Source organism: Phodopus roborovskii, unplaced genomic scaffold, assembly GCF_943737965.1.
Source record: "Phodopus roborovskii unplaced genomic scaffold, PHOROB, whole genome shotgun sequence".
In the NCBI taxonomy this organism is placed as follows: Eukaryota; Metazoa; Chordata; class Mammalia; order Rodentia; family Cricetidae; genus Phodopus; species Phodopus roborovskii.
This window is the reverse complement of record NW_026126424.1, coordinates 2,859,036-2,977,706: the sequence shown is the minus strand read 5'-3', so window position 1 is coordinate 2,977,706 and position 118,671 is coordinate 2,859,036. Positions and strand designations below refer to the sequence as shown.

General features: G+C 42.9%; 1 protein-coding gene across 1 annotated transcript; it reads right to left on the bottom strand.

The window, feature by feature from the left end:
• Positions 1-25,283: 25,283 nt before the first annotated feature.
• Egf (epidermal growth factor) lies at positions 25,284-101,971 on the bottom strand. The gene is made up of 24 exons (XM_051185518.1): positions 101,649-101,971; positions 83,544-83,743; positions 81,175-81,356; positions 80,568-80,795; positions 79,683-79,885; positions 69,202-69,327; positions 67,568-67,690; positions 64,692-64,814; positions 63,688-63,813; positions 62,572-62,708; positions 60,100-60,248; positions 56,685-56,789; positions 54,986-55,209; positions 51,525-51,692; positions 50,184-50,319; positions 47,794-47,927; positions 44,640-44,756; positions 43,575-43,700; positions 39,468-39,590; positions 36,994-37,138; positions 32,259-32,426; positions 29,319-29,436; positions 27,024-27,129; positions 25,284-25,557 (listed from the first exon to the last, which is right to left on the bottom strand). The coding sequence occupies exons 1-24, from the start codon at positions 101,767-101,769 to the stop codon at positions 25,310-25,312; spliced, it is 3,636 nt and encodes a 1,211-aa protein (XP_051041475.1). The 5' UTR covers positions 101,770-101,971; the 3' UTR covers positions 25,284-25,309.
• Positions 101,972-118,671: the final 16,700 nt, after the last annotated feature.

Below are 118,671 nucleotides of genomic sequence, written 5' to 3'. Positions count from 1 at the left end.
CAGTTGTAGAGAGGCAGGAGTGATGAGCAAAGGGGTGGAGACCATGCTGGGGAAACACGCAGAAAAGGCTGACTTGAACAAGTGGGAGCTGGCGGACTCTACACTGACAGCTGGGGAACCTGCATAGGAGCAAACCAGGCCCCCTGAACTCGGTGTTAACTGGGGGCCTGGGCAGGCTATGGGGCTTCTGGCAGTGGGACCAGTATTTATCCCTAGTTCATGAACTGGCTTTTTGCAGCCCATTCCCTATGGAGGGATACGCTCTCAGCCTAGATACAGGGGAGGCCCTGGTCCTGCCCCAAATGATGTGACAGACTTTGATGATCCCCCATGGGAGGCCTCAACCACTCTGAGGAGTGGTTGGGGGTGTGATGGGGAGTTAGTGGGGGGAATGGGAGGACAGGAGGGAGAGGCAACTGGGATTGGTATGTAAATAAGACTGTTTTAACTTAAATTAAAAAAATAACATTTTTTAAATTTCTTACCCTAAACCTGTGGTTCTCAGCCTTCCTAATGCTGTGGCTACACTTTAATACAGTTCCTTATGTTGTGCTGAGCTCCAATCATAAAATTATTTCATTGCTACTTCTTAACTGTAATTTTGCTACTGTTATAAATTATAATGCAAATATTGATACACAGGATATCTAATATGTTACTCTTGTGGGGGTCTTAACACACAGGTTGGGAACCCTTGTCCTAAGGCAATCTGAACTGCATTTATTCAGACAGGGTATGCAAGTCTTTGCTGCAACAGATAACAGATTTAATACACAGCCAGCATAAAGGATCACACGTCCTGAATTCTTCTTTCACTCTCTTTATGAATGCATAGGTTTCTCTAGAGTCAATATATTTGACCCAATTTGCAGTCTTGGTAACTTTTGACTTCTCAGATTCTCCCATTCGTAAGCACAGCTTCTCTATCTTCTTGTCATGTCCTCAGTAGCCTCGGACAATTTCAGGTTTTCTTTGTAGCATAGTAGGATGTCCTGTGCTTTACAGACCCAAGCATAGAGCCAACCATTTCTCTCCAAAAGCTAAAGTTTCTTTTAAGGGCAAAAACATGGATATTTTCCTACAATTCTACATTACTCATATTTGGATGCAATCTGAGTTGAACTATGTTGTCAGGTTGAAACCAGGCATATTTCCAAGCTTTAAAGCCCACATGTGTGCATTTGCCCATCATTTCAGTCAACAGAAGCACCAGACAGACACTGTAAGATTACCAAAGAGCTCTGAGCGCTTCCTCCCTTTCTGCAAGATCCCTGTTAAATTCCTACAAGACCATTTCATCCCCAGTTAACACTGAGCTGAGCTGAAGAGCAGAAATCTAATTGGACAATCAGGTGCATGCAAACGCTCAAGGCACCGTTACAAAAGCAGGTCAAGCTTTACAGAAACTTCACAGAACCCACCACAAAGCATCCTGCAAATGATAATGACAGTTGCTTAATTAAGTTTTAGTTAAATAATTTAAAAGAAGTGTCCTGATCATAATTTTAATATTTTATTCCACACGAAACAGAACAACCAGAGGCCTAGTATCTCAAAGAGGGCAAACATTTATTTATTCAGTCAATAAATATTTATGTGCCTGGAAATCTAAAGCACCTATTCTTAGTTCTTATAGTTGTGAGATTTAAAATTAATTTCTAAATTAATTGGAGTTGGAGGGATGATTCAGAGCTCTCTTGCTGTCCAATTGTGAGGGCCAGAGTTTGGATTCGAGTAATCAAGTAATTAGTCAGTAATCTCCAAATGCCTAGCTCTAGCTTCAAGGTATCTATCTGATGGTGTCTTCTGGCCTATACACACCCACACAGACACACACACACACACACACACACACACAATATATTCACAGACACACAGACACATACACAAAAAATTTACAAGTTAAGTAAAAAGTAATTTAAAGTTGTAAATAAGTAAAATGTCATGAATACTCAAGCAGGACACAGTGATGCCTATCTCTCAGTACCTGGGAGACAGAAAATAGGATCAGAGATGGAGGGAAAAAGTCATCATCCTCATCACTATAAGGAGTTTGAGGCAAGCACAGGCTACATGAAACTGTCTCAACAAAAGGGAATTTTGAGGGGGGAGAGGTCAAAATGTAAAGCAATTACGACCAGGCTACTCCCATGCTGTCAAAGATATAATGATGGCATCATGATATATACAAACAACATAGAAGGGAGGAATTGCCCGATTTCCCCAGCTGACAGAGTCCCAGGGTCCTTGGGTTTGTAAGTGGTAGCCCCTTGCTTTTCCCTGTGGTATGGGTTCAGCTTTCCGGCCGTAAATCTGTTTCGTGCTGTTTTGGCTGCCAGCTTGTCACTGTCACTCTCCTCCTCGGCTCCTGTCACTTTGCTGTCCAGCATGCCTTGTAGCGGAGTGAATTGGAGCCAGCGGTGCTTTTCTCCAGAAGACTCCGATGGCTGAAGACCCTGGAGGCTTCCAGAAGGAAGACTTCCCCATTTGACTTTGTCAGTGGACACCTTGCCACCAGAGCTGTGACTTTTCACTGCTGTGTTTGTCAAGTGTCCCCTGTAAGCCCACTTCTGTAACTTAAAAGGCATATGTAGCATGAAAGAACTCTGCCCTGGCCAACGTGAGTCCCACCTTCCCTTTAAACTCCTCTCTGACTATTTTGTGTGTTTCCAACCAAGTCCCTCACCTCCAGTCTGTCCCATTCCTCATCTCCGGATGATGACCCGTGAGGGGAACAATGACCCCAGCCCTTCCTCCCAGCTGGGGCTGCATCTGTGTTTTCTATTACTCGGCCCTGGCAGAGACCAACATGAGGTCAGGTTCAGCCGACTTTACTTGTATACCATACTTTGGCCCTGTTCATCTGGAGAGACTCAAATGAAATGAAGCTGAGAATCTAAAAACATTAGGAGGAGAAGCAGTAACTGAGGACTCAGAAGTCACCAGCCCCATCTTGACTTTTACCAAAAAAAAAAAGACAAGCTGTGAAACAGAACAGATGGCATCCATGAGAAACGGATTTGGTTGTTCCTGTAAATTTGCCTACAGATTCCTTCTGACCTTACGCATTCCCTTGCAACCACATAGCAAAAAGTCAATCAGCACATGCCACAGGTTCACAATATCTAGATGTGGAGTCTATCACTAATGAGCACAGTAACTATGGGCAAGCCGCTCAACTTATTCCTGTCTGTACTTTCTTATCCATCAGAGGTGGGTGCTAATAACATGTTATTCATAAATAAATAAAAAGGTCTCAGCCTTTGGCATATTTTTAGTACTCAATGACTGTTACTTAGCTCGAGCTACGCCAGGCCACTCCTCCTGAGCAGAACCTAGGAAATTTGATTTGCCTTTGGCACATTTCCATCCCCCTTCATCACTCACCTACCGAGATACAGGAGTCACTACATATTTTACTCCTCACAGAGCACCTGGAGGGATGGTTAAATGTCCAATGCAATTCAGAAGAGACCATGGCTTCCAAGTATCTCTCAAACACATTCTTCAAGCGAATACCTGTGCAGCCGCAAATCAGTCAAAGCCAGCCTGGTCATTTGTGGTCTTTTGGGGACTGCTCAATCAAACATTCTTTTGACAAGAAAAGCGCTCACTCCTTTTGTGGTTTGGTTTTTCTTTTTCCTGGAAGGGCACAGCTATTCGTTGTCTTAGAAACATACACGAATGCCGAAATGTATGGGTCATTCCCTTTTAAGAAGATACTTAGCCCGCTACCCGTAGACCACAGGCCTCTTATCTCCGAGGTTTCCATTTAACAATGCTCATAGCTGATAGCTTGAACACAAGCCAAATGCTTCCAGTCCCTATGTTTGCTGCCATAGTTATATTTTTGCAAGACTTCATAAGTGGGCCTTGCTAAATGCAAATTTTCCCCGAATTCCTTCACCTATGCCTAATGTGGAAAGAAACCAGTGTTACCTTGCAAAAGCACTTTCATTTTCTGTTGTGAGAATGAGCCAGAGAAGTCTAAACCTATAAAAACGTGCCTGAGGTTTATTTTCTTGTAAATTATAATTAGACCCACATTTATAGTTCAATATGTCATGCTAGAAATTTCCCAGAAGCTTTTGGGGGAATATTAGGTTATAACATTAAATGATTGAGGCAAAATAGACTTTTCTACAGCAGGCATTAATTAATTCCAGTTCCCATGTTAAGGCATGCATTTTGTGAATATATGATATGGAACTATAGCCTTTTGGCTACTTATTAGCAATATATGATGGATTCATTCATCAACTTGAAACCTTTGCCTAGGTTACAGCATATCAAATAAAATGTTGTTGCTTTAGAAGCCAAGGGAGCTCTTAGGAGAGCAATGTAATGTGTGTGTGTGTGTGTGTGAGTGTGTGTGTGTGAGTGTGTGTGTGTGTGTGAGAGTGTGTGTGAGTGTGTGTGTGAGTGTGTGTGTATGTGTGAGTGTGTGAGAGTGTGTGAGTGTGTGTGTGTGTGTGTGGTGTGTGTGAGTATGAGTGTGAGTGTGTGAGAGTGTGTGTGTGAGTGTGTGTGAGAGTGTGTGTGAGTGTGTGTGGTGTGTGAGAGTGTGTGTGGTGTGTGTGAGTGTGTGTGTGTGTGTGTAAAGTGAGAAAAACAGTGCTACAAGCGTTCTATTAGCATCCATTTGATGAAATTTGCTGGCATCTTTCCTTCCATTTGACAGGCTTTGCCCTTAGATACTACAGCTTTACATTATAGAACTAATATTTTTTACCTTTTTATTTTACTTTCTGTGGATGTGTGTGCTCTGAGCATGTGTGTGGTTATCTGTGTTTGCATGTCTGTAGGCTCATGCACTGGTGTGGGGGGGCTTACAAGTGTACAAATTTATGTCAACGGATGCCTTCCTGGATCACACTCCACATTTTTATTTTTGAGGCGGGGTCTCTCACTAAACAGGGAGCACACCAGTTCCAGCTAGTCTAACAGCCAGCTTACTCCAGGATCTACTGTCTGTGCTTCCAAAGTGCTGCCATGTTTAATGACTTCTACATAGGTGCTGGGGATTTGAACTCTAGTCCTCCTGGTAAGTGCAGCCCCAGTTGACAGCCACTGACTACAGCCATTGTTCTTCTAGTCATTACTGATATTATCGGGGCAATTTGGCTTTTGTAACCTGAGGAAATTTCTTTTTAATAGTGTCTGGGAAGCATGCAATGTCCTCTATAATGTGTCATTCTGAGGCCTTGGAGATGCGTTCTCGGCCTTTCCCCATTCAGTCCAGCATTCTCTCGGGTATTCCTAGGAGACACTCCCTCCCACTCCATACTCTGCATCAGGGCCTTCATACTTTCCATGGCTTCCCAGCTCCTCATTGATCTCCTGTTTCCTGCTCTCTCCGCCTTCATTTCAGGTCTTCAGAGCTGTCCTTGTAGACAGGGTTGCTTCTCTGTCTTCTCACACTGGCTTGTCTCAGTAGCTATCACCAGTGTAGCATAGCGTTTCTTCCCCAGACAGACTATAAGCCTGCGATGGGACACTTTTTTGTTTGTTGTTTATTGTTTTGTTTTTCTAGACAGGGTTTCTCTGTGTAGCCCTGGCTGTCCTGGAACTTGATCCGTAGATCAGGCTGACCTCAAACTCACAGAGCTCCACCTGCCTCTGCAGGTGCTAGGATCAAAGGTGTGCCCCCCCCCCCCCCCCCCCCCCCGCACTGAGGAGGGGACTTTTAGAGCAGCACTTTGCAGAGCCCCGGCAACCAGTGCAAGCATAGCTTTGAATTTTTAGATCTCTTCATTCAATTTGGAGTAAGTGTCTATAGGGGCCACAAGCAAGAAAGAGGTGGAGCTTGGGAGACAAAGGCAGTGAAGCCTTAAGGGTAAGGATGATATAATGTGTGATATGAAGGTGGAGAAAAAAATATAGGCATAGAAAGGTTCAAGCGGGAATAGGGTACAGTAGTCAGGGAAGAATGGGGGGCAATTCACCAAAAGTAAAGATGCGTGACAAGGCTCAATGAAACTGCTTTGTAAACGAACTAAAGTATATAATTAAAAAAAAAGATAATTAGGATGGAAGCACTCTACACTCCACACGTGTGGATAATGCTGCCCCCAGTCGTCACAGTGCCGGTACAGGGATACCTTTCAATGGGTTGTTGGTTAGGGAGGCTCAAGAGACTCCCAAAATAATACCAGCTGTTGCTTGCCTGCCGGGACTCAGTGGTAAGACCCTATTGCTGAGGACTGGAGGAGCTGGTTACAGGACAGCTCAGCCTAGAACTGAGCTGGAAGCCCCCTCCCCATGAGCTAGCATTCCTGGGGTTGAGAGGTACCGTCCAAGAGGGGAAGGGACAAAAAGGACAATGGTCTTATCTGCCTGCTGATCCTGCATGTGTTACTTTTTACCTCACTGTGATCAAAATTCCTAGCCGATGCGCCTGAATAGAGAAGAGGTCATTCGACCCATGGGTTCAGGAGGTTCGTTCATCATGGAGGGGAAGACATGGTGTAGCGACTTAGTTCCTAGTAATGTAAGCTGATGGTGAAGGCTGCTCACACGGCACACCCAGAAGCAGGAGCCAGGGTTGAATATAACCTTCAATGTCCATCCCCACTGACCTTCCTGCTCCAGTTAGAGCCACACTTCCAAAGTTTCCTTCCCAAAAAGTATCATAACTAGGAATACGCATTTACAACACCAGCCTGTCAGAGCAGTTTGGATTTAAAGAACAGCCAGGACATCTTGATCAGCCAGCACAGGTTAATACAACGGTCTTTTATGTGTAACTACACACCTGTATCTTCTCGCTGCGTTCCCAACTCCGCTGATCCTGCTCATTCCCCGGCAGCACTCTGCTGTTTTGCTGCTAGCTTGAGTTCCTTGGTGTCCATCCTAGTAGAGGTAGAATGTTTGCTACTATAGCACCGCCCCTGGGGCCCTGCTTAGTAGTGCTATAGGCAGCTGTTCTAACCCCAGTGATTAACCCCAGTGACACCTCCCAGGCACCCTCCATGCATCATTCAATAGCATGCACAGTCCAATGAGCCTCAGCTTGCTCATTAGGAGTAATTGCTCTTTGACGCACATGAGATGCTAACAGGAATAGGTGCAATTACCCAGCATTGCAATAGGAAGGCATATTTATTGATACTGTGATTAGGAAGTCACTAAATATAGTGACTAGAAGGCCAGCCAGAGTGAAGTCAGATGATCCCATCATGCTTACAGGGGCTCTTGGTCCAGATAGGATCTTCACAAAAGGCCTTATCAAACAGTATCAAGAAATAGAGGCAGAAGCTCTGGAGATCTCAGTAGTGACAATTAAGAGGGCTTCTGGAAGGGAAAACAGCAGCTCTCTTACCTCCCCCAGCCTATTTGCCTAAGAAAAGGCACCTGTCCATCATCTGGCTTGGCTGGAAATATGCCCAAGATTACCCCATCTATATTTGTAATGCCAGGGAGCAGCTGGGAAAGAAGACTCTTGTCGTCACTCCCACAGCCCACTCAGTTCCATCTCACCATGGAATCCAGTTCCCATTCTGCCTCTCAATAGACTGCTTGCCATTGTTTCTCTGGAACCCATCTCCTTTGTTATTTAAAAAGTCTGGTCCTGGCCATGTCTCCCTATGGCCAATACAAGCCAACACAAACCACCCACAGAAGTCTCAGCAGCAAACCTGCCTTTGTTTGCTTTCTACTACTGTGAGAAACGCCTTGACCAAATGCAACTTGAGGAGGAAAGGACTTGTATCACTTCACGTTTCTAGGTGACGTCCAGTCCGTTACCTAGGGAAGAACCAGCAGGAACTCAGAGACAGGAAGTGGAACAGAGACCATGGAGGAATGCTGCTTCCTGATTTGCTCCCCGTGGCTTGCTCAGTTGCTTTTCTTTTACAGCCCAGGCCCACAAGCCCACAGTAGGCCCACCTGTCCATAGTAGGCAGGCCCTCACACATTAAGAAAATGCCTCACAGGCCAATCTGGTGGAGGCAATTCTTGAGCTTGGTTTCCCATTCTGGAGTGACTTGAATTTATGTCAGTTTAAGTACCTATCTGGAGTTGCAGCTATAAATGACAGGTACCAAACTTAAACTTGTTAAGGGAGGGGGTGTGGAGAGGGGGCATTAAAAAGTTCAGAGCCAGGAAGGTCAAATCAATACAGCTGGAGCCTGTTAGCTAATGAGGTCTGTAGTGGTTTGAATAAAAATGGAGCCTATAGGCCCATAGGGAGGAGCGGCACTATTAGAAGATGTGGCCTTGTTGGAGTGGGTGTCACGTTGTTGGAGGAAGTGTGTCACAGAGGGTGGGCTTTGAGGTTTCACATGTTCAAGCCAGTTCCAGTGTTACTCTCTCTTCCTGCTGACTTCAGACCCCTATGTAGAACTCAGCTCCTTCTCCAGCACCAGGTCTGCCTGCATGCCACCATGTCCCACTATGACGATAATGGACTAAACCTCTGAACCTGTAAGCAAGCCCCAATTAAATGTTTTCCTTATAAGAGTTGCTATGGTCATCGTGTCTCTTCATAGCAATAGCAACCCTAACTAAGACATTGGGAAAAAATCAGAAGAGTGAACAGGTTGGAGCAGGGGTTAAGAAGGAGGCAAAGGAACTTTCTGAGTTGATAATAATATTCTACATTTTAATAGGAGTTTGGGTGCATAGGTATGTATGCCATTTTATTAAACACAGTAGGTTTTTTTTTTTTTTTTGCTGAAAGAAACAAATGGAGAATGATCTACAACTGAAATATTTGGGTGACCTGAACAAGGAGGAGCTCATGGACCCCAGACTGATAGCTGGGAAACCAGCATAGGAGCAACCTAGACCCCCCTGAACATGGGTCTCAGTTAGAAGGCCTGGGCAGTCTAAGGGACCTCTGACAGTGGAACCAGGATGTATCCCTGGTGAACAAAAGGACTTTGGGAGCTCATTCTGCATGAAGGGATACTCCCTTAGCCTAGAGGCGAGAGGGAGGGCCTAGTCCCTACTCCAAATGACTTGACAGATTTTGTTGACCCCTCCTGGAAGGCATCACCCCCCCTTGTGGAGTGGGTGGGGGGGTAATTGGATGGGAGGGTGATGGGGGGCATGGGAGGGAGGGAAAAAAGGAGGGAGGAAGAGGGAACTGGGATAGATATGTAAAATAAGAAAAATAATAATAAATAATAATAAATTATAAAAAGAAATATGTGTGTGAAATATACCAATTTCTCCAACTTAACATGAAATACATTAAAACTAAGATTATTGATAGCTGGGTCAAAGGACTAACGGAGGTTAGAGCTGTGACAAACTCACATAATAAAATGTTAACCACTCTAAGTGGTTTTATAGTTGTTTACTGTGTGATTTTTGTCTACTTAGCTATACTTGAAAATTTTTGCATGGCAAAATACTGAATTAAAAAAAGCACCAGATCATTAAAATAAGCTGTTCATAGCCAGATGTGATGGCCACAACCTAGAATCACTTAGAAATAGAGCCTCGATTAAGTGATTGTCTTAGTCAGGTTGGTCTGTGGGCACATCTGTGGAAGATTGTGTTGATTGTCAACTGATACCCAAGTGCCTGGTTCATTGTGGGTGGCAGTGTTCCCCACCTGGTGATTCTGAACTCCAGAAGAAAGCTGGTTGAGCATGACTTTGTGGGTGGCCAGCCAGCAGCATCCTCTTAGATCCGGCATGCCTCTTTGGCTGTGAAGTGAGTTCTGTGGCTGGAGGTAATGCTGTATGGAAGAGCTAGTCCGCCCGTGTCCTGGTTCTTGCCTTGAGTTCCTGTTTTGAGGTCCCTCAACGATGGAACTGGGGCGTGACTTGGAATTGTAGGGCAAATAAACCCTTTCCTCCCCTGTGGTCAGAGTGACTTACCACAGCAACAGAATGAAAGTAAGACACAGGCACCTCTAACACTAGCAACTGAGGCGAGAAGATGATGCTATTGAGGTCAATCTGGTGCACACAATGAGATCCCGTTTCAAACAAACAGAAAGCAAACATACACTCCACCCCTGCACCAACAGATTCACCACCAACCAGCACTACTTTAGCAGGCACGAGCTCCTCTTGAAGTCCAGACTTGCAAGGGAATCCGATCCAGCTCGTTCAGTCTGTAAAGCTAAAAGGAATATTTATGGTTTAGCTTCACATCTCTTTCTCAACATTTCATGTCAAAAAGTATACTTCCCTTCTAACTCCAAAGTGTGCAGAAGAGAAGAAGGGATTGGGACATGTGAATGAGCTTGCTACTTTAAGAAAGCCATTCCTCGGGAGTCTCAGTCACGGCACAAATCAGTCTCCAGCTTATAGGCAGGGTAGGAAAGCATCAGAGCTGATCACTCCTACAGTCCTGTGGGCAATGTAGCACAAGTTATCTTTGGTCTCAATAATAAAAACTCAGAGTCAGCTATCTAGAGATGAAAGCTGAAGGATCAGAGAAGCAGAGGCCAGCCTCTAGAGAGTTCTTGCCTCTACTAATGATCAGACCAAAGGGGCAATCCTGTTCCTATGAATCCTCAGACGACTGCATCTGTCTCTATGAATCCACAGACTGCTCTGAGCTCCTGTCTCCTCCCACCTTATATTCTTCTCTCCACCCAGCCTCGTCACTCCTGGCTCCACCTCCCTAGTGCTGGGATTAAAGGCTCACGATTCCAACTGCTGGGATCACCTTTGTATGAGCTCTGTGTCTCTTTTTAGACAGATTCAATCTTGTGTAGCTCAGGGTGGCCTTGAACTAACAGTCTGCCTCTGTGGTCCCAGTGCTGCGATTAAAGGTGTGTACCACCACTACCTGGCCTCTCTGGCTAACTAGTGTGGCTAGTTCCGCACTCTGATCTTCAGGCAAGCTTTATTTGTTAGATCACAAACAAAATATTACTACAGGGCACCGCTATGTGAAATCACCAGAGATGCCTATCAAGTCCATCAAGAATGGCTCAACTAGAGTTTGCAGGATTTGCCTCTAATGATAACTCAAATCAATAATGATTTAGACCAAAACATGTTTTCTGACAAATCAATGCCTGCCATTTACAAAATTTAAACAATCCATCATGAGAACAAACAGAAAACTGAAAACAGCAAAGCAAGCAATAGAAAAACAAATTAGAGTAGGAGACTTGGAGCATGGACCCAATAAATTAAAATAGCAGTAGCAACTACTATCTGGCCAAGAAAACAAAATGTCCTGGAGACAAAAACCCAGCAGTCAGGAAGACTTTGAGTAGCTATCCACACTAATGCAGTCAGGAAGACTTTGAGTAGCTATCCACACTAATGCAGTCAGGAAGACTTTGAGTAGCTATCCACACTAATGCAGTCAGGAAGACTTTGAGTAGCTATCCACACTAATGCAGTCAGGAAGACTTTGAGTAGCTATCCACACTAATGCAGTCAGGAAGACTTTGAGTAGCTATCCACACTAATGCAGTCAGGAAGACTTTGAGTAGCTATCCACACTAATGCAGTCAGGAAGACTTTGAGTAGCTATCCACACTAATGCAGTCAGGAAGACTTTGAGTAGCTATCCACACTAATGCAGTCAGGAAGACTTTGAGTAGCTATCCACACTAATGCAGCCAGGAAGACTTTGAGTAGCTATCCACACTAATGCAGCCAGGAAGACTTTGAGTAGCTATCCACACTAATGCAGTCAGGAAGACTTTGAGTAGCTATCCACACTAATGCAGTCAGGAAGACTTTGAGTAGCTATCCACACTAATGCAGTCAGGAAGACTTTGAGTAGCTATCCACACTAATGCAGTCAGGAAGACTTTGAGTAGCTATCCACACTAATGCAGTCAGGAAGACTTTGAGTAGCTATCCACACTAATGCAGTCAGGAAGACTTTGAGTAGCTATCCACACTAATGCAGTCAGGAAGACTTTGAGTAGCTATCCACACTAATGCAATCTTTGGAGAAATGGAATATGTCTCTGTCCTTGCTATGGCAGCATAATTTTAGTGCCCAAGACTGCAGAAATCCTTTTAATTGGGCAGACAGGATGCCTGTTCATCAGAATGCTTCATTGTATGCGAGCACCCTTCTGTAAACCACAGCGTTAAAGTTATTAAACTGCTACTAGAAAACACAGGCTGGGGAGATGGTTCGGTGTGTAAGAGCACTTGTTGTACAAACACAAGGACCTGAGTTCAAGTCCCAGAACCCATGTAAAAAGCCAGGTGTGGTCACATAAACCACCCCCCAGTGCAGGTGTGGAGAGGAAGAGGACAATAGGAGTGTGTGTGTGTGTGTGTGTGTGTGTGTGTGTGTGTGTGTGTTAGGGGCTTGCTGGCCAGCAGCCTAGCTCCAGTGTAGTGAAAGCCCCTGCTTCAGAGGAATAAGGTGGGAAGCCATAGAGACAGACACTTAGTATCTTTCTCTAGCCTTTGCACAAAGCATATAGCCATTGCATGTACACTATACACTCATACCACAAGAACACACGCATTCTATGTCCCACAATACTGTTTGTTTTATATCTGCTACTACCTGTAAGCAAATAGGGAGTAGGGATTACATCTTGGGGTCTTTCTTCTTCTATCTCTCTCTTTTTTTAAATAGCATCTACATCAGTTATATTTATTAGCTACCCAAGGATTGCCTTTTAGAAAGGCTGGTACTGAGTTCACTTGAAGGTATTTTTTGAAATGACAGCAATACAAAATGAAAAATTATCAAGCTAATGTTAAGAGTAGGGAACGATCATTATGCCCTTAACGCTGCCCCCTAAGGACATAGAGCAAATCTCCACGGTTATTCCAAAGATGAATTACAGAGAGCTAAAAAGAAGAAGCAGGGAAAGTACAGAGAGGCATTGCCAAGAAAATTAGAGCAAGGAAGTTGTTGGGTTTTGTCATGTAGCACTGGCAAAACTGGAAAGTCCTTGTGATGCAGTGTGATGAATAGACTCACCACAAGTATGGCATGGGTCCCACATAATTCAGCCCTTTGGATGCTCACGGCTCCTAAGCACACTTCCACTCATTCTTCATGGGCTTTGAAAGCTGAGTTCTAAAGTGGTCCTCTGTGAGCATGTCTTTGGCCCGCAAGTCTCTGAGAATACTCTGATTCTCTCTGCTTCCAGATTCTTCCTATCAGTGTGGCTCCGCCTCTTAATTGACAAAATGAAGGCATGGAAACAAGCTGAGTTTCTGATTAAATTAACGTACCAGAACTCTGAATTATGGAAGACCTCTTGCAAACCTCAAATGGATCATATGATTTCCCTAGGACTAGGCACAATAGGCCCTACTCCAACAATCCAGGGCTGAAATAAATTATGATGGGATTTCCTCTAAGCCCCCCAAGCTAGCATCGTCCCCCAGACACAGGCCAGAGAATGTTCTCACTATCCGGCCTCATCCATCCCTGTCATCTCCTCTGTGTTGCCCACTCCTTCTAGGCTTCTGTCCTTAGAAACTGCCTATGTACTTGAAAGTAAATGAACACTGGAGCCAACTGGAAAGAGTAGGGCCCTGCTATGAGGAAGTAAAATTAAAGTGCAGTCATCAATGCCAGTGCCCTTATACTAAGGGAGCAGGCATCCTGCCTGGGATGCCCAGGGAAGGTGGGAGAGAGGTTTTAGTGTTGAATGACAATGTTTTCTGGTAGATTTCAGTCACTGTTTGGATGTCACACTCCTTAACAGTGGTCATCTTAGCCTACCCAGAGAAGTGAGTGGAACGGATGTTTAGCCAATGGTGAATTTCACATAAATAAAAGCAGGTTTGCATTGACTATAGGGTCTGGCATAAAGACTTCTTAAAATGCAATATAGTGTTTTAATTTTAGGCTGGCCATGTGAGACTGTGTCTGCCACCCATTGTCTCATTGAAATGACAGGAAAATAAATATAAATAATGAAAACCTGTTTTAAGCAGGTAAATTCTTATGTAGATAAAAGTTTCTGTCCCACCCGGTCCTGCAGCCATTTAGTCCCAGATAAACACACAGAAGCTTATATTAATTATAAACTATTTGGCCAGTGTCTCAGGCTTCATATTGGCTAGCTCTCTCTTAATTCTTAGCCCATTTCTATCAGTCTGTGTATCTCTACATGGCCTTGGCTTAACAGAGAATGCCCATGCATCCTACTTTCCCAGTAGCTACCATGGGACTCCCTCCCTCCTTTCCTCTTCCCACAGTTCATCTAGTCTGCAGGCCCCACTCATACTTACATCCTGCCTGTCCATTGGCCGAAACAGCTTTATTCATCAACCAATAAGAGGAACATATATTCACAGCATACAGAAGGACACCCCCCATCACTTCTACTGTCCTGAGCTAACACATGCATTAGAAACAAGTTCCACTTCACATGTAAATATGGCTTAACAAGAGTCAGAGGCAAGCCAGCTGTGTGAAATGGCAGGTCTTTGTGCAAAATTTTGGTTTAACAAGCCATTTTTACGCATGTGATCAAGAAGTTTTAGAGACATGTTTTGTTTGGTATTTGTAGCACGAATTCTAATTGTTATTAATAATAAAAACTCAGAGTCAGCTATCAGGGGGGTGAAAGCTGAAAGATCAGAGAAGCAAAGCAGCTCACCACTAGAAAGTTCTTACTTCTACCAGTGCTCAGACCAAAGGGTGATCCTGTCCTCAGACTGCCTCCTCGGACTGGTGCCTCAGACTGCCATGAGCTCCTGTTTCCTCCTGCCTTATATTTCTCTCTCTATCCTGGCATATCCCTTCCTGTCTCCACCTCCTTAGTGCTGGGATAAAAGGCGTGTCACTCCAAGTACTGGGATCACATTTGTGTGAGCTCTGATTCTCTTTTAGACTGAATCAATTTTGTGAAGCTCAGGGTGGCCTTGAACTAACAGAAATCCATCTGCCTCTGTCTCCCGAGTGTTGGGATTAAAGCTGTGTACCAACAGTGCCTGGCCTCTATGGCTAACTAGTGTTGGCTAGCTTTGCCCTCGGATCTTCAAGCAAGCTTTATTTTTTAGATCATAAATATCACCACGGGTATTTTCAGCTACCCAATCTACCCATGAGTCCTGAAGAAAGAACCAACCAAGGTGGCCCAGTTTGTATGACTCATATCTGTCTGTTCCCCTACCAATAGCCAGGTGGGCCAGGGTGAGCAGAACTAGACCAAGAAGATAAATTTCTTTCCTAGGATCTGGGAATTGGCAAGTTTACTTGCAGTTATACTGGGTTGGTTCATTTTCTACTTGAAGTGTGATCTGTGGATGGGTAGCAACCATGACAGCTGGGAACTTAGTGAAAATATTGGTCCAGCCTCCTAGAAGACCTATGCCCTTTATCTGAAATGATCCCTAGGTGATGCTGTGAGCATTGGAGATTGAAGTTTCCTGTGGATGATGAATGGGGTAGGAGGGGATATTTGGAATGACAGGTTTTATTGGGTTGTTTCAAGGCACACTAAACATTGGCAAGCTAGGATCAAAAGAAGACGGATTCATGGACGTTGTCCACCAGTTGAGGTACATCAGAGTGGAACTGAAGAAAAGAGCAGAGTCTGAGGGAGTAGGCCCTGTGCCTTAGGCTCCTCCCCCATGTCCCATAGGTCAGTGGAGTATTTCAGTTTACCTCTTGGATAGATGTGAGCTGACAATTTTACAATTGACTTCTTTGGGACAGCTAGATCTGGTGGGTTTGGGGTGTCAATGTCTATTTTGTTGTTTGATTTTCTTTCCTCCTCCTCCTTCTGCTTTTCTGTTTTTCAAGACAGAGTTTCTCTGTGTAACAGCCCTGGCTGTCTTGAAACTCATTTTGTACTCCAGGCTGGTAGATCAGCCAGCCTCTGCCTCCCAACTGCTGGGATTAAAGGCCTCCACAAGGTTGCTAATCTCTATTTTAATGTAAAAGAGGAATGCATTTCCTAGTCTAGGATTTAGGCCCTCTTTCGAGTCTAGTACTCAGCTTGGTCATCTCACTTTAGGAATATTGCTGTACTGGTCTAGGCCTCCAGAGCAGCCACCATCATACCCTGACACTGTCTAAATGGTTTGGAAACACCACCAATGGAGCAACATTCAGAAGAGATTTTGAGACACCATGTCCTGAAACAGGAGATGCTGTTGTTAGATATTCCATGATCCTGGAGATCAGAGTTCTGCCACAGATGGTCACTGTGGCCCTCTCTGTAAGGGAAAGCTGCTTCACAGCTGCTTTTAAAACATTACACTCTCTAAATCAGTTTCCTCCAATGGTAACCACACTCCCGGGCAGGCATCATTCCCAGGAGTAGATGGCCACACCAAATGGACTCCATGTTTTTGTATGCATGCTTTTTGTGTTGTATTATTATTAATGTTTGCTTTCGTTGGTTGTTTTTTTTTTTTTGTTGTTGTTGTTGCTTTTGTTGGTTTTATTTATTTTAGCTTTTTTTGATTTTCCTTTTTTTTAGAGAGATAGAGAAAGAACACGACATTGGGTAGCTAGAGAACAGAGAAAGATCTGAGAGGAGTTAGGGAAAGGGAAGAATATGATCAAAATGTATGAAAAGTTTTAATAAAAAATTAATCAGTTTAATTAAAAAAAAAAAAAAGCCACATTCCCTGCATCTGCTCTGAGTAAGTCAGAAGGGGAAGCCAAGTGTTCTCCTTAAAGGTGCATGGGGGTCAATTCTAAGGAGGGGACTAGGTGGCCCCCAGCACCCACACGTTTTTCTGATGCACCCATTTCAGGGCAGCACCCTGAGGGCTCTCTTCTGACCATGTAATTGCTGAAGGCTACATTTTTGTATCCCCCTTATTTTCCAAGAGCCATGCCAAATTTTATGACAGTTTTTGGTTAAGAAAAACGGCAATACCTTTATGAAAATAAAATGCCACGTGGGTGCCCCAAGATACATTACAAGGACTTATGCCTTAAGGAGAAAAAGACACCACAGCCCTCTGAGTTCTAAACTGATGGAGGGTGTGAACAGGCTGTAATGTCAGAGAACTTTGAAACCAGATGGCTAAGGCTCCTGCTCCCTGCCATTTGTGATTTTTATACGTTTTTTAAAAATTAACTCCTTAAAAACTTATTCCTGGCTGTTATGCACGGATGTGGAAACTACAGACAGTTATTGCTATCATTTCCAGCTTGCGACAAACAGTTGTACTGAAGCCGCTTCAGGGTGAACACGGGACAGCCTGCACAAGGAGTTGAAAAACAGCATCAGATGGGAAATGATGGTCGGTGGTGGTCCACCGCAATGAGTGAGGAAAACAACTAACAAACAAGAGGGGAGCAAGCCAAAGTGCCGGGCTGTGAAGGCTCTTTCTCCTCACCCTCCTGAGCCTCGCCTTCTCTTCTGCAAGGAAGTATTGATGAGATTCCCAAGGCCTAATTTGAACGCTGCCCTGTTGTCCCCTGAGCTCTTCCTGGCGCCTCCCGAGATCTCACTAACTTCTTTATCCCTGCCTGTGACCGAAGTGGCAAAGGCGTGGCCAGCTGTGTGTTGGGCCTGGCTCAGGACAGACTGCTAACAGCAGGGGAAATTCCTGCTCAGAAGCCAGTTATAATCCAGCCTTGTGTGCTCCATGGCTGGGGACATCAGTGGCTCAGCAAAGCCAGCCCCAGAGAATGCAAGGAATGTGAGCAATTCTGCTTGGGAGACCTGATATACTGAACAGAATTCAGAAACAATTTCCTTTGTGCTCCTTTTGAAGTTGGAGGGGAAAAAAAGATAGTAAACATCCATACATCTCTGAAGAGAAATAATCTCACCCATGTGGCCACCTTTTGAGACCTCAGAAGACCCAAGTCCCCATCCCATAAGAATCTTCTCTTACTGTAAAGCTACCTTATCAATGACCCTCTTTCTTTTCATCATAATTCTGCCCCTTTCAACTGCATCCGTAAACAATATATATTCTTAAATTATTTGTTTTGTTTGTATGTGTACATTGTTGTATGCTTACTGGTACATGGTTATATAGTATATGGATGTGTCTGAGGGGTGGGGAAACCAGAGTTTAACCTCAGGTGTCCTTCCTCAGGACAATCCATCATTGTTTAAGACCAGATGTCTCATTGTCCTGGAACTGACCAAGTGGCTGTGCTAGCTGCCCCAGTCTACTTTGTATAAGATACATTGTATGGAAGTGATGTATTTGGATCGTATCCACCCCCATCTCCTCCAAACACCCCTTACTTCATGTTCTCCCCCTTTCTCCCGTGGTTGCCTGCACAAGGCCTGCACAAGAGCAAGCCAGCTAACAGTCTGCCATGGAGTGAGAAGGGGGCTGTGAGCCCTCACCCCTGAAGCACTTCTGGAGGGGGGAGTGTCTGTTTTCCTTAAGTGTATGGCTCCTGGTAGGTCAACCACACTCTAGTGCCTGGCCCCATACCCACAAGTATATGGATGGCATGAACTGGAGCCAATGGGTTATTCCCTGCTGGGCTTTTTAGACATGGGTTCTTCTTTTACACTGATGACTGGCATGAAGATTTCCCCCCCCCCCCGTGTGTGTGTGTGTGTGTGTGTGTGTGTGTGTATGTGTTATATATGTGTGTGTGTATGTATGAGTGCATGTGGGTATATGTGTGTGTTTGTGTGTACATGTGTATGTGTGTGTATGTGTCTATGTATATGTATGTATGTGTATGTATGTGTATGTGTGTGTATGTATGTGTGTACGTGGGTATATGTGTGTTTGTGTGTACGTGTGTATGTGTGTGTATGTGTTTGTGTGTCTGTGTCTGTGTATATGTGTATGTGTCTATGTATATGTATGTATGTGTATATATGTGTGTATATGTGTGTACATGTGTATGTATGTGTGTGCACATGCACATATGTGTATATGTATGTGTATGTGTTATATATATGTGTGTGTATGTATATGTGTGCATGTGGGTATATGTGTGTTTGTGTGTACATGTGTATATGTATGTGCGTGTATGTGTGTATGTGTCTATGTATATGTATGTGTATGTATGTGTGTATGTATGTGTGTACGTGTGTATGTATGTGTGTGTATGTATGTGTGTATGTGGGTATATGTGTATTTGTATGTACGTGTGTATGTGTGTGTGTGTGATTTGTGTTCCCTCTCCCACCTATCTTTCCACTACATAATTTCTTTTGACTATAGATAGTACTTAGTTATTCTAGATGGGTAGCCTCTGTTCTTGGCTAACTGTACTGAAATTTCATTTAAAAGCCTGCATCTTCTATTTTACATCCCTACGGCAGTCTTAGTTGCAATTAGATTACTAAGCTTAATGATGTATTGCTATATTGCTCTTCTGAGTCTTGATTAAGAAACCATTCCTTAGGTCAAGTATGGTGGCATACCTAAAAATCCCAGCAATCAGGAGGCAGAGGCAAGGTCATAAATTTAAGCTAACCTGGGGGACATAGCGAGTTTCAGGCCAGAGTGGGTTATGCAATAAGACTGTCTTTAAAAAGGGCAGAGAGCTGTTCTTTGCTTTCATCACAGAAGCCTCTCAGTTCTACGGCTGCTCAAAGAGTAGGGAACAAATGGCTCTGGGGTGCATCCAGAAGGGGCAGATAGAGAATGTAAGAGCCAGAGGTTGGAGATATATGCGAGACAGTGTCTTCTGCACACGCGCGGCATGCCAATTGCACTCACGAAGTCCCCACACTGGTAGCTACCTACACAGAATGGCCCCATGCCTCACCCAGAGACTGTGGGCAGTTATGTGTTTTAGAATGTTATTTTAAGGTGTGTTACTTTGGTTTATGCTCTGGAATATTTGTTTAAAGATGCAAAGATGTGTTTGGTTAAGTTAAATTCACCTGCAGTCAGGAGGTTGGGTCAGCAACTAGCTGACAGGAAGTTGTAGGGAGGAGCCAGGTGGAGAAGGGTGCATAAGGAGGGGCGAGGAAAACAAGAGAAGTTCTTGGGGGAAGAGAAGAGCTGAGTTAGGTGCGCTGCTTGCTATTCAGCCTCTCTGGGAAGCAGGATTCTACCTCGGCCTTTGAATCTTTAGTTCTTTAATTAAGTTTCCTTGCTAGCTTTGAAAGAGTCGCTTCTGTCTGGTAACTCCCTTTTCTCCTCATTTCATGTTTGAGCTTGGAAAGGGGGTGGGGGTAGGGAGATTTGTCCGTGCGAGGAGTCACAAGTCACTTTTCAACCTCCAGTATTTTGTGTTGTGGAAAATGACATATTAGCCCAAATTTTGACAGGCTTCCCTCAGGCTTCCCCTCTTGCGGCCAGCCGCAGCTAGTGGCAGTAGAGTTGAAGTTGCTGAATAGGATAGCCATAGCTTCAAAGGCAGCAACAATTAAAAAGAAAACAAACAGTTATAAGAATGAGTGCCATTGTCCTCAGTGGTAGAGCCGCTGATAAGCTGCCACTTTCCAGTAGGTAAGTCATGTTCATAAAAGCAGCCATAGTGAAATTCAGTGAATTTTAAAAATGGCATCCAAAGTTATGAAAGTATACGTCAATAAATGCATCTCATTTTATAATTTTGCTTTACAAACTGAAATGGGTACATGTTTACAGTAGAAGGTAGGGAGCGATGTCTTTCCTTATCTTCTGATGGGATAACCAGTCTTCTTGGCGATGTTTAATAACAAAGCATCTGTTCCTACCCACTCACACACACATTGCCCATTTACTCATCTTTCCCTCGTCTGCGGGCCGGGCTTTTTACTGATCTATTTGTTTTCTAACAATACCACACTTAATTACTACTGCTCTATAGCAGTATCTGATACTTCCTACTTAGTGTTCTCTCTCTCTCTCTCTCCCCCCTCACACACACACACACACACACACACACACACACACACACCTACCTCCCACATTTTAATACCAGGTCTACATTTATTTACAATTACCCACCTTTCCAACTGTTTAGTGTTTGCTCTACTTTTACTACTCTGTGTTGAAATAAACTTCTACCCAGAAAGTTCTCTTCAACATTTGGTTAGTGAAGGTGTTCTTGTTTCCAATTCTTCGAATTTTTCTAGATAGCCTTTGTTTTACCGTTACTTTTGAGCAATACTTTGCTGAATATGGAATTCAGTATCTTAGGTATACTACTCTATTTTCAACCTTTTATTACTGTATGCGTAGGAGAGAGAAGGAGCAAATGGAAGGGCGAGTACATACATGTGCTACAGACACATACATGTTGGCAGAAGACAACTTTAGGGAGCCAGTCCTCTTGTTTGGCTGTGTGGGTGCCAGGAATCCAGCTCTGGGGCCCATCTTGACAGCAGAGGTTGGGAAGAAAGCCGTGTGACAGCTGAGCCACGGTGACTGCTGGTGTCAGTTACTGGCTGTGTTTCTATTTGCGAATTACTTTGTACTTGTTTTTGTAGACAACTACATCATCTGCAAATAATTTTATTTTTAATCTTTATGCATTTTAAACACCTGCTCTAATTGCTGTGGGGTATTACTGTGCTATCGGAGTACCATTTAAGGCACTTAACACAGTATTTGAATAGAATTGATAGTGGGCAGAAGAGGGGGCAAAAAGATCAGAATATCTGCTGTGAAGCCACCCCCATGAGATCTCGACGGTATGGTTACCTAAACAAGACCTTAGTGATAACATCAGTTGGCATGCCAACATAAATAGGGAAATCTCACAAGGTCCCACCTCTAGATGAAGAGCTATAGGCAACTGATGGCTGCTGAGAGAGGGAGAATCCGTCTTTTCCCGGGATGACCCTCCCTGGTCATTCAGTCTCAAGCGGTCAGTCCTAAAAACAGACATAAGAACAACACTAAATGCTAACTGGACCCAGCAGGTTTTATTTCTTTATTATGTGTGTTCGACAATAATTATTAAAGGAAAAGAGGCCAAGTATTTGAATGGGATGGGAGGCACAGGGTGATTGGAAGGAAGAGAAGGAAATAGGAAATTATGTAAATATAGTATATAAATATCAAATTAAAAGTAAATAAATGGGACTCCCTTGTCTTGGTCCTGATCTAAGGGCAATGGCCTCAGTATTTCAGTATTATGTAAAATGTTTCTGTAGGTCCTAGTCGATTTCCTTCTTCACACTAGAGAAATTCACTTTTTCTATTTTACAAAGAGGTTTTGTCATAAACGCATGATGTTTCTGAAAATGCCATGCTTTCTTTTGCACTGTAATGTAATTTAATAATTTACATATTAGATTGGAATATTCAACTGATGTTTCACTTATTATATAATTAACATTTGGTCATGAGGTGCTTTTAAAACACACTGCCAAATCTACTACTAATCCTTTGCATAGACCTTTTGTGTCTATATTTATAATTGAGTTTGGCTTTTAATCACCCTTTTCTGAGCTGTCCCAGTCCACTGAAAAAATAAAGGTTAAAATGAGGTGAGGGGTTCTTCCCCTTTCCTTTTGCATGGAATAATTTGCATGATATAAATATGTGCATCTTGAACATCTGGTTGCATAGACTTGATTCACACAGGAAGCAAATCATAGGGTGTTATATAATAGGTAATTTATTATAGAAATTAAATCCTACATAATTGCACGGGGAGTTAGGAAAGTCAGGTTTAGAAGAAGGATTTGAAGATCAGAGCATAGACATCCACCTGGGCTTGTGAGGCAATGGGAAGGAAATACGGCAAGTTAGAGCTTAGGCAAAACCACGGGACCAGGTTCCAGTACCCCCAGTGGGGACATGTAGGAGAGCTGGTGGGAGGTTTGTGGAAGGCTGATGCATCTGGGTGTGGTGGCAGGCCTGAGCTGGCCAGCTCTCATTAGGATCTGTAGAAGAGATAAGCACCAAGAAAAGGGCATGGGGGTGACCCACAGCCTGGCACCCGTGTGTCTCAGGGACCAGCTGTGGACAGAAGCATACAGGGTGAGAGCTTCACCACCTGACCCTGTACAACACTACTGGAGGGATAAGCACGGTGTCTCCCTTGATGCCAGTACAGAGCCTCTTGATGTAGGAGCCCTCTCAGTGAAGCCAGCATGCTCGGCTTCAGGCATGTCTGGACTAACGAGCTTGGAAATGTACCGAGGGGGTTTCTTGAGTAAAGATACAAAAAGAAAGAAACACAACAAAGCATAGAATCTTGCTAATTGAATCGACAGGAGAGTTTTGAATTCTCTTGGCCGTTTTGCTTGTTTGTTTTGGGTGTGTTTGTGTGTGTGGAGGAGTCTTACTTATTATATTCGGTGCTACTATCACAATTTCAGCCATCACACAATAATCATATATTCATGTGAAAGGCCGCTGTATAGCCAGGCAGTGGGGGAGAGCTAAAAGCACACAGAGTCAACAGGGCACAGCGTATTTAGCCTTCGTGAGGTGCTGCAGGGGGCAGGACGTTCCTTTCATGTGGAGTAGGTGACAGGAGAATGGCCATCAGGTACCACGTACATCAAGACCATGAGCGCTGGGAAATAAAACATAGCCTTGAAAAGAGACAAATCAAATTGTCTTGGATGAAACTGTTTCTGGAGTATGTACTGTCAAACAAATGAGAACATGGTCTCCTGGAGACACAGCATGAGTCTGTTTTAACCTTCCCAGAGACTGCATCTGGGGTGGGGAGCTATGGTCTCACATCCCGTTGGCTAGCTTGAGATTCTAAAATAGGTATGTTCAAATACACAAATGGAATCCAGTTAGTTAAGGCTTCAAAATTGTTAACTTGGGGAGGATAAAAAGAAACATGTCGAGAGGTTACGTCTATTATTATTCTGAGGTTCACTTACCAGAAATAAAAGATAGGTTTTTGTAGTGAGATAGTCCTTCTGTGGCACTGACCACGCCCATTGGGGGGTGGAGCCATGGGCAGAAGTGACCTGTGGAAGGAGGTCGGAGGGGGCCAGGAAGGTGCTCTCTTTCTGGCGTGACTAGGACAGGAGAGGATTGGGTTGAATTTCCTGGTGTTCATCTGTCTAGGTTGTAAGTTATTTCTCCCTGAATAAACATCTATTTGGCCTATTTGTTTATCCTGATCCTTATTTACCGCAATATCTGGTGTCAGAAGTGGGATTTACCTGGGTTTTGCCCCCAGGCGGCAGAAGCCGCCCCCCTCCCCCACCTTCCCCAACGGGCAGGGTTTAACCAGGTGGACTCACCACAGCTTCGGGACATTTGCCTCTTCCTTACTGCAAAGGAGATCTTTGCTGGGCAGTGGTGGCAATATGCCTTTAATCCCAGCACTTAAAGAGGCAGAGACAGACACACCTCTGTGAGTTCCTGGCCAGCCTGGTCTACAAAGTAAGTTCCAAGACAGCCAGGACTGTTACACAGAGAAACCCTGTCTCAAACAAACAAAGGTGGGTCTTGTGAACGTTCAGCTATCCATTGTCAACAGAGGTAAAACTGAATTCAGAACAAACCTAAATTGGCCAGAGGATGAAGTCATCCATCCTCAAATGTTTACACAGAGTTCTACACCCGGTCCAGTTTGAAAACACTGCTAACCAAAGATCCAAACTCTCCGTGCCACAGTATGAACCCTTGCATTCTCTGTGTTAGCAACACCTTGGCTATAAGGAACATGCACCATTAGAATCCGTGTGCAACTTCGCTTTATGGCATCAGAGAAGTCAATCTTTTTTTACAAGTCTAGTGAATCACGTTGGTTCAGCTCAAACTATAACAACTTCACCAAACATATAATAAAATGCTAATGTTTTAGGGTGATTTTATTTAATTGGGAGAAACTGATGAAAATAAATCAAGCAAGTTGTTTACAATCTCATATCTTAAAACAAGTGAAAAACACTGTGCAAACACCAGGATTCACCATTTTCACGGGGAAAGATTGGCAAAAGGAAAAAGACACTAATGATTAAGAAACACTGATGTCTCTTAGGAAATGTTTTTAAAATTAAATATTTTCATTCACAGATTTTAAAGTATAAAAAATAAATGATCTAATTCTGAATAAATCATTTTCTAAGTTACAATTATTTTCACTAATTTATCACAATCCAGAAGGCAAAATATCAGCATGGGCCACCCCAACAAAGAATTAAATGCGTATAGTGTATCTCAGAAATAGTTATAATGGTCCAACCACTGTATGGGATTGAACTAAGGCTTTTGTGTAGATCATATAAGTTATCTTGCAAGTAACACAATGTGTGATCACCTGCTTTAACCTGAGGCAACAAGGAAGGAACAAAAAAAAAAAAAAAAAATCTATTGAAGAAGACAAGACTTAGAACATGTGAGTGTCTTGACTTTGGTTTTTAATGAATTTCTTGACTCTTCTTTTAAAAGTCTTTGATGGGATTGCTTTTTGAAGGAAGAAGCAAAAATCAAAGTTATGCAGTTACTCATCTACGTTTAGGACACTGAATGGTAGATTAGCCATAGAGACTGGAGTACTAAATCTACATGTAGTACTCTACTTTTTAGAAGAAAACGTTCCATCTGTCAGCCTGGTTTGTTCTTCACCTCCTGTCTACTTCTGGTTTTCACTGAGTTGGCTTTGTTTGGTGTGGTAGATCTGGAGCCCTCTGTTGACATGATCCATTAGCTAACTGGAGAGAATGAAGCTTCTCCACCCCCAGAGTCAGAGGCCATTCCTTGTAGGAGGGTAACCGGGCGTTTCCCTCCATCTCCTGAGGACCTTTGTCACTTGGTGGTGGGATCCAGCAGCTTTGCCCTGTGCCCATTCCATATATGTGGGGCCTTTGACTCCATGAATTCAGATGCACTGACCCTATTCGAAAAAGATGGGAGGGAGGACAAGAGAGAAGGATGGAAAGGGAGGAGGAGAGAGAAAATGGATGGTGCAGAGGAGGAGATGGGGTAAGGAGGAAGGAGAGGGACAGGAGGAGATGAGGGAGAGGAGGAGATGGGGTAAGGAGGAAGGAGAGGGACAGGAGGAGCAGGAGGAGATGAGGGAGAGGAGGAGATGGGGTAAGGAGGAAGGAGAGGGACAGGAGGGGATGAGGGAGAGGAGGAGATTTCATTGTTTAAAATGTCTGGCAAAAGAGACCCTTGTAATAGTCATGGGATAATAGACTTAAAATATGAGAAGCAAAGGAACTCATTCTCACTCTAATGGTACTCATTTTGTTAAATTAGCATAGTCTTGATTGGTTGAGATGATCAAGAGAGCTGCTCTGTGTTCATCCTATCCCCACATCTAGGCCATAACTGCCTTAGGACAAAGTTTAGATAGGAAAGACACTTCCTTCCTCCCATCACAGACCTCTTCCCTCATCGCAGTGCTCTTCACTCGACCCTTGCCCATTGGCACTGGCTGAGGTCAATGACGATGGCTCTGTGGTCAACAACCAGTACTATGCTTCCATGCCTTTCTAGGAACACAGAACACACTGGTTCGGAGTCAAAACTAACCTTCGACTTCTTCCCCACTCTCCCTTCCCACCCAACCTCGGTGAGCATTTTCACTGCGGATGACAGACACGTGATGGGGGATCGGACGGCTCAGACACTTCTGTGGCTCCTGCCATTAGCACAGGGACTGTTTTTGTTGGCTCAGAGATTCCCTTTACCTTTCCAAAGGCCTATGACACAAACGCATGTTCAGGACTGCCCTGTGGGTTGTAAAAAGGACGGTGATACCTGAGACCCGAACCCAAGAGACATATCACAATACAAGTCCTGGCTAAAGGATCACATCAAAGGATGTGTGACAACATTTCTACCAGACGCAGATTGAGTTCCAGGAGAGCTTGAGAAGTTGGCTGGATTTCATGGTGACCTGGATGGACTCTCAGACAGCCAAGATTCTGGCTGAGGGCTAGTCTCTGACAAGACCAGAATTTTCTGAAATCTCCAGGACAATGCCCGGATCAATTTACATTAACAGGAACACTCCTACCAGCACATAGAACCTGCTTTTGGAGAGCCATTCCTCCTCCAGAGGAGCTATGCTCACAGCAGCTGGTACGGGCTGCAGTCCTATGCAGCCCACAGGAAGGGGCTGAGTCTGTTGTGCTCACTCAGAGTGACAGACAGACTGCAGTGTGCCTGGCCTTGGAGTAGACAGGATCTTTATAGAAGAGTGAAATGCAGTCAAATGCATTTCTCTAAACACGCGGCGTGTCAGAGCCACCCAGTGCCCACTCAGCTCGGACAGTGCGAATGGCCTTTTTGTGAATATATGATACTTATCATCGGGAAACACTCGAGATCAAGGACAAGGTAACTGCTCACCAGGCTGCAAGCTGGAAGACAGGCTAGCATCCTCTGCAGGGTCATTTGGGCCAGCTACAGGCAGACTCCCGTCCTTGGGGTCTTGGTGTTCCTCTAGAACCACAAACTGCAGAAAAGACCAGGGAGAAAGGGGATGTTTCTGGAATTCACAAGTCACCCTGACAAGCATTAAATTGTAGCTTATCACATGCACTCAGTGGAGGGAGAAAGCGGGAAGAAAGGCCTTGTCAACTTGTCATTGGCTAATGAGAGAGCTACTTTTACATTTTTCTTTTTCGTTATTTTACTGTGTGTAAGGTGGTTTGAGTACATTTCTATCTGTGCATAACATGCTTGCCGGATGCTCATGAAGCCCAGAAGAGGGCACTGGATCCCCTGGAACTAGAGTTACAGATGGCTGTGAGCCACCATGTGGGTGCTGGAATCAGATCACAGTCCCCTGGGAGAGTACCCAGTGATCCTAACTCCTGAGCCACCTCTCCAGTCTCGAGAGATTCCGGCACGAACTGGAAACCTTGTGTTAATGTCTTCTAGGGCACACAACTATCTTTTCTGTAGAATCTGTTCTGATTCTGGAATCTCGGGCTAAGAATCTTGCATTCCTGAGAGCTACTGTTTTGCTGCATATAGTACAAGCATCTATAGGTATCCTAAGTACTGCCCATCTGCCAGACAAATAATGCCATGTGTGTGTATGTGGAGCCTATGGTTACATATAATTCCTTTAAGCATCCTATCAAGTCCTAAGTAATTCGGGTCACCAGTAAGTACTAATAACCAATAGCATAACTGCTATTTTGCAGGGACCTATCAGCTGTTTCCTCATGGTTGAGCAGCTCAGGAGCCGGAGTGCTAAAAAGAGGCCTAGGTAGGCCCACCAGCATTTCTCTTTGCTCAACAAATGATCATTCCGTCATTGTTTGCACTGTCCAGACTGACCGCACACTTGCAATGCAGGCTGAGTGGAGCTGACTGGCCTGCACTCAGGCCAGACAGGTTAGACAGTAAACGAAATCAAACAGGAAAAGGAAGAATAGAAGTATGCCATGCTCTCCGTGCTCTAGGGGGCAGGATGCAGGCTGGTGAAGGCCTTCCTTGTCAATAAGTAACCAGGGGGAAGGCCTGCGCCAAGCTTTGGACTGACTATGCGATTGAGGAAGGAGCCCTCCACAGGGAGGACCTAGAATTCAGAGCAAAAGGCATAGAAAGAGCACTTCTGTACCGATCTTTCTCAAGGGAAGTGTAGGGAGGCTTAACGAGGGGCACCAGTGACGTAATGGAGACAGAAACGCTGGTGAAGAGCATGACTCTCAGAAGCTCTGCTCTGTTTTCTCTCTCTTTCTTTCCCACAACACTCGTCACCCTTTGTCCCTGCCTCGTTAACCGTCTCTGCAATGACATATTGCAGAATCAGTACAATGGCCTGCTCTGTGAGGGCACAGGCTCATTATTTCTGGCTCCAGTCAAGAAGTGCACTACACAGTTTTCCAACCATGTGCCTCTCTGCCAAAGCACACAGGCTCCAGGACTCTGGAGGCAGCTGACGGGGGCAGACTTGTTGCTGCTGTTTCTCCTCCCGGTTTGGGGACTCGGCTCTCCCCAACTCCCTCCGACGTGTGCATCACAGCTGGTGTGGATGGAAGTTATGACAGCTGGGAGGACACAGCTCAGGAGCCCTGGCTTCTCTGAATGCAGTACAGAGCCAACAAGCTGTTCACCCCCACAAGAGTAGAATGAATATATCTATATCTATATCTATATCTCTCTCTATATATGTATATATACATATACATATATGTATATATGTACATATGTATATATATGTATGTGTATATGTAACATTTATATATTATATTTATAGATAATATTTATATAATATATTTAAAAGAGCTGTAAAAACAACTTCTCATTCTTTCCTATTATTTAAATGAGAATAATTAAACTTGCAATCTATATCTCTATAGCCTGTCAAGTCAATGTAGGTAATTTAGCAGTCCATAAGCCATGAGCCCTCAAAGCATTAAGCTATGTTTAGAGAGACATCCTAAGTCACATGCTTATGGCATTTATGAAGATGGATCTTAGCGTCTTCAGAGAGATATACTGACGAGGAACTGAGGTCCAGAGCTTAAAGCACTTACTGAAAATTGGCTAGATGCTAAGGCTAAAAGACACATTTTGAGAGCAACAGGCAGCTAGGACAGATTTCAGTTTCTCTGAAAGGTATGAATAAAGAGGAAAATGAACAAGGATTCTTATCAAGCCAACTCTTAGCTTCATGTACTTTGACATTACCCAAGGTTGGGGGCAAGAAGACATCCCAGCTCTGCTGCAGCCGGGCCCATCACTGCTCCTGTTTCTGCTTGACTCTTCATATGGATTCTTTGGGGTTTCCAATAACTGCTTCTGAGTCCTGATAGGAAGCAAAAACAAAACAAAGCAAGCAAGCAAACAAACAAAAACCTGAGACACTCTCAAAAGAAAAACAAAAACCTCATCCCCCTTGCTGGCACAACTATTTTGTCAGATTAGACAAAATAGAGATATGCATCTAGAGATGGTGCATACGCAGTCAAGCACGGAGCTGAAAACCCCAGGCCAGCAAGCAGCTCCAGGGGGTAGCACTGTTAAGTAATCAGCCACAGAGATGTTCACAGGGCATAAACAATTCTGGCGCATTGCAATCTCAAGAAAGAGTTCTAACAAACTTTGGTCATGAAATAGTTCTTATCACCTGTGCGTGTGCATATATGGGGTTTGCGTGTGTACACCTGTATGCAAGTGTGCCCGCATGAGGAGGTCAGAAGTAGACATCGTGCATCTTTCTCACTGGCTAAACATCTTAAGTTTGCCAGTGCAGCTGGCCTGGCTGATCATCGAGCTCCAGGGTTGCTGTTTCTGTCTACCCAGTGCTGGGATTACAGGTGTATAGCTACGTCCTGCTTTAATTTATCCTAAATTTTCAAACGTAGGTTCTGAGGATTTAACTCAGGTCCTCGGGCTTGTGTGGCATGCACTTTACTGACTGAGCCATTTCCTTTGCCCTGCATCACTTTTATTCTTAGGAGTATGGGAGTCTGATGTTGAAAATCCACCATCAACCAGCCACTAGCTTTCAATCCACACATGTCCCTGGTCAGGCACACTTGTTGACAGATACTTGAAATCACATTTGGGAGGCTGAGGCAAGAGTTTGAGGCCAGCCCTGGCTACATAGCAAGACTCTGTCTTAAAAAATATCCAGCCTTCTGAAAAATATTAAGTCACATGTGTTAACACATCAAACAAACAAACAAACAAACAATAATGTTATACATAAATTTAAGGGTCTTTTGTTTTGTGTTTTTGAGACAGGGTCTTACTAGGTAGCCTTGGCTGCCCTGGCACTCACTCTGCAGATCAGGCTGGCCTTGAACTCACAGAGCTCTGCCTGCCTCTGCCTCCTGAGTTCTGGGATTATAGGTGTGTGCCATTACACCCGTCAAAGTTTTATTTTTATGTTTTTGTTTTTCTAAAGCTTTATTGGTCAAATATCTATCGTTTGATTGACATTCTTTCCAGCCATTGATGAGTCAATATTCTTTCTACAAACATACAGAATATAAACAATAGCCTTTAAAAGTGCAGGTATACTGATGGGCCACCAAATTAAAAGTTCAAGTTTGTCTCCGAGAATCTTGTCTCTCCAGAGCTGATGGAAAAGGTTTTCAAGGGCATACTTCTTATTGGGAAAATTACTGCTCATATAATGCCATATTAACTTCAGGTAGCATTTATTATACCAAATACGCCAAGCCACCGGTAAACTCTTAACTCAGACTGACTCAGTCTCACAACAACTCTTGAAACAAATCCTATTTCCCTATGCCTCATAGCAAAGAAAACCAACGCACGCAAATGAGGAAGCCAGCCTGAGGGTCTCTAGACTCGAACTTGGATTTGAAGTGCACAAGCTGATTACACATTATTTAGTGCTACAGTATGCAGAGCAGGGTCTCTGGTAGAAGCACCTTGGCTGATTATACTGAATTTTCCAGAATATGAAACAGTTGCAACTTGAATGCTTCTTCGGTTTTGGTAAATGTGGTTGGATATTTATCTCCTGGTAGCAGCAGTACTCTCCATCTCGCCAGAAAGCTAACATTGGGCAGGTAAGGGGACCACAGTCATATGGTGCATTCAAACCAGAGGAGTTTACAAAGCCCCTTCGGCCAAGCCTTGTGAGTCACTGATTTTTTTTTTTTTTTAAACACATTAACTATAATATTTCCTAAGCAGTTTCTAGAAGAGTTCAGGCATTATGCTTGCCCCTGTCGCCCGGCAGAATGCACTCAGGCAGTACCCTGGTCAGCCCAGGTGCAAAGGACCCCGTTAAAAGAAAGACCCCGCCACTTACACTCTCTTTCCAGCTCCTCTCTCCCCGTCTTTCCCGCTGTTCCCCTGGAGCAGGCAGGATTTTTCTTTCCTGTCTCCCTCTTCTCTTCTGTCCTCTGTCTCTTTACCTCTTTTCTCTTTCCAACCTCTCCCTCCCCTTTCTCTTTCTAATAAAACTTCTCACTTAAGCTCTGTCGCCTGGCATGTTTGTCCCCTGCCTTGATCGCCCTCGCTTGCCATGGAATCCGTCATGGTTACTCACACTTTATTCCTAACAGTTTCAACTGGTGACAGTGCATCGTTGTCCTTTTAAAGGAAATGAACACAAGCAGAGAGGTGCCTGTTTTAGATGAATGTGTGTTACTGTTTCCCAGTTTTAAACCATTAATTTAAAATTATTGAAAACAAAGCCCGATGACCAGATTCCTTCCCAAGTAGGGAAGATAGTGACTTTCTCTAACAAAGAGTAGTTGGGGTAATTAACAGCAGGCAGCCATGAGAAATGGCTATGCTGGCTGATGTAGGCATGTGATGCTGAATGAAAAGCCTGGTCTGCAATAATGCATTATGGTAGAGAAGATCTGAGGATGCAGCTTAATGTAACATTGGTGAGGTCCTGGGTTTCCAGCTCAACCATCACCAAAATGAAGGACTACAAGGCTTATGCAATAATCAGAAAGGAAAAGGAAGAGCATTGACATTTTAGTGCAGTGACGACCAGACTTTTATTAAAAAAAAAAAAAAAAAGGGTTACTCCTCTTTTTAAACGGAGTTTTTGCTCAAGTTCATCCAAGGAAGTAGGCATTCCTTGAGAAGAGCTTAGAATAGAGGTCATCAAGTCCCATGGAAAAGGAAGCTTACCTGTAGTGGTAAACACCCCAGGTCCCCAAGAGGAGCAGCAGGACTAGCGCAATCACACAGACAGCCACCACAGTGATGTCGCGCTCCTGCCCGTGGCCAGCGTGGCGCAGCTCCCACCATCGCAAGTCTCGGTGCTGACATCGCTCCCCAACATAGCCGACGATACAGCTGTTGATGACACACAAACAGAAGTCAGCAGAGACCCCTGGCACCTGATACTTACAAACTCAGTATGCATTGTCTCTCTTCCTTAACTTTTCTGGATTCAGCTTAGTGAGCCTGTGATGTGAGCTAGAAGTACTATGATCCACACATCAACGTGGACGACATTTAACCCTGAGAGACTTTCCTCTTCTCTGCCTGTCTTTGGGGTGACAGGGAGTTATCTGCATACTGTCTCTATAAGGCACCACAGAACACTGACTAAAGACACACTCAGGAGACACCCTTTCTAAACCAACACACAGTGATTCTGCCCCAAGAGCCAGGAGAGATCTGGAAACAAATGTTTGGCCAGACTGCAAAGGTCATAGGTCAAAAGAAAGAACTAAGAAGGCAGAGGGCCTTGTTGAACACTATGCTGTAATAGAAGTACGTGCAGGCTCTGGACATGGAGTAGAGCTTAGGCCATGAAGGAATAGCTTCCTTTTACCAAGAGAAAATGTTAAAACAAAACAAAACAGTGACACAAGAGGTGGGTAGCTATTTTGAGGGCAAGAAGCCATTTAACTATGAACAGCTTACTGTTTGATGAAGACTATTATTGTAATTATAAGGTAAGTGAAGCAAGGCTGCCATCTACTGGAAGTGCTTGTTTCTAGACAGCAGGACACAGAGAAACTGCATTTTCTTCCCGTTAGAAAACGAAACAAAACAAAACACTATTCAAATGTCCTGTCTCAGCCCCGGATCTACCATCAGCCCATCTATGTTCCCACCCTATTCAAAAAGGGCTGAAGGAAAGAAGATACAGAAATGATACCAGCAGCTCTGGTGGGAAGACACAGCATGGAAAAACACTGTTGAATTTTCCAGAAGCTCTGGAGTCTGTTCCCTAGTCCTACCTTTCGTCCACCAAAAGAAAGTGGAAAGTCACTTTCTGAGGAGGGAAGAAAAGGAACAATAATTATTAGCCACCTATGACTGACACCACGCCGCACACTGTTCTTACTCACTATTTTTTAACTCTGTTTTTTTTGTAGACGTCCCCTATTTTACCGGCAAGGAAACAGGCTCAGCACTAAAATAATGTGCCTGGGGTCACACGGCTAATGATTGGCAGCTCTGACTCCCATGGATCTCAGATGTCAAACACAGCTCCCTAGTGTTGTAATCCAGGCAAACCTGGCCGAGCCTCTCACCCACCTATGCATGGCAGGTAGGTGAACCCCAACCCTTTAAAAGAAAGACTGCCCGCTTCCCCTCCCTCTTTCCCGCTGCGCCTCTGAGGGGGCAGGCAGGACTGTTCTGTTCTTCCTCTCTCTCTTCCTCCACCTCTTCTCCTCTGCCCTCTCTCTGTCTCTCGATTTTCTTATCTCACCCTCAATAAAACTTTCAGTATGAGCCACATCGTGGCCACGGATCTGCCACATGGTCCCAAACCACTCCTAGTACATGTACACTGTGTTGCTTTCAACAGGACTTTCTGTTCTGTTCACCTCTGAAAGATAACTGTTCTAGAACTGATGCCACAAAAGACGGCAGGAGTTGGGGAGGGGGCACAAGGTTACTCAGGCTCCCTGGGGTCTATTTTAATTGTGGCTAATGTTGGTTACAGCTATTTGTTGACAATCCCTAGCAGCCATATTTTTTAAACTGTTGGATGCTAATGGGCTCCATTTGCAAACCAAGGTGATCTGAGGTCTTGAGGAATGTGTCAAATGGCCAGTGGTCCTACAGAGAGCCAAGCAGACTATGATAGCAACAGAGTCCAGCATAGTCAGCGACTTACAAGAGGGTGGGGCACAGTCATAAGTCTTTTGGATTATTTGAATTATTAATTAGTTTGATAAGAAAAAAAAATGGTTCCCTGGGCCAAATAAGCTTGAGTTTCCATGGTGAAACAATATAGACCAAGTAAGTGCCTTAAAAGTTGTAGTCAGGAGTCCGTAGTCAGGAGTCTGTGAGGAGTGGCAGAACATTCTCCAATCTGACCTGTCCTCTGGAAACATCACAGCCCTGCTGTAGGGGGTCCTACTTTGTAAAGGTGTGTTAGGAGGGTGTTTAGCTAAAGCCAAGCCAGAGAGAATGAAGGCCTCCTCTGAGCTCAAGAGGTTGGACCATCCCAAGCATCCAAGTAGACAAAGTTATAGATAGCCAGTGCCGAGGATGCCTCCAGCCTGTCCCCACCCCCTTCATCAAGGGGCCTTGGCTCCATATCTTGCTGCCAGCAGGGAAAGAAGGCCTTAGAAACCGCTCTGTGCAGAGACAGCAAAGTGCTCCTGATAAAGCTGCACTGACGGGCACCCCCTGAGGTTTGTCACTGAGGAGTTAATACAATGTAAGGGAAGTTGACAGGACAAATGGAGCAAAGTTCTGAAAACTTGTTAAACCACATTTTTATTAAAGCAATCCAAAATAAAGTTATGGTCCAGTGACTGTGAACACCAGTGATCTTAAACATTGCATGTGTTATCTTTTGTTTGTTTACTTAAAATAGGGTCTTCCAAGGCCCGGGCTGGCTTTCAATTAACTGTGTACCTAGAACTCCTGATTCTCCTCCTCCTACTTCCCTAGTGCTGGGATTTCAGGTGCACGCCTGTGTCTTTGTCCCGCCCGACTTAATTGTCACCTTTTGGTAACCTGTGTTTAGAGCACAACCAAAGGAAGATGATGCTTTCATAGGGACTTAATGCTAGAAAGAAAGGTGTGTGGACGAATCATCAGAATCGGATTAAAACGGAAACTGCACTATTGCAATGCACTGTAGTCCTTTGGTATTCCTCATACTGCAAAGTTAACTACCATGGAGGAAATAAGCCATAGACAATCAGCTAGACATCCGGGTTTGTAATTTCCTATTTGGTAGAATAGGATAAAATGTGTAGATAGAAACAACTGGTTGCTAACATTTAAGACTATTAACTAGAATTTATTATAAGTCTTAAGAGATTTAAAAGACTCTAGAGTTAGAAAATTGCAGTATGTAAATATGAACTGAAAGCGGAACTCTACTGTAATTTGAGTCATTTTTACTAATGTTTCCAAACAGTTCCACAATCTTTGTCATGCTGGCATGATTTTTAATGTAAGACCATATGCTCTGTCGAAGCATATAGCTTCTTCTCCCTCCAATAACTCACTCTTTTTCATTATTATTAACAAAAATGACAGAAATGCTTAAGCCCATACCATCTACTCAGTAGGATCACAGGTCCAGCCACGGGGGACTATGCATATTACACATCTGTCCCATCCTCACATTGCTTTGGACATGTGAAATTCATTAAAAGTAAGATGCCGTCCCGAATTAGATCCCACATATTTGGGTTTCTCTGTGTGTGGATATATGTATTTATGTGTGCATGCAAGTGCATGTGGGGACCAGAAACAGACATTAGTCACCCTCCCCCCTTGCTCTCCACTGTTGTTATTTATTTATTTATTATTTATTTATTTATTTGTGTGTATGGGTGTATGCATGTATGGATGTATGTATGTGTGTGTGTGTGTGTGTGTGTGTGTATGGGTGCATGTGTGTATGCTTATATTGGTGTATGGTTGTAGGTGTATGTGTGCATGTGTGTATACCTGTATAGGTATATGTATGTACGGGTATGTGTGCCTATGTGTGTATGTGTGTATATGGATGTATGTGTGTGTATGGATGTATGTGTGTGTATGTGTGTATGGATGTATGTATATGTGTGCATGGGTATATGTGAATATATATGTGTGTGTATGTATGTGTATAAGTGTGTATATATGTTTATGTGTGTGTGTGCGCATGCATGCATAGATGCCACAGAGCATCTCCTTCCGCCATGTGAATCTCAGTGACTGAACTCAGGTCCCAGGCGTGGTTGGGAGAGTTTTTAGCCAGTGAGCCTGCCCAGCAATTCCACCTTCTATTTAGAGACATGGTCTCTCAGTGAACCTGGAGCTCATTGATGCAGGAGGCGCTGGGGAGCCCCTGTCTGCACCTCTCCAGGGTTGGGGCACAAGCTCACATTGTTCCACCTGCCTGTTTATCTGGGTGCCAGAGATCTGAATGCAGGCTCCCTTCCTTTGCTGACTCATCCTCTCCCCAGCCCCACACGTGCCTTTTATTACACAGAAAGGCTTTCTGTGTGGGAGCCATGGGAGCGTCTCAGAGCTCTGGGTCTCTAGAATCTCTTCAGGTGAAAACTTGGCCTGCCATATTGCTCGGGGGAGCTAAATGGAAGCAAACAGCAGCTGTTTCATCCCTCGACCTCGACTACCAAGACAAAAAAAGGGAAACTTTTCTTTTAGCTTTAAACACTAGAGGCAATAAATCTAGTGTAACTATAGGTGCAACATTTTTATAAATATAGAATCTGGCTCAAACTAAACTGGTTTTAGTAAATTTCCTACAGATCTGCCTCCTTCATGTTGAATGAGGAGCTGGATCTCCAGACTATGTTCATCAAGTTACTCAAATAAAAAGCAAGTCTCCCCTTCTGATAGAAAAATCTCCTCTGTCTAAACTTCACAAACTTCCTGGAAGTCATGGGCACAATGTTCTCTTGTGCCATCAGAAAGACCCCTGACTTACTTGCACACGTAGCTGTCCACTGGTTCAACGTACATGCACACGCCACCATGGAGACAGTATCCATCGTGCGACGGCGGACATCCTGGGTTACTATTTCTGACCAACTGGCGGCCATCTTCCCCCAGGATAGGGGGTGAGGTAGAGCCTGGAATAGTCAAAGATGTGACTTTTATTTTGAGTTTCTACGAACAGCTTACAGTGCGAGCATGGGGAGTTGTAAGTTCCACCTTCCTAACCAAGCCTTGTGTCAGTCACCAAGAAGCAAAGCCCTTCTTTGTAGTGATACTTTGTTTATGATCTAACAAATAAAGCTTGCCTGAAGATCAGCGTGCAAAGCTAGCCACACTAGCAGCCATGGAGGCCAGGCAGAGGTGGTGCATGCCTTTAATCCCAGCTCGGGAGAGGAATGTAAGGCAGGTGGAGACAGGAGTACGGTGTATTCAGTCTGCAGTCACAGTGAGGACAGGTTCGCCCCAGCCTTGGTAGAGGTAAGAGCTCTCTAGTGGTTGGCTGCTTCGCTTCTCTGATCTTCAGCTTGAACCCCAGCATCGGTCTCTGGGTTTTATTATTTGTGCTATACTTCTTTCTCTGGATTTGGGATGTCAGACACTAGAGACAAAGAAAGGAGGGGCCACCCTAGCAACTGTCTGGAAGAGAGTGCTACAGTAATGGAAGAAAGTCAAAGAGGCAAAACATCCTGGTTTTGAATAGTTTCCTACTTCTTAAAGGGAAGGCATTGGGGCGTGCAACTGACAAAGAAGTTTCACAGGGCTTTTTCTTTGTCTTTATTATTATTATTTTTATTTTAGAGGAGGCAAGGTCTCTCAGATGCTCAGGATGTCCTCAAACCCGTGGCAATCCCCGTGCCTCAGCCTCCCAACTACTGGGATTGTGCGCACCAGCCACCATAACTTATCTTCAATACCTTTAGAATGGAGGAAAGTATCTGAGAAAAAAAAAAAAAAGAAAGAAATAAAACAGTTCATTATAAAAGCCGAGGCAAGAAAGGACTTCCCTGCAGAGCTGAGGGCAAGAGCTCTATCCTGGCAGTCTGGGCCTTTGAGAACCCAGCTGCTTTGTGGGGCGCAGATGTCGTGGTTTGTGAAGTGAAATTTAGTAGTGGTGACTGTTTTAAAGAAACAAAAGCTGGCTGGGTTGCTAATTCACCTCAAGACACGCTGACTTTAAAAAGCAATTTAAAAATCCTTGAACGTAATCCTTGAAAAATCCTTGGTGCACACCTTTAGTCCTGTACCAGCGAGGCAGGGGCAGGCAGATCTTTGTGAGTTCGAGGCCAGCCTGGTCTACAAAGATGTTCCAGCACTGCCTGGGCTGTTACACAGAGAAACCCCGTCCTTGAAAGTGACTCTTCTCCCATTACTGTTCCACACCACTGAAATGCTGCTAGAGGTTTCCCGTGCTGAGCAACACAGTGCCCTGGCCTGTAGTACATACTGAGGTGCACTGTGTGTGTAAAATACACACCACATTTTTAAGGTTTGTACCAAAACTCAAGTAGATATAAAATTTTATACTGGTTAGCTCTGAAAGTCCTAACATTTGTATGTGCTGAAATAAACAAAATATACTATTACAAGTCCAGTTGTATAGTCTTGACCTGCCTAGGCCAACAAAGTTTTCCACAGCCTCTGAAAACAACCAACCAATGGAAAGTAGTCACAGAGTTAAGGAGAACCACCTATACTCATCTTTTTGGAATAGTGATGATGATGGTGGTGGTGATGGTGGTGATGGTGGTGATGGTGGTGGTGATGGTGGTGATGGTGGTGGTGGTGGTGGTGGTGGTGATAGTGGTGGTGATAGTGGTGGTGATGGTGATGGTGGTGGTGGTGGTGATGGTGGTGGTGGTGGTGATGGTGGTGGTGGTGATGGTGGTGGTGGTGGTGATGGTGGTGGTGATGGTGGCAATAGTGGTGGTGATGGTGATGGTGGTGGTGATGGTAATGGTGGTGGTGGTGGTGGTGATGGTGGTGGTGGTGGTGGTGATGGTGGTGATAGTGGTGGTGGAGGTGGTGGTGATGGTGGTGGTAATGGTAATGGTGGTGGTGGTGGTGGTGGTGATGGTGGTGGTAATGGTAATGGTGGTGGTGATGGTGGTGGTGATGGTGGTGGTGGTGGTGCTGGTGATGGTGGTGGTGGTGGTGATGGTGGTGGTGGTGGTGATGGTGGTGGTAATGGTAATGGTGGTGGTGATGGTGGTGATAGTGGTGGTGATGATGGTGGTGGTGATGGTGGTGGTGATGGTGGTGGTGGTGGTGGTGGTGGTAGGTTTATTACAGATGCTGTGAAGTTAACAAAGCCCGCATTGTCTCCACGTCTGCTGCCCAGCTTCAATCTTGTGATGAAACCCAGCTTTCCAGCCCGATTAAACAATGCTTTCTAGCATTCCCAAGGCAATGAGGATTTTCTGAACCACGTTCCTCCCGGTTGACCTGGACCACCCATCCACCTACCAGGACAAGGCATTCCAGGTGCAAATGGAAGGCCCATGCAAGTGCAGTCATAGCCTCCCTCCGTGTTGGTACAGTTGGCATTCTTGCCACAGCTGTGCGCTCCCTGCTGGCACTCATCAATATCTGTGAGAGGAAGAAGTGAGGAGAGAAAGGGAAGGGAGCAGGGTTATGGAGCCAGAGTCCAGCGGTCTACAAGGGGTTTCCTCGCGGTGTGCTGCCTCATGCTCCAGGAACATGTGCATTTTAAGGGTACTGCCATGAATGTTGGACATAAAGATCACACCAACTCAGGGGTTGTAAGCTCCTGATACGATTTCCATCCCTTTCGGAAGGAAGACGTGTCCAGGCCAGAGGTCAGGAGAGCACCTCCAGCGAGCAATCAGCATGTGATATCCTAACACTCACACCTCATTTTTACAACTAGACACTCAGCTATTGGCATAAATACAATACTTTCCAAAACATTAGTATGAGTTATATAAATAAATAAACCTTCCTTTAGCCCTGCTGCCAGCCTTTGTCCTTCTCAGTTAGGTCTTTCTATGTCTGTGCTAATTACTATAAGGACAGCTGCCTTGCTCTATTCCAGCATCCCATATCTCCTCCAGGCCACTCCCAAACACAAGAGCCTCCTTAGATCACACAGCGGAGAGCTCACAACTGTGCCACTTTAGGGACATGCTTGTCTGTTATCTACAGTTGTGCCGTCCCGTACAGCAAGGCATTTCCTGCGGGAGGGAGTACTGGCTCTCTAAATGTGTCTAGCCCTCTAGTCCATACTGTGCTGCCAGTTCAACGTCTGCACCAGAGTTTTACGTTCTGATGCAAGTTAAAGTATAAGCATCTAAAATACTGATTGCATAGTAAAATGTTAATATTTTAGATATAGTAGAACACATACAATATACGATTAAAGTTAATATCACCTACTTCCTTTTAATTTTCATAAAATGCCAGCTAGAAAGCTTAAGAAAGGGCTGATGCAAGAAACTAAAAAGCTACAAGAGCCGCCTCTCAGACTTCTGCTAATAGAAGGGACTGGAACACCTCTCCACATGTTCAAACCCTGACAACCTAGCGCCCAGGGGATTGCACCTGAGACAGCGTTTGTAAGGAGCTGTCTAAGGTTAAACAAGAGCAGGAGGAGGGTGTCCTGTTGGACCGGTGTCTTTCACAGAGGAAGGAGCACCATAGAGGAGGAACTGAGGTTGCAGCAAGAAGGTGGCTTCCGTAAGCCAAAAATGGCCCATTCACCAAAACTACCCCAGCCAGCACCTGCATTAGGGCTGCAGCCTCTAGAGCAAGGGAAGCAAGTTTCTGTGATCTAAGCCATCCTGTCTCTGTACTGTGCTGCCCACCGCTCACACACACAGGCTGGACCTGGCATTCATCCTCACTCCCCAGGTACATGATTTGTTCACATCTGGATACCCCTCACCCTTTCATACTTCTGCTTAATTAACATTTACTCATTCTCCACAGTCCCTCCAAAATGACGCTTCCTTTGGGAAATCTTGCCTGAGACCTTGAGCAGATAGCCCTCCTGTTCTCGGCTTCATTGTGTTTCTGCTTCTCTTTGTCTCTTATCAAAGCCAAGTTTCTTTGGGATGGTGGTCTATTGGCAAGCAAGTACTGGCTTCCTCATCTTGATATTCCTCACAGTTCCTACTGCCTGTGGGCCCAATGGAGACTAAGGACTTGGAGTTACTATTCTGAACGCATCAAAATAGCTTGTGTCCTTCGTTTCCTATGGTTTTGAATTATTCCCCTTTCTGGAACTTCTGAGACTGAATCTCTGTCCTTACATATGCCACACAAGTACTTTACTTATGTGCCATGACTCCAGTCCTCAAGTTGATGTAAACGAAACAAACAAAATCAGAATTCCTGCTTTAATCGAGTCGCAAATCCTGTCTTTGTTTGACAGAGCTCACTCTTACCCAAAGCAAAACAATCTTGCACTGAGCCAGGCATTGGTGGTGCACACCTTTAATCCCAGCACTTGAGACGCAGAGGGAGACTGATCTCTGTGAGTTCAAGGTTAGCCTGGTATACAAAGATAGTTCCAGGACAGTCCAGAGAAAACCGGTCTCAAAAAAAAAAAAAAAAAAAAAAAAAAAAAAAAAAAAAAGCAATCATGCACTGTTGAGACACTTTGACACTCTCTTTTTTTAAATTCTCACTTATTTGTGTGTGTGTATGTCTACATGCAGAAGTCAAAGGTCGGCTTATAGTTAACTCTTTTCCATCTTTATGTGGGTCCTAGGGATTGAATTTAGGTCATTGAGCTTGGCAGCAGGCATCTTTACCCACTGAGCCGTCTTAGCATCCCAACAATAATTTTCTATAGAATGGATGTCCCAGGTATGGCTTGAAGCCTATCACCTACTGTCCTGTCCAATTTTATGTCAGCTTGACACAGACTGGAGTCATCTGAGAGGAGGGAACCACAACTAAGAAATGCCTCCATACGACTGAGCTGTAGGCAAGCCTGGAGAGCATTTTCTTAATTAGTGATTGATGTGGGCTGGTGGTCCTGGGTTAACAAAAGAGGCTGATGGGAGACAGAGGCAGGCAGATCTCTGTGAGTTCTAGGCCAGTCTAGTCTACAGAGCGAGTTCCAGGACAGGCTCCAAAGCTACACAGAGAAACCCTGTCTTGAAAAACAAACAAACAAACAAACCAAATAAGAGGTGAGCAAGCCAGTAAACATCACCCCTCCCTGGCCTCTTCATCAGCTCCTGCCTCCAGGTTCCTGCCTCATTTTACTTCCTGTACTGACTTTCTTCCATGATGGACTATTTTGTTACCTGGAAGTGTAATCTGGTATAAACCTTCTCCTCCCCAAGTTGCTTTGGTCTTGGTGTTTCATCATAGCAACAGTAACCCCAATTAAGACACCTACTTTATCAAATACACACACACACACACACACACACACACACACACACGGTACAGTGGTAGGAAACACAAACATACCTATAGCTTTTATGGTCCCGAGGACCCCATAGAGCTAGGCAAGGTAGGGCCATGACACCCTTTGGCATATTTGGTAGGTTAGTGAGAGAGGGAATCTAGAGTCTATAAAGAGTTTAAGTCTCTGAGAAAATATACCTTCTTTTCTCTTCAAAAGAAATGAAATATGACGTCTGTTTGCCCCAAATATCTGTGAGCCTGCTTAATTAGTGCAGTGACATTTTCCTGACTGCCTGCCAAATGTGTGCTTAAACGTGTGTTTTCAGATGTCTATGGGCTGCACAGACCAACTCTGATAACGTCTGGCTTAAGCCAACCAGATCCACAAATGGATAGTCATGACCTTCACATGGGAGAGAAAACACCATCACTTGAGTTCTTTTTTTTTTTTTTAAATCAGGCATCTACCCTTCGCTGTTTGTTTTCAGAAGAAGGAAAAGCCCAGAAGAGGAGCCAGGAAACCCTGGGAAAATGACTAAGCTCTGTGCTAGGTGAGGGTGGCCTAGGGCAGGCTCCCACTTGCGTGGTGATGCTGACGCCTGGGGCGGCAGAAGACATCCACAGGGTGAACTCCCAGCCCACAGCCCCACCCAGTCCTTGGCAGGGGAGGGCGGTTATGAAAGGGCTTTCAATCATTCTGTACCTGGGGTGAAATGTCAGTGCTGGAAACTCTCCTCAATTGAACTAGCAAGAAACACCCTACGCTACGCCTGCCTGGGAGCCTCCGTCCTTTTCTTTAAGCACACAGCGACTCCCAACACACCCACGCCAGCTCTGCATTGCACCAAAGTCCAGTTGCTACACTCAGTGACAAAGAAATGCTGCCCGGCTGCCCACTGACTGCCTACAACACCGAGCACCGATGAGCCTCCATCCCTCAAACCCCCGAGGAGGAACCAAGAAGGCAAAGAGGCAGAGGACCTCCTCGGCAGCTTGGCTTGTGCAGTGCAGCCAAGAGACTGTTTACCGAGACCTAAACTACATCTGTCTGAACTTCTCTTTTATCCTTGACACGTGTCTCCCTCCAATTGTGTCCTGCTTCTCTTGGCCCACAGCAACCACAACTTTTGATGACTCTCTTTGGCTTGCCTCCTCCCCCTCCCTTGCCCACTGACACCTGTGCGCTCTCACCCAGACACTTGATTCCATCTCCGTCATAGCCTTCCGAGCACCTGCAGACATAGCCACCTTCAGTGTTGATACACTTGGACGATGTGGCAGGACAGCTCGCACTACCCAGCGCACATTCATCTATATCTGTGGGGGAGCATATGGACACGGGAAACATTTAGGCCAGCAATGGTTTTCAACCGGTGGGTCATGACCCCCAACAGGGGTTGCATTTCAGATATCCTGCACATCAGGCATTTACATGATGATTCATAATAGTAGCGAAATGACAGTTACAAAGTAGCGATGAAATAATTTTATGGTTGGGGGTCAGCACAGCATGATGAACTGTACTAAAGGATCACAGCATTAGGAAGGCTGAGAACCACTGGTTTTGGCAACCCTGGAAATAAATATCAGGAATAGAAGAAAAACTAAGCCTTTGTATAGTCAGTCGGTTGGCTGCTAACAGGTACTGTTAGGGAATAAAATGCAAACCCTACATTTTGGATTTGAATTTCATTTCTTAATTATAGGAAATAAAATGCAAACCCTACATTTTATATTTGAATTTCATTTCTTAATTAATTTTTATGAAGTTCTCACCTGTCCAAATAGCTAAGTACATCTAAGTAAATTACTTTCTGCCTGAGTTCCAGAGGACAAGGACTGACATTTTCCCAGAAATCAGCAACTTACAATTTAAGGCTACCAATATAAAATCAAAATCTATCCATCACAATCTGTTTGTTTTACTAAAACATATCTATAAGCTTTCTCGGGAAAATGTTCTATTTTTGTGAATTTATAAGTCTGACTTGAGCTCAAATCCATGCTTCTTAGTATCAACTTTATTTTTTTGTATACTTTTAATACAACATCAGTATAATGTGAGATAGCATTATATGTAAATGTGCTTATATGGCTCATTTTCTGTGCAGAGAATACATTTTTTTCTAACATCAAATAATTTATTTAAACCTATTGATTTCTTAAATCCATATGGAGATTTTTAGTCAGCAAATGCAAAATGAATTGTTCCGATTCACAGTTTTCCAACTTTGTGTATTTGGCTTTTGCTCTTACCAGAACACAGGTTTCCGTGCCCAGCAAATCCTTCCAAACACTGACACACAGCAGTCTCTCCCTCTGAAACACAGTGAGCATGCCTGCCACATGACCCAGGGCCACAATCGTCTTGATCTGCAAATGCAAACCCTTTGCAATTATTGCCAGTCTTCAGAGAAGACAGGGGACCTCAATGTGCTGAACAGAACAACCCAGCACTGCCTGAGGTTCAAGTCTGGGCTAGCCTCCCAACAGAAAGAACTGGTTAGGTCTGTCCACTGTATCTGTTTTACTAGACTTAGAAGATACATCTCGCTGCTGCTTCCATGCACTGCCCAACCTTCGGTTGCATTTTTTGTGTCCTTGCTAGTTTTGCTTTGCTTTTGGTTTATTGGTTGTGGTTTTGTTGCTGTTCTGGTTCGTAGCCAGTAGCCAAGGCTGGACCTAACATGGGATCCTTCTATCTCATTCTCCCACGTGTTGAGCTAAACCTCAATCTCGGTGTTCAGAGAGCTCTGTGTGGACTTGTTTAAAATTAGCTTAAGGCATCTGTACAAGGCGTGCTTAAAATAAACTCTAATTTTAAGAGGATTTTACTAAAAATTCCCAACTATTGTGACATACAAAAGGCCTGTCTATTCTCCCAAAACACAGACTTGTATGTAGCAAGCAGATCTGTTTATGGCAAAGAGATTGACTCACAAAAGGATTTATTATCAATTTACTAATATCATGTTTCATATCTAATAGGATATATGTCTCCGTGTGTGCTTATTATCAAGATTTATGCACTGACTTGTAACCCTCCTGGCACTTCTCAAAGTCACGAACCATACAAGTCAAACACTGTAAAAGGATCACTTCATTTCATACTCCACTGAAATGCAAATGCCCCAGGGGACAGAGTTACACGTCAAGCTACAGACATGAGCAAGTTTTTCTTTGTTTCTTGCCTTTCTGTTTTAACTGCTTGTGCATATAATCATTCCCCAAATACCACCCACCTCCTCCTTTTCTGAGTTGGAATATCTGACATACCGAGCAGCCTATGAACCATCATTGCTCTGGTCACTGGAACATTTGTTTACAGTGTACAGGAGACATAAAATGAATCCTACTGAGCTCGGTTTTTTTTTTTTTTTTTTTTTTTTTTTTGTAAATCAAATGTTACACTTTCTAAGCTGGGTTCGAGTCCCATGTAGCTGCAGATACTGGTTAAATTGTGGGTTTTGTGTTTCATATGCTTAGCTACTTAACCAAGTTTTTCTCCTGTGTGAAGACATGCCTTTCACAATGGCTTGGTCACTCCCTGTCACCCACAACTCACAAGGCTGCTGAGAGCAGGAGCGGGCAGTATCCAAATCACACCAAACATTTGAAACCGCTGTAAAATCATCCTAAAGTAGAATATGACTCAGGACTTTTGCAAACCTTGAGTCGCTTTGCATGATGGAAAGCAACAGACATGCAGTAGGTGGCATGGGCTACAACCAGAGTTCTTTATGTGACAGGCTAGCTGTACACATGGTGGCGATGTTCACCTTTCCTCTATATTATGAGCAGGGATTTCTACAAGGGAAGCTTTCCATGCATGTTGTAGAAACCCAAGGGAAAAGTGTTGGTTTAAAACATTCTCTGCAAATAAAAATTTACTACACATATCTAAATAAAGATGTTAAAAAACGGGCATAGTCAAGGTTGTAGACTTGGCTTCATGGCTAATGGCACTTGCTGCCCTTCCAGAGGACCTTGGTTTGATGTGCACACCCATATGGCTGTGCACAGACATCTGTAACCCCAGTCTCAGAGGATCTGAGGACCAGCACTTAGTGGTGTGCAGACATACATGTAGGAACACAGCCATACACATAAATAACTAAAACATTTTAATCATTAAAAAGAAAGGCCTAGCCAGGTGTTGGTGGTGCGTGCCTTTAATCCCAGCACTCAGGAGGCAGAGGTGGTCAGATCTCTGTGAGTTCCAGGCCAGCCTGTTTGGTCTACAGAGCGAGTTCCAGGACAGCCTCCAAAGCAATACAGAAAAACCTTGTCTTGAAAACAAAACAAAAACAAAAACAAAAACAAACAAGAAAAGAAAAGAAAAAGAAAGGCCTAGTGATAGCTTAATAAATAGGATTGAGGGTGTAGCCCAGTGGTCCCAGCATGGGTAAAGCCTTGGGTTTGAGCATCAGCACTTAAACATCATCATCGGGGAGTTTTCAAACATTTAAGAGCTACAGACACGATGTTAAAATGTTACTCAGTGGGCTGAGGAAATGGCTCTGTGAATAAAGTTAGGACCCCCGCAGGTGGGTGTCCCAGCCTCTCTATAACCCCAGTGCTTGGAAAATGGAGACAGGGCATGTTCTGGAACAATCTGTGGGTTCAGGAGATCCTGTTTTAATATATAAAGTGGAAAGTGTGAAAGAAGACATCCGACATTAACTTCTAGCCTCACACATAAACACACACACAAGCAAACATGCAAACAAACATACTACATACACAAACATAGGAAGAATAAAAGGAATATTTTATGCTATATATACACATACATGAATTGAATGTTTAAGAGGCAAAATGAACTACACCAAGTGAAGGGCAGTGAGCTGGGGTCTGAGACAGGGTGGGTTTGCAGTAGCTCTAGGGCTCATCTGGAAACTACTTGCCTTATGAGTGAACACAGAACAGAATAGACTGGGGTTCCCTAAAGTTGCTAGATACTGAACAATCAATTGACATTCTGCTGATAAATTTGCAACTTAGACAAGGACTTTTAATATTTTCTGTTTCTGGAGTTCCGACAGTAATTAAAGTACCAATTAAATACTGCTCCCGACTTTCCCCAGGGGCTAGATAGAGCACGTACTGTCCATAGGAGGCATAAGTGAGGGACACTTAAGTCTCTTCTACCCTAATTGTCACCTCTGATTTCAATTACCTGTCAAAGGGTTCAGCCTCGAGGCTGCCAACATGTCCAGTCCAAGTCTAAGACAACGGGTTGCAGCCTACAGGGCTGCACATGCTTTTTAGAAGAGGAGGGCCTGGGTCTGAGGTTGGGCTACGGTAGACTTAGCCAATATTGTGTTAGGGAGCACAGGCACAGAACTTCTTACTGGGAGAATGGAAGCTGTTAGACCCACAGCTATCAGGGAGACCTCACAGTTCATACCTGACACCATGATTTCAGCCACTAACGTGTGCTGGGATTCTAGACTGTTATCTTCTGGTGCTTCGGCCTTAGTGAAGTTGCCCAACGATATTGCCTCTTTATTTAGCTCGGTGCTGTTACCTGTGAGACAAAGCCTCTATTAGTTAAGCCTTTCCATTTCAAGGGACGTTTGATTTAACTTACACTGATAGTGATTCATTGGCTATGAATTCAGACTGAGGAACAATGCTCACATATCAAACTCCTTCTGAATGTAATCAGCTCAGAACTACAGGCCACAATAACAGCATCTCTCCCCAACCTGTCTTTTTTTTTTTTTTCCTGTTTTTGGTTATTGGTCTTTGTTTTTTTGTTTTTCTTCAGGGCTTCTCTGTGTAACTGCCTTAGCTGTCCTAGAACTTGCTTTATAGACCAGGCTGGCCACAAACTCCCAGAGATCCACCTCCCCAGTGTTGAGGTTAAAGGCATGTGCCACCACCCTGTCTTTTATATTAGCTCCTTCCTTTGTCCTGCTTTCATATTAAAAATAGATGGATTTAACTGTATTTTTAAAGTTGACGTGCATTAAAAGTCCTATAGTAACCCACAGCTCACCGCCCCCGAGAGAAAGACATGGAGTCCCCAGGACAACACTGTGCCACACAGAAGCCTGGGTCCCTCTGCACAGCATCCGAGGCACCAGGGTTCCATGCATCACAGTAGAAAGCTACTCTTTCTGCCATGTGCACATTAATATTGGTACAGCAAGGCGGCGGGGGGGGGGGAAATGGGGTTGTTATAGCACAAGCAGAGAGAATAACACCAATGTTCACCATGAGCTGAGGCCTCCACTACCCACCCTGTGCCCTCACAGAAGAAACAAGTATTGCTAATTTTTAGACCTCTTGGCCATTAACCCTGGAACTTTCCTACCCTATATAATAAAATGAATAACGCACGTTATTCCTACTGAAGTTGTAACAGTTGCCTGGAGAAAAAGCACACAAGTAATTTTTGAGTTGTGAGTTGAAATCTTCCCTTTCTCCGTTCAACATGACTATTCTAAAAGCATGATGAACAGCAAGCCACAAGTAACTGGCAAGACTTTCCTCAAAAATGAATCAAGTGGGCCCTGCCACTTCCAAAAGAAACAGCTGGCAGCATCTGCTTCACATGTCGGATTCCTCATGGCAGGTAATTAGGGAACTAGGGCCTGAGCAGTTCTGATGGCCAAAGAGCAATATTCCCCCAAAAGGTAACTCCTTTCAACTGTTAGGTGACACTCCGTGTGTGTGTGTGTGTGTGTGTGTGTGTGTGTGTGTGTGTGTGTGTGTGCGCCCCCCCTCCACCTTTCCATCTACAAACCCACGGGTCATGTGTGCTTCACACCCTGTCAAACAGAACAATACAGAAGGGGCCAGGATACTCCATTGCTGCCTGCTCTGCTAGACTTAAAGACAGAAATGTAAAACAACACCTCTCTTCTCACTAGATATTGTTTTGTGTTGGAAAATATATATAGTTATTCTTATAGAATATGCTATGCTGAGAAATATTAGGTTTATTTTTAATATCATTGGAATTAAGATCGAAAATTTCAATATCCTAAGAACTGACAAATATAGTTCACATATACAAAAACCCTTTGGGGATCTTAAAAAGCCTTTTAAGAGCATAAAGGAGTTCTGAATCTAAGAGGTATGAAACTATTATCCTAAGGCAACAGATTCATAGGGGGAAAATGTCTGAGAACCAAATATCCATCTCCATTCCATGAACAGAGCAATCCATTCACTGTTATCAACCTGTCATTTAACTTATATTTATAACATGCGTACCAAATAATTATACACTTTTTAAAAAGGCTTTACAAAATATAAATTCTCCTTGGCACATTTTTGGGAGGAAGACACCAAAAGATGACTCCAGATAGTCCTAGTTTGGGCATGCACTGAGGGCAGAAAGGCTTGATACTGTAAAGTTATCTCTATAAAGGACTCAAGTTTTCCTAGTAAGGCCTATAGTGTGGGAAGGAGATGGCCTTTCAGAACCCTAAAATTAAGAACATAACATTTCTAAACAAACTGTCTCTAAACATTGTTAATGAGGTGGCATGATACAGACATTTGTTTCTAAGGCTCAGTACACCCCACTACAAATAGGGGAGAATGTGAAGTTTAAAGCCTCTACAATTACAAGTCAATCTAATTTAGTCTATAATAAGGAACAACAAAAACCTCGTGGGGGAGGGGTGAAGAAACCCAAACACACTCGGCATTCCTGAAGACACGGGAGCACTTAATAATACAAAACCTTACAATCATCGAAAGCAGAAGCATGGATGTCCCACTGTACCGAGCCCGGGTGAGATAATTCAACAGCATAGTATGCTATTGCCAGCCAGTATCTACTTACCCTTCTGAGCAAGGCACTTTTTCCCATCCCGGGCTTTCACAAAACCTGTACGACACAAACACTGAGCAGTTCCAAGGCTGTCTTGGCAGATATGTTCACAGCCACCATTCTTGTGTAAGCAGGGATCTGCACCTGCAGAGAATAGGGAGAATGTGTGGATGGGTCTGGAGAAATGATGCTGATGCAAATCAAAGACATCTTTCAGTGAGAACTCAGCCATTCTAAATGGAAGGCGTGCCTAGAACTCTCTCACAGGAGTTCCTGCAAGGAAGCCCTGATTCTAAGACATCACAGAATGGTGTTAGCTTATGAGTATTGCTGAGCATAGTCAGTAGTTTAGTTTAGTGGTTAGTCAGGCGCGATTCCTATTTCCTGATCCACGATATAGTCAAACTCATGGAGACCTTGAGGAAGAAGAGCTGCTGGAGAGCCGAATGACTGACCCTTGGCCTGCTACTGGCTGCTGGACTGTGGGGGACTTGCCTCAATCAATAACTATTAACGTATCAATTGTTTCTATTTGTTACTAACTGGGTTGTTTATACTTTGTGGTAATCTAGATCTATTTCTAATGGATCATATCTATCTATTTTTATTTCTATCATCTATATCTATCACCTACCCTATAATTATATCTATAACTATTTGTCATATGTCTATGTAGGGCCCTGCATGGGCCCCGAGGCACCTTGAGCAAGCCTGAAGCTGTTGGCTGGAACTTCTTGCCCCAGAGCTGCTATTGGTACTCTTCCTGCCCCCTGAAGTTGTCATTTTTACTCTTCCTGTTTTGTTAACACACACCTGATAGGAAGGAGCTAAGCCTGAAAATCCTGTTATTTAAGTCCACACCATCACCTCAGTAAACATCATTCGGCATTTGGCATTCCAACATTGCCATTGAACATTGTCTCTTATTTCAATCTCTAGGACCTTGCCTGATTTGTGAAACAGATTGTAGCACGGGCACTACATGTCTATATTTATCATCTATGAATCATATCTATCTATCTATCCATCCATCCATCTTATTCTTCTTTCTGTTACCCAAGCGTCTTTGCAATGCAGCAGTAAGTACAGTGGAGCAAGGGGAGATGTGGCTGGTGGGATAAAGCCCAGATGACTAAAATCGCCATATTAGGGATGAAGTACAAATTACCAAACTACCAAGTTTGTCTGGGTTTTGATTCAAAAATGCCCAAATCTCAGAAAATCTTGGCATTTATGCAGATAAAAAAAAAATCACAAAATCCCCTCCACCCCCACTGCCTGCTACCATTGGCTATCATGGCCACAGTCTCCTCCGGTGCAGGAGGGCCTGTGGGACTTCTCCAGTGTACCTGGTTTTGCCAGTGGATGGACCACAACCAGTGACGAGGGCTTCAGCATGCTGCCTTGGAGACGTACCCTATTTTGGCCAGTCCTCTTGTTCACCCTTATTACCGATGGGATAGCCCAATCCGAGAACCACACGTGATCCTCAAAGACGGCTACAGAAAATGGGTGACCTAGAAGCAATTAAAAATCCACTCAGTACAGCTAGGTTTCTGTCACAAAGGGGCATTTACGAGGGAACAAAGCTCAGAACCACTACACTACATCCAGAGCAGCTGCTGTCCTACAAGGGTCTTAACAGCACCAAGGAGGAGGTCAATAAGGGAAAATGTTCTGTGCTCATCTGCCAGAGACTGAATTTGAGTGTGTTTCCCTTGGTCTCGATTCCCCTGTCATGTGAATGGCTGTCGTGAGCAGTAGAATAATTTAGGTGACTGAACAAGTGTTACTCTAAATTGCCATCTCTATCACTGTGTTCCCAAGTCCATCTCCATCACTGTGTTCCTGAGTTCCTGTCTCCTGGCTGCTCTGTATTCTTATACATCATCCTTCCTTATTTCTCCCAGGCCTACACTGCCAAGGATGATCCTGTCTCTTCGCATTCACTCTCCTTCCCAAGCTCAGCCTCTTGGCACCACACCTTACCCCATTAGCTGTCTATTCCCTGCTGTGCTGAAGGGAGGTTTTTTTGGACGCATGCTATCTGCTGCCTCCATTTCCATGGCTGCCTTCTGAGCTCTCATCAACCAAAACCCCCTCTGCAGGCCCCAGGAACTGCCGTGAGCAGGGTTCAAGCACAGGCAAATGCCACACACTGTCTCAAGCAGTTAAGACACCAGAGGGAAGGGGACAGACATAGGGAAACTTTGGAACCTTTCATGACGCCTCCTCATGTTCACCTCAACCGATTTGGAGAAGTGAAGCAAATGTCTCCCCCGTGTGGTGGGAGACTCACATGACTTGTTATGGCCATGGAGCCTGCCCTTCACTTTGGCACCACCAGCTGGACAAAACCTTCCTTATCTTAAGGCAAAGAGCCACAATTAATTGCACTTCAATTAAAGATGAATTCATTCAATCTTTTTATTAACAACCCTGAACTGTTGGGGCTGGAAAGATGGTTCAGTGGTCAAGAGTGCTGGCTACCAAAAAAAAAAAAAAATAGGATTCAGGTTAGAATCTCAGCACCAACACGACACCTCAAACTGTCTGTAATTCTAGTTCCACAGAATACAACATCCTCTTCTGGCCCACCATGGCCACCAGACATACATGCCAGCAAAATACCCATACACATAAAATTAAAAGAAAAAGAAAATCCTCAACTGTCAATTGAGAAAACACCACATGTATTGCAGTAGATGGCGCTCTAGAGTAGGAATGAGTAGATAATTAAACATAACATTGTTTAATATTGCTTTTCAGGAGAAAATTGCACTATTCAGATTGTAAGAGCACTTGTAATTACAAAGGGTATACCTCAGCTGGTGAAGTGCATGTGTGTTGTGTACAAAGCTTTGTTTAGTCTCCAGCACCATCTAAATTGGGTATGGGAATATGTCTATCATCTCAGCACTCTGGAGGTGAAGGCAGGGCGGTCAGAAGTTCAAGGTCATCCTCCTCTATATAGTAAGTTCAAATCTATCCTGAGATAGTGAGACCTTGTCTCAAAAATGAATAAAATAAAGTATTATACACTATGTCTTTAAATTCAGAACGTGATGCTTTTAGATCCTGTTAGGAACATTCATTTATATATACTTCTTATAATGAAGCTATAGTTCTATTTAATTGGTTAGCATTAAAATATAAAGTATATCTTATCTATTAGACTCCATTACAAAAGTTGTATTTGTTTCAGCCACTACCCGATGAGAAATCCTCTATTCCTTACCAGAAATCCCTCATTCCCTATGAGAAATCAATGAATGTCTGTCAAGTGGATAAATGAAGAATATAATTGTTTTAGACAATCTTGGAAATATATACAATATAAGTATTTTTTCTTTCTATATTGTATGTAATATTATCTAGAAAATTATTATCTATAAACTAAACAGAATTGGCAAAATGACTATTTTGTTAGTTCCTTCCTATATGAGACTGATTTTTTCTTTTTTTTAATCTTTCTAGCCAGGGCCTAAATACCCAACATTCCTCCGACACTTCCAGGTTCTCATCTTTCCTTATATCAACCTGCCATCAGACCATCTCTAAATTTTATTCATAATGTTTTAATACCGCAATCTTCTCTTTCACTTTTTCATAACAAGGCACAGTCCGGGCCTTCATGGACTGACGCCTAGACAGCCGCTGTAACTTGCTCATTGACTTCCTTCTCTCTAGACTTCACTCTGACCACTGCCTTGTGATCTTGTCACATGTACCCCTCGCTCCAGAACATTTGCTGTTTCCTTCGTAAATCCAAAATTAGGCCCAGTCACTCTGTCCTGGTAGTTCTGTTCAGCACATGGTGCAGTTCCAAAGATGCTTGCAGACTCCCTGAGACCAGAGGAATTTCCCACTGTGCGCTGCATGGTCTTCTCTTCTATGGGCGTGTGTGTGTGTGTGTGTGTGTGTGTGTGTGTGTGTGTGTGTGTTTCTGTGTATATCTGTGTGTGGATGTGTGTGTGGGTACTTGCAGAGGAGAGGAGGGTGCTAAAACCCTCGGAGCTGGAGTTAGAGTTGGTTGTGAGCTGCCCAACGTGGCTGTTGGGAACCAAACCCAGGCCCTCCGGAAGAAGAGCAAGTGCTTTTTTTTTTTTTTTTTTTTTTTTTAAAGCATCTCTCCAGCCCCTGGCTCAGCATTTTAAAGATATTTATGATAATGTATGATATCCCATGAAGAATCTGAAAATGCAAAAGGAGAGAAAACTTCCTTGATTAATCTCTGCCCATGTTTTCAACTGGCATTCATTAATTCCTGAAATGTGTCATGGTTATGGAATGGCAGATTAAAAAGACAGAAAAAATGACATTTTTATTCTGAAATAAGTTCAGAAAAAAAATAAGATTTCCACTTTTATTTGGGAAAATCTCAGATTATATACAACATTAATTTTTACTCATTATTTCAATGCTCAGGTAATCTATTTTATAATTCTTGAAGACTTCTATCTGGATAGTTTGGTTAAATGTGTATATGCATGTAAGTAGAGTCTAGATTTAACATTCATCAGTGCTCAATCAAGATGAAGAGGTGAGAGTCTGGAGAGATGGCCTAGCTATCAAGAGAAAGTACTGTTCTTGCAGGGAATCTATGTTTGGTTTCCAGTACCTGCATCAACCTGCTCACAATTACCAATAACTCCAACTCCAAGGGACCTGACACTCTCTTCTGGCCTTTGTGGGTACCTGCACTCATATGCACACATTCCCTAAAGAATACATATGTACATAATTTTAAAAAGTAATAGAATGACAGAGAGAAAGAGGGAAAAAAAATCATCCACCCCCAAAGTCTCACCTACATCGTTCTGGGCAAGTCTTCGGCGTTTGGAACCATCCAGATTGGCCATTTCAATCACAGACTTCTTGGTGTCACACCAATACAAAGTGTCTGTTAAGTAGTCAATCGTGATTCCACTGGGCTCCCACAGATCAGAGCTGGCTATCAGCAGCCGGCCAGAACCCTGAAGAGAAGAGCTTTCAATCCGTGGGTACATCCCTGTGTCTGTCCAGAATAGTCTCCTTCAATCAAGAAAACTCACAAGTCAAATGTGCATGAAAAACACTTCTATTCTTTCAACACTGAAATGTCAATATAAATCACTTTACATTGTAAAGAGTAAGTAGTACACTAAGCAATATACAGGGAGAAGATGTAGCACAGCATGATAAACAATTAAAAACAAAAATGAAAATCCTGTTATCTCATCTGTAGAAAAGCATCGTGGACATTAGATGATCATTAGATGATCATTAGATGGAAAAAGGAGTTGATATAAAATTGTAGAATATTACTCATCAAATTTGTGCTTGAATTAACAGTATTAAATTAACAGCAATCAATTTGATAGCTCATTTCTTTTTCAAGACTGTTTCTCTGTGTAGTACTGGTTGTCTTAGAACTCACTCTGTAGACCAGGCTGGCCTCAAACTCACAGAGATCTACCTGCCTCTGCCTTTCAAGTGCTGGGATAAAAGGGTGCGCCACCACTGTCCAGTTTGGAAGCTCATTCTTATATTATGCTCATATTAAACTACAATAAAGGCACAGTGTATTTACCTGTTTCCTAGATTTATACAAGGTGCTATAACTACTAAGATGATTTTAACTTTCATGAACTAGACACATTTTTAAAATCAATTTAGTAATACCTAGTTGGCTCATTTGGAGATGGGTTCTCATTGTTTTAACCATCTAATTGGCCAAGTATCAGTTACTATCAGTTCATTGTGCAGAGAGTACTATAAAATATCCATCAAAAATAAAACAGACTCAGCTTTCTCTTTGCTTTTTAGCAGCTCTGAAGAAATTCTTTGTTCTCTTTAATTCTCTACCCTCAAACCAGAATGTGATGCTAATTCATGGTTAGTAGCATATTTCTGCTTATCTGGTTCTAAGAATGACCTAGCATTTGAAGTCATCTTAGGGTTTTTCTGAATAGAGTTGAAAAGTCAACACTCCTGATTTCATTTTCTTCTCAAGAAACAACAATATAGATTAAGAAAAAATTTAAATGTGTTTTTATTATACGTAACATTCCATGCCTCAAGAGAGGTTATCAGGTCTCCTGGAACTGGAGTTATATATGGCTATGAGCTGTGTGGGTACTGGGAACCAAACTGGGGTTTTCTAGAAGAGCAGTCAGTGTCCTTAACCATGGAGCTGTCTGTCCAGTTCTGACAACACAAGATTTTTAAGGAAAGTAGACACATAGGCTTAAGTCTAATTGGTTAATGAGGACTGAGAGCTGAGCAAGGGATGCTGTTCTGAATATCTGAACACAATTTACAGATCTTCTTGGCTTATGACTGCACTGATCCCCTGCAGCCTTAGCAAAAAAAAAAAAAAAAAAGAGCATCTTAGACATGAGCATGGTCATGAGCATCTTAGACATGGGCATCTTAGATGTGAACATCTTAGACATGGGCATAAGCATCTTAGATGTGAATAGGAACATAAGCTTAGCATTCGGTGCCTTCTTTTTATAAATACCTACTTGGCCTTTGGATGAACAGCTATTCCTCGTGGCTTTGAGATATTCTCCTTGATGATTATTTGATGATGCTCCCCACTCAAATCACTGCTTCCAATTAGAGACTTCCTAAAAGGTATTGAAGTAGGGAGGTATTATATCAACATGACTTTTCTACTAAAAGTATTCCTTTTCTCATGCTGATACATAAACATGGTCTCTCTCTTCCCCCCTCTCTTACACACACACACACACACACACACAAATACACATGCACACACAATTATAAAGTTAGAAACAGCAAGCCCTCCACATCAAAGTTCTATTGATTTAAATTCCAGCCAGGCAGTGGTAGCACATGCCTTTAAACCCAGCACTTGGGAGGCAGAGGAAGGTGGATTTCTGAGTTGGAGATCAACCTGGCCTACAGAGAGAGAGAGAGTTCCAGGACAGTAGTGGTGACACTGAGAAATTCTGTCTCAGAAAACCCAAACCAACCAACCAAATAACCAAATAACCAATCAACCAACCAAACAACCAAATAACCAACCAACCAACCAACCAAACAAACAAAAAAAGCCCCCAGCTAACTAGTACCCCATATCCATCCCAGGCACAGGATAGGGTAAAGGGGACTGTGTCAGCAGCCTGGCAGAGATACAGCCAAAGTGTAAATACTTATTCTCCTTCACTTCGCACCCTCCCATCTCTTGCTGGAACTCATGGAAGCCAAAGGTCACAGGCCATGGGGAGGAGGGGTCAAGCCAGCATAAGGACAGCAGGGGAGATGTACATGGGTTTCCATTTTATTCCACATTGCTGTAGGCAGATGGAGTATACCAATCTGCCCTTCTCCATCACTTCACTCCCCCACGGTTTCAGTTCCTTGGCGTCTGTGTTCTCCTCTTCCCTGGCAGGGGGAGGATTCCTGAAGGTGTGACGGGGTACCAAAATCATCCTCTCTGATCTCACTGTTACATCACAGCCTGGGGCAGTTATGCAATGGGCTCCCCAGGGTGCTTTTCAGTTCAGGCAGAAAGCAAAGCTCAGACCCCAGGGCTGGTGATAAGAAAGCAAAGACCCAGGGACAAGTTACATTTGTTGTGATCCCCCACTGGATGGGTAAGAGTCACCCACCAAGAGTCCCCCAGAGAACAAGCATGCATGGATCTTTACCTTTGTGGTTCAACTAACTTTAGGAGTCAGGGTTCCTTAATATTAACTAATAATTGTACAGATTTATCCATGTATCATGCCCACATGCATGTGTCTTTTTCTCAACAAAGACAGTCACCCCCACCCTTTGGTTTCCCATTGACTTAGCGTTACCATGTAATCTAACACCTAGGATTAAAGTCTCAGTTATTTAAATCACATTTCCAGCTAATATCAAGGTTTTTAAACTACAAGCCTCTCATTTCCAGACAAATGAAAGGTTTTGTGTGAGCAGCTGTCTTTGGAGGGGTGAGGACTGAAGGAGGGTTTGTTATTGCTGAAGTTTCTGTGCGTGCAGGAATGGGAGGGCTGGTCCTGCAGTCCCCAGCTGTACCCAGCTTCCTCCTGAAGGCACTACCTGGGCAGGAGACACTAATCACACACTGGTGAAATTAGAGGTGCCTCCTGAATGTGGGGAATGAGAAGAGAGCTACCTCAGGGGAGCAGGGAGCTGTTGACATCTGTGGTCCTGATAAGTGTTTACACTTCTGAAAACAACCACATACTAGCCCTGTTATTACCTACAGCTGACACGGAGAATATGCTTTTAAGTAGATTCAGCACGGAGAAGGTTGTGATTATCATGGCTATAACTGATTTGGCGGGACTTGATTTCAATTTGTTGCGTGACTCTGGGTCTCATCCATTGATGCTGACTGGAGGAGACAGGACCTGTGTCTGAAAGTCTTGGGGTACCTGGACCCTCTTCCCCAAGCAGCATCCCAAGCTCATTTCTGTGGTAATTCATGGAACCTCGAGGTCACTGCTTAATCTTGGAAAAGTTATTTTAGCACTCTGATCATAAATTCTCTTGATCTTTAGAGATAGGAAAGCAGACCTCTCCAGGGCTCCATAGTATCCTGAATAGAACACACTTAGTACAGTCTCTGGTATACTGCAATTATTTAATAGACAGATACACAAATAACAATAAAGGATGAAGGGAAAACTAAATAAGTAAATAAAGAGCCATGCTCTACCTGGACACGTAGTCCCATAGGTAACTGCACACCACACTGTACATCTGGCTCACTGTGAAGAACCTGTTTGCTTCCTATAACCAGAGATGCTCTGTACACACAACAGAGTGAAGGTACCCTAGCCTGCTCCCTGAGACTCTGCTCTCTGAGCTGGAGCTACCATTCCCCCAGATGTGAAACTCTGATTCATTTTCTTTTCCTTTAACATGGCTGCACAGGTCCCAGATGTTCAGATGGTTACCATTCACTCTGTGGTTTTCAGTTACTTGGAAGAAAAACTAGACCACACGGCATCTCAGCATTTCTCATTTCTTGTGAGGGAGTCTGTTCATGCTTCTCTCCCAGCAACAAGGAAGAGGGTTCTCTTTAGCACCACACAGGAGGTGGCCCCTTTCCTCATCTGCCCCTCTCCTGTCTGGTTCTGCCTATTCTCGGGCTCACACAGGCCACAGAGACAGAAGGTGCCTAGAGGAGAGGAATATCCCAACTTTGCTCCTCTTGTTTCCCACAAAGGGAAAGAGTCTACCTTATCAAACCTCAGAACATGTCTTTCTGCCTCCATGGACATTTCCATTCTCTCCTTCATGCCTGCTCAGCAGGAGCCAGCACTAGGGTTTTAGTGCAGGACTTATCACTCACATGCTCTGTAAACCACCAGGAACAACCTCAGCCTCTCTGGGCCTTAAGTTCTTCACCTGTAAAATGAAGGGGTTGTGCCAACCAATCCCTTTGGTGATGTATACCTTTCTTTCATTTGGCAACTGTTTATGGGAGGCCTGATACTTCTACTAACTTTATTTACACCAAGCACTTGCATTCATTTCTTAATGGGGAAATCTGCCCTTCTTCTCAGGTAACCTTAGAACTGACTGCAAAGGCAGCTCCTATCCCCTCCTCTAGTGTGTCTTCTGGAGGATGGCTAGAGAGCTTTATGCAAAGCAAACACTTCCTGGCAGTTCTCAGACAGGTTTCAGGCTGCACTGGTAACAACTGTCTGAACTGCAAAAGCACATGCCACTTTCTTGGTCCTTGAGATCCCCGAATCACTGTGGACCCTGTCCCATGAAAGGAGAGTCTTGCTTGGTGGTGGGGAAGAGCGAGGGGTACAGACAATGGATCTGTCTCTCATCCTTGCCAAGTGGCCAGCTATTTCCTTCGGCGTTCACAGTAGAGGACACAGCTGGAGTATCACATGTTTCCTCACCTCTGTCTCCTGCGACACAAAACTAAAGCAAGAAACATACCCACTGTCTGTCCAGTAGATTCTCCGGCTGATCCAGTCCACAGCAAGGCCTTCTAGTGTGTCAACCCCTTCCTTGATAAGTCTTTCTCGCTGGGAGCCATCCATGTTAGCTCTCTCTATCCACTTCAGGGCTTTCTGTGCAAAATATATCTGTAAAAGAGAACTAGGCATTTCTGACTTGCTTTCTAAATATTAATGTAGAATATACATAAAGGAGATTAACAGACCTTCAGGTCATTGAATGTAATTATCGGAGATGACATTATCTACAATAAGCTCTGACTGTGCTACTCCTGAATATGTGGAACCTTAAGCAACTTAATCTATGTGTGGTGATTTGAATAAGAATCTACAAGCCCCATAGGCTCATAGATTTGGATGCTTGGTCACCAAGCAATGGCGCTAGTAGGAGGTGTGGCCATCACTGGGGATGGGCTTTGAGGTTTCACCTGCTCAAGCCAGGCCTAGTGTCTCTCTCTCCCTGTTTCCTACAAATCTGGATGTAGATCTCAGCTGTCTCCCCAGCACCATGTCTCCCTGTGTGCTGCTTCGTTTCCTGCTATGGTGACAACGGTCTGAACAGTTCAACTCTAAGCCAGCCCTACTTCAATGTTTTTTGTTTTGTTTTATAAGAGTTGCTGTGGTCATGGTGTCTCTTCACAGCAACAGCACACTGACTAAGAGAGAACTTGGTACCCAGAGTCTCTCTCTTCCTGCTGTCTGCAGATCCAGATGTAGAACTCTCAGCTCTTTCTCCAGCCCCAGGTCTGCCTACATAACACCATGTCCCACCGTGATGACAATGGACTAGACCTCTGAACCTGTAAGCCAGCCCCAATTAAATGTTTTCTTTATAAGAGCTGCTGCTAAGACAGGCTGTCTCTGTCTCTTTCTGTGTATTTCCTTTCTTCCCCCCCCCTTCCTCCCTTCTATCCTCCTTCCGTCCCTTTCTCTCTCCCTCTTTCTCTCTCTCACAGACACACACACACACACACACACACACACACACGCATGCATGCACACACAATTGTGGTAATTTAGTTACTTTGTACTATTGGTCAATGATATACCATTTGTATTCGACCCCTAGAAGTTCCTTCTGCTGGACAGAAAGCTGTGATCTGCAACTGAACGCGAGACACAAGCTGAGTTACTAGTTCAGTCCCCAGCATGCTACTTCAGGTCAATTCAGAAAACATGGACACTCTGTCAATTTTACCACTTTCTTGCTTAACTAAGCCTCAATTTTCCAGACTACAGAATTGAGGACATTATATCAGATACTTATTAAAGTTCCTTTCATCTGGAGTCACTCATCTTGTCCAACTTTGCAGGTGCAAAGTGCTTCCTAGGTCAAAGATACAGGCTATGGAACACACTATGCTGTTTCCGAAGACATATAAACATAAGTGACTTAATCTCTCTCTCTCTCATACAAATCACCTGGGAATCTTGTTGAAATGCAGGTTCTACTTCAGTGGTTTTGGTGAAGCCTAGAATTCTGCAGTTCTATTAAGCTCCAGATGACCCAAAGACCACAGTCTGAGTAGCAAGAAAACAGGAACACTAACCGAAGAATGACAAATGGCCACCTGACTAAAGTTCATTCCCACTTCCTTCTGTAAATGATGCTATATGTTAGGCTGCTATTTCCACATAAGCACAAATCTTGTTTCCTGATTTTCATAGTTCAGAAGTCATTAAGTCCCCTCTCCCAGTGACGTATATCATATGCCAATTACTAACTCATACTTCTTATACCCCAGTCCCAACCCACTGATGATGGGTGATGTCTCTCTGCATGCTGTCAGTATATGGTTCTCTTATTGGTTGATGAATAAAGGCTGATTGGCCAGTATCCAGGCAGGAAGTATAGGTGGGCTACCAGACTAGGAGAATGGTGGGAAGAGTAAGGAGAAAGGAGCCAACGGAGAGGCACCATGTAGCTACCGGGAAGATAGGATGCTGGACATTCTCTGGGAAGATAAGGCCTTGTAGAAACACATAGATTAATAGTTATGGGTTAATAATAAAGAGAGAGCTAGCCAATAAAAAGCATGAGCCATTGGCCAAACAGTTTACAATTAATATAAGCCTCAGTGTGTTTATTTGGGACTAAATGGCTGTGGGAGCAGGCAGGACAGAAACTCCTGCTACTAACAAAAAATCAAAAATCTACTCATGGGCAACGTCTATGGGCAAAGCTTCATGCTAGTGCCCCACCTACACCTCCAGAGAGGAAAAGTGAAACAAGGATGCTGCCAGTAATATGGCTAAAAAGGAACAGGACAGAGTTATCACAACACACAAGAGTCCTTGATGTCCCTCAAATGTGTATATTTAACTTGCTCTCAGTCTGTTTATTGTGAGCATGGCAGAGGATTTTCAAGTAGCCCAGGTCATCAATGAAGCTAAAATCCCCCAGTCATGTAACAGCACCTTCGTATCTGTTCATGCAAAATAAAAAGTGTACCTTGTTTTCCACCGGATCATAATCTAGGGCAAGAACGGTTCCCATTTGCCGACTGAGAAGAGTTCGGTAGTCTGTTCCATCTAAATGCATGTATCGGATATCTTGAGAATTTGCAAACAGTAAAAATGGCTGTGGTCCTGTTAACCAAATATCACATATGGCTGAATTTAAAACATGCATTAAAAGCTGACACTTGCCACTCTTGCTTTTCATTACACCATTTTCTTTCATTCCTGCAGTACTAGCTTGCTCAGTTCCCCAACAGTGTGGGATGTGGGCAAAGACCTCTATCTCTTTTGAGATGTCACTGTTAAGATTTCATCCCTGGGTCCTTATTTATAGAAAGAGCAAGATTAAAAAACCCAAACCATAGACAAATGACTCAAGTCTTGTAACCTCCGTTATCCACACATTTTGAATTCATCAATTAATTTTCTTTGCTGGGCACTCTTCTCAAACAGAATCATGATTCCTTGAGTTTATACTATGCTCTAATCACCCTCCAGGTTTACTGTGTTTCATTAACCAAGACCTTGTGGACTTAAGAATATTGGGGTCAGAATTAGGCAAGCTTCACAGAATCAGAATCACAGTATCTCCAATTATCAGTATAATCAACCTCAACAGGCAACTCAATTTGCCATAAATCTAGGATTCCCAAGGGTAGCAAAAGACACAAAAGATATAATATCAGAGGATGAAAAGAAACAGTTGAAAGCATAAAACTTCACATTAAAGTTGAAGGAACAAGACAGAACTCATCAAAATGTTATGATTATTACATTTACTAGAGATATCAAAATTGAATCAATCTACCAATATTTACTAAACATCTCTTAATTATACCCTTAAGAGCAGTATCATGATGCCTCCTCATCTACTAAAGATACCTTACCCTACTTTAAGTGGCTGGATGCCCACTTAGTTAAGTGGGCATAAATATTCTTCAAAAACTATATTCATAGTCACAGGATTTATTTCCCACTTCCAACATTTTTAAAAATCATATTTCCTACCAAGAATGCAAAGGCAATTCAGCCTGGCATAATTCTAATGTAACACTGTTTTTATGTAATCTTTTTCAAGGACAGACTCTCAAATAGCCATGCCACTAACCTGTTGCTGCACAGCTCTTTTGGTCCGACTGTAGGTCATACCCTGGAAAGCAACCACATTCCCAGGACACTGGACTGAGAGGAAGACAGATCTGGCTGCATCCACCATTATCAGGTGATGAACAACCTACAAAACCCAGCTGCTTGGTAATGATACTATATCACACAAAATAGAACAACTTCTCATAACAGTACTCTGATGAAACAACTCTATTTCCCTTTAAACCCATTTTCTTAATCGTTCATACTGCTGCTATCAACTTAATTTCCAGAGTTGAGAGGAAATGTCACAGTATCCACTCCCCAGAACCCAGCACTTTGATGTTAACCCTTCACATTCCAATGGGCCTTATCCTTAGTGATTACACCACGAGTTCAAGAACACAGGCACTGGAGCCAGCTAGACAGACATGCATTTTGTGTTTGTCCTAACTCTTCCTGCAGAGGGATACCATGTTTCTATCTCATACATTTTTGGTCTCTTGACTTTTGCCTTTTTGTTTGTTTGTTTTGCTTCTCAACTATTTTAATTCAATTATTTCCAATTTCAGATTTGGGTAATACTAAATCCACCGAATATTTTTTCTTTTCTTTTTTTGCATATTTTATTTAAACAATGTAAAACTCTCCTGATAATCTTGAGTCCCACCCACATTTCTGTGTGCTCAATCTCTAGGAAGAGGAAAGCGGAGGGTTATTTGTCAGCTGCCGGCAATATTCCGAGCACCCTGCATCCACCCGGCAGCAGATCACACGAGCAGTTTACACCACACTGCTGGGAACGGTAATGCTATTCTGCAACTAACAATGTCCAGGAGCACTATAGAAACCACTCCACTCCGCTGTCTAAAATCCCTCTCAAATTTACATACTAATCTGCTGCATAAATGCCCGGCAGTATGTGATGATTAGAAAATCTAGTCTCTGCTTTGGGAATAAGGTTAACTTTTCCGTGTTTCTTAGAAGACTGATACTGTCGAGTCACTAAAAGGCAAACAGACTCACCACTGCATGTTTTCCCATCTGTCTCAAGCACTGAACCTTTGGGACAGACACACTGGGGACCATCTGATGTCAGAACACAGCCATGGCTGCATGTAGATGTGTTGCTTGGACAGGAAATAAGTTCTAGTTAGGGAAGAACAAATTCATAATTATTGTAAAAATTGGGTTGTGAAAATTTGTGACAACCCGTTGCTACCCTGAAAGGTGGGAGTTGAATTTTAAAAAAATCTAACATTTATGAGATGCCATAGTATGGAAATTATAAAAGCAAGGAACAAAATATCAACCCAAAAAAATTAAAGAGCTAGAATTTTAGGAAAATATCTCCAATCTCCTATGAGTTTCTCCCATTTCAAATAAGATTTTAAAAGTTATTAGTCACCAGAATTCCGTAATATTTTATGTAGAATTTTACCAAGCGATTCTCAAGTTTTCCTAGAGGACTAATAACACATGGTAGAAGTAAAGGCATTTTGTGCATGATTACATGTAGGAAGGGAAACAAGAAGCTCTTAATAAGTGCTAAATCAGATGATAAATGCTTGGAGTACAGTGTGATAGCATGCAACTTCAGAACACTGGGAAACGGGAATGGGAAAAGACAGAGGACTTTAGGACAGGACAGGACAGACAAGACTCGGATTAAAAAAGGCTTTAACTGGGAATGATGTCACATACCTGTAATCCCAGCCACAAGAGGCTGAGTGAGGAGAACCCCAAGATCTAGGCCAACCTACACAATCCTACCCAATGAGACTGTGTCTAAAACAAAATTGATAAAAGTAAAACCTTGTATTTGTAGGTGTTAGCTTAAATGGGTGAGCATGTAAAAAACCAATAGTAACTCAAAATAGCTACAGAGTGGTTTGAGCAAACTTAAGCCCTACTCTATATCTTGCACCAAAATTAATTCCATAAAGTTTCTGGATGCTTTAGGAATTAAAAAAAAACTGTATATGCTGTTGTTGGCATATGAAGGGCCCTATAGCCAACCCATTTACATCCAATCTTTTAGGACACTTATTATATGTCTAGAAGAAGTCTCAGACATGCAATTATGACAGATAATTACTAAGTAATTCATTATTTATTATCCACCAATTTCAACATGTCTGTCGTGTTTCATAAACACAGAAGGATACAGACACCTATTCTGTGATACAAGACTACATAATAAACATGATTTCAAACATGCAACCGTACATTAGTCATGCTAACAGAGTCAATTAGAAAGCAAGACTAGAAAGTTTCTGAATATGCAATCCTAGATTTGCACTGGGAGTGCCCATACATATTTACAATGTTTTCTGTTTCTCTTTTTTTAGTAAGATGACCCCAAAAGTTAGAAATGACTAATTCAGTAGCAAATTACGTCCTCTAAATACAAATTTCTACATTTATCTTGCCTATATTGTAAGCATCCTGTCTTGGGTAAGCAAATTGCTAATGAAATTTCTCTGTATAAAAGCATTCTAATTAATAATTAAAAAGAAATGACAAGATAAGACTATTACTTAGAAACTATGAGATAATAGATCTAGGAAATAATTATTAAAAAGGTGACTGTGGGCTTATTAAGAGATGAATGATCACAGACTATTCTCATGACATGAGGAAACAACAGGACATTATCTATATCTTGGTGGAAGTACAGACATATCTAAAATGTATTCTGACCAAGAAATGTCGATGCTGAATCGAACACAGTCTATAGATATAATTACAACTTTGCAGAATATTTCAGGAACATTTCAAAAGTGTAATTAACAAAAGCCACAAAGAAAAAGCCCTGGAGTACATAAAAATAGTTAATTTAGTGACTTCAATACGAGGGATAATAGGCATCTGTAAGAGACAGGTCCATCAAGTTAATGCAAGGCCTTTATTTGAACACTCACTTACTCAAACAAACCCATATGTACAGGACTTTTAAAAGGTAATTTCAATGGTCATTCTCTACAGCACCAGCTTATCTGGACTTGAAAATTTCATTTTACCAGTTTTTTATTCACTCTCATAATTGAAGATAATAGAAAAAAAATGATACTTGATGCTACTAAGAATTATTGTTAATTTTTAAGGGTGTGTCAGTAGTAGTGTGATTGTATTTATACACTGACAGATATTACACTAAGGGATTGTGATGGTTTGAAAGAAAATGGCCTCCATAGGGAGAGGCACTATGAGGAGGTGTGACCTTGTTGGAGGAAGTATACCACTATGGGGGTGGGCTTTGAGGTCTCCAATGCTTAAGTTAACTCAGTGAGGTACACGGTTGCTTCTGCTGCTTGTTGATCCAGATGTAGAACTCTCAGCTCCTTCTCCAGCACCACATCTGCCTGCATGCCACCATGTCCCACCATGATGATAATGGATTAAAACTCTAAAACTGTAATTTCCTTCACCGCAATAAAAAATAATCCTAATTAAGACAGGGATTATAGTTAATTTTTAGGTGTAATAATATATCATGTGTGTTTATTACATGCCTCTCTTTTAGAAATATACAGTGAAATATTAGATAATATAGATAAAATGTTTATATAGTTTTATTTCCATCACCCTCAACAGTTTTTAAAAATAAGCCTGTATTAGAGTCTAGTTATGCATATGGTTGCTGGTTCTTAAGACAAAGCTCTTCTGTGTAGCTCAGGCTGGTCTTGAACTTGTGATTCTCCTACCTCAGCCTGCAGGGATTACAAATTTGTACTACCAAGTCCAGCTTCAGCTATCCATGTTTTACAAAGCAAAATGAAATAAAATGCCCAGGTAATTCTGATGCACACTGCTAACTGAAGAGCATCAACTCAGATCATAGCCAGCTTAGGGACATCGCTGAAAATAAAAGAATGCAATAAAGACTTGCTGTGGCTTACCGTGGCATCGTTTCCCATCAGGAAGCAGAACAAAGCCTTCAGGGCACGTGCAGTAATAGGACCCTGGGGTGTTTTCACACCCAAGAGTACAGCCATGATTCTGAAAGGCACATTCATTGACATCTGCACAAAGACAACAGCAACCCACAGCCAGATAATTATCCATGAAAATAAATTGAGATATCCCTAATTAGCAGAGAGAAGAGCATGCCACGCTTGCTTCTACTGCAACTCATTATGAGAAGGTTGCTTCTCCAATCCTCAGAGACAGCGACAGAAGTCAGTTTGATGTCCATGAAAGTCACTTCTATTGTGCCAGAGTGACCTAGAGAGCACTTTCTCAGATTTTTAGACTGGGATTACCTTTAATAAAAGTTAACACATCGTCCTCTGAAACCTAGGATCTCCTTTTTGTGACTCCGAGGATTAAACACAGAATCATACGTGTCCTGTATGCACCTTGTCACAGAGTGTCCATGCCAAGTCTGCCACCCTCCTTTTTATTTTAAGAAAGGGGCTCTCTATGCTACCATAGCCTCAAATTCTCCTTGAACTCACTGAGAAGGCCAGGCTGGTCCTGAACTTCAGTCCTGAGGTGGCCTCCCATGAAGCTGGCATTAGAATATCTTAGCCAGTTTAGGGTATTTCCTGTTTTGCATTTGGTCTTCCTAAGGATGACCACACCTCAAGAGGGACACTTCTCCAACAGCTCTGCTCTAACTAAAGTGCCAAGTTGATGCCCTCTACTTCTGGAACACAATGGCATAATCTGGGACTGTTAAGAGTCATAAGCTAGATGTGCCTGAAGCCAGTTAATTCCTCTGAATGCGTATGCCATTCCACCTTCTAAAAAACAGTTATTTCTCCAGGTCTTATTATATTGGACCAAGGTTTTCCAAACTGGATGTAGCCTAGAGAAGGAGGCAGCTAGATTCAGCCTCCCAAAGTTCACCCTGGATCTTGTGTGGGTAAGATGTGTGAGGAGTGCTCTTAATGTGATGGTAGCTATGGAATCGCTCCCGAAAATATATAAAAGTGAAGAAAAGAGATTGCTCTTCCGATATTTTACACAAAGTCAAACAAAAAGAGATCTATTGACCGCACCCAGAAAACTCTGGTCTTAAAGCTAAAGAGACGGCTCAGAGGTTAAGAACACTTGGTGCCCTTACAGAGAACCTGGGTTTGGTTCCCAGTACCTACATGTAGTAGTGGCTCACATCCTTAACCCTGGTTCCAGAGGGTCCTGCACCCCTCTAGTCTACACAGGCACCAGGCATGCACACGGTGCACATAAGTACATGCAGGTACTCATACACACAGAATAAAAACAATAATCTTTAGATAAAGAGAATTCCGGCTTTTTATCAGTCCCTCAGGAAATTCCTAGCAACAGAAGTCTATAAAAAGACCTGAGAGTATAACAAAAATAAAAACAGAAGAAAAAGGCCCTCGTCTGGAAAAGGAAGTAGGAAGGGAGGGAAGAAGGGACTAAGCCAGGAAGGGTTGACGTTTGTTTTCCTCGGAGGCCTGGTCAGCCCCCTCTTGCCAAAGGCAAGCCACCAACAGCCATGCGCACTCCTGCAGACCGCTTTGCACCTGTCTCCTGGACAGCGCTAGGCGCATGCGTACTTTACCTTCGCAGTACTTCCGGTCTCGGCTTAAAGTATAGCCCTCAGCGCATGCACACGAGTGGGTCTTGGGGTCTCGTTCGCAAGGATCGTAGCGGCACTGCCCCCTTCTCTGTTTGCAAAGTTCCGCGTCTGAAACAGAAGATGCTTTATTTCAGAGCAGGTGGAGATGCGGCTTTTGACAGAGGGCCAGCTGGGACCCCTATTGAGTCCTGCGGGGCGGGGCGGGGCGGGGCTAATCTCCCAGTGACGTCACGGCAGTGCCGCCTACAGCGCAGCTCCGCTCCAATCCGCCGGCAAACAGAATCACCGCACCCCAGTGCCCAAGCCTCCATTTGTGTAGCCAAAGGCTCCTGAGGTCACTCAGGGGACACGTCAGGGCGTCCTAATTATCTGGAGGCTTCTTAGTCTGCAAAAGAGCACACGACTGTCAGCGCTTTCATTTTGCTTTGCACTTGTGTATTGAAACTATACATACCATCTTTAAGAATATAAAAAGCCTCAAACTTCAGGATGCGTTTTCTTGACTGAAATATACCGCAGGTCTGTCTGATGCTTCGCTGGTTTTATGGTCATTATTTAAAGAAACGGGTTTCCTACTTATATATATATTCCTGATATGCCTTACTCCTGAATACTTCGTCTTACTAGTTTGTTAGTGAAACAGATGCCTGAGATGAGTTAGCTAGAGTTGGGTTAAGTTACATATAACTGGAGTGCTAGAGTTACATTTGTAGTGTATTAACCATTAGTTGATGCTTAGGTTAAATTCATTGTGATGAATAATTGGCTAACATGGTACTTTTACTTTTCAGACCCAACGCAAAGAATTAATAATGCCCGCAACATGTATCCCTCTTGACAAAGTAAAGAACTTTGTCCATTTTGCCCTCTCCTACATTTTACCAGTTTTAATCATAAGTCTTATGTGCTGTAGAAATACAGGAGTACACCTACTAGTGAGTACAAATTTCAGAATACTAGAGATAGGAAGATATAGAGAGAAAGACCTGGGGAAAGTTGAAGGTCAAGAAAGAAGATTGGAGATAGGTGTGGTGGCACCGGCCTTTAGCCCAGAGCTCTGGAGGCAGAGGCAGGAGCATTTCTAGTGAGACGCTATCTTAACAAATGAAATAAAAATCAAGTCATTGGCAAAAGATAAGATTTGAGTGAATTTTAGTTAAGTGACTTGGTTAGGTAGCTGCTATTTGCAATCTGTAAATGGAGCAGCATTTCCTCTAAGTATGGAGAGATGCAGAGCTGTGTGTAAGAGAGCAGCAGGCCTGAGTAGGAAGGAGGAAATGGCATGATACACAGAACAGATTGGTCGGTCGGCTTCCATCAGCCTCCTTGTCAGGGTTTAAACAGCACAACCATACCCTGCTGGGGAAACTGGACTTGGGGGATTCATCACTCTCCTCATTGCTCAGGTCAGACAAATAATTGGTGACAAGGGACATCATTATGGTTGGCTCTGTCCAGGACCTTTTGCAGGATCTTAATCGGTCCAAGCCAGTTACCTCCCATGCATTTTTAGTCAACATCAGTAAGAAATAAAGGCAAAGAGATGCAGGAATCTACACATTACAGAATCCAGAGTGAGTCTGATGCCAGAGTATTCAAAACACATTGGTAACCTCCCACCCACCTACTGGACTCTGTGTTATTTGCAGGTAACTAACTACTTTCAGCTAATCTGTCTCTCCCCACCATTAGCCCCCCTCCCCAGACAGTGTTTCTCTGTGTAGACCTGGCCATCCTGGAACACTCTCTCTCTCTCTCTCTCTCTCTCTCTCTAGACTGTACTGGTCTTGAATGCAGAGAAATGTCTTATTTTCTTAAGCATTTATGTTTTCAAACGTCTTGACAAAATTAAATGCCAACTAACAATACAAATCCAACTCTGCCTACTGGGTATGTTGAGTTGTATTGGATAGTCTTTTGAAGACTAATTCTAAAATTTTGTTTATTTTCTGTGGTTTTATGTCAGTTATGTACATTTTTTTGGTTCATACTTCTGTCCTTCACTTTTGCTTAAAAAAAAATCTAAGCAGTGTTAGGGGCTGGGGATATAGTTCAGTTGGTGGTGTGCTTGCCTAACAGGTACAAAGCCCTGGATTGGATTTCCAACTCAGCATAAACTAGGTTGAGTGGTGTACACTTGCGATTTCAGCCCTCGGAGATGGAGGCATGAGGAACAGAAGCTACAGGTCATCCCCAACTACATCTCGAATTCAAAACCACTCTGGTCTACAAGTCCTTGTTAAAAAGAAAGAGGAGGAGGAGGAAGAGGAGAGAATTAAGTGTTAAGCAAAGTTAAAAGTAAAGTGTCTCAAATAATGAAAATGAATGAATAAAATTAGAAATGTATAGTTATTGAAGACAAGATAAAATCATTTCAAGTTTGGAAAATTAAAGCATAAAGCATGTTTAACTTTTGTAACTTCTCAAGTGAACAACAACTACTCAGAAGCATCTACATGGGACTTAGTGACACCAAAATGTCACTATTTTCCTAAAATAGAATAAAAGAGATTGTGCTTCCTATAAATACCCCTATAAACATCTTTCCAAGTCCAAAGTGGTAGATAACTATGGGATTAAGAACTATGAAAATAGCTGGGCGGTGGTGGTGCATGCCTTTGCTCCCAGCACTGGGGAGGCAGAGGCATGTAGATCTCTATGAGTTGGAGTCCAGCCTGGTCTACAGAGCGAGTTCCAGGACAGCCTCCAAAGCCACAGAGAAACAATGAAACAATGTTTCAAAAACCAAAACAAAAAGAACCGTGAACACCAAAAAACCAAGCTTCTGTCTTTTACAACAAATCACTTTATCTCTTTGACCTTTGTTTCCTAGTCCATGATATAGAAGTGTTGAAATATAGTTACTCTCTGAAACCTCTCTCTCTCTCCTCCCCCCCTCTCCCCTTTCTCTCTCTTAGTTTTCTTTTTTTTCCTTGCAGTGCTAAGGATCAGACTCAGGGCTTTGTACTAGGCAAGTACCACTGAACTACATTCCTGGCTCACTCTTTTCCCTTCCCAAACAGGGTCTTGCTCAGTAGTCCAGCCTCACCTCAAATGTTCAGTCCTCCTACTCAGTCTCCTGAGTGCTAGCATGATAGGTAGAATCACAATGCTCAGCTCCCTCTCCTTTTAGAAGAAGTCACATTATTCTAAACTGAATTCATTGTTTATAGTAATTCCTCTAGTTTATACCATGAAGACCTCAACCCTGTATGGTAATAGAAAATATTGCTGTCCAGGGTGGGGGAGGTGTGCTGACTTTTACTCCCAATCCACTGTTGCCTCACTTTCTTTCCATTAATCATCTGGACCATGATCACCATCATTATCGTTATGTAAATGTATCTTAGTTCCACGGTTTTAATCGATAAGCACCTGGGAGCAAGTCATATCATCTATGTGTCCAGCAGGTGGTCATGGCACCTGCAGCCCTGTTCCTTTTGCCCTTGACTTCCCAGTCAACCGTAGAGGCAGAACCGAGACTCTGGTAGACTACCCTACTCTGTGTGCTGCTGCTGGCTTCAAGCTACATTCAGTATTAAGAATACCACATTCTCCAGTGCTCCACATAGGTGGGAAAATGTGGTGATGCTGATTGCATGGCCTGAATCCAGATGCTGAACATTTCAAAGGTTATTTTAGGAAGCTGCTAAACATAGGATTGAGTTATATTTTTGTTTAATCTTCTTAATCTGCTGATCTTTAGCTTCAAATTAGGCCAAAGCCAACTCTCAAAATGCTGCCGCTGTCCTCAGATAGCACCCCTTCGAAGAGCCCAGCAGAGGGCTTAACCGCCCTTGATATCAATTAGAGCTCCTACTGGTGGAGTTTGATGTTCACAGCCCATCAACAAATCTCTTCTAGTCTTTTTCATTCAGGACATTTACCCTAATGATTCTCATAACTAAATATTTGGCATTCACAAAATTAGGACATATCAATAAAAATTAGACTACCATTTTATAAAGTAAAATTTGAAACTTAATTTTCAAAACAAACCCTTAGAACATTTCCAACAATTTTACAGATTAAGAGAATTTTGTCAAGGATCAAATAAGGGTAGAACTGACTTAGCCTCAGTCCTTCTGAATGCAGCTACATGTATATATGGAGTGTGTGTGTGTGTGTGTGTCTGTATGTCTGTGTGTCTGTGTGTATATACATACATACATACTTAAAACGTTACAGTGTATGTAAATCTCTGTAAAACCTATGATTATGTTTTTGATTCACTTTTTATTTCCCTTCTTATTGGTGGGTTCTCATAAATAATTGTTTGGACTTCCTCAAAGATTTCCCAAAGTAGTATAGTTTTTTTTTTTGTTTTGTTTTGGTTTTTTGAGGGGGTTCCTCTGTGAATCGACACACAAATGAAATATGAGAATTGCCATTCTGTGCCATTTTGTGCTACTGGGGTTTTCAACAGTGGTTTCCCTGTCCTGCCCACCCTCCCCCCCCAATCTGAACAGGATTTGGCTACTTTCTATTTTTATCCTTCTGGATTCTTGTAAGAATTAGAAATAAAACTATGCAATAGCTTTGAAGCAGTTGGTTGGGACCCGGGGTGTAGCCAGTGGACAAGCATTTGCCCGACATGCACTAGTTCCCATGACCAGTTCTCAGTATTAGGCGAAACACCTAGCATTTTGCTCTAATAATGTCCCCTCCTTTCTTTTTATATGCCTGTTTCTGACATGCTAGACACCCCATAGGATGAAGGCAAGGAACACAAATTATGCCTGTCTCTACTCACACTGTCACCACCCCCATTTCTCCTGTGTCCCCAGTGGCCATCCTAAGGCCAGCCTCAGCCTTCCATTCCAGACCTGCAGCATCAGCATCATCTCAGGGAGTGGAGCATGGTATTCATGTTTCCTAAGCAGGCAAGTCTCAGATGAGCTCCTCTGCAGTGTAAGTATCCAGAGGATAACAACTACCAATAGAATACACCAACCTGGGGAGGGGGACAGGCTGGAGAGATGACTCAGCAGCTAAAAGCCTGGCCGCTCTTCCAGAAGACCCAGTTTCAATTCCCAGCACCCTCCTGGCGGCTCACAACTGTAACTCCAGTTCCAGGTGATATGACACCCTCACACAGATATACATTAAAAAACAAGCAAACTAACAAACAAAAAACCCAATGCACATAAAATAAAGTAAAATAAAATGTAAAGAAGAGAAACATGTTAATCTCTTTATAAAAAAGCAAATATGGTTTATAAATATGCTTTGGGAAAAGTCAGTTTTGGGTGACACTGGGAAGTTAAGTTTCTATTCTGAAAATACATATGTTAAGGGACAAGATCTAGTTTTGAATTTGCCTTTCTTATAATTGCTCCTCAGAGCAATAATGTATTTGACATGGAAAGGTTCCTCTCTGTAGAAGAATTCTAGCTGATAAGTAGTAAGCAGTGTTGGAGTGAGAATCGCTTCACTCTGAACTCTTAGTTTGAAAAACAGTGAATGGTTCTAGGGTCATAGGCACTAATTAGCAGCCTCTAAAGCCATTGTGCAAAGGGCTGAAGAGAAATTTTGCAGATGACGGACCAAGCTGGCAACTTCTGACCTGCTGGTTATCCAGAAACAGAGTGGGAGCTGGCACCCGTGTGTCCATAAACCAGTGTCACAGGAGGTCTGCAGCGCCACCTGAAGACTTTGTCATAAAGTAATCTGGAAATAATTTTGACTCTCATCAAGCTTCTGGGACTAAAGTGACAATTCTGCGAACAACCAGGTGGTCAGTTATGTCCTTTGAGACAGGAGCAAAGACATCCAGGTAGAGATGCTCGGAAGGCAGAAGTGAAGGTCTTGGGGGTAGGTGGGCTGCAGCCAAGATCATTCGTCCACTGTTGGTGTTGCAGAACCCTGACCTTCCAGGATGCACAGAGCAAGGGAGTGCGGCCAGAGGAAAGACCTCAGACACTCTCCAGGAGATAGCCAGTCTCCAGAAGCTGTAGATCTCTTCCTCCTACCCTGGGTGAGAAGGCAGCATCCCGAAGCTTCTGTAACTAAAGTCAGCCTGTCTTAGCACAGGAACGAAGGATGCCCATACCCTAGCATATCCATCTTTTTTGAAAAATGCTAAAGGCTTCACTTCCTTGGATTTCATCTCTGCCAGGGTCAGACAGGCCTTCACAGGGTCGCTCCCTTTGGGATATTATGAATGCGTCCGAAGGGTTTTAAATCAACCTTTCCCACAGCTCTCCTCCATAGAATGTCTTTTGCAACTCAACTCTCTTGTTTTGTTTGCTTTTGTCTAGAGCTCAAAATTGGGTCTACACTAGAAAGAATGGATTTAAGTCGTGGACTGCTATGTAAAAAATTAAATGGGAAAGCACCCCAGGCTAAATGGTCCTCAGAGAGAAGCAGTGCCTCTGACCATATGTGAGTCCACACTCAAAGGAAACCAGCCTGTTTAAACAGCTTGTTGAGCCTAGCATCCTCAAAGGCATTTAACCTTGGAAGTGTCTCTCCAGAGCGCGCACACATGACAGCCCGGTAGATTCCAAAGAACTAGAATTTTACAGCGCATCCTTGATAAGCAACGGCTTAGTCATTTCCCAAGAAGAAATAAGTCCATGGGTCCTCCAATTTGCATCAATCCTGTGTGTTTCATACAAAAATTATGTCAGCTGGGTTACAGGAATTTTTCACCTCATTAAAGTAGCTTCAGTACTAAATGTCTGTTCCAAAACCCCTGGTGATGCTGAGCAACTCCCAGGAAAACTGGAACTTTAAACAAATCTGAAGAAGGAACCCAGCAGTCTCCAGAGGAATGTGTCTTTATAGTTGAAAGGTGTCTGGCCCACTGGGCACCTGATAAGTGTTACATGGTTATTTGTGCCCTAGGGAAAACAATGACATATTTCATGTAGCTCATCAAAAAGGACTCTGGTCCCTGCAAGTCCCAGGTGAAGAATCCCTGCTCTCTAATGCACTGAAAACAACTTAATCCTAGTCAAGGGTGGCCAGTGTAGCAACACTCTTGCAATCCAGAGGTGCCTTGTACACAGAGTATGCATGACGACCACACTCAGGGTGATGACCGGAGCCAATTCCCAGTGCCAGCTGCATCCCAGGTTTTGCACTGGCTGTGGCTTCCCAACCAAGTTCGATTTGTCATGCGGTGTGAGGTTGCTCTTCAGTAAACCCTAGATTTTCTTCTGAAACCGATGCTTTTGGTGATCTTACTTGAATCCCTGTCAAAGGAGCTTGGCCAATAGTGAGGGATTCTAGAGAGACTTTGTTTAGGGAAGAGAGAACATACTCTGAAGTATTGATCAGGAGTCCCCCGCCCATTCCCCCCCAATCTACATTTCACAAGCTAAGAACTAAGACAAGTCCCATGGTCACTAACCAGCTGTGTAATGTCAGAAAAGTCACTCCACACCTTCAAATTAAGTACCATGAAATAGTACAGTTGTTCTGCCTGTGCTGTCTCCCAGTGCTGTTTGGTGGGCCAGTGTGATAACATACAAGAAAGCACTTTGGAAACTGCAAGGCTACCCATGAACATGGGGGAGGGTGGTGGTGATGGCCCACACCCACGGCTGTTACAAATAAGAAGGGTTAACTAAAACAACTAAGACTGAAGGGAGGCGCCTCAAGGCATTGGTCTGGTTCTCCTGCACATCACCAGTGCCAGCTGAGCTGTAGCTGAAGGCAGTGAGTCGGGTTTCCTACGGGAAGTCAGAAGTCTGGGGTTCTCAGCCTTCACATGGGGACAAGTTTCAGCTTTTCTTTTACAGGGTTGCTGCCAGGTTGGTGCAGTTTCCTGGGTTTTGTTTTGTTGGTTTTTGTTTTTGTTTGTTTGTTTGTTTTCCGAGACACGGTTTCTCTGTATATCTTTGGCTGTCCTGGAAGTCTATGTAGACCAGTGACTTGAACTCACAGAGATCTACCTGCCTCTGCCGCCTGAGTGCTGGGATTGAAGGTGTGCGTCACCACCTCCGAGCCTAACAGCAGCTTTTTAGCTCAGTTTTAAAGCCAAACAAATAAAAGATTCTCACTAGTAGTTTTGTGTGTGTGTAATGAATAGCAAGCCCATGCCACCTGTTCACCTCTGCAGGTCCCTTTAGGAGCCACGCCCAAACAGGAAGACATCCACGTACCATGTGCAATACAGGCCTATAGTCACTAACCCTTCAGCACTATTGACCTCCAACAGGAAGGCTGCAGTGCGCCTGCCGTGCAGGGTCTCCGAAGGCTATTTGGGAATAAAACTACCTGTACTTGTAAACTTCCCTAAAATACTTACATAGGGATGAAAGTGGAAGAGGGACTATGCTGGAAGCATGGGAGTAGCAGGGATCAGGGAGGGCGCACTAGAGAGGGCAAAGGAGGTGAGTATGATCAAAGTTCCTGCTTGAAGATGCCTTAATTTGTGCTCATAAATATAAGAAACAAAACTTTTAACTTGCGTGGGAGATGCCATCTTTTGTGTGGCAGATTTCACACTGAGTGCTGTGAAATAATCCTTCGGTGCACTGTGTGAACATATGTCACCATGTCTGGTTTAATAAAGAAGTAGGCTGGCCAATACCTGAATGGAATAAAGTTAGGCAGGAGAGCCAAACTGAGATTGATGGGATGAGGAAGGGCGGAGTCAGAGGAGTCGCCAGCCAGAGAACAAGTAGGACATGCAAACAGAGGTAAAAGCCATAAGCTTCCGGGTATCACACAGATGAATAGAAATGGGTTAGGTGGTAAGAGCTAGTTAGTAATGAGCCTGAGCTATTAGCTGAGCATGTATGATCAGTATAAGCCTCAGTGTGCCTATTTGAGAGCAGTTGCAGGACAGGAAAATTTTGCCTACAACTGAATTGTCCAATAATTACTAACACACACACACACACACACACACACACACACACACACACAACAAACACACACACTTTGAAAAACAAAACCCCAGCAATTAGATGTTAAAATGTCCAAGTAGAGACTACACTTAGAAGCTGAAATTTGAGACTGTGACCTCATTTGTTCAATTGTTCATTCATCTGGCTTCGTTATTTAAAATTTGTTACCATCCATTGCATTTACAGTGATCAAAAATACACAGCAATGAGACAGATAGGATTTGGCCAAAAGTACCTGCACATCACACAGAAACAAGGGAGAAAGAACGTGAGAAAGAAAGCAAGCTAATGCATAATTACACCTTATAATAAGTTCAATGAAAGGGAAAATGTCAGAAACACACTCATGCTCAGAGCAGGACCAGCTGAGCTAAACCTAAAGATCTGCGCACCCACCCCTATCCGAGAACCTGAAGGAAGGCTTTCCTGAGCCCTCACGTAGGCCAAGGACACTAAAGCAAGTGGGTTAAATACAGCAGGGCCGGGTGCAAGATGAGTTTCAACCCAAATTCCAAGGAGGGGAGAGAGTGGATCAGATTTGCTCTTTAAAGGCATGAAGAGGGAGGCATATCAGTAGTGACCGACCGCTGTGGGGCCAGGCAGGACAGACTAGCTGTTGATGAGTGTGGGGCCGTGGAAAGAGGTCTACGCACTTAAGCTATACATAGGAGGAGGAATGGAAGGAATTTGGTGGGAGAAACCGAGACCGCCAGACTACCACAAGCCCTCCCCCACCCCAAATATTAAGACAGTTGGACTAGGGCATTGAGCCTCTGCAGGTCCAGGCAAGCCCGCCCCCTTTGTCTAATGCTCACAAAGGTGTCCTACCAGGAGAGGGGGAGAGCGAGGATAAAATCACCGAAGTCAGCTCACCCTCCTTGCCTGGAGACAATCCCAGAGAGCTGGATACTAACAGCTCCAACCAGCCTCCATCTGCCATTGAGTTTCTACCCCCAGAGTTTTTTGCTTGTTTTTCTGTAAAGTCACTTCTCTATAAATTTACTGTTCTTTCTTGAAGATGTCCTGTGAGAGGCCATGTGCTCAGATAGGCCTTTTTTGTTTTCGTTTTTGTTTTTGATCAGCCAATCAAATAGCACACTGACATCCCCGCTTTCCTTTCAGAGCATCCTTCATTGAGCTCATCACAAGGTGTAATTATGTACCGACTTGCTTTCCTCTTTCTTCTCCCCTCTGTTAGTAAGCAGCATGCAAGCACTTCAAGTCAGATCACTTTATTTTGTTTTATTGTTCAGGCTTTTAACTACCACGTATTCAATGGTTATTCACAAATAAGTAAATATTAAGCAGTAAATGTTAGCCAAGTAAATGAACAATCGACTAACCTGTCCTAGTCACATCCCATGTTTAATTTCTTTAGGGACCCTGTCTGTCTCCTTCATAGATACGAAAAGAAATGCTGATAGTGTCTATATTTTCCTCGTTTTAATCTGCCTTTTGTTTCAAGACTGTGTTTTAACTGAGAACTGATGAGGGCTGGGTAAAACTTTATCCCCCTACACCATAACCCCTAATAGTCTAGTGTGAGCCAGTAGACAGGGAGTGAATATGTGCCAGGTTCTTCTGAGGAAATCAACGACTCACCAGAGCCCCGAGCACTGTCCTTTGTCCCAGGCTGTACAAGTGGGTGGAAGGCTTTCAGTTCTCCGGGTGGCATGGAGGACGGATTGAGGCTAATTCTAACCATGTCCTTCCCAGTGTGTTTGTTAGCTATCCAAATCGCCTTCTTTTTCAATGTTGAATAGAAGATACGGTCACCAAAAAGGGCCATTGTAAACAGCCCGTGCCTAAAAACACCCAGAAAGCAAAGGGGGAGGAGGGGTTAATGACAGAACACGTATTACTTGAGTTTGTAAAGCTGAATCCCCCACTTGGAATTTTTGTTTGTTTGTATTTTAGTCATCTCTCTTTTCTTACTTTGGTTTAGACAAACATAATTAAGGTTTAAAATTTGGTTTACACCATTATACTTGGAACTAATGGGATACAATTTCTAGGAGGGGAGACCGGGAGGGAGCAGGGTGTGGACAGAGTGGGGAGCAGGGTGTGGACAGAGTGCTGGTTTTGGTAGCTTCATACCAGGCTCAGTTTTGCTTCTCCCACAGACTGTCTCCAGAGCAAGTTTCACGAGAGGCAATGCCTCACAAATATATCGCCGGATGATGGAGAAGGACAAGTATGACCGACAGTGGGAGCTTATCATGTGGTATGCACATTGCTAATTATTATCCGAATATATTTACTTAGTCTTCACAATGACACCCACAAACAGGCCTGTTACTATATCCACATTGAAAGGAATCTGACTACAGGAAACATTAAGTAAACTGCCCAAAGTCACTCACCAGTAATTAATCAGTGACTCTCTGTGTAAACTCGTACACCACTTTATTTGACAAGAGGAAAATTAATTTGTTGCACCAGCTTCAAATGGCAACTGTTTTGCTGCATATCAAAAGCAAAACCTACTGAGTTTGATGTCTGAGAAGATGGACGGAGCCACCGTCATAATCACAGGAACGGATGTGAGCATGTCTTCCTTCTCCGCTGTCCTGAACCCAAAAGAGGCGCTTGGCAAGCACATCCAGAGTCAGTACCGCTATCCTGTCCTCAGTCTCCAGCAGCATTTTCACCTCTACCCCGCTGAGATCCGCTCTGTGAATGCTGCCGGTCACCTCAGAAGACCAAAATATCAACCTGGGGATGAACACATCACACACAGCCATAACGGAATGGAAAGTCGCTTAAGTGGGGGTTCCCGCCTCTGGTGCCTGCCCCGGGAGAGTCTGAATGAGAATTCAGATACATGTATGTATTTCCTACCAGAAATGCTACGTGATTTCAAGGGGGAAAGAAACCTAAGCTTTTAGAGTGGAGCATCAGGTGGGAAGGAGTGTCTACAGAGTCCCGACCCAGCTACTTGTTTTGGAGAAGATGGCACCTGTGCATTGTCAACAGGGACTTGTGTCTTACTCAAGAAGTCCTTTTGCCTTTCGGGCATTATGATTATCTTTATGAGATCTGAGGCTCATTTCAATTTCCTTGAAAACAAACAAGCAAACACACAGGGTCTTACCTCTCTATTGGATCCACTGCTATATTTGCCGGCCGTTTTAAGGAACTTAGAAGAACGTGGGAACTGTTGCCTTTCATATCTGTCACGGTGATGAGTCCTTCCTGCTGATTTGCCCAGAGAATCTCTTCATCTACCCAGTTTATGGCCATCCCAGACACATTCTTCTCAACGTGGCACACTGTCTGCAAAACCAAATTTCGACAGTATAAATATTAACGATTCACAAGGAAATCGCTCTGTCCTTGCACAGTCTGTCATTTTTAGTATTTGCCATTTTAATGCATTCCCCACATCTTTTAAATGATAAAATAGTCACAAAATGAGTTTGCTTTGATTCAGTAATGGTACACTTCTTGTGAGTAGGCCATTTGTATTATGGCTTTGGGATAACAAATTATCCTATATACCATTGAAATTAGGAGCTCGACCACAATATATTAATAACTTCACAGAATTTTTATGCTTCAAGGCAGTTTATGCAATTCACCTTGGTAATGGGATCCTAACCTGAATTCAGCTTTAGGTCTTTCCAAACTCTGGTAAGATTCCATTGAGTTTTTAACAGAGTTTTGAACAGAGTCCACCCCTTTTTGGAACAGGATCTCATGTAATCCAGACTGGTTTGGAACTGTTTATGTACTTGAGACTTGAGAATCCTTCTGTCTCTGTTTCTTGAGTGCAGATATTACAGGCCTGTGCCACCTCATCTAGTTTACCCACTTATGGGGATCAAACCCAGGGTTTTCTGTGTTGCCAAGCAACCGAGCTATAGCAACAGCCTCTTGAAGCAGTCTGGTTATGGAACCCCAGTTTTCTTCGCCTCCCCACCCTTCTTCTATCAGATTCCAATGACGTCTGACAAACAGGGTTTCTCTTTGTACATCTTAGGCTGTCCTTTGCATTTTCTTGAAAGAATCAACGAGAAAATCTGTGACTCCAACCTGGGCGAGCCAACTAGTCCTCGGGGGCTTGGAAGGCTCCAGGTAGAGGAAGCCTTGGCTTTCCCCCAACAGGTTCCCATGGTGTCATAACCATACCGGTGCACTTCCAACTCCCTGCAGGACATCGTCAAGCCAGAGGCTCAGCAGAGACAGCACAGTCTCATTGCTGCTCTGGAGCTCAGAGCCGGCCAGCCGAGCCCTTTAACAAGCTACTTTCTCACGTCAGTTTGAATTGCTTCCGCGTTCAGCATGGGCTGCTCTCTAAGCATTACTTTAAACACAGGAGTGGGGATAATGGTGAGCTCTTAGGTATCAGGCCAATCCCTTCCTAAGGATGTGACATAGATCCACAACTGCTTGTGCTGTTTCCCTAATTTGGTGACAGGGAGCGTCCACATTCTCAGATTTCCATGCTCTTCTAGCAAATGGCTGGAGAAGACGGCACAGTCAAACTTGCTAAAGTGAGGCTAGCCAGAGTACTAAAACAGATTTGCACCTAATTGAAGCTTTTAGCAATAATTGGAAAGAGAGAGAGTTGGCGTGGAAGAAGAAGAAGAAGAAGAAGAAAAAAAAAAAAAGCCCAAACAACGAGCCCTTTGTGTTGGGAATAAATGCTCCAGGTGCCGCTAATCGCCTGTTCTGGGTAATCCATCTCCAGCACACATTCCTCCAAGGACTCACTGCCCCGTTCTACCAGAGGAAGAAAAAGATTAAGGGTCTTTTGTATGTACTTGAAATACAACATTTTTTTTTAATCTGTCCTTGGCTTCATTTTTATCCCCAGAGTACAAATACTTTGCGAATACAAAGGGAATTTTTTTCCTTCCTAAATGCCAGGCATTTTTTCCCTGCATGAGAAAAAAAGATGCATACAGATAAAACAGCTGTTCTTGACCTCAGCACTTTTGACACATGAAGTTAGACATTGCTTCACTGAGCTGTCCCACAGAGCCACAGAGTGCCGGATGCTGAGTGACAGCCTTGCCCTGTGCCGACCAGATGAGCAGATGCCTGTAGCATCTTTACCCGCCAAAAGGACTCCTGTCAAATATTCATAGAGGGACAAAACTGAGGTTCAAAATCAACATGCATATAATGTCTTCATGATGACTGACTTGATTAAATCAGACATTTTCAAAAGTGCTTTTATTTCATGTTCTTCTTTTAGGTGCTTGCAAATAACAATGTGTAAGTTTAGTCAATAGTATAGACACACAGAGGCAGATTAAATGCCTATATTTAAAACACAAACACATGAATCATAATATATTTTCATTTATCTTCCCATACAAATTCTAAGTGCTGTTTAGCCCATGAGATCAAGCCCATTCAGAGTGGTAAAACCTTAGACAAATTATCCACACATTAAAAATTCAATGTCACATTTGTATAAATTTCTCACATACCATGGGTGATATGGTACTTTACCTCTTGTCTTGACCCATTAAGAAAAACTCTTTGCAAAAGTTGTCTTTCTAAATCCACCCAATAGAGTCTCTCCTCCTTGTATTGAAAATCCATGATCACTGAGCTACCAGCATCTACCACCAATTGCTGGTGATTTGTTCCTTCTGGGTCAATCCGAGAGATATTGTTTCCATGTGAGAAAATTAGGAAGGGTGCAGGATCTAAGGGAAAGAAAGAAATCAACTTGTAGATTTTCAGTGATATTTAATCTGATCCACATAAAATACTTTCCCTGACAATTAATACATACAGTTAATTCTGTGCATATTATATGTATGCTGTACTATGTTACATATGTGTGTTATATATATTAACTGAATATTTGGCATATGCAGTTAATTCTACATACAACTTAAATTTCTAGTCTCATATTTTAAATAAAACTATTCTATACAGAATACGAGGTTCCTGTAGATTTCTACAAACCATCTTCTATGTTCTACTAATGTACATTTAATATACATGAAAAAGAAACAAGGCATAGTTTTCTGTCATAGAAAGACATTATTGTATTAATTACTTTGTGTTGCTGTGTCTAAAATGCCTGATGGGTTTGCATTGGCTCACAGCTTCAGAGCAATCAGAACCATTGTGGTGCAGAGGGAAGGCTAGCTCATCTCTGTTCATGGCAGCAAGAGCGTATGGAGAAGGATGTCCCCATCATAGTAGACCAGAAGGCCCAGAGTGTGACAGGGAGGAACAAGGGACTGACTCTAACCCTAGTTGCCTACTTTGGCCAGCCAGGCCATGCTTTCTAAAGGTTCCACAGTCCCCAAAATACTACAGACCTTGAGGACCAACAACTCAAAACATGAGCCTACAGGGAACATTTCAGATTCAAACCATAACAGTTACAAATACTATTGTGGAGATAGATGCTGTTTCTTCTAGCTTCACCTTGTGGTCAGAGCCATCAAGTAATGTGGAGAGCAGAAGGGAGTCCTAAGTGGGAGCAGAAAAATTGGAATGCTGGCTTCCAACGGTCAGGAAACGGTGCATTGATAAGGAAGAGTTAGAACAACATGAGTATGCGGGGAAGTGAGGGTAGACCGAGGTGATTGACCTCTTGTTCCCAGGAGAGTCTGTGAAAAGAAACAGCAAGCAGACAGGCACAGGGGTGGGTATTCAGACAGGATCAATATGGGACAGAGGAAGACCAGGCACCCTATAAAATACCCAGCCTTGGGCTTTTCCCATTCTGAGTGTCTAAGCTATTATATGCCCTTTCTTGGGGTCTTCTCTCTTTCCCTGTCATTCAATTCTTGGTTCATGGCATGCAACAAATTCAGCATTCTCCTAGACAGCTACTGCTAACCCGTTGTAGACAGGCTACATTAGCCATAAAACACAGGATAGCAAGTTAAATTTGAATTACATATACAGGTTGAAATTCTCTAATATAAAATTCTGACATTCCAAATGTTCCAAATACATAACTCTGATTATCATCCACATGACATCAGAAATGGAAAATTCAATACCTGATCATATAAGTAGACTAAAATTTGTATAAAGTCATCTTCAGGCTACATGTATGAGTAAGATCTGCCTGTAGACTTGGATGTTATTTCATATATATATATATATATATATATATATATATATAGTATATGTATATATATATACATATATGTATGTATGTATATGTATATACATGCATATATATATGCAAATATTTCAGAAACATTCTAAAACATTCCTGGCCCAAGTCACTTTTGAGTATATAAGACCAATCTAAATGTTACACATACTCTCAAAAGTTACTATTTATCTGTAATTAATTTTAGTGGGTATTTCTATTTACTAGATCTTAGCAGTAGGCCTCCCTGGTAACGGCAGCACCTTGCTCTGAGCTTTAACCCCTTGCTTAGAGTCCTTTTATACTTAGATCATGGCCACCAGTCACTTTGACTTCCTACCCCTTGGCAGTGCCTTCTTTGGAAACCTCAGCAGGAGTTAATGGATGAGTTTGTCTTTTATGCGCTGAAGTGAATCAGCCTGGACTGAGGCTGGTTCCTTAGCTCTCCTGACCAAAAGAGAACCTGTTGCTACCGCCCTACATTTAGAAAATGACAGGACTTGCTGGCCTTGTTTTATTCTGTCTGAATAGTAAGCCTTCATACTGTAATGGAGTTTAATAAGTGACTTCATGGTTCTAAGGGTGTGATGGATGAGCAGGCTCTACCTCTGGGGCCTGGGTTTAAAGCTAGACTGCATTGGCTCCTTTTCAGTGGATGCATCACCATGGAGATACAGGAGGAACGAAGGAGTATCAGGTCAGGAGAATTTGAACAGCTGTCTCTACAGATGTCTAAGAGAACGAACTCAATGCCTTTCCCCGTGTCTTTATGTCAATACCAGCCCTTTGCACAGAGGGGGACAGTCCATGCTTAGTTACCACTGAAGCTGTTACCACTGAAGCTCAGTTACCACTGAGACACCATCAAGGCATGGAAACGGCACTGTGCAATGCTGAATTAAGAAATACCTTGGAGGTAAGTGAAACGTACTCCTGGCTGGGTTACGCAAGTCCATTTCTTGAGACAGTTAGGTCAGCCTTCTCTGGCTTAACCAATGGATTGGACTCTCGAAGGACAACTCATGATTAGGAGGCAGTATCAGTAGGAAACGGGGCGTACTTGGCAGAAGTGGTATGATGGGAGATGTCATTCTGTAAATGTTTCTCATACTGGTTAATGAATAAAGCACTGTTGGCCAATAGGAAAGGAAGATAGGAGGGACTAGGAGACAAGGAGGAAAGAGGAAGTAGGAAGGAGGAGTCAGATGGAGAGAAGGGAGAGAACAGAACTGCCGGCCCCTGCTCTCCGGTAAGACCACGTGGAAATACATAGAAATGGGTTTATAATTATGACAGAGCTTGCCGATAAGAAACTAGTACCTGGCCAACAGCATTATCTCAAATACAGAGTCTCTGTGTGTTAATTGGAGCTGGCGCCGCGGGGACAAGACCAGAGGCGGCGGGAGGAAAACCCTTACTCCTTACAGTGGTACCCTAGGGCTGCGTCATGGAGCATTACGGAGCCCTGGCCTCTTCCTCTATTGTTATTTCTACTTCCTGCCAGGGGAACAGCTCTCTGACACATCTTACAGAATTTCTCCTGCCTTCATTATTTACTCAGGACTACGTGTCAGGAACTTTCTGCCAGGTGTCCCCACAGCCCAGGCTTTGCTACATAGAGTTGTGCCACTATTTCAATGGGATACCATGGACTAGAATGCTGGCCCAACTTGTTTCATAGAGGAAAGGCAGCCTAAGCTTAGAGCTGCTAACTTGTGGACCACAAAGAGATACAGGCCTGCGGGTGCATTGACCAGGGTCTTCTCATGTGCATGTAGCATGCCTTTTTTAGAAATAACAGTTAATCAAGCACATCTGATTACTTTCAAATGCATGCATATATTGATATGATCAATAAAATGTTGCACTATTTAAGTTACTACATAGATAGTTTACAGGTTGGAAAGGGAGGCTTTCTAAGCATTTTAATATTCCTCACCACAAAAATGTTATTATGATGTAAAGTAAAGCTGCTCACTACTTGTTTGTTCCTGTTTCCTCACTCCTGACCTACAAACCCACCCTGCTGCTACTACCCAGTGGGAATCCTCACCTTACTATGGTGAACTGCAAAATCTTCTCTTTTGACATGGTGTTGGTCATCTTTTTGGGGACTAACAACACCCTTGCATCTTTTAAGTATCTTTTGCTTGTTCTTAAGTTGTTACTACTAAGTTTGAAACTGAGCCAACAGTCCACCCTACTTCAGAGACTTCTAGGAGCAACTCTGAACAAAGGAGACCTGCCTATCCACGCAGGACCACCCGTAATTTCCACCGGCTTGGTCTCTGACCCCCACCTCCAGCCCTCCCAGAGATCCACCTTTCTCTGTGGGTCCACTCTGAGTTCCCGCCAGCAAGATCCTTGACCCCCCAAAGCAGGGCCTCTGCTAAAGAAAGAGGCCTCAGCTGGAGGGTCCCAGTTTCCAGTGAGATCCGACTATCCTGCAGAAACTTTCCAAGTTTCAGCTCAGCCTTTGTCCTCTTCCGCCAGCCATTGGCTAGAGCCATTGGCTAGTGGCATCTTCTACTGGATTCTCAGCCCTGACCCCATCCCTGGGTCCCTGTCTGCGGAGAGACCTCCTATAGAGCTTGGACCACACAGAACTACACGTATTGAATCTCTGACCCACATAAGCCCATCTGGGAAGGACCATAGAGAGAGGGGGAGAACCCACCAACACCTACTGGAAGAAGCTATGGGAAGAAGGCAATACAAGAAAACACCTAACAGAAAGACAAGCATGACACAACCAGAATCTAGGGAATCTACAACAACTAGAACAGAACACAACAACAAAGCAGAGGAAGCAGAGGGGAACGACTTAAAAATTACCATCATAAAAATGGTAGAGGCCCTCAAAGAAGATGTGAGAAAATCCCTTAAAGAAATGGAGGAAAAAACAAACAAAAAAGTGAAAGAAATGAATAAATTCCTTAAGGAAAGTACAGAAAGCCAAGAAAAAACAATTAGGCAGGTGAAGGAAATGGTTCAAGAATTGCAAACTGAAATAGAGAAAATAAAGGCAACACAAACCAAAGGAATGCTGGAAACAGAAAAACTGGGCAAATGATCGGGAACTATAGACGCAAGCATAACCAACAGAATTCAAGAGATCGAAGAGAGAATCTCAGGCGCAGAAGATAAACTAGAAGAAATAGATTCATCGACCAAATAAAATTATAAATCCAACAAATCCTTAACGCAAAACATCCAGGAAATGTGGGACACTGTGAAAAGGCCAAACCTAAGAATAATAGGCATAGAGGAAGGCGAGGAAGCCCAGCTCAAAGGTGCTGAAAACATATTCAACAAAATCATCGAGGAAAACTTTCCAAATCTGAAGAAGGACATATCCATGAAAGTACAAGAAGCATACCGAACCCCAAATAGGCTGGACCAAAGAAAAAAGACCCCTCGACATATAATAATCAAAACACCTAGCATACAGAATAAAGAAAGAATATTAAGAGCAGCGAAGGAAAAAAGGACAGGTAACATATAAAGGCAGACCTAACAAAATTACACCTGATTTCTCCATGGAAACCCTCAAGGCCAGAAGATCCTGGATAGATGTTCTACAAGTATTAAGAGAACACGGATGCCAGCCTAGGCTACTATATCCAGCAAAACTCTCAGTCAATATAGATGGAGAGAACAAGATATTCAATGACAAAACCAGATTTTCCCAATACGTATCTACAAATCCAGCCCTGCAGAAAGTATTGGAAGGAAAACTCCAACCCAAGGAAGGTAACTATGCCCACAAAAATGTAGGCAACAGATAATCCAACTACACCAGAAACCAAGGGTAAAGAAGAACTAATATATTCACAATACCACTGCCAACAACAAACCTAAATCAAACAAGCATCAACAATCAATGGTCTTTACTCACCCTCAACATTAATGGTCTTAACTCACCTATAAAAAGACACAGGCTAACAGAATGGATATGAAGACAGAATCCATCCTTCTGCTGCATACAAGAAACACATCTAAGCTTCAAAGATAGACATTACCTCAGGGTAAAGGGTTGGGAAAAGATATTCCAATCAAATGAAGCAAGAAGCAAGCATGCATGGCTATCCTAATATCTAACAAGTTATACTTCAAACCAAAATTAATCAAAAGAGATGAAGACAGTCATTTCATATTCATCACAGGAGAAATCCATCAACACAAAGTCTCAGTTCTGAACATCTATGCCCCTAATACTAAGGCACCCACATTCGTAAAAGAAACACTACTAAAACTCAAAGCTCATATAAAACCTCACACACTTATAGTAGGAGACTTCAATACACCACTCTCAACACTAGACAGGACCACAAATCAGAAACTCAACAAAGAAACAAAAGAACTAACAGAAGTTATGTCTCAACTGAGGTTAACAGACATCTATAGAACATTCTATCCAAAGACAAAAGAATATACTTTCTTCTCTGCTCCACATGGAACCTTCTCTAAAATCGACCACATACTAGGTGGCATAACAACCCTCAACAGATACAAGAGAATAGGAATAGTCCCCTGTATCTTATCAGACCACCATTCTTTAAAATTGGAATTCAACAACACAAATTGCAAAAACCCTTGAAACTCGTGGAAACTGAACAATGTGCAATTGCACCACACCTGGGTCAAAGAAGAAATAAAGAAAGAATTAAGAACTTTCTAATATTCAACGAGAATGAGGACACAACATACCCAAACTTATGGGACACCTTGAAAATAGTGCAACGAGGGAAGTTCATTGCACTAAGTGCCCATATGAAGAAAACAGAGGATAGTCACATAAGAGAATTAACAGCGCATCTGAAAGCCTTAGAACACAGAGAAGCAAACTCACCCCGTAGGAGTAGACGCCAGGAAATAATCAACTTGAGGGCTGAAATCAACAAAATAGAAACCAGGAAAACAATACAAAAAATTCAATGCAACGAAGAGTTGTTTTTTTTTTTCAGAAAAATTAACAACATAGACAAACCTTTATCCAAATTAATGAAAAAGCAGAGAGAGAACATGCAAATTAACAAAATCAGAAATGTACAGGGGAATATAACAACAGGCACAGAGGAAATCCAGACAATTTTCAGGTCATACTTTGAAAAATCTGTACTCCACAAAAATTGAAAATTCAAAGGAAATGGACAAATTTCTGGATAACTATCACTTACCAAAATTAAATCAAGAACAGACAAACAACTTAAATAGACCTATAACCCACAATGAAATAGAAGCAGTCATCGAAAGCCTTCCAACCAAAAAAAGTCCAGGGCCAGATGGATTCAGTGCAGAATTCTACCAGACATTCAAGGAAGAACTAATACCACCGCTCCTCAAACTGTTCCACAAAATAGAAACAGAAGGTTCATTACCAAACTCTTTTTATAAGGCCACAATAACCTTGGTACCCAAGCCTCACAAAGACACAACTAAGAAAGAAAACTACAGACCAATATCCCTGATGAACATCGATGCAAAAATACTCAATAAAATACTGGCAAACCGAATCCAAGAATACATCAGAGAAATCATCCACCATGACCAAGTAGGCTTCATCCCTGGAATGCAGGGATGGTTTAACATATGAAAATCTATCAACGTGATCCACCATATAAACAAACTGAAAAAGAAAAACCGTATGATTATTTCCCTAGATGCTGAAAAAGCCTTCAAAAAATTCAACACCCTTTCATGATAAAGGTCTTGGAGAGGTTAGGGATAACAGGAACATATCTAAACATAATAAGAGCAATATACAGCAAACCAACTGCCAACATCAAACTGAATGGAGAGAAACTTAAGCCAATTGCTCTAAAATCAGGAACAAGATAAGGCTGCCCTCTCTCTCCATATCTCTTCAATATCATACTAGAAGTTCTAGCTAATGCTATAAGACAACAAAAGGAGATCAAGGGGATCCAAATTGGAAAGGAAGAAGTCAAACTGTATCTATTTGCAAATGGTATGATAGTTTACATAAGCGACCCAATAAACTCTACCAGGGAACTCCTACAGCTGATAAACACCTTCAGCAAACTAGCAGGATACAAGATAAACTCAAAAAAATCAGTAGCCCTACTTTTTTCAGACGACAAAGAGGCAGAGAAAGAAATCAGAGAAGCATCACCCTTTACAATAGCCACAAGCAACATAAAGTATCTTGGTGTAACGCTTACCAAACAAGTAAAAGACCTATATAACAAGAACTTTGTGGCTCTAAAGAAAGAAATTAAAGAAGATACCAGAAAATGGAAAGATCTCCCATGCTCTTGGATAGGTAGGATAAACATAGTAAAAATGGCAATCTTGCCAAAAGCAATCTACAGATTCAATGCAATCCCCATTAAAATCCCACCACCATTCTTCACAGACCTTGAAAGGATAATAATCAACTTTATATGGAAAAACAAAAGACCCAGGATAGCAAAAACAACCCTATACAATAAAAGAACGTCAGGAGGCATCGCCATTCCTGACTTTAAGCTCTACTACAGAGCTATAGTTCTAAAAACAGCCTGCTATTGGCATAAAAATAGACAGGTAGACCAATGGAATCAAATCGAAAATCCTGATATTAACCCACACACCTATGAACACCTGATTTTTGACAAAACAGCTAAAATTATACAATGGGGCGAGGACAGCATCTTCAACAAATGGTGCTGGCACAATTGGATGAGGGTGTGTAGAAGACTGCAGATAGACTCATGTCTGTCGCCATGCACAAAACTCAAGTCCAAATGGATCAAAGACCTCAACATCAATCCAGCCACACTGAACCTCTTAGAAGAGAAAGTAGGAGGTACCCTTGAACAAATTTGTATAGGAGACGGCTTCCTAAACATAATAACTCCAGGGGCACAGACACTGAGAGAAACAATTAATAAATGGGACCTCTTCAAACTTAGAAGCTTCTGTAAGGCAAAGGACACAGTGGACAAGACCAAACGGCAGCCCACAGACTGGGAAAAGATCTTCACCAATCCTATATCCGACAAAGGGCTGATCTCCAAAATATACAAAGAACTCAAGAAACTAGTCAACAAAACACCAAATAACCCTATTAAAAATGGGGTACAGAACTGAAGAAAGAATTCTCAATAAAGGAAATCAAAAAGGCTGGAAAACACTTAAGAAAATGCTCCACATCCTTAACTATCATGGAAATGCAAATCAAAACAACTTTGAGATACCATCTTACTCCTGCCAGAATGGCTAAAATTAGAAACAGCAATGATGACTCATGTTGGAGAGGATGTGGAGAATGGGAACACTCCTCCACTGCTGGTGGGAGTGCAAAGTCATACAACCATTTTGGAGATCAGTATGGCGGTTCCTCAGGAAAATGGAAATTAGTTTACCACAGGACCCGGCAATCCCCCTCTTAGGCATATACCCAAATGATCCACATCCATGCAACAAAGACATCTGTTCAACTATGTTCATAGCAGCACTATTTGTAATAGCAAGAACCTGGAAGCAACCTAGATGCCCCTCAATTGAAGAATGGATAATGAAGATGTGCACATCTACACAATGGAATACTACTCTGCAGAAAAAAAAATGTTATCTTGAAATTCGCAGGCAAGTGGATGGCACTTGAAGAAACCATCCTGAATGAGGTAACCCAGTCACAAAAAGAGGAACACAGTATGTACTCACTCATATATGGATTTTAGACCTAGATCAAATGATCACCAGCCTATAATTCACATCACCAGAGGAACTAGGATACAAGGAGTATTCTAGGAGATTCATATAAAGTCCCTCATAGAACCAGGAAGGGACAAGTCCCCCAGAGCTCAGGTGAAGTGGGGGGGGCAGCGAATGGAGAGAGAAGTAGGAGAAAACGAGGGGGAGGAAAGGAAAACACATGCAACTAGGAAGATTGAGCCTGGTTAGGAATAGAAGACAGGAGAGAGAGAGAGAGAGAGAGAGAGAGAGAGAGAGAGAGAGAGAGAGAGAGAGAGAGAGAGAGACATAAAAGAGGGAGCCAATATTGGTTTGAAGATAAAATTGAATACAAAGAAAGGTCTGGAGAACTACAAGACTGCTGCCAACTAACAATTTGAGCTTCCGTGGAAAGGCTATCATAAATGCCCTTCCTGGAGAGTGAGATCAACAACTAACTTATCCATGGAGCCCTCAACTAATGCCTGATGGAAACAGGAGCAAACACCCATACATAAACACTGAGTCGAAGTAGAACCCAGATGCAGATGGAGAAGATCAGGCGGCAGAAACACATAGAGACAGCTTACCTGAACAAGGAGGAGCTAACGGGCCACCAGCCATGGGACTGACTCAGGCCCCCCTGAATATGGGTCTCAGCCAGAAGGACAGAGCAGTCTAAGGGACCTCAGACAGTGAAGCCAGGATGTATCCCTCGTGCACAAAAGGACCTTGTGAACACATCCCCCATAGAGGGATAACTGCCTTAACCTAGAGACAGGAGAGAAGCCCTAGTCACTACTTCACAGGACCTGTCAGATCTACATGACCCCAACTGGATGGCATTCCCCTACATATGGAATTGGGGTGGGGGATGGGAGGGGAGGGTGGTTAGGGTGCATGTGAGAGGGCAGAGAGGATAAAAGGGAGGGAAGGAGAGAGGAAGGGAGAGAGGGAGGGAGGGAGGGAGGGAGGGAGGGAGGGAGGGAGGGAGGGAGGGAGGGAGGGAATGAGTACCAGGTGATCCTACATTCAAAACAGCTGGACAAAGCAGCCTTACAGTCTACAGCCAGGATTTCTGAATCTTCTTCAAATCCCCCATGACAGCGCCCCTTACCAGCAGGAAGTTTGGAAAGAACGACACCCAAATTCCCAAATATTGTCTATAAATGTTTGTTTTCATTTAAACGGACTTGGTTATATAAAATAAATAAATAAATAAAAATGGGAAAAAAAAGAAAAGAAAAAGAAAAACTAAACAAGGCACATTTTAGTCTCACTTGCTGATCTCCAGAAGGAGAGGGGGTAAGTAAGGAGGTAAATTAGAAAGCAGACTGCCCCCAGATCTGGTGAAACACCCAGGAAAACGACTGGCTACAAAAGCGGCTCGCAAGAGTGCGCCCTCTACTGGAGGGGTGAAGAAACTCTGTCCTTATAGGCCTGGTACTGTGATGCCCAGTGAAACCCAACACCATCAGAAGTCTACCGAACTCCCCATCCACAAGCTCCCCTTCCAGTATCTGGTATGAGAAATTGCTCAGGGCTTCAAAGCAGATCTGGAGTCCAGAGGGCAGCTGTTGGCGCTTTGTAGGAGGCAAGTGAGGCCTCTCTGTTTGGCCCCTTTGAAGATACCAATGTGTGTGCTACCCCTGCGAAACCTGTGACAACTATGCTGAAAGAGTCCCAACTAGCACATCACAAACACAGAGAACGTGTTTAAGAGTCCACTATTGGGGGAAGATTTCATTCTCAATAATAATAGTTTTAACATAATCACTTAACATATTAATTATTATTATTCCTTTTCTTCCTGCTATCAGTATTTCTGAATGTTAGATACTTTTCCCAAGGGGTCAAAGGTGCCTAAGGATATGCTTTCGAGTGGGAAAATAGGGGACAGAAATCATGTACCAGCAGTTTTTCCATCTCCGTGTATGTGTGAATTTTAAATGTTAATGCAAGATGTAAAGCATCAATGCAAGCAAAGTGTTTCAGTGAATGTTTCAACAGTTCACCTTCATAACAGTTCGCCTTTATAAATAAACCTGTTAAAATTTTCTGTACAATACCAGCATTTGGATTAAAAATGAAAAAGGTAAATTTCTTATTGACGGCAGCTAAATAGTGTCTTGTAGCAATTTTTAGATTGCATCCATTCACTATGCCTTTGTAACTGAGTTGTCCTACATGCAAGTACAGTTTTAAATGCTGTCTGTCCCCTGTGCTGTTCCTGTGTTTACTGTTAAAATACATTGAACCATACAAAAGTGCATTGTGAGATAAGTCTTCTGTCAGTTAGCTGTTTGCAGGGGTTTTCTGTATGACTTTGTTTTTATCATTTTATTCTTTCACCATCACCTTCTGCAGAGAAACTTTTAAATTCTGATAAAGTACAGTTCGTCGATTTTTCTTTTATGAATTCTGTCCTTGGTGCAATTTCTCGGAAATCTTTGCTTAGCCCTGGGACAAGGGTGTCTCCTTCTAACAGCTTCATAGTTTTGTATCTTGAATTCAGGTCTATAACCCGTTTTGAGTCCACTTTTGTGTAGAGTGTGCACTTAGGATCTGGGTTCAGCATGTTGTTTACAGACACTCCAGCATGGCGACGTCTGGAGGTCTAAGTGGTGCAATGCAATTTGGTAAAAAGATTCATTTTCTGTAAGACTGCTCTTATATGTTTGTAAAAAGTCAAATGGTACGCTTGTGAGTCCATGTCTGGGTTTTATGGTCTGTTCCATGTACCTGTCTCTTGGCCAGTTCCACCATCAAGATAACTAGAAAAACAACCTCCTTGAAAAATGCAGTTTTGTGAAATGGTGGATGCTATTGTAATGTTCTTTGCCACAAGAAATTTTCATTCTAAGTGAGCAGTTTAAAAACTTCTCTGCCTTTCAACACAAATTGTGCTCAACTTTATTTAAAGACTACTATGACTAGACTCAAATGGATTAACCAACATGAAGAATGAGAAAAGTTTTTCCAGGCCGAGGGAAGGAGTTAACTCAGTGGGTAGAGTGCTTGCCCAGCAAGCATGAGGACCTGAGTTCAAATCCTCAGGCCTCACATAGTATAGGAGCAGTGCACATTTGTGATTCCAGGCCTCCTACAGGGAAATGAGGGATGAAGACATGGCTACCTAGCCTGACATATATGGCCACAAACTTCAGAGAGACCAGGTCTCAATAAGGAAGAAGGTGAGATCCAACATCCTGTCCTTTGTCAGGAATTCCATATCACATGTAAGCCCATACATCCACAGAGAAGCACACATATGAACATGATTCTCACTCCCCCCACATACATACAGATGCTTTACCACACATTTTACCCACTGAGCCATCATCTCCCAAGCCCTAAGAAACTTCAATAGTCAACTTTAGGAAGTATCATTGTGTGTTATAACTCTGCAAGACTTGAGCATGGGGTCCTGAATTGTGACATCAGAGGACCCTCATGAGCTGCTGCATCTGTGTGGACCTCAGCCTCTGCCTATAGTAGGAGAGGTCAGCTGCATGAACTTTAAAGACCTTTTGACCTTAGCAGCCATCGCCTTGACTTCTAACTATAAAAACCAGTGGCTTCGTCGCTTGAGGCAGTTTTGAAAAGAAGCTCACGCCTGTGCTAAATTCCTGAAATATGTCATTCCATTTGCTTCTCTAGTCTTCAATACTGAAACAAAATGTGTCATTGAGGTCCCTGTTAATCACAATCAGGAGGCATAAGCAGGTGGGTCTCTGTGAGTTCAAGGACAGCCTGGTCTATAGAGTGAGTCCTAGGACAACCAGGGCTACCCAGAGAAACTCTATGGGGGGTGACATTTATTGCTCACTACCCCAAAGAAGATCTCAAGATTAATCAGTTACTTAAAATCTTCAAAAAAAATACAAAGATATAAAATTTGATATGGGTCTTATTTACAAGCAACACAATTGCTTTTCTTTTTTGTTACTTTTAAGCACTATCCCTCAAATTGTAAGGCTTAACATATAAATACTTGCCAATATCTAGATGTTTGTTACATGTGTGTTCCTAGACAAAAAGAGTTTTCTGTTTTTTTTTTTTTTTTTTTTTTTTTTTTCAGACAGGGTCTCACTATATAGACCCAACTGGTATTGAACTCACATTGAGATCCACCTGTCTCTGCCTCCTGAGGGTTGAGATTAAAGGCATGTGCAACCAACCATGCTTGATCCAGACCCCCCAAAAAAAGTTAAAGAGAGGAAGAAAAATACTGAAAAATGTCACATCACACCTCTTCCTCCACTATAATTTCATTGCTCTCTGTCCCAATTTGGCTGGAACCGAATTCTGGGCCACAGCTGTACACACAGCTGTGAAAACATACAGAAAAATACTTTTAAATGTTCATTTATTTAAAATGTTGAAGGCAAATAAATGTGACCACAGTAAGAACAGGTATTTACAAAAACACTTTGCCATCAAGGATGGTAAAAATGACAAATAACATCCTAGATTGGGCTCATCCCAGGGAACTAACTGCAGCTTTTCCTACATATCTTATTAGAACAACACACAAAAAAAAGGTGCTTCCTTTTCTCTTTTCTTTTTTTAAGATTTATTATGTATACAGTGTTCAGTCTGCATGCAAGCCAGAAGAGGGCACCGGATCTCATTGCACATGGTTGTGAGCCATCATGTGGCTGCTGGGAATTGAACTCAGGACCTCTGATGGAGCAGCCAGTGCTCCTAAACTCTGAGCCATCTCTCCAGCCCCAAAAAGGCACTTCTAATATGTGAAAGACATGAAACACTCCTTCTCTACTGATATACCACATGGGAGCTCAAGGCAGCTGCCCTGATGCTCTTCTGATTCTCTGTATCCTAGCAACAGTCTACCTACAGAACAAGCTACCTTCTGAATGAATGAGCCATCCTATGGAGCTTGAGCAGAAAAGGGAGATGGCTATTTGGAGCCCCGGAAGGCGGTGCTTTTCTGTGAACCACCCTTTCCAGTCTATCACTGGGGCTTTGCAAGAAAATCATGGGTTATCATGAATCTCTCTACCACAGGAGCAAGCTGGGTCCGAAATGCCAGCACATTCACACAGTTCCAGGACACGAAGTATCCTAGCAAATATTTGGGAAATCCAAACACTGGCAGACATGAACATGCTTAGGAAAATCAGAAAGTCAGGGTCAGAGGGGAAAATAGACCTTCAAGTTTCAAGTCCAGGCTTGGAAGGGTCAAGAGGCGATGATAATAGCAGGGCCTGGCCTGTGTCGGGCTATGAAAAGCAGTTGCTCCACATCCCCTAACTCCCATGCCTGAGAGGCAAGCTCTGAAAGACAATGTAAGGGGCAAACCTACTAACGGAGACACATTTGCCTGCACCAGTGGGCTTGCCTGCACCATCCCGTAAAGGTCCCAGGAAGCTTGTAGCATGCACACAGAAGAGAATGCATTTGCAGAGAGCTTGAGGCCTGTCAGGAAGCAGAAAGTTCCCTTCTGCTTCCTTTTTAAAAAATGTCCTTCATCTACATAGGCTTGACTCAGGGTAAAGTCTTTGAACCAGTGCCTAGTCAATGTGAAGGCTGGAAACAATATGGAATTGACGGTGTGAAAAGCTACCCCAGTTCCAAACATGTACCAAAGAAATCTGCACGCTTATACATCTAGTATCCAGGTAACACTTCTGTCATACAAGCAATATACACATTCAGGATGACAGTGTGAGCCTGTGGACAAGCGGGGACAAACTACTAAGATGATTTACCCCGAAGATCTTCACCAAGGTTTCCATAACTGCTGTTACTGAGCTTACTACCGTGTCTAGTGTTAGAAACTGCAGTATAAAGAAACCACCATTGTTCTCTAGCTTTAGAACTGTTCACCTTGGCAGTATTGGCTAAGGTAAACACCAGGCTGCTTCTCACACTGGAAAATGTCTTGCAGACCTTTAGGAATTCCCTTAAAGAAAGTACATTGTTTCTGTGGGTGACTCTGAGACAGTGCCAATGCTTAACTCCACCATGTTAACACGGAAGAGCTGATAACAGTCGGAGGAACAGGGAACAAGCAGCTTTCTTTTACGGTGAAGGAAAGGAGACACACCTGTTCCACATGGCAGGGCTGAGAGCTGGGCAAGGCAGGTTGTCTGTCTCCAGGGTTTATAGTTACAGATGGAGCATATGCAAAACAGCGTCCTGCGGTTTCTCTGTAGCTAGGTGCCAAAAGAAACCTTTCTCAAACTGGCTGGATTTTCTAAAAACAGCCAGGATTTGAACCTGAAAATTGCTCTGTTTTGCACGTGACTGGGAAATCACCCAAGCCAGCCCATTCTGAAATCAGTGATGTCACTGTCTACTCCTGACAGCAAGCCTCCCAGTGAACTACCTCGATGCCATGCCCAGATCTCTCCCTCCCTCGGTTCTCTGAAGCTGGGCTTCTTCCGTGACTGTCATTTACCAAGAACAAACAGCACAGGTTTAGACACCAGGCTGGAACAGTGCCCTGTCCAACGGACATTTGTCCTCCAGGGCAAAGAGATTGGAAAGTTCAGAAACCACTTGCTAACAGCTATTCTTTGCTGCTGTCTTCATCTGCTTTCGCTTAAATAAAAGCCAAGAACACATTTGATTCCGATCCTGGTGAGCAGAAAGAAAATCTAACTCCGCAGTGCTATCTCTTGGTTTCACTAACTGGCACTCATGTGAGCAGCAATCGCAAGACATTTTACCTGGATCCTGCTAGGCCACAAAACATGCCTCTTGCTAAGTCAGGTTGGCCATGTAGGTGAACAGTCTCAATGCCAAAGGCGAGAAGTACAAGTAGAATTTAAGCGTGTGCTTGTGTGTGTGGGGGGGGATAGACGATGTCACTATTATCTATTTACAGAGGAGAAAGAAATGCTATCCTCTGGAATGCATGGGTGACGGGGTGTGACCTAGTTAGTTTTCAACTAACCTAAGGTTCAGAGTGAAGCAGAAGGTTGCAAACAGTGGCCTGCAAGCAACGGGGGGCAAAAAAACAGAGGGTCCCACTCTATGGTGTCGCTACCATGCCCCTGCAGTGTCCAGAGTAGGAATGACCTGACCGAGGAACTCTAGCCATGGCATGGCGCCCAGGAGGACACTTATTGGGTCAGCCGTCGGGCGAGGGGTATTTCACACGCCGCCCCTTGCCATCCCAAGAGTGATGCTGAGAGGCAGGTGTCCTTTCCCAGGGATGTTATAAAATAGCCCAGTGATCAAAAAGGCGATGCAAACTTGAAATGACGTTTGTTTGCTTCTAAACTCTATTTCTCCCACACTGTGGAACAGTCTCCCTATGCCGTTCTTTCTGTCTGAGCTTCCTGTCAACCTGGTGCACACTACCTCAGAAAAGCACTCTTGAGTCACCGGCAGAACGGGGCGGGAACACAAGGCACAGGAATCACAAGCTATTCCAGGGAACCAAGAGCCTGCGTATGATTGCTTCCTCAATTTCTTTCTCAAGTTCTGCTCAGTGGTCTCATCTCTTCTAGCTACCAGCTATACATTTGCCTCCTACCTTTGCACACCCCACACACACACACACACAAACTGTGCAGCTAGAGGAACCTGATTCTGATCACTTTCCAACCACCCCAGCACCAGTGACATTCCAGTCCTGAACACAACTGTGGCCAAGTTTTCTCTTCAGTTCCCAACAGCTAAAAAGCCCAGGCTCCCAGGGGGTCAGTTCTGTCTTTTGTCAACCCCTTTCTGATGTTATTATCTGGGACTATGTGATTAGAAGAGCAGAGAAACATCCCTTTCATTAAGCAAGTTTACAAGCATATGTGAAGTGGAAGGATCCTAGGTCCTGGGGATGTAGAGGTAATTAGCAATCACCCCCTCCTTCAAAGCCCCAGAGATTTGCTCTGTAATTGCAACAAATACTTCCTGGCAACCTTCTTGGGCTGTGAGCAGAGACACCTGATTACCTTATGTGTGATTTCTCTGAGCTGTCTATCCAGTTTGGAGGTCAGCAAAGGAACAGCAGCTGAGCTCTGGCAACTTGGGTCAGTTTTCTTCTCTCTTATTCCCACTATTCTCTGGTATCTATCTTCCATAAGTTTCTCTTCTGACAACATGTTTTCTTCAATCTACTTTTTTTTTTTTTTTTTTTTTTTTGGAAGCCATACCCTATCTTCAAAGGACAAGATGATATTAAATAAGTTTTCAACCAGAGTGTTAGGTGCCTTAACGTGCGATCAGAAAAGTCCTTGGAGAAAACCCTGTTTATAGGAGAGGACCTGAGGCTCACTTACTCCCTGTCATTTCTCAGCAGTTTGCAAAGTCACAGTGCACCTGTTACTAAGAACCCGGGCGCTGTGTCACAGCGTCCAAGTCCAGGAAGAGGAGAGCCTGAACTCGAGACCTTTTTAAAAAACAAAACAAAACAAAAGTACCTTTTAATTGACTTATGGCATTATCTTCCACGATCAGAAAGAAGGCTTTTCAAAACCAACAAGACCAATTGCCATCATATGTTTCCCTAACTTCTAGTGCAGAGCTGCTCAGCTAGGCATTACTATCTCTCCCTAATAAATACTGAGGTTTACAGGAAAAGAAATATCCAGCTGGCTTTACATGAGGCACATTCACTCATGGACAGAACTGTGGGGAGCCATGACGTTTTACAATTGGCAGTACACACACACACACACACACACACACACACACACTTCAGAATACACAACTAAAGCAAACATACACACCCAAAGACAGCGAGGGGAAAAATGCATAGGTGTACAAGTTAGACTGAACAGATGCCTGGAACCTTTGTCCCTGGAGGAGTGGGCTCCTGTTCTTGGATTACTTACCTGCACATGTGGAAGTCCGGCTTCTCTCAGGACCTGGCTGACAGTTCCCGGGCTGCTGGGCTGTGACGCTGACAACACTAATCTTTAGAACTACAGGCAGGAAGGTGAGCGACAGCAGCATGGTCTCGGTGGTTCTAAGGTCAACAGACAGTGACTTAAGTTGCTAGTGCGCAGAGCAGGCGGAGTCGGTGTGTGTGACCCCCAGAAATTCCAACCAAGTCGGCCTTCGGCCCCAGGGCATCTTTTTATTTAGCTGTTTGAATGCTGCCTTCCAGCTCCTTCTCCACCTCTGTGAACCTCTGAAGGCAGCCTGAAATGCTTCAGGAGAGTTCTTATCTCTCTCTCTCTCTCTCTCTCTCTCTCTCTCTCTGTCTGTTCTCTCTCTGTCTCTCTCTTGTGTCTCTGTCTCTTTCTGTCTCTGCCTCTCCCTCTCTCTCTCTGTCTCTCTCTCTGGACAGCAATAAGAAATACCTGGCACCCTTAAGACAAATTTCACAGAGCCTGAGAGCTCTGGAGGCCTGTGGGTGACCGGTTTCTCACTGTGACAGGCACGGCCAGGCAAAGGCTCAGAGAGAACTAAGAAGGAAAAGAATGAATGCAAAGTTTCAAGCTCCACCGGGATGAGGTATGCGCCTAAAGAAATGTGCAGATAGGATTCCTTCTGGGCGCTTCTCCTTTTGGAACCCAGAGAGACTCCGATCTCCCTTTTAAATCTCTCCTGGCCCCACCCCTCGCCTTTAGTGTCACTTGAGCAAGCGATGAGCCTCTTTGCAAACACCAATGGGAGCTGTTCCACCAAGGGCAAGGTAGGGCAGGGTGCCAGAGAGGAGATACTGCCACTCACTAAAACTATTCAGGGCAGGGAAGGGGAAAGGGCAATTAGGGATGCAGAACGCCTAGTGGTTCCAGGGATCCGATGAGCGCAGCTTCTGTCTGAGGATCTTCAAAAACAGAGACAAAGTTAAGCGATGCATTTTAAATCCAAGATGAATAGCCCCGCAGACAATTTAGATTTATCACATTTGATCACCGGCGTGAGGAATGCAAAGGACAGCCACCTTCAGCTCATTATTTGAAGGATGTGTCAAGGGCTGCTCACATTCCTGGAGCTTCATCTTATTTCTCCTGCATATTTCATAGTGGGATTTCTAAGATTATTCTTCCATATCAAAGGGAAATCCCTGCAGCCCAGTGAGGAGATGCAATGTGCACACACACAATTTTTCTTTCAGCTCGAGTGTAGAAAGAGATCACCAGGGGTCAGGAGTGCAGGGGAAGGAGTGGATTGAGCTGGATGGACAAGAAAATAAAAGGGAATCGTGTAGAGGCTGGCGAGCCCTGGAAGCAGAGCCAGGCCGAGTGCACCTCAGGTAACTCAGGCCATCTTTCCACGCCTCAGTGATAGAACACGATAGTTTGCCTCTCCCCTAGCTGTCTCCTCCTGCACTCTCTACTTGGACCAAACCACTGCTCCTTCAGGAATATATACTCAGTACGAACACCCAGTTCTGGCCAGCCATTAACATCAGGCCTGATGACCAATGGGGATTTCGACCAGCTGACTTTATCCTGGAGTTGGACTTTCCTTTAAGTTGTCCTGAGGTAGGTCCCAAATTCAAGTCAAAACATAGCCAAAGCAATTATCTCAAAAGCAACAGACACGTGGGTGTATGCCCACCACAGAAAACAGAATGGCTTCAAGCCCTTTGCTCATGCTTAATGGCTCTTACTACTACTCAAAGATGAAAGGTTAAATCACGTTTTCCAAATTCCAGCCACCCTATTTCAGGCAGCTCTGACCCTGTGTAAGGAGAAACAGACCCTGAAGGAGCAAAAGAAGTCATGTGGATGGGTGTATGGAATATTTCATTGCTTTCTGGACTCATGGACACTCAAGACTAAGACTGAATGCCCCCCAAATAACCTGCACTGAGTATTCATTGCTAACCTTGGCAGTGAGCTTCCCCTTTATCAAACACATTTGCCAGTATTGATGATGATGTTAAGCAAAGAAAGGGGGTATGGAACACAGTACAGCATGAAGCCGAATTATCGCACTAATATAAACACAACCAGGACATAACCCACAGCTACATTCCATTTGGATTTGGAAACAGTCTATCGGTTTTGATTAGGAAACATTTGCTTTCAGGCTGGCGAGGTGGCTCAGCAGGTAAAAGTAAATGCTGCCAAGCCTGTTGACCTGAGTTTGGTTACTAGAACTCACATGATAGGAGGAGGAGATCGACTCGTGCAAGTTGTCCTGACTTCCATTCATGTGCATGGCACTTTCTCTCATACACATGTGTACACGCTCACCACAAGTGACTGTATGTAACTTAAAAAATTTAAATGTTTGCTTCCTTCATTACATGTCAGCTGAGATAAATGTCATTGATGCTGAACACAATGGTGTCACCATGGGAGACATGGAATCAACAGGGAGAGAGTAGATACTTCAGCTGATGGCACAAATCAATTCCGCAAATTTCTAGATCACCCAAAACTGCCCAAATAGTAAAATCGCTAAAATGAGCTACCAAACTACAAAAGGCTTCCAGAGGTATGTAGAAAGTCTGTGTTCTGACTTCCATCCCTAGGGACAAGGCACCGTGCTGAGGAACAGGAATGATGTTTCTTAATATCAAGGGCTTGCTGAAGTTGATTGTCAACAACAATAAAGGAGAGTATGGAAGCCTGAGCTAGTGAATGTCACTCACCAAGTACTCTGGGGAACAGGAGGCAGAAGACAAAGGGACTGGCAAGCGCAGTGAGCTGGGACTGTGACCCTTGGATAGAACGTTGACAAGGAGAAGGCAGCAGTGACAAGAGAGGATGAGGGACAAGAATGGACAAAGAAAACAGTTGCCTACCTATTAGATTCTTAGGTGCTGAGGGACACAGGAGGGTGGAGGAAACCTCAGGAAGGTCTGTAAGGGATTCGACCTCAGCAGCAAGGGCATAGCTCTAGGCGCTGTTTAGTGTGGGTGGCAGCGATGGCTAAGAGGAAGGGGTTATCAGAGGAAAGCTATGTTTACATGTACAAGCAATTATTCTGAGTCTTCGGAGGAGTCATGACCACCACCATGCTACCAATAGATTACCTCCTTTGGGTTATACTTATGTCACCTCTAATCATCATCACCTTGTAGGGGATGCTAATGTTATTATCCTGTGTCACCAACTTAGACATGGAAGATTATTCATATATGTATGGCTAATGGGGACCCTGAAGTGCTATCCTTTGCTTGCTACACAGTGAATGTGAATGAACAAGCAGAGATCACCAAAAAGAAGGACAGACCTTAGAATACATTCAGGTTGTGACTGTAGAAACCAGAAGTGACAGGTCATCTGTCTTAGTAAAATGACTGTCAGCACCCACAGAAATAATACTGTTGTTATTTGAATGAGGGATGTCCCACATGGACTTGGATATTTGAATACTTGCTCTTCAGTTGGTGGCACTATTCAAAGAGGCTTAAGACATGTAGCCTTGCTGGAGGAAATAATTCACTAGAGTGGGCTATGAGGATTCATAGTCTCTCTCTTCTTATAGTTCACACTTTCCGATTCATGGCTGTGGTTGAGATGTGATCTCTTAGCTTCCAGGTCATGATGTCATGCCTACTCCTTACTGCCATGCCTTCCCATAATGAACTCTTATCCCTTCATAAGTCCAAATCATCCCTTCCTTCTGTAAGTTACTTTTGTCGTGGAGTTTCATCATAGCAACATATAGTAACCAATATAGAAGATGGTACCAGAGGTCAGGAAGTTGACCATGTTGGGTTTAGAAGCTGTGGAAGACTTTAGAATGTTAGCTTAGATAAATGGCTGAAATTAATAAATAAATGGCATAAATAAATAGGTAAATGACAGAGCTTAAAAGCTAATTCTAATAAGAACCTAGAAGACTGCATTGCTGAGAGTAATGAATATTGTAGAAGCCCAGCTCAAGGGATCTCAGAAAGAAGCAAGAATTTTAAGGACAACTTGGCTGGAGGCCATTCACATGATACTTTGGCAATGAATCTAGTTGTTTTCTGCCTATGTCCTGAGAACTTGCCTGAAGCTAAGTTAAAAAGTAATGGGCTCATTTCTCTGATGGAAAAAATTTCAAGACTGCATACTTTCAAGTCTTTGGTGTGGTTATTTTTGATAATGCTTGTCCAGATCTACAATGAAAGGGAGCAAGTGGAGCAGAAAGAAATACCAAAGGTGTGGTTTAGAGAGAAAACGGTACTAGAAAACTTAACGTTACAGCCAAGGCGCTGTGCTGGAAGGGAGGCCTAACTGCTAAGGAGGTTAGTGCCATTAAAGAAGATTTTCCTCTGCCTGGAACAAGACCCCCACCCACGTAAGCTTCCAGTGTGTGAAAGAGAGTGTATGGAATGTTCTGCTTCTAGAAAGCAACTGCTGGACAATACTGCTGCTAATGGGATTCAAAAGGACCAGGATCCATCTTAAGCTGACACCAAACTCTGTGGTGCTGGCTGTAGAGGAAAGGATTCAAGAGTGAAGAGATCATGGATTTTTTTTTTCCTCTCAAGTTTCAGAGAGAAACTGAGGCTAGGCAGAGTGTGGTGCACGTGTCCTAGAGTGGGAAAGATTCCCGTGTGACATCACTAAGAAGGCAAGAGGCTTGGCAGAGGCCATTTTGTAAAGATGTGAAAGAGCCGGTGTTGCATCGGAGACCCCAAGATGGTGGATATCCCAGGGATGGGAAACATCTGATGAGGAGAGATGCAGGCAAGGAGTGGAAGCAATCCAAAAAGAGACATGCTGCAGGAAGAAAACCTGGACAAACAGAGCCAAATATGCTGCATAGTTTATGTCAACTTGACACAAGCTGAAAGAGGGCACCTCAATTGAGAACATGCCTCCATAGGATGGTATAGACCATCCCTCTCTCTCTCCACCCCCTAGGGGTAGGATTTCTCTAGCCTTAGTTGTCCTGGAACTTACTTTGTAGATCATCCTGGCCTGACCTTGAACTCACAAAGATCCTCATGCTCTGACTCCTGAGCACTGGGATTAAATGTGTAAAGGTGTACACCACCACACTTGGTGTCCATCCTCTTAATTAGTGATTGATGCAGGAGGGCCCAGCCCATTGTGTGTGCTACCACTCCTGGGCTGGTGGTTCTAGATGCTGTAATAAAACAGGCTGAGCAAACCATGTAAACAGCATTCCTCCATGGCTTCTACATCAGCTCCTGGGGATTCAGGTCTCCACTTTGTTTGAGTTCAGGTATTAGCTTCCCTCAATAGACTGTGATTTAGGATATGTAAGCCAAATAGACTCTTTTCTCCACATTGCTTTTGATTATGACATTTCACATATCACAGCAATAGTAACCCTAACTAAGGTGCCATCTCAAGACCTTTGTAATTAAAGTCCCAGATTTTATGGAGCTACAGGACTTATTTGTTCTTATGGGTTTCAGTTGAGTTTTGGTTTGGTATTCCCTCACAATGTCCCAATCCTCACTTTTGAAATGATAAAGTATATTCTGTCTAAGTTTATGTTGGAAGTATATAATTTGCTTTTGTATATATTTTTCTTTTGAGACTGGGCTTCTCTGTAGCTTTGGAGCCTGTCCTGGAACTCACTCTGTAGACCAGGCTGGCCTCAAACTCACAGAGATCTGCTTGCCTTTGCCTCCTGAGTGCTGTGATTAAAGGCAAGCACCACCAATGATGGGCTGCTTTTGTAATTTATGGGCAGTTACAATTAAGAGGTCATCTTGAGTCTCTGAAGAGACTTTAGACTTTACATTTTTTTTTTTAGTGTTCAAAATGTTAAAGAGGGGCTGAAGAAATGTCTCGGTGGTTAAGAGCACTTACTGCTGTTCTGGAGGACCAGGGTTCAATCCCAGCACCCACATGGCAGCTCACAGGTGTTCTTAACTCTAGTCCCAGGGGATGTGACATCCTGTTCTGGCCTCCACAGGCACCAAGCATGCACATGATGCACAGACACACATGCAAACAGAACTCTCATACACATAAACATACATTTAAAAAAATCTTAATGGGAAAGAAGTTTATTGGGGTTTTTTGAAGTAGAACTAAATGCATTGGGGGAATATGGTGATTTGAATGAGAATGCCCCCTATAGGGTCATATATTTGAACACTTGGTTCCTTTGGTGACTCTGGGGATAGACTGTGAAAGTCCATAGCTTCTTTCTTTTTGCAATACTTTCTGCGTTGTGCTTGTGGTTGAAGTGTGATATCTCAGCTATCTACTCCTGCCTCCATGCCTTCAGCCATAATGGACTCTTAGCCCTCTGGAACCATAAGCCCAAATAAACTCTTCATTCTATAAATTTGTTTTGGTCATGGTATTTTATCACAGAAACAGAAAAGTAACTAAAACAAGTGCCGAGGCTAGTTCATGGGCAGGCTAGTTCCAGGAAGCTGGAAACATTATCTTCTCTCCAGAAAGTGTTTGGCATGTCCCTGTCATTCTGTGTGACTCATTTGTGGAAGAAAACAAAATGGGTAAAGAAGTCATGAGGGGCATGAACATGGGAATTAGCTATATAGGGCAAATGACACGTTATTGAGGAAAGATGATAAACTTTAGGAAGGCCAGATGTGAAACTCCTATTCAAAAGAAGAGCAATGCTTCTGGGCATTTCTAACATGACTTGAAAACGTGTCTTCATAAAACTGACAACTGTCCTCCTTAAAAAATAGACTCACAGTAATGTTAATAAAAAGTTTAGACATAACTATCAAAGTTGGAAGCATCCAAGAGTTCGCTCATCAAATTATAGGACATCCATACAATGAAATATTATTAAGCAGCAATGATAAGATTGAATCCTGATGTGAATATGGACTTTGGTTAGTAATAATGAGCTAATATTAGGTCATTGATTATAAAGAAGGTATACTGATGCCAAATGTCAACTAGGGAAAATAAGGGGTGAAAGGGCATATAGAAATTCTCTACATGTCATTTATTTTCTGCAAATATCCAACTGCTCTTTAAAAGTACCCTATTACCTTAAAAGGGTAAAATTATATCCAGTTATAGTCCTATCCAGTTACAGCTCTGTGGGTTAAAATATAAGCTTGTTGTCTGATAAATGATTTTTTTTTAAGTCCCTGGTACCACTCAGAAATGTTCCTCGGACTGAGATAAAAGCAAGCATTTAAAAACCAATATATATAAAAACCAAGAGTATGGCAACCCATAAAATACAATTTGTAATTCTGTGGAAGAGCAACAAAATTTAAATGTAAAGGCATAAATCACTCATTTTTGCCTGGTTCCCACTGTGGTCAGAAGAGGGTATTGGGCCCCCTGGAACTGGAGTTAGAGATGGATGTGAACCACCATGTAGGTGCTGAGAACTGAAGATGGGTCCTTTGCAAGAGCAGCAGGTGCCCCTAACCACTGAGCCTTTTCTCTAGGCTCCTAGAGTCCTCATTTTTAACAGCATCCCGTCATTAACACAGTCTCAATCACCTCTTTCTTCATTCTTCTAGGGGCTAAACTTCTGCAAATGTTAGGGTTTAGAGAAGAGCTTTGGCTTTTCTACCATTCACAAGGCAATCTTTCCCAGTGTTTAGTTCTGCCGACTCTACAAAACACATGGTTCCATAGAGCACAAGTCTGGACCCTCAGCTTGTGATGCCATCAACTGCAGCTTCTCCTGAAAGCTGGGAAACTGGCAGCTAGTGTCCATTGCTCTTCATTTGGTCTTATATTTATAAAACTGTGGCTCAGTGTCTTTGTTCCATCTTCTACCTCCATGGGCAGAAGTCATGGGTGAAAATAATCATAACTCACCAATAAAAACTTGAAAAACATAAAATAGAAGGTAAGAAAATATTTGAGTAAGTGATAGGATTTTTGAAATCCCAAAGACCAGAAAAACAAAGTTGCTTCTGTTTGGTTTTGTTCCAACCAAACTGCCAGCTGGGATATGATCCTTCTACAATTTTTGTTATAGGAAAACTTGGGTGAACAGATCTTAAGAATATGGTCTAATGAATTTAATAAGTGTATGCACATACTCTACCAATGCCTTGGTCAACATGCAAAATGGCTCTCTGTTAGCCAGATTGCAGTGAAGCCACCTCATGGCCAGCCACTGTTTTTGTTAGATTGTTGTTCAATTTCATAGGTGTGCAATTGTACAGCATATCAATTCTGTGTTGGGTTCTTCTGCTCAACAGGTTTTAAGACTTGTATGAGTTGTGCATATTAGTACTTTGTTCTATTCTGAGCTGATTGTATCCTTCTGTAAGAATGTGTCACAATATATTTACCCAATATCTTATTTGTATGTATATGTATTCATGTGAGTGCTAATGTATTTGTATGTGCTCATGTGTGACTGCCAGAAGTCATGCTTGAATGTCATTCTTCAGGTGCCTTTGAGACTGTCTCTCACTGGGACCCTCAGCTTGCCAATTAGGCTAGGCTAGCTAGCCATCGAGTCCTGGGGATCACTTGTCTCTTCCTCTTCTATGCTGGGATTCCATGCATACCACCTCACCAGCTTTTTATGTGAGTTTTGCAGGGGTTGAATTCAGGTCCTTGTGCCTCCATAGTGCACAGATTACCAACTGACCATTTCCTGGCCCTATTTATGTGTAGTGTAGCAAGTCTTTCTCTGTACCACCAGCACACACACACACACACACACACACACACACACACACACACACACAAAGAAAGAAAGAAAGAAAGGAAGAAAGAAAAAAGAAAGAAAGAAAGAAATGGAAACTTGCTGTTAGTTATGGAAGCTTGGCCCAGAGCTTAGGCTTGTCCCATAGCTTAGCATTGTTTCAGTAGCTCTTGTAACTTAAGTTAACCCATTTATATTAATCTACATTTTGTCTCATAGCTTTTTAACTCTCTTGTACCTCCTGTTTCCTCTTCGTTTCCTCTGGCACCTCCCCTGACACCTGGATGCATCACCTGTTGCTCTCTCTCAGCCTGAAAGTACTGTCTAACCTCTTCTTGTCTAGCTATTGAATGTTCAGCTCTTTTTTAAACCAATTAGAAGGCTCCTTGGCTACAACATATCTTAGAGTGTACAAAACAGTTATTTTGCAATGTTTGTCCTTTATCTTCAGGCTGAACCTCTGGGTTGTTCTAGGTTTAGCTCAGTGAGTGTTTTCCTCTATCTGTAGTTAGTATCGAATAGCTGGCTCATAGCATAGGTACATGCTTAACGTCATAAGAAACATCCAAATACTTCTTCAAAGTGTCTATATGTATTATGCTCTCACCAGAAATGTATGCAAGGCCCCATCATTCCTTGCCCTCAATATTACCACACTGTTAGCCTTTCTAACTTTAGTCATAACTGTGTGAATGACATAATACTCATAATTTCAATGTCTCTTTCTCTGATATCTGTAGTGTTGACCATCTTTTTACAAATTAATCAGCCCTTCATGTACCCTCCTTTGTGTCATCTTTATCGCCTTCTAATTAGAGCACTTGGCTCTTATAATTGTATTGTTGTCAAATAGACATACATCTGTCATCTATCTGACCCTTCCTCTGCTTCCTGACAACTTCCTTTAGTCTACAGTCAGGACTTCACCTCTAAGGTTTCTCTGGCTGTTGGTGAATGCCACAATTTGCCTTGCTGGCAAAATGAAGCAGCTATTTTCTTTTCAGTGATCCATAAAGATGTGTCTATAGATAATGAGAGAAAGAGGCAGCATTCAGTTTGATGGATAGCTGTGTTGATCTTCACGGATCTTCAGTTGGCATTCAAGACATGGAAATGAAATATGAATATATGAAAACAATGCCGAGAATGAATGAATGCAGATGAGTGTCCTATTTGTGACATAACCTGTAATTGGTGGGAGTCCAGGTTCTACACAAAGATGTCTAAGAGTGCCGAGGAAGATGGGAGGAAAGAACGGGGCCACTTTTGCTGAGACTAAAAGACTTAACTCAGCCATTTTTTAAAGCACAGGATCTGAGATCACATGATTTAAGTCCATGTCACTGAAAGAGGTGATTCCATCTTAGTGTTACCAGGGCTCTGATTTCCCTGGGTGCGTTCGCACATTCATCTTGGCCCAATTGGGACAAGCAGTTTGACAAGTCTACAAATCAAGGCAACTCAGAAACTGTACAAATGAAGCTGCTCATGTGCAGTGGCTGTCTACCATGGAATGGATTCTGTTTATAAAAAGAAACTTTTGTTGATATCTCAGAATGAGCCAGTGTTGACCTTCATTTCTAGTCCCTTTAATGCCAAGTCATGGAAATGAGGTAATACATGATGAGACACAGGTATAGCCTTCATTCTACTGTGTAGGTGTGGCAGAAAGAGTTTGTGTGATTGTACCCAAAGCTTAGGCCACAGCTTGTCCAAAATGTAACTTCCAGAGGAGACAATTTATCCCTTGATTATGTCCAGAATGAACAAATAGGGCAGAGAATTATGGCTGCCTGGCCTATTCACGTGACAAATGTTGTTACTATCCCTTGACAATATTCCTATCCTATATACTAACAAGTGGTATATTTTGTATTTCATCAGTTGATAAATGGTTATTTTGATATAAGTCAAGTTCTCTCCATTTTCTTGAAAATGACAGAATTTTATTCTTTGCAGTGGAAGAAATTTCCATTACATGTACAGGAGCAAACATATTTCTAACCTCCCATATTTTCTTAGGCAATTTTTAAAAAGCATGAAACTGAATTGAATTATTGATCATTCACATTGGATGCTTACAGAGTCTTCTTTATTGGAAAAAACATTTAAGGTGGCATTGGCATCTACCTGTAAGCTTCGGCAGTTCATACTGCCTTTACAAACTCCTTTGTCTTGAAGAAAACAGTAACTACATTCATGGACTCCTGATCATCTGATTGAATAGACTTGTTCTGAAATTCGTCAACCTTTCTTCACTCATCTCCTGAGGTCCCTGAAATACCATACTGCTTGGCAGATAGCTTGTTTTTATTTTAAGGTTAGTTATCTCAGTGGAGGTTCCTCCAAAAAAATCCTCCTGCCAGGCTCATAAGTCAAATAACCAGCCATGCCTCTTGTCCGTGCAGATAGTGCTGTGTGTGTGTGTGTGTGTGTGTGTGTGTGTGTGTGTGTGTGTGTGTGTTAAAGTGAATGGATGGCTATTAGGTTAAAATGAAAAGACAGAGAAGAAATATTTTCCAGTGTGTGCGTGTACATAAGAACAAAGTTTCTTAAAGATAGGCCCACCAATCCTCCATGAGAATGACAGCTCTATGAATGCCATTTCCTTGTGGACATCATCCCCAAATGCAGCGTCAGTGCACAGGAAGACCCCACTGACAACATGGGAATATCTGAAGGATTCCCAAGGAGAATGTGCCATTTCTACCATAGAAGGGAACGAAATCACTTGGGAAGGGAAGCGAGAATCCCTATAAACCTCACGCAACCTCTCAGCTGCCCAGGGAACGAAGCCAAGGCGTGGTTCTCAACCCGAAATGCCACGATGAGAGAAGGATTCTGGAGGGTGGCATGTGAGTCCCGCAGCCGGGGCACACCCTGTTTTTGATCACAGCTGTCCATGCTGTTCTTGGATGGCAAGGACAAGGAAGAGGCCAACTGGGCACAGCCTTAGAGAACTTTGGCTAAGGTCATGGGAGCGAATTTGGCAGCTGGACTCACTAGCCGAACAAATTGACCTTTGCTAGAATGGATCCATTTTAAACTAGAGTTTCCTTTGGTGGCCCCTTGTTCGCCCTTTCTCCAGCATACCAGAGAAGTGTAGCTTGCAGTGCTTTGCACTCACTGACTCTGGCATTAACATTCACCTGGAAACATGGATTAGAAATGACAGAAAGGCCAGCAATGGGCCTTCCACTCCCTTGGCTGTAAACAGCTATGCTTTCTGAAACGAATAAAGTGCTCTGTAACACATTAGTCTACTCATGCTTTTTTATTTATAGCTCCAAACACCCATTTAATTGCATTCCTGAAAAGGGTGACTTTTCTGGGGACAGAAAGAATATTACTCGCAGCTATTTTCCCAGTCACATTTACTCTCTGGTGCCAAGAATGTCCAGGTGATGTTTAGGGCACTGTGCCCCCCCTAGAGGTCCCCTTGGGTCACCAGCATTGAGTTTAAGCTCATGGAATGGAGGAAAATTCTATTGCACACCTGAGCCCACAATCCCAAGCAAACCGTGTTGTCCTGGTTTGACTCCGCACAAAGTAATTCACCTACATGAAACTGACAAGCCCATGCATTCACAGAGGCACCAATGTCCACAACTGTTGTGTTGTGTTGTGGCCCTGTGAAAAAGGAAAAAAAATCAGTGACTGCATGTGTGCTGAAATTTTCTTTTCTAAAATTTTCTTACACCAAGTTTCCACTTTGAGAGACACACAAGAAATCATAGGTTCAAGGATTAGTTCTAGTTCATTCACAGAGGAAACCACTTTGAAATTGGTTGGACACATCTGTTTTCAATTCCCTTAAATCTATTGTTGTAGATTCAAGTACATCTAGAAGGGTGCACAGGTTCTCTCTACCCAAGACTGAGGTTCTGGTGTTCTTTATTGGAATGTGGTGATGTCCCAAGAATAAGAGCTTTAGAACCTAAGGTTAAGGAAATGTTGCTTGAATCATGTCTAAATTTGTAGTGTGTAGCATGGGCTAGGCTTTACTAGGAAGCACATATGCAGAATGTGCACATATGTAGTGTGTAGTATGGGGTAGGTTGTATTAGGAAGCACACACACAGAAGGATGTGTAGCATGGGATAGGCTGTATTAGTAAGCATACACACGGGTGCCTTGCTGAGAGCATCCTGAGGACTGAGGACTGAGGTCAGCATGCACAGGAGCACACCCTAGCGGTCTGGCCCACCCTGAGGCTTCCAGTGTCCTAGTCCCACCTCCAACCATAGGAGGGGGCAAGTGTTGTCCCATTTCTGGCCTACCTTCTAGTGTCCTGCTCTGAGTATCCTGAGGACTGAGGTCTGAGTGCAAGGGAGCCCACCCTAGCAGACCAACTCATCTGAAATCTGCCAGCATCCTGGTCCAGCCTCCAACCAAAGGAGGAGTCCCACCACCACCCACTGGAGTAGATTACCCATCAGACTATTGGCACTGCTTGCACCTACTGGAAGAGAACCTTGGTCCCATACCAACCAGAAGTGGAAGAGACCCTACCACTATGCACTGGAAGTAGAGATGGGTAGATAACAGCATAAAAATAGAGTCAACAACAGAATGATCAATATGATGCCACCAGAGTCTAGGGAGTCAACACCAACAAGATTTGAACAACCCAACACAGATGAAACAGAAGAGAATGACCCTAAAAACAAAATTATGATGATGATAGAGACCCTCAAAGAGGTAATGAAAAAATCCCTTAAAGGAATGGAAAAAAAATTCAAGAAGTAGAGGAAAAGACAAACCAAAATTACAAGAAACAATTCAAACACTGTAAGGTTTGAAGGCTGAAATAGAGACAAAAAAAAAAAAAACAGTCTGAGGGAATTTTGGAAATAGAAGAGTTAGGCAAATGTTCAGGAACTACAGATGCAAGCATAACCAATTGAATAGAAGAGATGGAAGAGAGAATATCAGACATTGAAGATACATGAGGAGCGATAGATTCATCGACCAAAGAAAATCTTAAGTCCAACAAATCCCTGACACAAAATATCCAGGAAATATGGGACACTGTGAAAAGGCCAAACCTACGAATAATAGGTGTAGAAGAAGGTGAAGAAACCCAACTCAAAAGTGCAGAAAATATATTCAATAAAATCATAGAAGAAAACTTGCCCAACCTAAAGAAATACATGCCAATGAAAGTACAAGAAGCTTACTGAACACCAAATAGAGTGGACCACAAAAGAAAGTCCCCTTGCCACATAATAATCAAAATACCAAACACACAGAATAAAGAAAGAATATTAAGAGCAGCAAAGGAAAAAGGCCAAGTAACATATAAAGGCAAACCTATCAGAATTACATCTGACTTCTCCATGGAAACTCTGAAGAACAGAAGGTCCTGGTTAGATATTCTGCCAACACTAAGAGATCGCAGATGCCAGTCCAGACTACTATGCCCAGAAAAGCTTATAATCACTATTGATGGAGAAACCAAGATATTCCATGACAAAACCAGATTTAAACAATACACATCAACTAATCCAGCCCTACAAAAAGTTCTGGAAGTAAAACTCCAATTCAAGGAAATTAACTACACTCACCAAAACATAGGCAACAGATAACCCCACTTTACCAAGAGCTAAAAGGAAAATGGTGGGAAATCCACACACCATGCCACCACCAACAGCAAATCCAACACAAGCAAGAATTAACAATCAATGGTCATTAATATCCCTCAATATTAATGGTCTTAACTGGCCTATAAAAAACACAGGCTAACAATGGATATGAAGACAGAATCCATCCTTTTGCTGCATACAAGTAACACACCTCAACTTCAAAGACAGATGTCACCTCAGAGTTAAGGGTTGGGAAGACTTTCCAATCAAATGGACCCAAGAAACAAGCAGGTGTATCAATACTTATATCTAACAAATTAGACTTTAAACTAAAATCAATCAAAAGAGATGAAGAAGGCCATTTCTTATTCATCACAGGAGAAATCCATCAAGATGAGGTCTTAATTCTGAACATCTATGCCCCATATACAAAGTCCCACATAATCCCACAAAATCCCACATAAAACCTCACACACATCTAGTGGGAGATTTCAACACCCCAATCTCAATACTATACAGGCCCACCAGACAGAACTTAACAAAGAAACAAAGGAACTAACAGAAGTTATGACCCTATTGGGTTTAACAGACATTTATAGAACATTCCACCCAAACGCAAAAGAATATACCTTCTTCTCAGCACCACATGGAACCGTCTCTAAAATGGACCACATACTTGGCAATATAGCACACTTCAATAGGTACAAAAAAATTGGAATAACCCCCCTGTACTGTATCAGACCACTATGCTTTAAAGTTAGAATTCAACAACAACACAAATTTCAGAAAACATACAAACTCATGGAAATTGAACAATGTGCAATTGCATCATTTCTAGGTCAAGGAAGAAATAAAGAAATTAAAGACTTCCTAGAAATCAATAAGAATGGAGAAACAACACACCCAAACTTATGGGACACTTTGAAAGCAGTGCTAAGAGGAAAGTTCATAGCCCTAAGTACCCACATGGAGAAACTGGATAATAGTCATATTAGAGAATTAACAGCACAATTGAAAGCTCTAGAACAAAAAGAAGCAAACTCACCCTGGGGGGGGGGGAGTAGATGCCAGAAAATAATCAATTTGAAGGTGGAAATCAATAAAGTAGAAACTAGGAAAACAATATGACAATCAATGTAACAAAGAGTTGGCTATTCACAAAAATCAACAAGATAGACAAACTTTTATCCAAACTAACCAAAAGACAGAGAGAGAATATGGAAATTAACAAAATCAGAAATACAGAGGGAGACATAACAATGGACACAGAGGAAATTCAGAGAATCTTCAGGTCATACTTTGAAAACCTGTACTCCACTAAATTAGAAAATTTAACAGAAATGAACAATTTTCTGGATAGATATCACTTACCAAAATTAAATCAACACCATATAAGCATTTTAAATAGACCTATAAACCCTAATGAAATGAAGCAGTCATTAAAAGTCCCCCCCCCCTCAAAAAAGCCTAGGGCCAGATGATTTCAGTGCAGAAATTTAAAGAAGAGCTAATACCAATACTTCTCAAAGTGTTCCATACAATAGAAGCAGACATGTCATTGCCAAACTCTTTTTATGAGGCTACAATTACCCTGGAACTCAAGCCACACAAAGACACAACTAAGAAAGAGAACCACAGACCAATATCCCTCATGAACATTGATGCAAAAATAATCAGTAAAATATTGGCAAATCGAATCCAAGAATACATCAGAGAAATCATCCACCATGACCAAGTAGGCTTCAGCCAGAGTATGCAGGCATGGTTCAACATACAGAAATCTGTCCATGTAATCTACCATATAAACAAACTGAAAAAGAAAAACCACATGATCATCTCACTAGATGCTGAAAAAGCCTTTGACAAAATCCAACACCCCTTCATTGGAGAGATCAGGGATAACAGGAACATACCTAAACATAGTAAAAGCAATATACAGCAAACCAACAGCCAACATCAAACTAAATGGAGAGAAAAATCAATGTGATTCCTCTAAAAGCTGGAACAGGACAAGGCTGCCCTCTCTCCCCATATCTCTTCAATATTGTACTTGAGGTACTAGCTAGAGCAATAAGGCAACAAAAGATCAAGGGCATACAAATTGGAAAGGAAGAAGTCAAACTTTCACTATTTGTAGATGATATGATAGTTTACATAAGTAACCTGAAAAACCTCTACCAGGGAACTCCTACAGCTGATAAACACCTACAGCAAAGGGAAAAAAATCAGTAGCCTTACTATATACAGACGATAAAGGGGCTGAGAAAGAAATCAGAGAAGCACCACCATTTACAATAGCTGCAAACAACATAAACTATCTTGGGATAACACTTACCAAACCAGTGAAAGACCTATACAATAAGAACTTTGAGTCTTTAAAGAAAGAAATTAAAGAAGATACCAGAAAATGGAAAGATCTCCCTTGTTCTTGGATAGGTAGGATCAACATAGTAAAATTGGCAATCTTGCCAAAGCAATTTACAGATTCAATGCAATTCCAATCAAAGTCCCAGCACAATTCTTTAGGAACCTTGAAAGAAAAATCCTTAACTTTATATGGAAAAACAAAAGACTCAGGATAGCCAAAACAACTCTGTACAATAAAGGAACTTCTGGGAACATCACCATCCCTGACTTCAAGTTCTATTGTAGAGCTATAGTCCTGAAAACAGCTTGGTATTGGCACAAAAAATAGACAGGTAGACCAATGGAATTTAATTGAAAACCCTGATATTAACCCACACACCTATGAACACCTGATTTTGACAAAGAAGCTAAATTTATA

Bases quoted from the DNA above. Each gene is read 5' to 3' on its own strand.
- Egf (XM_051185518.1), bottom strand. From the start codon at position 101,769: ATGCTGCTGTCGCTCACCTTCCTGCCTGTAGTTCTAAAGATTAGTGTT. The intron at 55,210-56,684 runs GTAGGTATTTAT...TCTTGATTGAAG, and splicing joins GCTGTTCATCCAAAGGCCAA to GAGACTATTCTGGACAGACA. The intron at 39,591-43,574 runs GTGAGAGCGCAC...TTCCTCTCACAG, and splicing joins AGATGGAATCAAGTGTCTGG to ATATTGATGAGTGCCAGCAG.